Source organism: Colossoma macropomum, unplaced genomic scaffold (genome assembly GCF_904425465.1).
Source record: "Colossoma macropomum unplaced genomic scaffold, Colossoma_macropomum, whole genome shotgun sequence".
NCBI lineage: Eukaryota > Metazoa > Chordata > Actinopteri > Characiformes > Serrasalmidae > Colossoma > Colossoma macropomum.
The window spans coordinates 8,252,592-8,374,223 of NW_023494800.1; the positions used below are offsets into that span (position 1 = coordinate 8,252,592).

Below are 121,632 nucleotides of genomic sequence, written 5' to 3' on the forward strand. Positions count from 1 at the left end.
ACATTTTTATTTAACGCAGGGGGGCGATAGAGGCGATTTTTTAAAAAACCCTATTCATTCTGGCCATAGAGAAATGGAGCTCAGACCCGGAGTTCCTAATATGGGCATAAGGGCATGGAGAGGACTACAAAATGACGCACGACTACAGTGGTCTATCGTTCGCCTATATTGTAAGCCTAAGTGTTTCTGATAAAATGGCCAATGAGTTAGTTCTACCAAATAAGCTGGCAACTCAGTCAGTGTTATTTCTGTGTATAATTATTATACATTTTTTCCATGATTGCTGTCTTTAGCTCCCATCTCATGACAAACACAGCTCAAGCTCAACACACAAATCAATAAACATTACTGACCGCTGTTACTACCAAACATCAGATAAACAAACAGTACTATCGTTTAATACCAAACATTAGATAAACAAACAGTATTCACCGTTAATACCAAACATCAGATAAACAAACAGTACTATCGTTTAATACCAAACATTAGATAAACAAACAGCACTCACCGTTAATACCAAACATTAGATAAACAAACAGTACTCACCGTTAATACCAAACATTAGATAAACAAACAGTACTCACCGTTAATACCAAACATTAGATAAACAAACATTACTGACCGCTGTTACTACCAAACATCAGATAAACAAACAGTACTCACCACTGTTAACACCAAACATCAGATAAACAAACACCACTCACCGCTCTTATTACTAAACATCAGATAAACAAACATTACCCACCTCCGGTTGTTACCAAACATCAGATAAACAAACATTACCCACTGCTGTTATTCTAAACATGAGATAAACATTCATTTTTGCCCTCTAAGGTGTAATTTAACAAACATCCAATAACTTTACTTATCCTTGCACTCTAAATATGTTATAAACAGTCATTAAATAAAGAAACATTATTCACTGCTGTGCCTTCCGCCCAACGACAGCTGGGATAGGCTCCAGCACCCCACCGCGACCCAGAAGGATAAGCGGTTTAGATGTATGTAAGTATTCACTGCTGCCCTCTAAATTTGTTATTAACAAACATTACTCAATGCTGCCCTCTAAAGGTGTTATCAAACATTAAATAAATAAAATTATTCACTGCTGTTATTACCAAACATCAAATAAACAAACAATACTCACCATTGCCCTCTAAAGATGTTATTAAGGAATATCAAAGAATCATTACTCACTGCTGACCTCTAAAGCTGTTATTGCACCAGTCAGAAGTTTTATTGTCATCAAGACTTTTTTCTGCTTTCTTCTATTTACATGTACTTACCTCAGTCTACCAGAGGAAAACACACCCAATTCCCATTTGATTTGCTGCAAATAAATGATTGTAAAAATAAATAAATAAATAAATAAAAACTGTAGAAAACAATTCTAGCCAGATTCTAGACAATTCTAGCCAAAATGATGACTTTACAGGAGAAGAAAATTTAAAGTAATTTTCAGATAATTTCTTTTGGTCTACTCGACACTATATTTTAACAAAATGTTAAACCAGAATGTCAAAGTGTTACTGGACTTTACAAATTAGGCAAAAAAGTGAAACACAAAAAAAGGATTAACACTGATTAAATAAATAAAATAAATAAATAATAAAAGTGATGTTTTTGTCTTTACTAAAGAACACCTGATGAGCCCTTATTTTAAGGATGAGAGTCAGATTTCAGCTGCTAGTTGGATTAAATACTTACAGTGGTGAATGTTGTGGAACATTATATTTTAGATTTTGGACTCCGTAATCAGTTTCGAACAGCTGCTCCCAGTTCAGTTGAAACACAGCAGACCAGTCTGTGGATTTTAGTTTTTTCTACAGCATCGTTAAAATTCTCAGGCAAAACTGGCCTTTAAGAACAGTTCAAACGTGTACAAAGAGTGTTTGACACAGGAGTAAAGGGCGTTGTTTTCCTGTTTATGGCACCTTAAAGTAATTGCGTGGGCTAAACACAGAGCATCAGTGCTGGAGGGCATCAGAGCTGGGGATTCAGAGGTGTGTAATGAGAGGGAACAGAGGTGTCTCCCCAGACCACTTGGAGTGTTCTCACCTACTGAAGAATTACAAATAACCTCTTCAGGTTGCGTCAAGAAAAAGACAGGTTGATTAAAGCAGAGAGATTTAGAGAGTATATACATGACTTTTCAGTAGCCATTAGCTTGACTGCAGTGAAGCATTTAGTGAATTTCAACATTTTATAATGAAATTACCTTACTTCACCTTAAAATACCTTACATTTTCAAAAGCAAACCTTACAAGTTATTTCTTGAACATGTTTCCTTACATAAAGTGACCATGTTTAGAGATTTGTTTTCTTAAAACAATAACAAATTAACAGAGTTTAAAAGATGCTGGACAAGAATAGCAACTTGTTCCACTTACTGGCCCAATCCCATTTCACCCCTCGCCCCTACCACTTAGCCCTCCGTTTTGCGTGTTCACATCTGGGGTAGGGTGTCCTGATTTTTGTTGAGATGGAGGGGTAGGGCGAAGTGTCAGGGCTACATGGCCATCCAAACGGAGGTTTTTCAGAGACTCCAAATGGAGTGTAATGAGAAAAAACGAAAATCTGGCAAGATGGCCGCATGAGCGACCAAAGAAACACACAAATGTGAGCATTTTCTCCGTAAATTATGATAAACATTGTATTGTCTTAGTTCAATGTCATTTCAGTGTATTATGGTCATTTTCTTCATAGCAAAGATAAAAAGTCGCTAACAGTACGCTAATGTCTCAGTAAGTAGCTAACTTTCCCGTTCCACTTTAAATGGTCCAGCAGTTCTGATGCCTGAAGTGCCAGAATGTAACTGCTGTTCCATTTAAGGTGGAACAGTAAATTTCAAACAAGAAGCTGGTGAATAGCTGACTCCAGCTTCATATCACTAAAAACTTAGGGGTGGGCGATAATAAATAATTGTCCCATAACGGTAATATGATTCCCTAAATGTAACTAAAGCCCAGCAGTGAGGTTGCTGAATTTTTCCCTTCTCTGCTATCACTGCAGACTGGCAGGGTCGCCTACAGAGCAGCGCTGGTAGCTGTTAATGAAGTAATGTTCCTTTTATTTGAGGGTCCCATTTTACAGAGGAAGATTTCAACCACTACCCATTGTAACTCAGTTCCAAGGGGCAAGCTGACCCTTGAAAACAAGGAGTAGGGTTAACAATAAGAAATGGGATTGGGCCTTACTCAGTCACATGCACTTAAATCAAACTGTGATGGATTTGTACCGCAAATCACACCAAGAAGCTGCCGTTCTCAGTACAATTGACTGGTCATCCTAGATTCCAGACCTCAATATCACTGAAGGTGTTTGAGATTACTTGGATTGTGAGAACCAGAAAATGCAACCAACTTCTAGGACTGAACTTTGGAGGTGTGGAAAAATATCTCTGCACATTTCTTTGAAAAACTAAAAGCAAGACTCCCCCAAAAATGGAAGCTGTGACAAAAGCAAAGCGTGGGCATACTGAATACTAACAAAAACTGATCACCTTTAACGCTTAAGAAAAGTGAACTTGTACTTAATGGCAGTTTTTACTGGAATTTAAATAAGTGAAGGGTGGTCTCTTTTGCACAGTGCTGTATACGGTGAAAATGTTTCAAGTGTCTGTATGAACCTTTTTCAGACGTTTCGGTTTGTGCTGAAACAAAAAAAAAGACCAACAATTGAATTTGTAATGATAGAGGAGCTCTAAGTCTTTTAATATCATCATGAACGGGATTTTTTTTTTGTATAGTCAAGCACAATGCATACAAGTCTGATGTGCAAACCATTACAACATCCACTGCCCCTTCAGTCTCCACCACCCACGGTGGAACTGACCACAGACAAATATTCCCTTACGACAAGAAAAAGCCTCTTTTTTTACAAAAGAACAAAAAAGGAGAATAAATTAGCAATACTGTAAACCACGGCACACAGTAGTCATCAAGGCCTCTACAGAGAAGCAGAGGTTTTCCCTATGGCAGTCCAAACACAATCTACTTACAGTACTGGGGCATGAAGCCAATACCTCATAATCGCAATAAATGACCTGTAGCTGAGCAGTAGGTGTATCAAACTCACACATACACACACACACACACACACACACGTACCTCTCTCTGAAGAAAAAACACACATTTCACGCCATGTAATTCTACACACAGAAAATAAATAAATGAACCAACAAAAGTTCTATCCAATGCTAATATGTAGTACTGTAATGCAATAGCAGTTACACTGTTTGGCAAATAAAAATGCATCCGAGTGCATATGTGCATGGCATTTGCAGGTATACATTCATTCGAGATACAATGTATTGGGAAGCCTCAATTTGTTGACTAGTACTTAAACACACTCTCTCGATGCTCCCATCGAAAAAACTCACCAAGTCCGAATGACATGAAGCTGCAACAAACTTATGTTACAGCTGTAAAGGAGCCTTTGGCGTAAACTGGGATTAGGAAGCTGCCTGATGCTTTCGTAACTTCACCTGTTAGACTCATCCCAGTTTTTAGAAGTTCGCTTCCAGTTAGCTGAAGCTAACCTGACTCAGCAACCATTCCAGGCACAGATCTTTTAATGCTTTTAACGATTTAGTTCGGAGAGTTCTTTTTTGTTTTTTTACAGTCTTCTCAGACAAGACTTTAGATATTCTGTACCAAGCAGAGACATTAAATTAAAAATAATAAATAAAGTAGTGGATTGCTTCAGCACTCTTGTCCTGTACTGCAGGAGTGAGTGGTTTCTGTATTGCACCAGTAAGGAAGAGAGGAGCCAGAGGCGATTTGAAAAAAAAGAAAACAAAAACAGACCAGACCAAATGCATTTTGTGCTTTTCTTTTTTCCCCCCGTGTAATAGCATCCAAGCTGAGGGCTGGAGGGTTAGTACTCGGTGTCGGAGCCCTCGGCTGGGTCCGTGTTGCGGGACAGCATGTAGTTGTCCATGTCTATGGAGGGGCAGTTGTGGATGGAGTAGCGCAGGCGCTCGGCTAGCACAGCCTGGCTGGTGTAGGGAGGCAGACGCAGCTGGAAAAAACACGTCTGGGCGGTGGGGAGACCGTTCACAGGCTGGAGTGGAAATAAATAAATAGACAGCTGTTTAGGCAAATAAAATTACAGCCTCTGAATCTGAATAAAAGACATAACTTACTGGACCCCCCACCTAAAATAAGTAAACCTCTAAATCAGAGTTCTTCAGGTCTGGCCCTGGACAGCCGGTGTCCAGCTCAGCTGGTGAATTGTGCTAAAGGGGAATTCCACCCATTTATTGAAGAATTCTGCATAGTTCAATAGTTGAGATGTAAAAAAGTCATTTAGAGTGGTTTGACGTGAAATGGTGATAGGAACTAGGGGTCATGATGTCTACAACACAAATATAGCCATTTTATTAGGATTCAAAATGACCAGTGAACCTACATATGCCTTCTGAGATTTTATATGTACTGTTGATTGTAAAATGGAGGTAAACCTGAAAAAAACATTTAATCACAACATCCTGCATGTTCCTCTCCACCAGGAAACTGATTAAAAAAGTATGTGTTAGGATAAAGCTTCTCTCAAAACAATACCTACATCAGGCAGAATATTTCTAACCATTTCATTTAATAACTTTATGTAATGTAGCCTTTAGAGGCATTAAACTCTTCAGACATCTGGTTCCTATCATCACCACTGTGAACAATTCAAACTATAAGTATCTCTAAAATGGAACGTTTCATATTAATTCACTCTGAATTACTTGCTATTACTGCATAAAAAAAAGTGACGCAGCATCTCTGGCAAAGTGGAACTTTTTTGCAGCACTTAAGTTTTCAGGGTTGCACATAATGCAGAAATGAAGGAGGTGTTTTTAATCATGCTGAGGAGCCCACATGACTAGACCTTCATGGAAAAGGTAAATATGTGCATACCATTTAAGGGCTGTAAACGTGAATGATGCAAGGCCTGAACATTAGTAGTAAAGGGATTCCAGTAATGCAGTGTTCCTTGTGTGAAAAGGGCTTGAAAGTGTAATATGGTCCAGAACTGTGTTGAAAGGATAAAGCTTGGCAGAAATTCATATAAAAATATAGCTGATTAGCCAAAAACATGCTTTATGTTTTATGTTTGTCCATTTTTCAGATGTCAGAAACCACATAAGCAAGTCCATTTGAGATTAGTTAAGAATTTCATGCAAAAGTAAGATAATTTAGGCATGCAATTCACTCTTTTCAGCTATATCAACTTTGTAGCTCCAGTGCAAAACTAAAGAAGCAAACTTCAGTGACCAAACATGTCTTGGCTGATCAACTACATTTGTGGTCACTGCAAATTGTTCTGAATTGTTCTTTTAATGGGAGTTCTACAGTGATGGTGCTGAAAAATATCAGATAAATGCTGAAAAACTCTTACACGATCCACTTTGATGATCTGAAACTTCTGTGTGATGTCAGCGGGGTTGGACGGCAGCCTGGAGCGTCCTGAGACAAAGCGCAGGAACAGCACCCTCTCCTCATTGGTGAACTCCTCAAGGCTTTGCCAAAGCCAGACAATCAGTTGGTGGCTCTCGGTGATGTCACGGTAGCGCACTACTTTCTTCAGCATCTCCACGGAAACCTCAGGCAGGCCGCAGACCAGCTGCTCCAGCTGCCGAGCCGTTAGCAGAGAGAGTAACGGCACGGGGATGATGGAAGACATGCCTTCCCTCACTGCTGCAACCTACATTCACGCAGTCATGAGGTCAGTGCATTCACAAAAAAAATCTGATTAAATGATGCTAATTTCTACAGTGCTAATTGGCAGAACATAAGGTTCCATTACTAGCCTTGTCCAGAGCAAAACTAAAGAAGCAAACTTTAGACAGTTAACATGTCTTGATTAGGGTAAAGAGAAAATTTTGTAAATCTGCTTTTTCTCTTTTAACACAAACATCACAATAGGGAAGACCTGTACCTGTCTGTCCATCTCATGCAGTCTGTACTCCAGTGCCCGCTCCACATACTCATTTCTGTTACCAAAGGTCAGAGGGAGGTTGTGCCCACCCGGGACCACCGGCACCAACTTCCCATTAGCACTGTGAGCCACAAACGAGTCCAAAGGGATCATCTAGATGCAGAAGGGGAGAGAGAGAAAGATCTATATGTATTTAGGTATTTCAGTATTGTTAGCATTGGAAAAAGTAATTAACACTTTTGTCTAACACTGTTAAACTGCTAACTCTTTAAAGGGCCCATATCATGAGAAATCATGATAATCTTTTCAAATATGTACTATGCATATACCTGGTGTTCAGGTCTGTGAGACCCATTTTTAATGTTTACCAGAAGAAAAAATGATGTGATTTATTATTACTTCAACCTCAGATTCCTTGGCCTTTGCTCATTTTCTGTGGAGAACATATTAAATAACCCATTTTCAGTGTCTTCACTCTGTTCACCCCCCACACATTTATATTACACATGTGGTGTTGGGGGTAAACTTGCAGGGAGTAAAAGTGTGGAGGTGCTGTGTTCTTCACTCTGTTCTCCTCCTACATGCCATGCTGTTAGTGTGTGTGCGTCTCTGTGTGTATGTTGTATACGTATGTGTGTGTGTGTGTGTGCGTGTGTGTGAGGGTGGACAACATGGACAGGCTGCTGACTGGCTACAGCTGCTAAAGGAGAACCCTACGCTGGCCACCTATGATATTTTAAACATCTGGTATTTTTACATAAATTGTTATGGCTGTATTGATTTAAAAAACAATAATGTGGTGGGTCCACCAGACCACTGAGTAACAAAAACATCAGCACCACACAAGGGTTAAACATATTCTCTCAAAAAAAAGTCAAAGTCACAACCATGAAAGTATTTACATACGACCAGCCTTTCAGCCAACAGCGGTTTAGCTCCACAAATTCATGCTAAAGTTCTGAGCAGTGCTGTTACTGCAGACAGTCTGTCGCAGAGTTTTAGAAGTGGAAGATACAGGGAAAATTTTTAGAAGTTGCTCTGTTCATGGCTTTCGGGAAGCAAACGGATCATTACAGCCTTTTAAAGCATCCATACAACGGAAAGGAGTGGCTGAAGCAAATTTTTCCCCACATCTCTGAGGATTTTACTTGATAGATTTTTTTTTTATTTATTTTCTAACACTGTCTTAAAGACCCCATAACAAAGTGTATAGGCTTGAAAACATCCATATCAAATGAATTCATTTTTAGCGCATAAAATAACACAACCGCTGTTCACTGATTTCAGAGAAAGAAATAAAATACCATAAAATATACCACATAAATTAAGCTTTAAATATGTTTTAAATCAGTTGTCAATCTATTTTGCTCCTGGAATTCTACTACCCTATAAAGTTTAGATTAGGTAGCTCTCCAGAAGCAAGGAGCAGCATAGCTGACCACCGATCTAAGCGAGTGACTTTCACGTTAGCAACATACACCCTAGAAGTACTCCCAACACCAGCACAACGCTGATCAAAGCCTTCCAGTGTCTCACCACAGTGAAGTTGTCCTCATTGATGCTGCTGTCGTCCAGGTGCAGGATGCCCTGCAGTGAACGGTAGGTGAGGAGGTCCACTTCCTCCAGGTCTGCTCCCCCGAGGGGAATACAGCACAGCTGCTTCCAAACCCAAGGAGCTAGGTGCAGGTCCAATGGCTTCTTGGTGCGGATAGCCACAGCCATCAGGATGCCCAGGAAATGGAACTGCACCATGTGCTCATCTGAGATGGCTGCAGGATTCAACAAGAACCTGCCACAGCCAATCACATCACAGGGTCACAGAAAAACAGCGATCTCATCTCAGGGTCATGAGAAAACAGTTAAACTATAGATATTTGTTATGTAGCCAAATAAAAATTCTTGTTGAAAACAAAAATTGAAATTCAGGAAACACTGGACAAACCAAAACCAAAAAAAGACTTTTCATAAAATAAATTTAGTAAAAGGATTACAGTAAGAAGGCTAAAGTATGAGCTACAAAATCCTATATTTTTAGTTAATCTTTGCATTCTTGGCACTGTCGTTTGTGAATTCTTTTGTCATTTTAAAATTGGGGGCTTTTCTTTATGCTTTTGCTGTTTTGCTGTATCCTGCATATCAAGTAGGATGTTGGATTTTCAAATGTCTTTGAAATAGCTCCTCATGGGTGATTTACTGCTTCTCAAACTGTTTGAACACTTCTGCGCTGACCAACACAGGAAATCAAAGGGAACATGAAGTGTTTTTGATCACAATATGTCATTTTCATTACCAATAAAAATATCTGTAAGTCTTCAATTTTGACAGTTCATTGTAGTCCTTTGTTTTTTTTTTAGTCAAATACTTTCTCTTTCTCATTAGGGAAAGTTTGGCCAAAAATGGTAGAAAATGTGCCTTTGGTTCCAGTTTAAGACGTTACTACTTAAGATGATACAATCTAGGCCAACAAAAATCCAGAATACAGTACGTAGCACCTGAACTGAGACACAGAGAGTGCACATAGTGAGTATATGTGTGGGTGAATGCACATGTGAATAGTGAGTGTACCTGTCTGTGTTACTGCCCACATCTGCAGAACTGTTGGGTGTGTGAATGAGTAGATCTACCACCCCAGACTGCAACTCCTGAGAGAGAGAAAGGGAGAGAAGAGAGAGAGGAGAGAAAGATAGAGTCTGGTGGATTTACTTTAAGACACGACACTGAATATTTTTTGTCCAGGGTGTATAGTTAGGTTCTACAGTAATTACAGTGATTTGTGGAAGTGTTCAGAGTCAGACTGACCTGGCACATTTCAGTGATGGTGTCATCAAACACACCACCTGCATCATCCGCCCCCTCCCCAACCAGCTTCACCTTCCAGGCCCTGGAGGGCAGCCGCAGCTCAGTGGGGTTCAGATTCACCACCTGCTTAGCAATCTGCACAAAGATGGGCTTGCTCGAGCGTCCCCTGTGGATGGGAGGACCAAGTAAAAGAGATTTTATCAGAATAAGAATCAGAATAACATTTTATTTGCAATATATTTTGTAATGTATGATATGAAAAAACATAAAACAAACACAACATATAACAATAGTATGACGAACACAATAAGAACAATCCAAATAATCTGAACAATCCCAAGAACAAGACAGACAGTAAACAAAACAAACAAGTAAACACAGCACTCTCTGAAAATTCTGAGAAATATGACAATGTCTTATTTCCTGTTGATCAGTAATGCACCTGGTGGAGATTCTTTTAACAGTGATTTGTGGTCCGTAGGTCTTGCCCTGGGTCATGGTGCGGCCGATGGAGCGCATCAGGGGCAGCGTGTTAACTTTGGGGGACAAAAGTCCTCTGAGCTGACCCTGCACTATGGCGGCTGTGCCCGAACTGTACCGGGATGCAGGCACCTGGACATGGGCCAAAAAGCAGCAGGGTTACAGTCAGTCGCTGGACAATACAGATCAATTATTTAGCAGACAGCAAAGCACAGCACTTAACAAGACCAACACTCCACATGTTTGAAACACTAGAGCCAGTAAGGTGGACACAGAGTTGAAAGCACATGTGGAGAGAGAATAAGAGAATAAGTAGGAATACAATAAGAATACATTCTGTTATCCAATGTTCAGACAGACCTACATTTTGTATAGCAGATTTGCTCATCTACTCTATAAGATCCCCTGTTCTTTTTAAGTACACTACTGTTTAAATGTTTGCAATCACTTGTCATTTTAATATTTTTTGCTATTTTATTTTTGTTATTTTTATAATAGACAATACATAGATTTAAATATTATACATTGAAGGCATTTTAAGATTTTTGAAGGTATTAAAGTTTTTGAGTATTATTTTTATAAACCTCTTACTGTCCAGGGTATATTTTGGTTTTTCCATCTGAATTTACATGACCAAATTGTAAGGCAAATCTTTCAGTAACTGCATGAGATAAATGTACATTTTGATTTAATTTTATTATATATTTATTTATTTTGTAAAAGCTCCCCTCAAATTAACAGAAAATGTGTTTTATGATCATGCACATAATGCTATATGCTTACAATTTACTGCTGAAAGCCAAAAATCTTAGACGCTCTTTGTATTATTTTATAAAAATAATTTTTACAGAGTAGATCACTGAAGAGACGCCATCTGTTTATAGTTTATAGCCCAGATTTGTGGAAAAATGGGTCGACTTTCAGTAGACAAATAAATGTGATTTCAGCTTCTTTTATTATAAGAATTTTAAAATTACATTACCCAGTTACAGCTCTCACATGGCACTCACTTTCTGAATGTAGCTTATGAAATATAAAAGTTATGAAGAATATGACGAAGTGCATTTTGTAACCACCGGAGGTCTCAAGGAGTTGAAGAGGTTAAAAATAACAATATCAAGTTGTTACACAATATTTGATCACCATTTTTCAAACCGTTTTCTAAATGTCTAAAACTCTAAAAGGAATCATTCATATTACTACTAGCATCATATTAAAATCATTGGTAATATGTTACAGTATAGTCCATTATTATTGTTTAAAGACTTAATTTATGAACTGGATTATAAAGTGTTATTGCATTATTTTTACATTTATGTGCAACCAAATTGGTTTTACATTATTCGAAACGGCGATTCTAGAACAGTAGTGTATCTCTGAAGGCAACATTTCACCCCTGAACAAGTATCAGAACATTAAAGAGACAATGAAGACAGAGGGAGGTATATATATATATATATATATAACACATAAATACAAAGTTTAGAACTGCAGTTCGTGTTTGACACCTGATTGCGTGGGTCCAGGTTGAGCAACCTCCAGGACTTGTACATGAGGTCAGAGAAGTGGTAGAGCACTCGGAGACGTATGCCCAGTTCCTCAGGGCTGCACTCCTTCAGAGCGTTGTACTGAGGGGGGATGGTCTGGGGTAGACCCAGCTGCAGTCCTGCAGAACCTGCACACAGGACACAGAATAGGACTGCAGTGATTAGTCAACTAGTTGTTGAAACGACAGATTAGTTGTTGTTGATGTTAAAATGGAAAAGTAGTTGTAATACTGGTAAGAGGTGACAGTAATAATCATTAGATTAATCTTGTTGCAGCCCTAATATAAGGGTGGAAGTTACTGTGCTGCAATGTAGCAGCAGTACGTGGTCGTCAGACTGACTAGTTTAATTTTGCATTGTTGATTATAAATAGTACAAACTGAGCTTGTAAAGTGAAAAGATAAAAAAGTGCAAGAGCACAACTTTGTGCATTTGACTATGTGCGTATGCTAATGTGTGTCAGTACAGCATGCACGTTGGCCTGCACACATTCATCCTCAACCGCTTCTGTAGAACCATCAGGGAGAGCATTCTGACCTGCTGCATCACTGTCTCGTATGGAAATTGCTCTGTCTCAGACAGAAAAAGCACTGCAGCAGGCAGCGGACTGCCCAGTCCATCACTGGGTCAAGTTTCCCTGCCATTAAAAACATTTAGACCAAATGGTATAGAAGTAAAGCATGAAGCATCAGGAAGTATCCTTCTCATCCATCACACGGACTGTGTACACCACTCCCATCCAGAGGATGGCTTAGAAGCATCCTATTGTCTGTATTTATAGTATTTACTGTCTGTCCCCACTGTTATCTGCTGCTGTTCTATGATAAATGTAGCACTGTTTCCTGGAGAAACCACATTTCATTGTTCTTTCAATACATCTGTGATGAGAAGAATAAAGCTGACTTTGACTTAGAAATTTGTTGCTTACCACACCAAGCTCAAAAGGTCAGTGTGTATGGTCTTCTTTGAAGACACACATCTATTAGAAAAAATGTGCCTATCATTTGACTTCTACTGTCCTCATATGGCACCTAGTGCTTGGACCCCAGTGATTGCCACTTGTGGTTGCTAAGCTCTCAGAGCAGTTATATTTCACAGAAATCAGCATGGCCTACACTGATTGGTGCATTAAAAAACAATAAATAGTGACTGTGAACTGCTGCTGTGCTGTGTTTCTTTCAGAACTCTCTGTTGGCAACAGACTCTCTCCCTCCTCAAAACACAAAAACTCATCAAACCTGCATGATTCATGCAAAACAGTCAATTTCACCAAAAGGTGAATGCATGTATGCATGAGTATGTACTCAGTATAAAACATACACAATATGTAGAAATAACATATGGTCAATTATATAGTCTGTGTGCGCATGTGTGTACCTGAAGTCCTCGATGACGATGGGGTAGTCCACGCAGCACTGTGGCATCGGCCAGCAGAGATCTGTCTGATATTTTTTCCTTGTAAAGCTGTGACCAGTGTGGGCTCCTTCACTGGACTGGAGTGACCCAGGCCCAACTATAAACACAAAACAAATCTCACAACCCTACCAGAGACAGATTTCTCTGGCACATTTTTATCCCAGTACCAGACTTAATAACAGCAGTAATGGACAGCAACACTGTTTTTTCAGTGTAGAAACTAGGAATGTGCGTTCTAATCATCTTTACAGACATCCCAAAAAGAAAATATTTAATATTGATATTGGCTCCCCTGGTAATCAAAAGCAAAATGAGCTGTAAAAAATATTCTTAATTACTAATTCTTTTTGGTCTTTCATAGAATAATAGCCAAAATCTAACCTTTATTTAAGGTATAATGATTCAAAGAAAAAAATAAATCTGGTCATGAACAAATATTTTTCTTAAATCGATGTGTGCCACAATTATTGGCACCCCTAGAAATTCCTAAGACTGAAATATAGGCATATTCCCATTCATATTTTATGTTTTTAAGTTGACCTGAGGAATAAGGAACACTTAAATGGTCATTCATGACTTCCTGTTTCACTGGGAGATATATATATATATATATATATATATATATATATATGAGAAAGACCAAAGAATACAGCAATGATGTATGACAAAAAGTTGCTGAGCTGCACAAGTCAACAAATCAGCTACATGAAAATAGCCCCAACATTTTAAATGCCCATTTCCACTAACAGGGCAATAATGAAAAAGCTTGCTGGGAAGAAGACGTATGTCTATACTGACCCCACACATAGTGTGGGAAATTTCAGAAATTATTTATGTCTTGGGGTTCCCAAACCACAATCAGACACCACCTATATAACCACAAGTTGTTTGGGGAGTTTGCCAGAAGTAAGTTATCTCTGTTCAAGGACCAACAAACTCAAGTTCTTACAGTTTGCCAAACATTACGGAAACTTTCAGTGGTGCCATGTTCTGTCTATTTTAGTACCTGATTATAAATAACAAATACTAAGATGCGCCTGAATGTCCGTATGTTCAAATAACCAAGCACATTCAGTGTTGAAACCATGTTAAAAGACCTCGCCACAATCTATGCAGAAGTGTACGCAGAAGTGATCTGATATATGTATCTGTGAGTAGACTTGTATGTGATATTGTACCTGAGCCTCACAGTTGCAGCCCCATGCATACACGTCTCCAGTGTTGGACAGAGCAAGGATGTGTTCACAGCCCACAGCAATGTCCTCGATGAAAATGCCCTCCAGAGCAGGTACAATCTGTGGCCGGTTATGATTTTTCAGCATGGAGTCAGGAAGCCCTATCAGACGCTCTGAGGAAACACAACAGAACACAAGCACATTTTCACTAGAGCTGCTCAAGTTCCTAGTCTTCTTTGCAAAATTGATTTAGCCAAGGGCTGCAATTTGCAATAGAGCCATATAACCAAACACCTGGTTTTCACTGTGTGCTGTAATCATCCTGTTCAACAACAGTTCTAAAGGAGTGTTTCTGTGGGTGTTTTGCAATCCAAGAAAAGTATATTATAAAAGAAAGTAAATTATTTTGGTCAAAATAACACAGGCCAATTGTATTTGTCTATACCATTCAGAACACATGTATAAATACAGTGCAGTCTATCACCAATTGTGACTTATATGAAACCATGAGGACATAAAGACCTTAGCACATGCGCTGCTATGCTTTGTTATTATAATGCAGGACGTTGCATCCAGAATTTTCCTTTGACATACCTTGGCCGAATGTGTAGACATGCCCATCTTTGGCCAGCACCACTGAAAAGTGAGTTCCACAGCCCACCTTTTTTAGCCCCTTATTACAGAGAGTCTCCACTTTCTATCAATCAGACAGACAGACAGACAGACAGAAGAACTGTCCAATCAGAACAGGCTTTTATAAGGGTTAACCAATCAGGACATACATTCTAGGCGTTAAAGCAAAAAAAAAAATCAAATGTTCAGAATTTGCCCCTTGCTCCAAATGTAGTCAATCAGCAGAGACACGTTTAATGTCTGAGGTTTTCTTCTTTAGTTTTGCATTGGAGCTTTGAGGCTAATGTACCTAACAAGTAATGAAGTTAATATTCACCAATTAGCATGGAGTAAACTGCATGCGCAAGAGACTAAACATGACTTTTATTTTTAAAAATTCACTTGAAAAGGCACATTTAATTTATGTTGGTTACTGTGCATTGTTCCAGATTAATAAACAAATTATAGTTCACTTTAAAAAATGCCAAATTGAAAAGTAATCTAAATTATTCTGTTCATTTAATACAGTGTCAGAAACCACATTTCCACTACAGTTTAGATTTAGTTACAGTTTTAATCAGTGAGGTATAAGCTTCATTACTTGTTAGCAACTTTAGCCATAACTACATTGCAAAACTACACAAACTTCAGACACCAAACATGTCTTGGTGGATTGACTACATTTGGGATAAGGGCACAACTGTGTAAATGTGATTTTGACTGTAAGTATTGCTTTAATATCAGATAATAAGCAGTACCTGAGGATAGCATTTGACTGTACAAGGCCCTGTACCAAGTTTCCCATAGTCCCCATCACCGAATGCCCAGAGGGTCATCCCGTCTGACGACAGAGCCAGAGTGTGGTTAATACCACAGGACACCTGCACACAAACAGAGAGAATCTAAATAGCATCCAGTCTGAATAAAAGGTGACAGACAGCAGGGTAAACAATGGTTCCTCTACTTTGCATTTGCTGGCTTTTCTGCACTCAATGCTTCGGCATGTTTTCTGCAATGTGAAAACGTTTTTTACAGACAATACAACTGTAAAGTCTCCTATTTGAGGCAAAATCTCAAGTCAGATCATTTTTAAATAAATTACTATAAATAGATAATTACAGCTATTATTTATAATTTAATAGCTTCTTGCTTTCAAACCCTTGAAATATTGTATAAAATATCTAAAAATATAATTCAGACACAATTATTAACATTACAAATGCTTCCAAACCTTTAAGCAGCAGCATAATCAACAATCATTATTGGACACCAAGAGGTACAAAGCAGTTTGTGTTTCATAAATCCAGTGCTTTTCATTCAAGAGTGCTTCACCAGAAGTATACTGCATTTTACACCGAGATTTTTGTCCAGTAGACAGTGCTAGTTAGCCTCATTGATTTTCCAAAAGCTCTGCCAAAGGAATCCGAGAAGCCATTATCTGGTCAGCAAATGTGAAAATGTTATCTGGTTATGGCATTTAAACAATATTTTTTACAAAAATATTTTGCTTTTCTCAAAGCGGTGGACCAAAACATTGTTCTTCATCAACAAAGCTATAATATGCAAATAAGACTGACCAATTACAGTGTTCTGTACTGTGTTGTGATCAACCTACCAATCACAGTTCCAGAGTGTCTCTATGGGTGTTTTGAATCAAAATATTCATGTAATCCAACAAAAGTCAATTTTTTTAATCAAACTATTGCAGGTCAATCTTTAACCACATCACCTATTACTACTTATTACACTGTAAAGTGTATTGCATGTGAAATATACAGCAATACAATTACAGTACTTGTATATTTGTCCATACTGTTTAGCCCTAAAGAGGCTCTCTGTCTTGCCTGTCCAATGTGGTAGCCTTCCAGCGCTGTGACCCTCTCCGGCACCATCTTGTTGGAAGTTGACCTTTGACCTAGGCGCCCAGAATCGCCGCAGCCAAAGGTGAAGAGTTTCCCGTCAGCCGTGACCACAGCAGAGTGTTTGAAACCACACGCCAGCTTCAGGAGAGAAAAGTACGATTTATGAGTATATGCGATGATGAAGAACAAGCACTGAAAATATATGGGAAAGACAGTGTTTACATTGTTCAGCTTCAATAATAATGAATGTGTGTATCTTTTGGCAGGAGACTCTCAAAGGGTCTTTTTATTGAGTCATAACAGATTTATTAAAAATATATATATGTACATCCAATAATATCCCATTAATATGCACAACCAAACACTCAACAGAGGTACAAGACAGAAATAAGCACTTAAGAAAAATACAGAAAGTGACTGCACATTGTCCTTACTGACAATAACAACAGTTCACGGTTTTCCAGATAAGTGTAATGAGTTCCTGATAAGTGCAGTGGTAGTAACAAATCTCATTGTGTAAGCACCGCTTCGGAACTCTTGCTAGCGATTTGTTAGTGTCTAATCACACTAATCATGTCCAACACTCAGGCTCCAATCCTCAATCTCTTAATTTAAGCCTTCTTTCATGTAGACCTGAGACCAAGATATTTTATTTAATTTTATTTTTCTTATTTTATTATTTTTCTTAACACAGCTCAGGATAACAATGTATAAAACACAATTCAAAGCACTGTAAGCCTCTCTAATTGCAGAAAATCTTTTGGAAAAATGTGTATAAATTATGTTACTTCAACCTTTTGAATGTCTAATTTAATTAATTTCCTTTCAAATCATTTTTAACTTTTCATCTTAGTTTGTGTTTTTTTCATGATTTTTCATGTATTTTTTTAAAATAATATAAACTTTCATTTATAGTCCTTCTTCATCACTAGGCCTGTTTTTATGCTCAACGTTTCTGAGGTCCAAAGGTTCATTTTTAAGTTTTTCATTGAGTTCTATTCTATGTATGAAAGGTGCTATATATAAAATATGATATATAGTTGTGAAGGATTTCAGCACTGGAAAATGCCAAAAGGTAATGAGCTAAAGGACATTCAAAGAGGGATAACAGCAGGGTACCATTTAGGATGAATGTCAATAGCTCCGCTGGAGTCCAAATGAAACTTCAAAATAAATGGTGTGTAATGGCTTGAAAACAGAAGACTGTCAGGAAGAAAGGAGTAGATTCTTACTGACTGTGCATTATACATGCTGACACGACGATGCACAAACAAAAGAAGAGTGGATGGTTATCCCACCTTGAGGTTATCTGAAACAGGCAGAGTGGCTCCCACAGCATATTAATGTGGTCTGACATGGATCTACACATTCTCACCTGCACCACTTCCTCTCCCTGCAGAGCCTCGATCTGTTTGGGTCGTCTCTGTCTCTCGCTGTTGCCGTGGCCCAGTTTCCCGTAATCCCCGTCACCCCAGCTGAACACCTCGCCCGTCTCTGTCAGAGCCAGAGAGTGACCGTCCGAACCGTATGACGTCACCAGCTGAGTTACTACATAACCTGAAAGACAACAAAGTTAAGTTACTATATATACCGCAGTGTTACTACATATCCTCTGTTAAGTAGCTAAATATGCTGCAGTTATGTACCTACCTACACACGTACCAGAAGAACAGCGTTACATTATTATTAAGGCAGCAGAACAGTACAGAAAATTACTATGTAGTCTGCACACCTCTGCATTACTACATAACCTATAAAACAGTGTTAAGATTCTACATATCCTGTAGAACAGCATCAAGTTATTACATATTCTGTAGTAATATGTAGCCTGTACAACAGAGTTAACACATAAGGTGCAGTTATGTTGCTATATATAACGCAGAACAGTGTTAAGTATCTAAATATGCTGCAGTGCAAAGTAAAGAAGCAAACTTCAGACATCGATTACATGATCGATTACATATGGAGTGAGGGGCAAACTGTGTAGACTGGACAAAGTATTCCTTTAATTCAATTCCATTCAAGGTTTGTTATTATAGCAATACAGGGTTGTACAGTATAACGAAATACTGCTTGGCTACTTCTCTGTGCACTGAAAATGGATTAAAACATAGCTAAAAAAAGACAACAGTGCAAAGACAATAGAAAAGCACGAATACAATAGGTGCATAGAAAGTGTATACAGGTATGTAAATTAACAGTAACTGCAGGTCAGAAGGCAGAGGTAGAGTTTAAAGTGCAAACAATAGTTACTATAATAAATAAATATAATAATATAATAAACTCTTAGTCTTGAGCCATTTTATAGGTAGTGTATGCTGTTCACGAAGAACTTTAGGTGCACCTGGTTTGCATGTTTAAAAAGAAGAGCTGGAATTTTATTAGAAGCTATTAAACCTGTTCAATACAGTCAGCACTGTTAATTTGGTCAGTGTTTGGTTAGTGTTTGGAATATTAAGTATATGTATGTTTTGGGTAAGTCACCTTGCAGTGCAGAGATGACCGTGGGTGTGTAAAGGTCATCAGAGTTGCCCTGCCCCAGTCTGCCATAACTGCCCTCGCCCACGGCCAGCACTGTTCCATTAGCCTGCACCAGAAATGTGCAGTTCTGTCCACATACCACCTAAAGCACAAAACACAAATTAACAACTGTGAGCTTTTACAATTTTGTCTATTTTTTCCATAATGTTAAACTCAACAAATACATAGAAATTGTGTACTTAAATATGCAGAAAACACCACATTTAAGCATGTTCTCTGTAGAGGATGTGTTAACTTATTTTCATTTAGAAAATCAACGAAACCCGTAATTTAACTAGGGGCACCCAAAATTTGCATATGACTGTAAATTTTTCAAATTGTGATATGCGTCTTTACAGTGGCGACAGTAAATAACAGAGAACAGAAATTAAGGCTGCAAGAATTGGGCTAAATATTGCTACATATTGCTACATATTGCAACTGTATGCCTTGCAATACATTAAGAACTAATTTGGTGAATCAATAATGAGACATTGTTAAAGACTGGACTGCATTATTTTGACCAAAATTATTCACTTTTTTGGAATACCTTGATTCACCACCCACGGAAACACTCATCTGGAACTGTGACTGCTCAGAATGCTCACAGCACACAGTAAAAACACTGTGATTGTGAAACACTGGGATTGTGCATATTTGAGAGATACTGCCTCGTACCTGTTGTGTCTGAGATAGGGAGGGGGCGAGGGTGGGCACAGAAACATTGGTACCAGCGTCTGCAAGCTGCCCATGTCGTCCGTTACCCCACAGGAACACTTCACTCTTCCCACCCTGCTGCCAATCCTGCACACACACCCACAAATACACTTACCAATCCAGCCCTTGCAACGAAAAACAATTTATGTGACATTTTTGTAAAAATCATAAGCATGGTATGGCACTGTTTGATGCCTTGTTTTTAAAATAAAGGGGTCACTAAAATGTAAATAAAGCATGTTTGGCTTTTTAATATAAAAGGTGGTACAAAATAAAACAGAAAACAGAATAACTGATAATGCAAAAAATGAGTGGAATGGTTCACATGTTTTTCCCTGTTTTAAGCGAACAAGATTAAAACCTTTCACCAACAACTTATAAGCACAAATGGTCAAAAAATAGACCAAATCAAGTCACTGAATCATTAGCAGAGGATTTTTCTGATGCCACAAAGTGTACACATCCTAGGGCTGGGTGATACAGCCAAAAATCTTATCATCATATATTTTTCACTCAACAGCTATAATTACTGATAAATACTATGTGCATTTCCTAATGCTATAAATTTTAAACCTTTAAACCTTTAAACCTTAAAGAAAATAAAAGACTTATTATTTTTGCTCTGCACTGTAGAGGGCATGTGTTCAAGACATATTTTATTAACAGCTTGCGGGGAAACTCTGCTAACTGCCCCACTGTTTTGTGCTGTTGTGAGGGAATGTCTAGACTTTTCCTTCCCCTTTTAATAAAAGATACACAGAGCCTCCAAATGTACTGAAGCCATAATTGTTCAAAATTAAAGCATGTTCCAGAGTAAGGGACATAACAGTATAATCATTTTACTGAAAATACTTCAAATGTACATTATTGATATATGAAAAATATTCAACATTGATAATTATCATTAATGTTTTAATGCCCAGGCCTAATCCAACTACTCTAAAATCTCTGTGAAAGGAAAACAACAACATTTCAAATGTCCACCAAGTAGGTCAGTGTGTGGCCTGCCTGAGGCTGAGTGGTATGGAGAGAGAGCATTTATAACTCTGAACAGTGGGAGCATGTGAGTGGTTAGTGATGGAACGCTGCCAAAGCACTAGCCTTGTTTGAGGAGGGCTCTTACTGACAATGAAGAATGAGAGACCACTACACACCTCGGGTCTGCTGGTGGCCCACAACATGAGCTGCTCATCCATCATAAAGCTCCACTTGCTGTTGTCCTGCAAATCAAAATACAGAGTGGGTTGAATTTAACTTTTACAGCCACATAGCCTTTGGTGAAATAAAACAGAAAGAGACTGATTAGTTTGGAGGACTGACATCAGTCTTTCAACAAAGTGGATTGACAAATTTCACCCAGCAACCAATACAATCCACAGCAAAAGTTTAGAGACACCTTCATTTCTTTTGAAATTTGAATTTTCTTGCAATTACTCTTTAGTGGTGTGTAAAGGTTTTGCCTTTGGGTATATTTAGCTTCAGTACACAGCCTCATGTCCATCAAAGTGTCTTCCTTGGTATGAAAAGCAGGTTTTGCCTAAATACTGATTTGACAGTTTTCTTGTCCAAAGTGCTGTTTAAAGCCCATACTGAAACTAATTTGGTCCAAAGGTGGCTCAAACATCTGAAAGGTTTGAGTGCTGACATCACAACAAGTTGAATCCAATGTGCATTACTGCCAGGACAGCACTGTTCAAAATACTGATATAGAAATATTTGACAGGCAGAGCGCTTCACCCAGAAAGCTGATGTGGTTAATAACTGATGAAAGCTAATGAAGAATGGCCACCATGATCATTTTCCATGTCAACATTTCTGGGTTTGGTGTCTATTTAGCCATCACTTACCAAAGCCCTGGCACTGTCAGTGGCCCCGGGCTGTTGGAGCTCTGGCATAGTGAAGGCCTCGGGGAAGGTGGTGCCACGGGCAAAAGCCTCTGCGCTCTTCACTGTGATGGAAAAGGTGGACAGCCAGTTCCATTCAGACTGGGCAGAGGGAACACTGAGGGTATCTGACCCAGCGCTTGATCCAACGTGGTGAGGAGCTACAGGCTGGCGACTCAGCAGCTGGTCCAGGGACAGCCCAACGGCCAGAGAGGCCAGGCTCTGCAGGAAGCTGCTGTGGACCAGCTGATCTCCAGCCATCACATGACTCTGAAGAGGGATACACAGGTACGGAGTCAGTTATGTCAATAATATCAGATGCTATTTACTTTTTGATTTCTCTGTCACAAATTGCTTTATCTTGTGTGTTTCTAGACAAACTACTATGGGTTATACTACTACCATAGGCTAGAGTCAAGACAAACACTCAGAACTAACTTTCTCACACACTCCAGACAACACAGGCAGTGCATTTCCCACTGAAATGTGACCCACTGTCCCTTTGCTTTCACATGAAAATAGCTTTTGTTGCTGCTTTCATTTTGTTTTTGCTGCTATGAGAACTACAAATAATGCGGTTTCCTTTGGTGTGGAAAATCGAAACTTCATTTGTCACTTTTCAAAGACTGTTTTAATATGACTTTAAATTACATTTTTACTAAAACCAATATTACATATTTTCTGATAAGGATACTGGAATACTATTCAATTAAAGCTGCACTATGTAAATTTTTGGGGATTTGGGGACCTCTCTGGTGGAAATGTGTAATTGCAGCACACACACACACACACACACACACACACACACACACACACACACACACATCCTTCAGCAAGTTTTTTTTTCTCCAAACTCAGCAATGCTACCTCTTTCAATTTTACCAAGTAACAGAGTGCTTCTTTAAATACCTTTGAAAGAAAGTTTGCCACTGTGTGAAAACAATTTCCTTTGCTGTGAATTTGGTGACTGCATTTGTTGAAGTCAAACTTGTGCATTGTGCTTTTTGTAAATCCTCCAAAAATAAGTAGTTTTAACTGAGTTTGACTGATGGACAGCTTACGTCACACACTTAATCATGCATGCGCATTAAGTACAGATGCCACTCAGACATAAGTCAAGACTTTCAACACTGCAAATATCATTAAATCACCCAAACATAGCTTAAACATGTGTGATCAATCAAATCGGTGTGTGCTGTTTTGGCTGTAGTGCTAAGCACTGAACTTAAAAATACTGTAGCTAGGACATTCACGGTATTGAGTGTTGGCTACAGCAATCTCGGCAATCAACAGTCAACGATTTTTGAAAATAACCTTATGATTCCTGCAAGGGCCCACACAAGAGCATAAATATTTTTTACGTTTATAAGTATGTTTAGAAATATGGACTTGTATATGTGAGTTATGTTTCTATGCTTTTTGTCCACATGCTTCTGCTAGGAAGGTAAACCAAAGCAGGTTAAAAAATGGGAAAAATGAATGCAGCTAATTTTCATTTTCTAATGGCTTCAGAATGAAAAAATCTTGAAAAATAATTAATTCTGTGTAACCCATGTATATGTGGGTAAATTGTGATTAGCCCATTACTAGAGTCTTTGGGACAAAGGATCATTCAAATTAAAATAGCTGCTGGTTGAACCCAGATTGATCCAGTTCATTTCCATGAGCCGACCGGCATTTCTCAGTGCAGAAACAGCCAGATTCAATTTGTACACTAACACGTTGTTAATAGTTTAGCTATATGTAGAGCTGGCACTGGAGATGTTTTGGAGGAGAGCCCACTCCTCCAACTCTCACTTCCAATTCACCGGTGGGAACCTGTGCAAAGTCTGGGGCAGATCCAAGTCATTCCTGTATGAGGCAGAATACTGCAATGTACAGAAAGCAGATATATCATAGCCAAACTAACTACTAGCTACCAACACAAGCTTTTGGTGAGAGTGTACCATTCCATCATTTTATACAATTATATTTGCTATTCATATTTTGATATATGAACCTTCTCCAGATGAATAGTTTTTAAGTACTGAATCCTCAAGCAGGAATTTGCAAGGCAGCTTTTTAACCTGAGATGTCCTAAAAGTAACAAATGCTGCAAATCTATAGCCACTAAAATGCAGAAACAACTGTGGGAAAACAAACTTCCACAATTATCACATTTTTTTTTCCTTTTATAGTTTGCACTAGAGCTACAAGGCTACTGCAGCCAAGAAGTACCAGAAGCTTACAACCCCACCAACTGGTGAACTGTGCAAATTTCATTCCTAAATTATCACACACACGTCTTAAATTGTCAGATTATTACGTAATCTCAAATAGACTTGCTGGTTGCCAACACTGTATGAGATACTGTAATCTATAAAATCACTTAAGTGGGCCAAAAATACAAATTTCAGGCTTCTAAATTGCTGCTTCTGTTGTTTTTAGCTATGCAATTTACTTTCCTCAATTTTTATAGATAACAATAATAATAACTTCAAACACCAGAGATATCTTGGCTGTTATCTTGGCAAAACAGCCAAGGTGACAACAACAGTGTTTTGGCTGTTTAAGTTATCTATAAAGGCGTTTTTTGCTCACCCTTTCATAGTTGTACTGTTCCTGTAGTAGAACTGGGAGCCGCTCCAAGAAGACGGCCATGCAGGGGGCGCGGTTCAATCCCAGAATGCCCTGTGTGCGTAGCACAGTGCGGCAGGAGGCCAGGATGTGGTTCTGAGTGATCCAGTCTGGACTGCAGCGAATCAGCAACACATCCTGATAGGAAACAGTAAAATCATGGATCTGAGCAACAATTTTGAGGAGGCAATGTTTTTAGTAACAATACATCTGTATGATATTCACATTTTTAAAAACGTCACGGACACAGATTATATCTTATGTACGTGTTCATTCACATTCAAGCACACATTTGTAAACCCCAGTCTCATATTAAGCTCTACAAATATTATAGCTTCTCAGAATTGATTTGCAAAGTTCATTTTGCTGCTGTAAACTCCTAATTTCCTTTGGCATTAATACACTTTCAGTAACACTTTACTTGAACCCTGCTACATGACAATGACATAAACATGCCATAAACCTGTCATGGGAGATACCATATGTTGTTGTCACATGCTAATTTTTAACTGTCATGACATCAAACATCTGTCATGACAATCAATGGTAATGGTATTTTTTTTATATCAGTTAATTCATTCAGTCTTATAACTACTGCCTGAACTACTATGTTCTTACCTTGGACCTCCCAGAACAGGTAGCAACACCCACATGAGGTATCCAACTGGTACAGACAACAGAGCCTAGTCCTGTAACCACAGTTTGCAGGACTGAACCATCCTTAAAAAAAATTATAAACAGACAAAAGGAGGGGGGTCAGAGAGTCAGAAAAACCTCAATTTGCTATTCAGAGGAAGAAAGAGAAGAGAAACTCACTCTCAGAGACCAGATATTGAGCAGGCCTCCGATTCCTCCGGAGATGAGTGCTAGTCCACTGGGACAAAAGGACAGCGTCTTTATTGCTGTGATGTGTCCACTCAGTCTGAACACACACTTGGCATTGCCACGCTGTGGGAACAAATACACACACACACACCCCTTTTATTACCACTACTATCACTACTACCAATAATAATAATACTGATATTAACACTACTATTAATCATAATAATCATTTACAAAAGACTTTTCATTTTAATTTTTTACAAGTAAAAATTAAGCTAATTTTCAGAAAACTAAAACACTACAGTTTAAATGGAAAGTAAAACAAATGAATTAAACAAATTACAATTACAAACTGTAGAAAAACAAAAAAATGAGTTAATACACTCAAAGCCTAGTCCTCTGAGTAACCCACTAAAATAGTGCAAAAAAGAGAAAAGGCATTTGAAAGAGTGAGGTAGATGCTGGAGGCAAAGCTATACAAAAAGTAAAAAATCCTCTCTCTCTGGTCTCTCTGACCTTGACCACAGCACTCCTCTCCTGGCTGGTAGAAGCACCAAGGAAATTGGGCACTGAGACGCTAGTGCCCCCTTGTGGAACAGTCCACACATACAAGAGACCATTTTGGCACCCACTGACAGGAAACAAGACAAGAAAACAAACACCTTAAGTGAAATACAGTGACTTCACATGCTTCCCTTTGGTTTAGCACAAAATCAAAAACAAAACTAAAAAGAACAAAACTAATGTAGAACCAGTCAATCATTGGTGGTTTAGTACGCAATATTAGCTACATTCTCAATAATAATTTCACATAATATTCAATAATGGGTTAAATCAGGACTTTAATGTCTTACACTAAAATCATTAACTCTCTAATAGAACAATATGGGTGGGCAATATGATGATATTTTATTGTTATCATGATGAGCATTTCTGAGCATTCTGTGCCTTTACTGTGTGCTGTCAGATTCTTGACCAATCGCTGTTCCAAATGAGTGTTTCTGTGGGTTTGTTTAATCAACAAAGGCATTCATGTGACAACATAAATCTTTTTGACAAAAAATAATAGACCGATCTATAACCATGTTTCATCATTCACTAAACAATGTGTTTTACTGTATTATAATCACAAAACGGAGTTTTGTCTGTATCATGCAGCCCAAGTTTCTGTGTCGTGCCTGTATGTAGGACTCACACAGCCATCATGAGGCGAGGATCTGTCCCTCGGCCAGGCATAGGGCTCCATTCTGCGACATTAACCGTCCCAGTGTGGAACAGGGAGTGCAGAATCACCCATGTTCCTCCAACACGACCCCAAATCTTCACCACCTCAGAACGGCCCACTGACAGCAGCAGGTGACCCGTGGGGTCCCACCGTAAAGCACTCACACTTTCCTGCACAAAAAAACAAGATGTTAATCCCTTGCAGGCTTATTATTCAGTAACTATCATGAATAATTTGGTGACCACTCTGAATATTCAATAATTACTATAAATAATTCAGAATCAACTGAAAATTATTTAGTAACTAATATGGATTATTCAGTTACTACCATGAAATATTAGTAACTACTGTAAATTATTCATTAACAAATATGAATTATTCAGGTTCTACGATGAAATATTAGTAACTACTGTAAATTATTCAGTAACTAATATGCATTACTCAGTAACTAAAGTAAATTATTCAGTAACTGCTAAGAAGCATAGATATCTAGACAAAACACCTCTTCCTTTATCCATGAACTGTTATCTACAATGAATTCATAAGCTGTATACCATGTTGAACATATTCAGTAAATTTGTTTCCTGCTGATGTTTCTTCTGTGTATGGTAATATACAGCGTGATTAAAAATATTCATCCGATTTTAAAGCTCCATATTTTTACAACCATGAGGCCCCTAGGAACCAATCACATACCAACTGAAAGAGGGGGTCATAGAGTTTCTGACTGTCACCAAAAGATGGCTCCCTTCATTCTTCAATAAGAGTGAATTCGTCATAACTGTGCACCTCAGACACCTCAGAGCATTCGTCGTTGGTTCTGTAACACTGGATAATCTCCGAAATCACACTGAAAGAGCCGTGAGTGTAGTGACACAGACATGCTCAATCGAGCATGGGATGAATTTGACTGTGGCGTTGATGTTGTCTGTACAGCTGGAGTAGGTTCATATTGAGCACTTGTAAAATTACATAATAAACTTTATGCTCACTTGAAACCATTTACAATTTACTGCATTGTTCTGTAATGATTTACAAGTGAAATAAATAATTTTGAAATCAGATTAACTTTTTTGAATCACCCTGTATTTACATAGATGTGCGTGGGTTTTGGAGAATGAAGCACTCTACGCACGTGGAAAGCAGTGAGCAGTACTGGTTGCTCCATGTCGTAGCACTCAGCTGTTGCTAACAGGATTTTTCCATCAGGGTAACCCACGGCAAACGGCCTATCAGTACTGTACCAGGACAAACACTGAGGAGCTGAGAGAGAGAGAGAAAGAGAGAAATTATGAACGAAAGCTGGGATTACACTACACAATTTTCAGCCTGATTTTAACCATGTCCCTTCCAACAGCTCAGTCAGAAAGGATGATCTGGTAGTGTGAAAAATCAGAGGCCCTCGGGTATTTTCAAACTACTTTCAAAGTACTAGCTAAAATTTCACGACTTAACTGTTCAGTTGTCCTGTAGTGTGAGATGGTCAGCAAAGTAACTGAATGAGTGATTCAAGCAACAGCCAATGAGAGAACTTGGAGAGAGGAAAAAGGTGAAGATACATAAATAGACTCCGTCACGTGAGGCGCTGCTTTTTGAATTCATGCAAATAAACACTCTCCTTACAATTTCAAGTCAGAGCGTAGTAAAATATGTCTCAAGTTTTGACTGCAACATCTGTGTTTTAACCCCCTATTCATCCCCAGATTGCATTTTCTTCTTAGGTATGCATAAAAGCACAAGTCTGGTCTAGTTTTGTATGTCTAGTCTTGCTTTGTATCATGTGAAAATGGGGGAGATCTGGGATGTTGAGCACTTTTTGTAGCCAAAACTTGTTATGTGTGTTGTACCCTCTTTTTGTCTTATCATCTAGAGTCCTGGTCTTCATAAAATAACAGGAAACTCTGTTAACAACGTTAAGTGTGTGATGCTCTTTGCTTTTTAAATCTCTTAGAATTTTAAAAGAGGTGTGGTGTAGACCCAGCTTAATAGCCAAGAACAAGCTAAGAGTGACAAAGTCAGAATGGTTCACAGTGATGGTGACAGGAACCAGGCGTTTACAGTGTTTAATGCCTTAAAGCTACCTTACAGATATCTATTACATGAAATGGTTATGAATAAGGTTTTAGTCTAAAACTTATTTTTTGGCAGAGAGGTACATGCAGAGTGTTGCAAGGTAAGGCATATAGTACATAAAAAACATAATTATTTTGGATTTACTACTGTTTTACCATTGCAAGCATTACAAATAAAAACTCAATCAGTCGACTGGTCATTTCGGATAGTAAATAAAATGGCTATATTGGCACTGTAGACATCATGACCCTGGTTCCTGTTTCCTCCATTGTAAAGAATATCTGAGCTGATCAGTTTCTCTACAATGCCCCACTCTGTATGACTTTGTTTACATGTCATTATTTGATTCATGCAGAGATTTGGAAAAATGGGTGGAATTTCCCTTTGATAACTTATTTAAAATGTACACGATGAGCCATTGTCAATTTCCATAGATAATAGTGGGTCATACAGTTCCAGAAACCACTTAAGGAAGCCTATATGATATCACGTAACAACACAGCGTGGTTTGAAACAAGTACAGTGGCGCTTGAAAGTTTGTAAATCATTTAGAATTTTCTATATGTCTGCATAAATTTGATCCAAATCAGATTTTCAGATTAAACAAATGAGACAAATATTCCTCAATAAATAAATGACCATTTCTAATAATTGTGTCTTATTTGTTTATTTTAATTATCTTTATCTACTTTTAGGACCGTGAGAATCTGATGAAGTTTTAGGTCAAATTTATGCAGAAATATAAAAATTCAAAAGGGTTCATGAACTTTCAAGCACCACTGTATGTGATGATTTAAACATGATTTACACTTTGCTAATTGGTGGGGCATAAACTTTCATTGCTTGTTATATATATTAGCCTCATAGCTCCAGTGCAAAGCTAAAGAAACAAACTTCAGACACCCAGCAGGTTTCCACTGATAGACATCATTTGGGCAAGAATGAATATGAACTCTGTGTAATAACTCTCACCTTCTTTCCTTTGGCAGTGAGGTAGTTCTGTGCTCTCCACCTGCACTCCTCCTCCCCCTCCTTGTTCTGACACCTCCATCCAGCAAAGGGAACCATCGAGTCGTCCCAGCAGCAAGCTCTCAGCTGAGCTCTGTCCTGAAGCGCCCTGACTGGGGAAGGGGCTGGAGCTGTGGACCCATGACATGGCAGTCACCCAGGAAGGCTGTGCCTCCACATGAACCTGAGAGCCTGCAAGAAACAAGGCAGGGATAACAACCTTAACAAAGTCCCATTTTCCAGTGAAAAACTCAAACACAGCCTTCTTCACATAGAACCACTGACTGAAATGGAAACATAATAGCCACTTTACTGAAACAAACACATAAACATCAACAAACATATGGAGCAGAAGTAAACAAAACTTGTATTTCTTTGCATCAGCAGATATTCAAACTCATGAGCAGTGAAAAGACAACAAAGGTGACAAATACACCGTGAATAACCATTAAACCATAACAACCCCTACTGACTCATTTAGAAATCTGACAGCATCATACTTGGACTCCCCTATGGTGAAATTTCAGTACTTTAACCTCACACTGAAAATTCATCTCAACTAAGAATTATAAGTCAACTTATTACACAGCTTTTCTTGAGTTAACTAAACTTGAGGACACTAAAGTTCACTCAACTCAAACGTCTTAGTTTAGTGAAAAACTCCTCGTGACTCACAAAAGTTCTGCATCTCAGTTAGGTAAAAAAGAGAGAATAAATATATACTTCTAAACCCGCCCCCCCAAACCTAGGACTCACTCCAGTACACACTGCCACTAGGTATTTTCTCTTTTTGGGCCTTGTTGTGGCATCACTGGAGTTTAGAACTCAAAATTTTCAGATGCTGGGGTAAACACTTAGACAGTTGCACTGCTCAGGAGCCCTTAAAGTCGCTTCCATATAGCATGTTTTTGTTAACCAAATAAAGAATGTGATAATGTTGGGTTTACATATTAATTTTAGTTAGTTTAATACAATTTGCCTCAGCAGAAGAAACATATAAAATAGTCGGAAACACTTAAATATCCAAGATTTGCCATTTCATTTAAATTTAAATCATTAGTGCCTGACCTAAAACCTTGAACTCACTAAACAATAAATACTGAGTTAACAAAACAACAATCTGAAAAAACTTTAGGGGCTCCTGTCTAATGCAGCTGACTAAGCATTCACTCCACTGCCAGGAGATTGTGAGTTCAAACCCCTAGTGATGCTGAAGGCCTCTGTATCTGCCCAAGAGGAGTGAATGTCTGGTGTGAAGGACAGTGTCCCAGGTAGTAAGTAAAAACTGAAATATATATTAATTGTTTACCTAACTGAGATGCAGAACTGAAAAATGCGAGTTAGGAAGAGGTCTTCACCCCCAGTTGGGTGAACTCCAGCTGAGTTAACTCAAAAAGCTGTGTAACAAGTCACTTTACCTATAAGACTTTTCATTTTTTACATTGTAGTGTTACTGTTTTAAATCATTCTTTCATCGAGTCATTGTTTCATTTCTTAACTATTTAAGTGTCATTGACACTCAGCTTCCAGTCAAAGCTTCTCTTTCTTTGAAAAAAGCAGCCGAAATTTTGGACAATTTTTACAATATACAATATTATAATTACATTATACATTATACATACATTATTTTTGGCTGTGCTTGTGGCTTGATCTTTCATAAATTCCTAAGTTTGTCAGATTCATAATTAAAAAAATAAAGCTTTGCTCTAAAGCATTTGAGAGTTTTGAGGTTTTTGTGACATCGAAATATGGCAATCCCTTTGATATACTGTTTTAATCATTTTGTCTACGGCTTGCACAAATCAGGGGATGACGTCTGTCCAAGTAGCTTGGGAGGCCATTAGGCAGCTTTCAAAGAAGTTTCAGAACAGTACAATTCAGGATACGGCTTACGGTGCGGTGTGTGAGGAGGTTGGACAGTAGGCTTGTGTACGTTTGTGTGTGTGTATGTGTGTGTGTGTGTGTGTGTGTGTGTTTATATATATGTGTGTGCCAGGTTTATGTCATATCGTGGGGACCAAAACCTGTATATACACTAACATTGTGGGGACCTCTCCTCCTTGTGGGGACGTCCCCACAACATAAATCATTAAATTTTAAGGTGAAGACATGTTTTAAGGTTAGGCTTAGGGGAAGGTTAGGGTAAGGCCTAGGGTTAGGTTGGTATTAGTTATGGATAAGGTCTGGTTAAGTCTCCAGGAAATTAGTGGAAATCTACATATTGTCCCCACAGAAACAAACGTGTGTGTGTCAGCTCTCACCGCGGACGGTCCAGATGTTGATGAGTTTGTTCTGGAAGGCGGCCAGATACGTTCCTTGCGCACTCCACATAACTGGAGACAGCAGGTGAGTTCCCACAGAGCCATCAGAAGCAGAAGCAGCCTCACTGCACACACAGGGACACACACACACACACACACACACACACACACAAGCATAAAAAGTCACCAAAAGAAAACAGAAAATAATGCTTCTATGCAAGAGACAGAGACATTGATTGTTCTACAATAAATCAACAGTCCAAACCTCTCAAAACCAGACTACACAAACTACACAAATAATTAATTAAACACATAAATGAATTACACAAAACAATAAAATTAGGGATGTGCGATATGAAATTTCCCTGTAGACAACTGATGATTAATACATTACTGTATGTGTACCTGCTGCAGCTGTGAGTATGTAGCAGCTCTGCAGTGTTCTGAGAGATGTCCCACAGGCGAACCGTCCCGTCATGAGAACCGGTAGCCAACAAGCCCTGCTCTGCACTCCAACTGCAACTCGTCACCTACACATGGACACACGCATGGACACAAACTACAATCAATCATAAGGACCAGTGACCTGGGATTGACCAGTTATAGAGTGTGTAACCTTTTTTGAGCCAACATTATAGTAATTATAATTCCATATTACTACATATTGCGAGAGTCACTGCAATGTGATATGATCTAATAAGACTGCCCTTTATTCTGACCAAAATGGTTTATATTTATTGGACAACTTGAATGCCTTGATTCATCAAAACACCCAGAAACTCAGCTGAAACTATAACTGGTCAAGATGCTCAGAGGACATTTAAAAAAAAAATTAATTAATGCAGCCTTCTGCTAAATCAGTACTACAAAGGCCAATATCATGCTAATGATTATTAAATATATGGTTCAGTCCTACAGTACAAGTAAGCAACTCGTGGCTTGTCCTTGCTTAGGGTGAGGCTGTATGGGGCACAGATGGACTTAAATAAACAGGTCAGTATTGTTAAGATGGATATTTGCCCCAACCAAAGGCAAATGCTAGAATCATATTTGCATTTAACTGCAGCAAAATTGGTTTTAGCCTACCGAAAATATTGATTCTACACTTTTGAACAGTGTAAAGAAACTCAGTACCCTGTTGTGGTGAGCTTCCAGTTTTCTGAGTGGACACTTGCGCAGGTCTCCAGCCATGTCGCTGTAGGTTTGGGGTCGGATGGGGCTGTCCCTTTCCGCGGCTGCGAGTGCCTGTAGCAGCTGCTGAGCTGCCCACTGACGGTGTTTACTGGTCAGCCTAGCGGAGAGAGTGCAGGCTGCCAGAGCATTCGCCAGTTCCAGAGGTCCCACACGCAGCGCACTCTGAGAAAGAGGCGGGACTGGGGTCGGGGGGCTTCCAGCCTCTGTTAAAGAACATGAACATGATTCATTCTAATCAAGCTGATGATAAATGTGCTCTGTATACCCCTAAACTCTCAGGTCTGTATGTCGGTCCACATATTAGTTTCATAACAGTTACTGTACAATTTATAGTAGTTATTGAAAATTAAATAGTAGAATTATTAACTTAATTGTAAGCCTAGTGTACAAGGAGTTAAATAAAGAGTTCAGCAAAAAAGGACCCAATTTCCCCCTGTCCCTAAGTAATGGAATGAAAGTTTATACCCCAACAGTCATCAGTGTGCAAACTGCATGCCTAACCATGCTGATCTCAAACCCTGTTGAGTTGTTAAGGGAAACAGACCTATGTGGTTTCTGACGCTGTATATGTTGTCATTTATAAAAATTGACAAAAGCACAGACAAAATTCAGGCTTTAAGACTACTGCTTTTAAATTACTGTTTTAGCTATGCAACACACTTTTGTTACTACATTTGGAGTACTACATTGGAGACTGTAAATTTGAATTTTTACAAACTATGGTTTTAATGCTGAAGCAATTTATTCAGTGTAGTCTCCCACAGCTGTGCCGTTATATGGATCAAAGGATCAAAGGATTATTATTATTATTATTATTACTATTATTATTATTATAGACACATTAACACTTTCAAAAAATGGTCAAACGTGACAATTGGTTTTCAGTTGAGAGCGAAAAATGGTTTGGTAGAAAGAAAAGCCGAAGGATTACAACGAAGTATCAAAATCTAACACGTGACAAATTATGTCAAAGATTGAAGACAATGCTTTTGTTTTTCTGCTCTCCTGCGCCTTTCAGCAGAGATGCAGTCATTTTGGGCAGCAGCAAGAAAACAGTGGAAAAATCTGACTGTAGAGAGACATTTCACGGTTTCTATGAGGAAAATCAGACAAGCAATTTATGATCTCTGTTCATCCTGAGTTCCAGGAGAAAGCACGGCACTCAAACACTTCTTCACTACAAGTTTGACACCACCTGAAAACATAACATCCTGCTCGATATGTAGAATACAGCAAAACTACAGCAGCCAATAGGAAGATCTCCATTAGCACAACGGCATCATCTGTTGTCACAGCGTTTGAAATGACAAATAAAATTCACAAACAAATGGCACAAATGTGCAAAAGTGACCTTGAATGAATTGTTTTCTGTGGTGGAGGACATTGGATTTTGTGGTACATACTGTAGCTTACAAACTATAATAATTAATAAATTATAAAAAATATTAAAATGTAATAATAAATAATTAATATTATATAATATAATAATCAATACAAATAGTATGTTTATTTTATGTAAACTTTTTTTATTCCTTGTCTGTTCAGCTCGTTTTTTTTCTGTTGAAAAGTTTTATCAATAAGAAAAGTGTATTTGCTTTATTACCTTGTTTTTATGTTATGTTTAGCATTTTTATTAAAAATTATAAAAATAAAACAGCAAATAAAAAACATCCAGTTTTTGGTAATTACTATTATTTTACTAGTTATTATTAGTAGTAGTAGTAACAGTAGTAGTATTATTATGAAAACATGTTTTGTGCACATATCCAAACTTAAACATTTATCACCTTTTAAAACAGTATGTTCAGTAGAACGTCCAGAACATCCTGTTCATATTAGCTGGCGTTTTACCTTTAGACTCAGTGGACTCCATTCTCTCCGCACTATAACGGTAACGAACTCCTTTCTCCGTCAGGAGTGACACTAGGCTCTGAGTGACCAGAAATGTGGGGTGTGTGAACTCTTTGGGATCCCGTGGGGCCCCCTTTAGGCCAGCGCTCAGGCGTCCTCTCTGCTGTGGGTCAGCAATGGCTCCAAGATTCATTCCGGTAGCAGCAGCCATCAGATCCTGAGAGTGACAGAGAAGGGCTGTGATATTAATTAGAAGAACAAAATACATCCACATCCATAGTGTCTGTACAGAAGTCTCAGGGTGAAAGAGAGCAAAGCAGCCAGCAAGAGTTTATACCAAGAAAGAAATATGGAATTATCATGTGAGAGAGTGAGAGATATAGTTAGTAAACGATAAAGTAAATAACAGAAAAATGGACAGTGACAGCATCACAATGTAAACAATGTAGGAGACCACTTTACAAGCCTTTTTAGTGAACACACAGTATTCAAGTATGCACAGAGGAATTAATTAAATTTAAAGTTCTCCTTTATTTCAAATACTGAAGTACATAAGAATTAAAAAAATATATTTTAATTAAATTTTTTAACATCTGTCAGAGCTGATAAAGCACACTACTAATATGTGCAGGTGGGCTCATAATTCTTGTTCACCTTCTCTTCTCCACCACATCACTTTATCAATGTGGAGGCATCATCAGGACCTTATTTGACCACATAGGCACTTTTCTATCACGTTTCTCACTCTCTAACAGTAAGTTAATTTCACTACTAAAAAATGAAGTGGAGGAACATGTGTCTATGCTTCTAATGTCATCATTATGCTGTGGCAAGTGGTTGTGCAGAATCAAGCACAGATTTGTGCACCGAGAATAACAAAAACAATTGCATTTCATTAACAGCATTTGGCAGACGCTGTTATCCAGAGCGACTTACAATTTGATCATTTTACACAGGTAGGCAAAGGTAGGGTTAGGAGTCTTGCCCAAGGACTCTTATTGGTATAGTGTAGGGTGCTTACCCAGGCGGGGATTGAACCCCAGTCTACAGCGTAGAAGGCAGAGGTGTTATCAAAACAATATCAAAACAAGATGATGTTTGAGCACAACTTATCATTCAGATTCTGCTATGTGTAAACACACGTTCATACAGCAGTCCCTCGTTTACATAGCATGAGCTAATTATGTCCATAATGCCCTCCTATGCACTTAATATACATTAAACACGCCCTCATTTTATTAGGTAGGAGCTAACAAAAGGAAAACACTCAGCAAGCTCATGACCCATGAAAATACTTAGTCACACGCAAGCGAAGCAATGAGGTCAGTTAATTCTGCAATTATTACATTTCTGATCATCATTGTCTACTTATAACAGACGGTGTCTAATTATATGTTATTATATGTGTAATTATATGTCTCTGGATGTGTCTGTATGTACCTGAGTGCATATGTCCACTAGCTCTCTGTAGGCTGTAGCACTGTGGCACACCAAGCTGCCAATAGCAGAGCTGAGGAAGGACAGGAAGGCGGAGCCTGTGCTGTCACTCACAGAGCCCCGTCCTGAGCCCTGCTGGTCCACATCCATGTGGACACGCCCACCTGCTGCCAAACACATCAGCCTCACAAGGATTCGAATATCTGCCAGGCCCAGAGCCTCCAGCCCACTGGACTGATTACACACTGAACTACTGAGAGAGAGACAGAGAGACAGTGAGTGAGCGAAAAATAGCAAACAAATGTGTCATTTTTCCCAAACCTTCATTGTCTGTGAAAATGGGGACAATGAGTATTTCTACGTTTTGCATAAGCGACTTTCTGAGATGTTTTCTTTGGAAGTTTTTTGGTAGTTTTGGCAGGGTTTTCTTTTTTTTTTGTAGCAAGAAGTTGCAAAACTGAAGGCTCAACTGACCAGTGTCCTACCTTGGAAATAATGCCAAAGATCACCCATTTTGTCCCCTTATAATTAACCTTTCAGGTGTTTAAACCACTTTTGGGCCAGTAGAGTTTCAAAATGGCTTTTAATCGTAGTCTGGGAAATCATTCAATATTTAGGCAAAACCTGCTTTTCATACCAAATAAGTACTATGAGCAACATGATTTTTCTTGTTAAATTTCAAAAAAATTTAAATTTCAAAAGTAGTGTCCACCAACTTTTGACCAGAAGTGTATATTATGTATTAAAACTGTTTTAGATCATCACATTCATAGACAAAAGCTTTCCTTAGCTGAAGATTAACTGAACCAAGACCCAGTCTAATTTAGGGCTGCGTACAGCTTAAAATCTTTAGATATCCATATTAGCAGATGCTTTAACTTTGATACCAATTCCTGAATGATACTTTTTTCAATACCTTCTTTTTAATTAATTATTATATCTTACAAGAAAAAAGTGTGAGATGCAGAAAGTGGGTATAAACACCTGGTATAATTCTGTAAGTCTCAGTGAAAGACTGCAGACTAATCAATAAGCACTGGTGATAATACCATGCTGATAGAATATAATATAGACATCCATTCAGTAGTCTATATTATTGTTTAGAAACTAGCATACTTTTTGGCTTGTAGTATTAAGTCACATTTTTTTTTCCGATACTCCATAGTATTGATGTAATTTAGTCAGTACCATAAAGATGCTAAATTTCAATCCTTAGCCCTAGTCAATAGTGACAGTAAGTTCTAATATGCACACTCACATTACACCCAATAACCCAAAACACAACAATAATACATAAAAATATATTTATAATACAACCTCATTTCCAAAAAAGTTGGGACGCTGTGAAATATGTAAATAAAAACAAATGACAATGATGTGCAGATCATTTAAACCCTATTTTTCATTGAAAATAATACAAAGACAACATATCAAATGTTGAAACTGGGAAATTTTATTGTTTATTGAAAAATATTTGTTGGCAAATGTTGTTGGCATCAAATTCAAAATGGGCATATATTTCTCAAAAAACAATCAAATTTCTCAGTTTCAACATTTGATATGTTGTCTTTGTAGTATTTCCCTTTAAAAATATGGTTTACATGATTTGCATTTTTATTTACATTTTGCACAGCGTCCCAACTTTTTTGGAAATGGGGTTGTAAATAAATAATAATAAAAATAAAACTTAATTTATATGGTTCCTAAACATGTGCTTGTGTAACACACACACTCTCTCGTGCACACAGAGCTATAGAGGAGAGGTGTCTTACGTGGAGGAGATTTGGGACAGGGCCCTCAGCACCATGCTGTATGCCAGCAGGATCTGGGCAGTGCCTGTCACTCTCCTCAAAGCCACCAGTCTCTCCTGAGCTTCTCTCAGAGACGCAGCCTGCTCCCCCAGACTCAGCAAACCTGCCGAGCCCTTCAGCTCTGTGCTCACCACACCTAGACACACATACAATATTAAAACAAAGAAAAGAAAGAAAGAAAACAAAGCCACTAAATATCAGGGCAGGTGAAATGTGCCGGCAGTGCTCTCTCACTGTATAAACTGCCTTCAGACAACAGGCTCAGACTAGGTTTTTATTCAATGTTCACAATATTTTAAGAAAAATTTCATTCAGGATATTAATTACATTACAAAGTCATTCTGGATATTAATTCTGTTATTTTTCTCTGGATATTAATATTATTTTAATGTCACTCTGGATAGTAATATTTGAAACTTTTTTCTTGATATTAAGTTTATTATAACTTCACTCTTTGATGTTATACAACTTCCTCAGTCATTTTAGAATCATTTATAGCTTTGTTCATCATTGTGGACACATCTAACATTTCTTACAAATTATGCAAAAACTGTGAAATTGTGCAGGAACAGAATATTAAAACTTATCCGTTTAACTGCAAAAACAATGGTTTCAAATGACTGAAAACAATGATTGCAAACAGCATCAGCAATCATTGTTACCTCTGTACTGCAGGTTTTTGTCTCCAGTAACATTGGCTCCAAGTGGGTCGGGCTCAATGAAGGGTATGGGGTCCGGGATCAGCTTCTTCTCACTGAGCCCCAAAGGCCTCAAGAGCACTCCAAAATCCTCCAAACCAGTCAGTCTGTCTGAGTCAGAGTCCTCTTGGTGTCCAGGGTCCCATTCGTCTAATGTATACACACAAAGATATAAACAAAAAATAAGCCATCTATTTTTTTAGTCATGTCATATTCATCTAACACTGTATTCGGCAGAGCTTTAGCCAATGGTCAAAAGAAAAGCACACATACCATCAGAGGTACTGTCCAACCGGCCAATCAGATCAGACGCCAGACCCCTTGTTCTGAAAAAACACCATCAATGCATTACAACCTCTAAATCTAGAGCTGGGTGATACATACTGTCTGTACTGGTACACTGATACTGGCAACATACAACAACACTGACTTTTACATTTAGAAGTACTGACAGATAATAAGCACCATTCATAACGTTCTGTTCCATATAATAGGAATGTCCCTGTTATGATGTTACAAGAAATGTACTGTGTAAGGTTCCCTTTGGTGTGATTTTAAGAAAAGGAAACAGCAATATTATGCTATGGAAGGTCAGCTCTACTATCCTCGCTATCCTCCCTCTCATCATATAAGGCATCTTCATCTACCTCTCTAAACGTCCTTCACCTTTCGTGTTTGGAGCTGAGCTCTCCCATGTTAGCAGTCAGGTACTTCTCCCTGCAGGTTGAGCACAGCAGGTAATAGGGGCTACCTGAGCCACACTCTCCACCAAACCAGCCATCCACATAAGCTCCGTTGCTACGGTAACCACGGCGGCCAGCACTCTGACCGCAGCCCGGGTGATGACGCTTCATGTGGGTGTTAAACTGCAGAGTGAGAGTGCTACACAACTCACACTCCACCATCTCACGAGCCTCAGTGTGTTCTTCTCCTGCCTGTGAGAGAGAGAGACATAGACAGACAAACAGTCAGACACAGAATGAACAAGGAGAGAAGAGAGTTTAAAAAGAGAAACAGACAGATAGAAAGAGTGTAAAAAGAGAGAAAAAGAGAAGGGGCATGAAGAGAGAGTATGAAAAGAGAGCAGAAAGAGAGAAAGAACATGAAGAGAGAGAAAAAAGTGAAAAAGCAAAAGACAGAAACAAAGTGCAAAAATGGAAATAAAGAGAGTATGGAAAAAGAGGAAAAAAGATAAGAGGGAAAAAAGAAAGAAGAAAGAGATATTGGAGAAAAAAATGAAAATGTAAAGAGTGATAGTCATTACAGTGTACAGGATATGATTATTATCATCATCATCATCATCATCATCATCATCATAGAAGCCCATTCTGTAAGCAGATGTTGCTCAGCACCTCCACCATCCAGAGTGTGTCTCTCTCAGAGGCGATGAATTCAGGTGTAAGCAGTTCCTCATACGGCTCCTCCTGGTATGGGTCGTCCATGTAGCCCAGCTCCGACTCCTCCTCTGCTGCAAACGGGTGAGTCTCCGCCCGCTCTGGCCACTCAGACACGCCCACTTCTTGTCTGTAGAGGGCTGGGACTGGGCCAGGCGACGGAGAATCTAAACAGTAAGAACAAATGTTATTCACGTTATGTATTATCTACAATTATCTCTATCTACAATCTATTGTGCACTACCAGTCAAAAGTTTGTTTTTAATAATGCACAACCAATTAAGTTGCAGGTAAATGCATAAAATGATGATGAACACATTAGTCCTGCGCAACTTAACAGGCTTCCAGTAATTAATAAGAAGCTATAAAGCTGTTAAAAAATTTTTGATTCTTACAGAAAGACGAACAGAGCTCTGATTCGAAAATGACCACAACAAAGTTATAATAAAACTAATATATAGAATGCCTTATATTTAAAAAAAGTGGTGATCAAATCTTGAGGCAGATATCTTGAAAAAATGCCTGTAAATAGATATTTACAGTATGTAACTCATAATTTAATAGCTCCTTGTTCTTTCTAAAATATTTAAAATACTGAATGTAATGTGTAAAAATACATTTTGGTGTCTAGTTTATGTGCTTCTATCCTCACTGTGTAAGTAATTACTGCCTATAAGACAAAAACGTGTTAATATACCAAGTGATTCTAAACTCTGCTTATTGGTTTATTGCTCTAAAAATTCTGAGTCTGGTATGCTTATTTGTGCATGTGGACCTGCTCTCCTGAAGGATGTGCGCTGGCTCAGGCCTGAGCGCTGTCTCCGGGCTGGTGGAGGCCTATTCCGTGTTAGATGGACGTCCAAGAAGTTTTCTCTCTCCACCAGATCCAGCCCAGCTAACAGACTATCACACATACACATACATACAGAGAAATATGAGGAATTATAATGTGCATTCTCTCAGTACCAGAAGTGCACAAAATTTGCAGACAACATGTATTTGTATTTCCATTTGTATTTGTATTATCCTCTTTAGGCTCTTGGCTCTCTTGCTCTTTGTATGTGTATATTCCTACCTCTCGCTGGGTTCTCTAAGTGTAGCTGGAGACTCCGGGCACTGGACTGTCTCTGGCCCTTCTGATGAGGGTGTGTCAGTGGCACCCCCTGCTGATGAGCCCTCTCCTGCGTGCTGTTCCTCAGTCAGTGGGTGCTCCAGCATCCAGCTCGCCAAAACCTCAATCATAGCAGAGTCCACCTCACCTGTGACCCCTAAGTCACAAGACAAAGGTCAATCAGTAAAAGCACTCCAAGGATTTAACACAAACAGAAAGACTCTGTTGAAGCTGGATTAATTTTAGCAGGGGTTGTGTCATGTGTTGTGTGATTAGGATAAAGTATCTGGGCACTTTCCTCAAAACCCTGGATTAAAATATCATAGCTTGACTGTGCACATCAGCATGCACAGCACACACTCAATAACAATAACATACTGCATAATCAGATTTTGTAATTCATTAGCATTAGGTGAATTAAAATCTCATACATCAAATTACAGGAAATACTTACCTTCTGAATTACTAACATAAAACTATGGACACTACAGATTTGAACTGGATTAAACCACAGATCTAGCTAGTGATTCCAGTGATTACAGTAGCTCCTCTGGTAAAATAAATCCAGCACTCAGAGTTTTAGTTTGTCAATATGTCCAATATTCAGGGAGAATATGATTTATTATACTAACAAGCAACTAATTATTCAAGAGACAGCAAATTATGATGGTGATAAAGAAGACACAGGCTCAATTAAAGCGATAGTGTATTGTTTCAGCCAAGACAGACAAGAGGAAGACAGGCAAATAAAGAAGACAAATGATGTGAAGGAAGTAAGGAATGCAGAACAAACACATCTCTCTTGTTGCCCTTGTATCTAATGCAGTGTTTACATGTTGGTGGTAGGCCGTCAATGATAAAGCAGATATTCTGACCAGTGACGGAAAATTCTGTCACCGCCAGTGGCAAAGGCACTGTACCACAGTGGTCAGCAAAATGCTCCTTTTAAGAGTTCAGCTCTTATTGTCAGCCACGGTAGATGGAATAAACCAGATGTTGATTTTTTTGGGAGCCACTGATGCCACACATCTCATTGCTGAAGTCCAAGTGAGCCCAGTATCACACAACAAAACATTAAATAACAGAAAATGCCCCCTTTTTTCCCCCGACATTAAATAAAAAACCAATACTGCTAAGGATTTTCCTCTGATCATCCATTTTCACCAATGACGTGGACACCATGCCAACATTTGCTTGGCTTGAAGCCACCATCGCTTGCATACCACAATGACACGATGAGGTATGAAAGGATTTATTTTCAAGCGCCAACATGTAAACGCAACATAATTGTAAGCTAAAGCCGAGTGTCCAACATTCAAAGCAGTTGTATAACACTTAATATACACACACGTTATTGAACATCCGTGTAGTTTAGTATACAGTGTTTTGTCGTTGTCTTACAAAATGATTAAGCCAATCAAATATGTGCATTACAGTGATTTTACGCCACTTTAAATCATACCTAAATATATTTACCACTTAACTATGAAAAAATCACTGCAACGCACAGCTCAGCATACTGCTTGCCAGAACAGTAGCAGGTCTTTTAAGAGCAGTCATAGAAAAAATCTGAATAAGATAGTTTGAACATAGATCACAAACATCTTGGAGGTACCTGCAGCTTCCATGGCTCTGTAGATGTGTCTCACAGAGAAGCCCATTTCTAACAACCGAACAGGGACAAACATTTGGGGATGGTCTGAAGGAGGAAAAAAAAACATGAAGCCATCCAACAGTGAAATAAAACATGCAGAACACAACCTAAACAAGGGAGAAAAATAACTACAAACATCAGTGAGAGAAAACGGTGCATTAATCTATCACACTTCAGAAGACAAGTGAGTCATCATAACTGCACTCTTTAGATAAAATAACAGGTGAAATAATGTAACATCTTGTCATGAAACATACTGGCAGGATTTTTTGGATATTAGAATATGCAGTTTTAAAATCAATGATGAAACCCATGCAAGAGTGAGGAGGTTCAGAGGTTAACTCCATGCACTGAGTAAATTAGTAACATACCCCTGCAAACCACCCAACAAAAGAGCATTCACATTTCACAGGTTTTACATTAAAACAGCCAGACAGGCAAAATAAAAGCCAATCTCTCTTTACAGTTATTGTTCATAAAATAAGCCTGTTCTCTTCAAAGGCACTCAGTTTCTGTCCTACACCAGTGGTTCCCAACCTTGGTTCTGCAGTAGACCTATCCTACACGCTTGGAGGAGAACATTAATGGCCAATTCTGCTACGTAACAGATGGCTGCATTGGTTAGAATTGAGGCCAATTGTACTCTCTTGAACCCCCCAGCAACAGAGGGCTTTCATAAGGGTTTGTTAATGTTTAATAAGTGTTTCACAAAGGATGTTTCCTCAGTTAGCTACATAACTTGAAGGAGCTGTGAGCTGATTTCCTTAATGTGTTTTGTCGCTGTTAACCATAGGCACCCGCATTAATTTACTATTGAATGTGAAATAATATACTTGTACTTCCTTTGTACCACTCAGAATTACAGTCACAACCCTCTCCCACACAAACCAAAGTCTCTTTAGTTAAGTCTGAGTCACTACCAGTGAACAAGCTAGCTAGAATTTTGAGTTTATTATAGACTGCATTATTTCCAATTTTTATTTAATTACTCCTTTCCTTTCTTCTGGGCAAGTACTTTAATTAACTAGGTAAGTTATTTCTGCACATCTTGTCAACTAATTTACTTTAGCCGACACATACTACCGTTACTTAATTTGTCACGACATAGCCACCTAGTAACAGTTAATGCTCACAATGTTTGTATGATATGTTGGCTAAATTTCTACTTGCATCAGTCACTGGTCACTGTACATAACTTTACTTCTGAAATCCAGTATCTCACACAGAATCAAAGTCTCTCTTCTGCAAGAAAAAAAAAGTTATGTTGTCATAACTACGCAATCTGCAGCGCAGTACCTAAAGTTTTGATCAGACACTAGATTTTAACTCAATTTGAATTATGGTTAAGAAGATTTTTTTTCCCAATTATTCGATGAATAATATGCCTAGGACCAGTGAGATGTTTTTAATATTTGCAATTGAGAGTTAGGAGAAGTGGAGCAATGCAGGCACTTCTATTGTATACTCCTTACTTTGCCTTTATGTTATCCAGTTTACTGAAAAATCCTCATTTGTGAAATATCCTCCAGGTGTGTCAGAGCAGGGAAAACACTAAAACATGTAGGACAAGGATGCTCCAGAATGAGGATCTGGAACTCCTGCCCTACACGGCAGCCTTGATACTTCTCCACTATCGTTGGACTGAATTTTGGCCCATTTCCCTTTTCGTTCTTGCCCCTGGTCTTACCCACGGGGGTTCTGGTCTGGCCGCAGGGCTCCAGGAAGCTGGTCTGCTGCTCTGTGTATCCCTCACAGGGGGCGGAGCCAACCAGGCTGAGCCCAGGGGGTAGCACAGGGCTGTGGACCAAACCAGCCAGCGTGGGGAACCGGGCCAGCACCATCCGCCTGGAGGGGCCCAGACACATACACACACACACACACACAAACACAGAGGACAGCTGCTAACACCAGCCCTTCACACAGAATCCACATTTAGCCAGAAGTGGCTCTACTTGCTCACTTTGAGAACTAAAGATGCCTCGTTAGCATCAAATGGTTATAATTTCATTTTCAACCAGCACACATATTGCTGATAACCCCATTTCACCTCAATGAACATAGTAATACTGCTCTGAAACCATCATTTATTTTATGTAATTCCCCCTCATATTAATGTTTGTTATCTGGAGTTTGCTTCTTCAGTTTTGCACTGGAGCCATGACACTACTGTAGCTAACCAGCAATGAAAGCTTATAACCCACTAATTAGCATTAAAAAACCTAAAAGCCTAAATCATCACACACTTGCCTCCTGGTTTTTAAAGTAATTCTAAATAGATTTGCTTATGTTGTTTCCCCACACTACACTGGACCAAAGTAAAATGGACAAAAGTAGCTAAGCAGCTACTACAAGTAGCTAATAGACAGTAATAGTCATCTTGAAGCTAGAATTGTGTCCATACTGCTGGCCATTTTTATAGATGATAGGGTAACACTTTCTATGAATGTCACCTTTGTAAGCATCTATAAACACATTTATAACATGTTATAATGTATTCATAAGGCATTATAAACATGGTTATAAATATTTATAAAAATGAATTACACTGAATTACACTTTATAGCCATATTTATTATGCATTATGAATTGTTAATATAATACATTATAAATAGCGTTAATAACATGTTATAATGTCAGTGCCAAAGAAGTCAGTCCCATCTTGGAGAGCGTAAAGTCAAATACCAAGCTAACGGTGGTGCACATTACCTTTCCCACACTGGGTAAAACACTGATGGCAGCACTAGTTTAAACTCTGACATTTGAAGCCTGTAATGTGCTTTATTGTGTATGTTTTAGTGTTTCAGTAAATCCTTCAGTAAATACTTCAACTTGAAGCCTCACTCTTAACACTGGAGGAGGCTTTAGTACAGTACGCTTCACTTTACTTAGAGTGGACAAATAAAACTTATGAGCTCTTATAATTTGTTATGATCAGTACTTATAATGTATTATGTTAACAATTCATAATGCATAATAAACATGGCTATAACGTATAATGCATTTTTATAAATATTTATAGCTATGTTTATAATGTCTTATGCATGCATTATAACATGTTATGAATGCGTTTGTAGATGATTACAAAGGTGACATTCATAGAAAGTGTTACCGATGATAGTATATCATACAGTGTCAGAAACCACATAAGCAAGTCTGCTTGAGATCACTGAACTACTGGATGCATTTCTAAGCATTACACTGCAGGGTTTGTATGATGCTAAGTAGTAGGTTATAAGCTTCCAGTGTTAGCTACATTAGCCACTGAGTTCCTGTGCAAAACTAAAAAAGCAAAATTCAGATAAAATCTATTTGCTCACTAACTACATTTGGGGTGAGCGGAAAAACTGTGTACTTTATGCCACACTATCATGTTAAATAAGGACAAATCTCAAATCTGGAATTTGGTCCCATTTGCAGTGTAAATCCTTTACGCTGGTGTGAATAGAGGCCTTTTGGTCAGCTCCTCCTTGCAAAGCAGAATGAACTTATGGCAGCAGTTAGGTGAACATGCTGTTGAGGTTAAAGAGGTTAGTTTAGACATGGCCATGTCTTCTCTACCTGACACATACACACACACACACACACTCACCTGCTCTCTCACTCGCACCTGTAGTTGACCGAGTGTGATTTTGAGCCTCTGATGTGTCGCTGTCTGACAGTGATCTGGAGTGAAAACATCCAGCCACATCACAGAGCTCACTGAGTGTTTGTGTTTTTTGAGAGTGTTCATGTGGGTGTGTGTGCTTAAGGTATAATAAACTAAAATAAAACTAAGATAAAAAAAAACAAAAAAACATTTTTTTGTAAACTGGAAAAAAGGTAAACTGAAACAAAAACTGAAACAAGAAGAAAATAATGAATGTTGTTGAAACTAATACATTATAAAATGATGTGAAATATTTTTACTTTTCAAACTGAATAAACATTAAGCCTAAAACTGTTATTCTCCAGTTGTAATGATAAAATAATCTTCTGGCTGATAAAAAAATGCAGTTAGATAGTATATCATTTAAAACACTATCGACTGTAAGATGACTAAATTCAAAATTAATTTCTGAAAGACTGATGCCCTCATTTTATCTGTTAAATGGTTTTTACCTGAGTATGTTGTACATGTAGAAACTTTCTGACTTTTTTGGTCCATACTTCCAAAATTTTGACACCAAAACTTCAGTTAACTGTGGTTTCTCTGTGTATGCTGTGTTGGATGTGAGGTTAGGTTCGGGTAGATATACAATAACAGTGTGAAAAGAAATCAATCAATATATTAATAGTCAATAATTAGTCATTTGTCAAGGAATAACATTAACATCATAATTTCAAGTACACAGAAAAAGAAATATATGTAATACAGTAGCGTGCTGAGGACTTTTACTGACTTTCATCTTTGCCTGTTTCCCTCAGTCAGAATACAGCTGTAATATAATTATAATCCCAGCAGGGTGAATTGTATAAATATAAAGATGGCTATCACCTAGATCACTGTTATTTTTCAGTACTGTAGTCTCCCTGTAGCAGTACTCACTGTAGGAGGTTGATGGGCAGGAAAGGGTTGAAGTTTTCCAAGCCGTCAGCCTGCAGGGCGGAGAGGAGTGAGGTCGTCAGGTCATTGGTGGAGGAGGAAGCTGACTGGCCAAAGATGGCAGTCCCATCTGAACCATTGCTGTACAGCGAGACGGAGCTGGAAGACTTCGATACAGGCTGAGATGAGCCGTGGCCTGCAGAATCTAAAAAGGGGAGAAGATTACAGAGCTAACTCTACAGCACAGCATCTACAAAAACTGCCAAAGAAGCACTGGGATTAACCTTAAAATGATAGACATCTTAAAGGTGCCTACATTTTAGAATCACCCCAAAAGGTAATAATTCCAAAAGGTTTTTTGTTAGCACAAAACAGCTCTTTGCTTATATTTTGGGTATATTTAGCTTCAAAACTCAGTTTCAACAAGTGTTTTCCTTGTTATGAAGAGTAGGTTTTGTCTAAATAATGAGTGGGCAGTTTTCTTTTCCAAAGTATTTTGTGACAGCGTGAAGGCGGCGCTGCAGTCAAACATCTCCAATCACATGCGGAGTGCCCCTTCTGAATGCCTATAAGGGAATGTGCATGGATTTTAAAAGAGAGGATCTCTGAGCCATGTGCAGAGAGACCAGAGAGACTGGAGAATCCTAAGAGACAGAGAGAATTTTCACACTTAAGCTTTTCTTTTTTTTTTCCAGAACCCAGAGCCCTGAGAGTTCGGTATGTTTGGCTGAGTGTGAATCTTAAGCCCAGAGAGGTCCGGAACCCTGACTGTCCTGCAACAGTGGCCTCATGCAACCCGCGCTTCTCAATTTCCACTTTTGTAATAAAAGCCCTTAGCAAATCAGAAATGATAATGCTGATTTTAGCCCTTTTGTGTAAGAATTAGCTTTGTGTTAAAGTTCATTACTGTCATTTTTTTTATGATTGCTGTCTGATGTGTTTTTGGCCTTTGTGCCCCTTGTTCAGGTGTTTTTTAATTTGTTAAGTACTTGTATCATGAAAGAGGAACCTAGGAAACACACCTGTTCTTGTTTATAGCTTATATAGAGATATACAGAGATATTAAATATTTTGGTTATAAAAGTTCCTTGTTTTTTTTCCCCAACTCCTCACTACCTGATTCAAGATTTGTAAGAGTTGAAAAGGAGACGGAAAGTGGTGCGAGTACTTTTATTGAGAGTATCATATAAAAAGCACATCTGATGCCTTCCAACATGGCTAAAAATCTGTGAGAACGGCTCCTTGTTTGCAGGTGATGAAGACATCACACATCAGATAACGGCTGTTCCTCACTGTTTCAGTGTCTGTAGTATACTTAAACAAACATAACAATAATAAAGGTAAGAGCCTATTATCAATTCCCATTCATATATTGTCAAAAATAGCAGTACACCTGCCCCAATCTACCATTTTCCAAAATCATGTGGACAAGGGTGATGCATGAAATTCTGAATGAGTGAAAAACATACCTGCAAGAATAAAGCCCTCTGAATGCTCTGTTTAAAATTTTTAATTTTATGTTTAAAGCATGTGTAAATAAAAGCACCATCTTGCACTTGTGCTAGTGTCTTTATCAGTGTTCCTGGGTTTACATTTGATTTTCCAGCTAATGTGACTTAGCTCTGCTCCAGCTGGTGTCAGAACTGTTGAAATCAGTGCTCACTCCAAAACAGACTGGGTTGAAAAACATTGCTTTAAAACATGCTTATTTGGTTGAAGGTTTTAAAAAGTCATGCTTTTGACAGACAAATTACATGCTTTGTTGATCTTCTAAGTGAAAAAAGTATAAATCCTGTACAGAATACACATTTCTGCACATTTTAATGCCCAATTAGTGTTTATTTGCTGAATTTTACATAATAAACCCAAAATGTGGCCAGGGGAAAAGTTATGAAACATTTTATATTTTATTTTTAATTCTTTCCCAGTATGTTAAACACAGCAAATACATAGAAACTGTGCACTAAAACGTAAATGTACAGAAAAATGGTACGTTTATGTGTGTTCTCTGTAAAGGATACGTTAACTTATTTTCATTGGGGGCATTTAAACCTTTGCGCATGACCGAAAAGTTGAAAAAAGCTGCATTATGTGATCCACGTACCTTTGTTCTCTTTGCTAGCGCTGTCCTCCTGAAGTCTGCAGAGGGCACCTTTAAAGATCATGACCTGAGCTCTCTCCAGGTCTGCCAGAGCCACAGACTGTTTGATAGGGCTTGGTCTGACGGCCCATTTCACCATGCTGCGCACCAGGAACTGCAGAACGGACCGCAGCTCAGCACTCTCCTCCCCAGCAGCTGCTGCAGGGCATCTGGCTGGATCAGGGCTGCCCAGGCCAGCTGCTGCCTCTGCTTTAGGCACCAAGAGCAGATCTGTAAACTTCCCACAATTCAGAATCACAGCAAGGGACTTCAATGCCCCCAGCAGGAGGTAGGATATGCGGACGGCATGAAGCTCCAGAGCAAAAAGGTCTGTTCTTGGTTGCACTGACAGTGTCAGTGGACAGGGGGAACCCTCTTGCTCCTCTGCAGAGGGTTTAGGGGTTCTGGGGGATTCTGCTTCACCATGGTGCTCCTCTTTTCTCTCATCCCCCTTGTTTTTGTCCTCTTCGGTCAAGCTGGTCATTAGGCCTAAGAAAATAAAATGACCAGAACAAAATAAAATGGATTATAAGTCTTCAGTAAATGATTCAGTCTCATAATTAAATCTCTAAACTGACCACGAATCAATAAAATTACTTTATTGCTATTTATAATTTAATTAAAGATGAATACAATGAATAAAATGAATGGAGAAACAATTTTCAAAAAAGGACATTTATTTTACATTTTTATGTGGCCAAAAATTGACTGCATACTACATTTAATATTAAAATAACTAAAATTGATTCTAACATTCCAATATTAGTACAGCTGAATCAACACTTTCAGGTTGATGCTTCATGATGTATTGGCAATTCTCACAATGAAATGATGTAAAAAAAAGATTTTTTCCTATGTCGTACCAGTCATCCCTTCTTCCAACATCATTACACGTGCAATGTCCTCGTCCAGTCTCTGCTCAAGTTCGCTACGGCTTCCACCCTCAGAGTTACTCTGGGAGTTATTTCGGGGTTTCCCTGAGACCCTTCCACCCATTTTGGCTCCTGCTCCTGCTCCAGCTTCAAGCTCTGGCTCCTCCAGCACACCAGTCAGCAGGATGAGGTGAAAGAGAACAGCAGGAGTGAATCCACTGCAGCGGGAAACATCCAGCTGGGGCACATCACATGGCTCCAGAAACGACAGAGGGGTATCGCTGGGTGACCAAGAATTCAGGAAGCTTTAGATTAGTGTGAGCACGGCAGGGCACACAGCAACACGGAGATGAGGGGAGGGAGAGATAAGGAGAGAGAAAGAGAATAAGAGAGAGAAAGAGGGGGAAAAGCAGAAAAGGAGAAAAAAGAGAACAAAGAAAAGGATAATATGATTAAGCAGAAATGAAGAGAAAGAAAACAGATGATAGAAAAATGAAAGAAATGAAGATGGAGAGGGACACTGAACAGATTCATTCTGAGGAGAATGAGCATATAATTTAAACACCACACATCCATTAACCCTTAGAAGTCCCAGCTATTGTTGTTGATAAAAGCACAGTGCAATCTGATATTAATTACTTCTCACTCATTTTCTAATTTCTAAACCACACCACATTTGTCAGCAGAAGGGGAGCCATTTTATTAAAGTCCCTGTAGTGCTTATAACTTTTTATAAACTGTCTTTGTGGATAGAAAAAAACATGTTTTTTTTTCATTTCATTTTTGCCATGTTTTTGTAATTTCCTGACATTAAAAAGACAGAAAAAAAGATGAAAGTGCAGACTCAAACCTGTCAAAATGAAAATCAAGTAGCAGTAAAGTAAATGTAGTTCATTAAATAACTGTATATGTTATAATTGAAATTACATTTAAATAATACAGCAAAATTACAGTGATAACACAAGACTTCTAAGAGCTCAAGTAATCAAAGCTGTCAAGGTCACTGGTAATCAAGCGTTACTACACTGTTAGAAATAAAGGTTCTGCACAGGTACATTTTTTACTCATCAAGGTACAAACAACGTAAATGTTCCCTCAAAGGTACAGTGGTTTTAAGGTCCAATTGTGTACCTTAAACAAGTTTTTCCAGGTGAAAAAGTATATATTTGTTACTTTTTATAACCTCAAGTTTTGAAACAGAACAATAAAATAAAAAGCCTGGAGACGAGACGGGGTGTGTGGAGTCAATACAACTTAGAAAATATAATTTCAATGGATTATGACACAATTATGGTCCTGACTAAAGGTACTGAGATGTACCCTTGAGGGTACCACCCCAGTGACAAGAGGGGTCCTGCCTCAGTGACAGTTTCATACCTTTTATTCTGAGAGTGTATAAGTATGACATGCATTGCTGTGCAATAAATATATGAATATATACACATAGTGGGCAAAACAAATAGGCAGAATGGGGAGTGATAGATGATTTGATCTGTCCAGTGTATGTAACAGTCAGTCAATTAACATCTGATCCTATAAAAAATGCATTACAAGACACAACAGTCAAATATGGTATGAGGTCTATGCATCCCTAATGTTTTGTATCGTATTTTCCATGGTGTATATTTTGCATTTACAATAGTCTTCGTATAACGTCATCACAGTGACATACTGCAAAAATGTGAATAATTATCTTGTGGGCATGGGTATTTTGGTTTTTGAATATCTGCATTTTGAATAATTACTATGGGACTATCAAAAGAGGAAAATGTTTGATATTATCTCAGCAAAAAAATACCTAGTTAAAATAACAAAATTTTGCACAATACATTATGTTTCTTCTTCTTTTATTCCAGACTAATAAGCACATCTGAAGCTTTGCTTTCTAATGTCAATTAAAGAGAGTAATGTTAACCATAACACTGCTTACAGTTTGGTGTCTACACATCAAATGCAGAGACTAGATAGTAAACATTAGATGTGCATTTTATTTTTGCTACTTAATTTGTGGACCTTATGGACCTGGCCCTCAAATATAGGCCAGTATGTGACCAAGAATCACCCTACAGTATGCTCAGCAGTCACATGCAAAGTTTGTGCACCCCTGGTCAAAACACATTATGTTGATTGTCAATGTCTAAGTGAACATGTTCTCTACAAGGAGCACACCTTTGAACATTTTAATGCACAAATACTGTTTATTTGCTGAATTCAACATATTTGGAAAAGTAGCGAAACATGAAATGTGACTTATTTAAAAGTTAAGGCACATTTTACATTTCAACATTTTCCAGCCAAAAATATGAAATGTGCACTAAAATGTGCAAAACTGCTTATTTAAATGTGCTAAATTTTCTTGTAGGAAATCAACAAAACATAAGTTTGATCAAAACTTTCAAACTTTTGCACACTACTGTACATAGTACTGTGTGCATGTGTATGTGTGCTGGTTTATACATGCCTACCTCACAGTCAGATCGGTCTCCTCCCACTGTAGTTTAGCCAGGGGGCTTCCCTCCTTAAGGACCCCTAACAGAGTGGCCCGCCGGCCACTGGGTTTGTGTAGGCAGATGCCACCAGCCCGGAGCCCGCTGTCCACTCCTCCAATCAGGGCCAGAACTGGCCACACCTCTGTACACAGCACGCTGAGCTGGGGCTCGGACAGACCCGTGGGACCACAGAAAAGTTCAGGACTCTTCCAGGTCTCCCCTGGACTCCTCTCTCTCTCCATCACTCCACACTCTGCCTGATCCTTACTGCCATGACCTGCTCAGAAAAACACAGCACACGCCATACATCAGACGATTAAATCTGTATTTAATCCTAATTTGTAGACGTGTCCTAACATTTACGCACAAACAAGAAAGAGCCGAGATTTGATTATAACCTGAAGCTCTCAGTTACAATGAGTTGGTTAGCAGACATTATTGAAACGGTAGGCACAACATTAGAATACTATAACATTTTAAAGAATGAAACAACAAACAGAAATAATTATGCCTTTTAAATTAAAACAAAATTGTACAGTACTGTCATTTATTTGATTTCCAGTCAAATGGCCATTAGGTACAATTTATTCATTTTTCAATCACAAAAAAAGCAGAAAACATAAAATTATCAGAAAAACATACAGAGAAGCCTCAATAATGAAAAAATAATGATAAAATCAATATTTTATTCCAATTATTTACCAAACTTCTCATCACTCACTTAGAAAGCATCAGCAAAAATCTGAACAAATGGATTTTTTTTTAAGTGTATTCACCACCAATGTGTTAATAGTCTAGCATGCTAGCTTAGTTCGTTCATAAATCAACACTGCCAACCAACCACACTCTCCCCAGCTGTTCACACTGACCATGTCTGCAGTGGGCTCCCTCTCTCATTATAGGGCCGATGAGGTCTAGTCTGCGGCTCATGTGCTGGTTAATGTGAGGCGCCCAGTCGTCGCTGTGGTGAAGCCGCCGCAGAAGCTGAACTGTAGCCTCGACCAGTACGGTGGCCCGAGGACTGCACAGGGGGTCACCTGGCAGCAGGTCACTGGGCATGCCCCGCATCTGCAGGTCACACAGCGCCACCTTCAAGGAGAAGCGGAATGATGGTAAAAACACTGAAACTATCAAAGGTTGGAGAGATAAATTCCTGACTGAAAGATGAAATGCTGTGATTTTCATTTATACTGACACATTACAAATTATTTAATTATATTTATTATCAGATTCTATCCATTCATTGTATTTAGTGTATTTAAATTGTATTTTGATGCCTGGAACACACTCAAAAAAAGACTGAGGCATGTTTACCACTGTGTTACATCATCTTTCCTTTTAATGACACTTTTTAATCATTTAGGAACAGAGGATACTACTTGTTACAAGACTTCAGCTGCTTAATGGTCCATGGTCGTCATTGTCTCCTCTCCTCTTCATGGAGCACCATAAACTTTCAATTAGACAAAGACAGATCTGGATTGCAGGCAGGCCAGTCAAGCACATGCACTTCTACGAGGCCACACTGCTGTAGCATGTGCAGAATGAGGCCTGGCATTGTCTTGATGAAATAACCATGGACGTTCCAGAAAAAGACATCGTCTTGATGACAGTGTATGTTTCTCTAAAATCCCAACATACGCCTCCATGACAGTGGAACCTTCACACATATGCAAGTCACCCATGCCATGGGCACTGGTGCACCCCATACCAAGACAGATGCTGGCTTTTGCACCTTTCACTGATAAAAATCTGGATTATCCCTTTCTTTTGGCACTCAGTGTCCATTTTTCTCAAAAACAAGCTGAAACGTGGACTCATCTGACCACAGTACACATTTCCACTGTCTTTTGGACCATCTGAGATAAGCTTGGGCCCAGAGAACTCGACAGAATTTCTGCATAGAACTGATTTATGTATTTCTCCTTGCGTAATAGAGTGTCCGGTCTTTTTCTTTTTGCAGCAGTGGACTGTGTTAAGTGACAATAGTTTTCTGAACTACTCCGGGGCCCATGTACCTATATTTAACACAGTAGCATGACAGTTTCTCATGCAACCAACTGAGGTCTTGAAGGTCATGCACATCCAACAGTGGTTTCCACCCTTTCCACACTTTTTACAATAATATGTACAGTAGAAGGTGAAAGACCTAGATTCTTTGCAATCTTGCATTCAGAAATGCTCTTTCTGAACTACTGAACAATTCTTTTACAAAGTCTTTGTGACAAAGTCTGCTTGCAAAGACTGAGCCTCTGAGGAAACTCCTTTCCCAGTCATGATACTCTCACCTGTTACCAAGTCACCTGCTTATTGTGAAATGTTTCAAAACAGTGTAACTTTAATGTTCTGTAAAACTTTTACTCTTATTTTGCCCTGTCCCGATTTTCTCAAGTGTGTTGCAGGCATCCAATTCAAAATTTGTTTATATTTACAAAATACAATCAAGTTGCTCAGCCAAAACATTAATAGTCATTTCTTTGTACTTCTTTGTCAGTTAAACAAAGATTCAGGAGAATTAACAAATCACAGATTTGGGGGCACTGATGGGCTGGAGGGGGTACTCATGGGCTGGAGGTTAGGGAACCAGCCTTGTGACCGGATGGTCGCCAGTTTGATCCCCTGAGCCGAAAGTACATGACTGAAGTGCCCTTGAGCAAGGCACCTAACCCCCAACTGCTCCCCGGGCGCTGTGGATAGGGCTAGTGTGTATGTGGGTGTTTCACTGCATAGATGGGTTAAAATGCAGAGGTTAAATTTCCCTGTCGTGGGACTAATAAGGGTAACTTAAATTAAGATTCTTGTTTTCAGTACATTTTACAAAAATGTCCCAACTTTTCCAGAAATGGGGTTTGTAGGGCGAATGACAAAGAGCCAATCAGATGGCTCAAAAAATGGCTATTAAAGGTATATTTTGTGTAAACTGAAAGACACTGAACCTCTCAGCAATATACATGTCAATAAAAACAAGTGGAAAGAAATGTGACACAAAAACTAATCAATGAAATAAATAATAATAATTTTAAAATTTGTTTGGCATTTAAAAAAAAAGTCTCCCTGCAGAGGTTCTGGAACCCAAAAGCACCATATATCAGCCTACAGAGGCTTAAACAGTCCCCTGTGTGGGCCTTTTAAGCTATTAGAGGTGACAGACAGACCTTTTCTCCTGGGTTACTGCTGTAGAAGAGCACACATGGGTAAAGCTCTGTAGCATCCACTCCCTCAAATGCCAGCTTGGGCTCCTGCACATCAGAGATTCAGTATATTCAGCAACATCCACATACAAAGTGCACTTACCATCTAACCATTATGCAAAGATTCTACAGCAGTTAAATGTTTTTCCTACAACTGTACATCTAAACCAAGAACCATTTAGGAGTCTTTATTAATAAGGATGTAACAACAATTCTTCACAGCAACATTTATAAAATACTGAAACACTACAACATCACTGAATGTCTGCATTTATCACATCCAAAAAACCAAACTCCACTCACCCTGTTGTTTTTGGCAAAGGAGATGGTCCTGGCCTCCATGTCCAGGATGCAGGTGACGGTGTCTCCCTGGGTGAAGGAGGGCAGTGCCCGGCCCAGCTCACCTCCGTGGTATAGGCTGCCGCTGTAGGCCCGGTACAACCACATGTCTGTAGTGGTGCGGTGGTTGTAGTCACGAATGGGCCAGCGGGACACTCCAATACATGTACCTTCATTTCCTCTGTTCTCTTTAGTGATGTAGAACTGGAGGGGAAGAGACGGGACATATTCTCAATATCTTGATACATGCTGTAGCCTGTTTTATTGACACTGTTTCTACAGAGTTGTGATACAACAAATACAACAAACAACAAAGGCATGAAATTTTACTCTGATAGTTTAAGATAAACAGAGCATTACTGTCACATATGATTATCAGTTCTCGGTTGTCACACTAGTTAAACTCAAACATACAGCTAAAACTTACAGTGGGGGTGGAGCTACATAGATTTCTTTTTGCTAATACTGATAAAACTGCAAGTCATTAATGACAGCTGATATTATCTCCAAATGATATTACTTCAGGCTCAAAATATATATCCCTCCCTTTACCTCATCCATCTTTTCTATACAGTCATTTGCAGAAGTATGGGTGCAACTGGTCAAATTACATGTCTTATTGATTTTCTAAGTGAAAATAAGTTAACACATTCTCTACAGAGAACACATACTTGCACATTTCAATGCATAATTACTGTTTATCTACATATTTTGGAAAAAGTTTATCATTGTTGCCTGTTCAAAAGATACGGCAAATTTTATATTTTATTTTTTCCCATATGTTAAACGTAAATAAGAAGTAATTGTGAACTAAAATTTGGAAGTTTGTTCCCTGTAGAAAGTGTGGTATGTTTGAAATTCATTTATAAATAGGAGGTGTTCAAATTTTGCATATGTCTGTATGAGTGACAACACTATATCTTGAATACGCTTTATTATTTTGTTATTGAAACAAGATGAAGAAGAAGACAAAGGTGCTTCCACCAGCTACAGGTGAAGTGCTACTAAAACAATCAGTAAAAAGATGCAGGCCTTGCATGTGGGCCAAAATGTTACACTCTTAACCAAAGAAAGTTACCCTTTTGCTGAGAATAGAGCGAATGTTGCACTTTCTCCTATAATTATTTTGACATTTAAGTTTCAGTTTTACACTGTCATGGCTGTTTGTAGGTCTATTTACGTCAGGTATTGAGTCACTATAAGTTACTATTACTCGCATATACAAAAAACTCATGCATTTAAAGAATAACACAAGCTAGCGCATAAAGTACGTATCTAAACACCATCCCACCACTGCTTAACTAATAACTCATAATTTCTTCATTTTCTGGGCTTATACTAGACACTAATATAGCATTACTACAACAGAATATATGTACTATAATAAACATTTATTTGACCATTTAATTAAAATGAGGGATCTGCATTACACATGCCATACCTTCCAGATGAAGCAGCCAGAGGTGATAGCTGTGGTGGCCAGGCCATAACCTTTCCCTCCAGAGCCATGGGAGAGAACATTTCCACTCTCCAGAGAACAGCAGACCAGCTTATGAGGATCGAAGGAGAAATCACCTATAGGAATACATTCGTCCTCACTGCTGCACTCCTGAAATACACCCAAAAATAACACAAACGATTTAATTATTAAATAAAACATAACATGATACTTAAATCTACCAGGAGAGAAAAGGCTTTTAGAAAGAAAGAGCATTTATGTGTAAAAGATTATCACAAGTGAGTGTTCCTACATTTACTACCTACTTTTCTATCATTATCTGGTGAACGTGTCTGAAATACACTGTACCTTCTTTGAGCTCTCGGATGCCTTTTCTAGTTTCCTCCTCATGGCCAGAGGTTCCTCCCACATGTAGGTGGATAAAAGCCCAAACAGCTGCTCAACAATCTGCAACACAAAATAAAACATCAATAAAAATGTATCACTGAAAAACATACAAGAGTGAATTCATGGCTTGACCATCTTTTTCACCTGTTTCATCTGAAGAGGGTCTGAGCAGGCTGGAAGTAAAGCCTCCAGAATGTGGAAGGCTAACAGCTTTGTGCGGAGATTATAGAAATGAGGATTACCTGGAATAAGTATTCACAATTAGCTCACAAACTTTTCAGAACTGATTAACTTATAGAGGAACTGAGGGAGGTGTTCAAAATGCTACTCATTTGGCTGTTTTAATATGGTTTTAGCATGTCATACAGTGTCAGAAACCAAATATTCATTACTTGTTAATTACATCAGCCTTTGAACTTCCAATATCAATCATGCTGGTACCTGAGCTGCTGTGGTAGGAGATGATTGTCATCAGTGGGTCGATCCACCTGGAGAATGAGGACACTCTTTTGGTTACCCTTAGCGAAAGGATGCGCCTGAGGAAGACGAGGAAGTCTGCAAGCTGGGACTCCACAACTTTGCTACTGCGCGGCACCTCTGCACCTAATGTCACATCATGAACACACACAGCGAGTCACACTACTGTGTTAAATGAGCAAATACAAGGTTATTTGTAAATAGCTGAAAAATCTATTGCAAAAGACAGGTTAGGTGTAGTTTATAACTTCTACCGACTTACTCTCTTGTTTGGGAGTTTTAGTGTTGGGATCAAGCTCTCCGTCGTATTCTGCACTGTTCTCCAGCGCCTCCTGCTGGTGGAGACTGAGCAACAGACCTTGCAGCTGCTCACACATCACATCCATCAGAGCCTGAGACACATCCAGTGGTAAGGCACCTTCACAGGAGCTAGAGTAACACACACACACACACACACACACACACACACACACACACACACACACACACATATTATCTTCCCTGCTGAACTCTACTATTTTCCACTCTATTTTTAACTTAAAGCGTTTAACCAATGGGCCAGTTACCGGACAAGGATTCATAACTGACTCTGAATGGAGATTTCCACTGAAAGAATATATATATATATATATATATATATATATATATATATATAATATATATATATATATTTATTTATAGGTCCCCCAGTCCAACCAAGGTTTTCCCTACCAAGCAGAAACATGCCTCATATAACTACCCAGTTGTCTGAAGAATGAGACCAACTGATTAAACATGTCGAATCACGTAGACTTTGCTTGATTGGACTGAAAACCTGCAGCCACGCCTGCCCTTTGTGGATAAGATTGGCAAACTTAATGCAGGACACACACACTTCCTCCAATGTTTGTGCTCTTTAACATGTGCTATTAAACTTTACTGATGTCGAGACTCATCTAAGTATGAAGATGAGATAAATAAATAGCTTTTGTCTGAATGTGTAACACAAAACTGCAGAGAAGGTGGCCACAAAAGCAGCTGACAGTGCATCTCAGGCTAAGCAAAATAGTGATATTTTCCTGACAAATTTGTAAAGTATTGTAAGTTATCATTCTGTAGCTCAACTCATACATGTTTCTGATCACTGCTTATGCTAGATGCAGTCAATAGACAGACATCTTCATTTTTTGACTTATAATATTCTATAATATTTTCTTATTGGGATATTGGAATACTAGTGATTTTAAAATTAGGATAATAAAATAGTAAAAATAGTTAAAATTCCTATTCCTAGGTTTCTCACCTGGCTGCGATGACGAGGCTTTGGAGTAGCCTGGCGGAGGCCAGCCTCACGGCCCCACTTAACAGCATGTTGCCTGAGACGGAGGCAGCCAGCCAGCGCTGACTGACCAGAACACAGGAGTTATCAGTGAGGCTGGCCAGCAGCTCCAGCAGGCCACTCTTTATCACCACCACAAGATCGGCTGGCTGGTAGTGGAAGGTCAGTGCGAAAACTGCAGCCAGTAGCAAGTGCTGACAAGAGCCTGTAGAGAGCAATAATGTTTTAAAGCGATAGTTAACAGATATTGTATAAAATCAATTTTATACAATTTTACCCCAAATGTAGGCAACCATCCAAAATGACTTCTCCTTAGTTTACAAGGCTAATGCAACAGACATGTAATACAAGTCGAAACCCCACCCACCTATGTGGTTTCAACACTTTATAATATACTATCATATCTATCTATAAAAATTGTTGCTACTATTGTTTTAGCTATGTAACAAACTTTTGTTTATTTTGTAGATAACAGTATGTCATACAGGTGTCAGAAACCACAAAAGCAAGTCTATTTGAGATGACTTAACAACTTAACATGGTTTGTGGCAAATGTGTGCTGATAAACTACCTTCTGGGTAAGGGATAAAACTGTTTAAATTTGATTTTTATCACGTTAACATAACATGAAATAGATTAATTATCAGAGTACTGCCTGTAAAATAAAGACAATAAATGGTAGAGTCAATATAAATTTTTTGGAATTTTAAATATTCCCAAAAGATAACTGTAGCACTTCATGCACTCAAGGAGGATGCTGGAGGCAGGAAAAACACTTGCAACAGCCATTCTTTAATATTCACTCACCAAACAACATAAACTCAAACAAACCAAAGCAAAGCTATGCTGGCCACTTTTCAGTGGCTTCTTGCTAGACTTTTCAGTCCTTTATCACTCCAGCTTTTAAGCTCCTCACTCTGTCTGCTCGTCCCTCTCTCTATCTGTTCCGTCTCTGCTCTTTTTAAAAGACGCTCAAGCTGCCAGCCAGACCAGCATCAGCTGCCAGTCATTAAGGGCAGCATAAGCACCTGCGCCCAGAGGGAACCAGAGCTCGTTCTCCCTGTCACCGCCCCCGTGCCGCAGCTCTTCTGTCTGGATTGAACGTGAGGTAAGTTAAAATGGCCTCATTGTGCGAATGGAGGCGGGGCTCAGGACTCACATGCCGACCCCCCAATAGAGGCATATTGTACCGAAACGGTACAAACTACAGTTTACAAACAGATTCTGATCCTTTGTTAAGGCTATTTAACCCCTCCGTGCTCTACCTACGTCACTGTTGCACACATGACATAAACAGACATTTTCAACAACCTGCTGTAAAGGCATGTTTATAGAAGTTAACAATGTGGCTTAAATGTCTGACTATTTTACAGTAGAAACTGAAAATAGTCCAACATGAATGTGTAATATCCATACTGTGAATGCTTCAGCTGCAGTAATATGGTTTAAACAGCTGCATATAAAATGTGTGTGGCTATTATCAATGTAGTGGTAACATGACATATAAAACAGAGAGGATTTACATGCAACACAAAACAGTAAACAGTAGTCCTCGACCCTGCTTCATAACATGGACGTAACTATGCTATAAACATGTCATGGCAGATGTAATATGCTATCAAGACAGATTATGTTTAGTAATATAACAATGTAATTTTTCCCATTACCGTTAATTGTCATGGCAGATGTCAATGTGTCAATGTTTGACATCATGACATTACTTAGCAAACATTAGCATCTAACATAAGCTGTTATAACATGAAACATTATGGCATCTGTCATGACAATTACCAGCAATGGTACCATGACACTGTTATATTACTGAACAAAATCTGTCTGAATGTGACATCGTCCATTACATGTTTATGGCAGTGTTATGTCAATGTTATGTAGCATGGTTCATACAGTGCTACAACTGCCCCAAAATAACATATCAGCATACTGCAGCTTTTAAAGTAAATGGCAGCCTAGCATAGTCTTACCCAAATTGGACTGTTTTTTACTACCTTTAATGTACTAGAAGCACGAAAATACAAATAATGGAAAGGTTTATAGACTTACCCTTGTGCTCCTTCTCCAGTGCTACTTTTTGCCTGAGCACACGCACCACTTGCTGGTAGAGAGTGTGTGCTGCAGCCTGGAGCTCTCTCTGGGCGCTCATAGAAGCCGATTCAGTGCCAGCCTGCAAGTGCACACATGCACAAAGGTTTGTAAACAGGTCTGTTTCAGTACGTGAGGCATTACATTGCATTGATTTAAACATTTAAAGGCCAGTGTGTCATGGGTAGAATATTTACAATGAAGATATTTCCATGGTAATAATATTAAAAGTTGGGATGGTTCCACTGTAGATGACCACTTAAATGAGATGTTTTTATATTAAACACGGGAATTCATCACTGAAAACTGCTCCTAGTGGAGGACAGCAGTTCCTGCTCCCAGTCCTTGGAACCTCATGATCCACACAAACAAATCTGATTCAACTCAACTCACCAATTACTAAGGCTTCTATTAGTCAAAGTGCAAAGAGGCCTCTAGAGGCCCAAAATGCCCACATGCATGTATATGTGGATCACTAGGCTAGAGAAAACTCAGCTTAAAAAATTAAATCATGTTTGTCAGTTGTGCTTCAGTGTTTGGATAAACATCCAGAGCAGAATGAACTAGCTTACAAATTAAAAGGGAATTCCATACATTTTTCTGAATTGCTAGATAATTCAGTTGTTAATATGTAAACAAAGTCATTCATAGTGGTTTGATGTGAAATGCTCCATTCTAGAGAAACTTTAGTCAGAACTGTTCACAGCAGTGGCGATAGGAACGAGATACGTGTGTTTTATACACCTAAAAGTTACCTCTCAGAAAGACATTACAAGAAATGATTATGAATATGCTGCCTGATGCCTGAGACACTGTTTTACAATACCTCTGACATAAAATTAAAACATATATTTTCAATATTTACATAAAAAGAGGTACATGCAGGACATTGTAAGCCAAAATTGTACCAAAAGAATACTTTTTTTTATTTAAACTATTTTATCTCTATAATACAAAACATTACATTGCATTTAAACACTCAGAAGACATGTAAGTTAACGCTCAATTTGATTTTGACTATTTGTACAGCTTTTTTTGGTATTAATTAATGTCTAAGAGGGACATTTTAAACAGCAGAACTTCTCAGTTAAGCTGGATAACTTAAGCCCAAACTGAAATTTGTTCAAAAGACATGCCCCTCAGCCCTTCTCTTATTTGACTGACTTTTGTTTATCTAGCCAACTGAGAAATCCTGTGTGGTGAGGGCCAGGTTTTTGTAGTGTGGGTGACAGAGCTCCAACTACAGAACAATTTTTGTGTCTTACAGTGTAGTGGTTCAGCTTGTCGGTGAGTGTGGCCAAACTGCCTGTGACAGGAGCTCCCAGTCCGAAACAGCCAGAGAGGAAGTGCAGCTGCACTGACTGCAGCAGGCCCGGGAACCGTAGGGGCACCAGAGAGTTGCCGCTGTTCTTCTCCTCCATCTCAGATAGGAAGGAAGAAATCTGACACAAAGCTTCTAGACGCACCTGCATAGAGGAAGGGAGAAAAGAGCAAAGCTTAAATGGAGAGAGAAAATCTGAAGGCTGACGACTGTCTTGAGACCATTGTGGAAAAACCCATCCCTAAATTCAACAAATCTTCAAAATTTATCTTAGCCCTACTAACCTCAGCCCGTTGCTGTTGCTGGGCCATGGCCAGAGTGATGGCTCTGGGGTCAGCCTGAACGCCTGCTGCTCTTTCCACCAAAGCTGAGGTCTTGACCAGGCTTCCGCACAGGAAGTGGAAGACCTATAGTAGTTACAAATTGGTATGTATTATCATTATCTGTAATGTAAGTAGCCTTCTGCTTAATAAAAAAATAGTTTATTTAGAAAGAACTTCAAAAGGTCCAGCTTTTAGAGCTGGATTAGTTTTCCTAGAGGAGGCTGTGTAATGTAATTTGTCAGGATTTGACTGGTTGACTGGTTTGTGTAAAGGTATCTGTGTAGTTTTCCCACTTTTCCACAGATTGGCTTGGATTGGAAGCTCATGGTCCAGATTTTCATGTATGCCACAGGACACACTCAATAACAATAACAACTAGGCGCACAGCTCTGCCTGTTAGCAGGTTTTGTTATTCTGTTAGACGACTATCTGTGAATGATGTCCAGGTTCAGTTACAAAAGGCCATTCACTCCATGATTATTACCATCAGACTGTAAAAACTAGACACATTGCATTGGATTAAAATCACAGATTTTGGAGATAATCACTTAAAGTATCACAATCAAATGTAATCTATGTCCAACAGAGCTTAAAAACAATAAAATGCCAATCTAGAAAAGCACTAATGTATATGAAGAATTTTTTAAAGCTTGCGGTTAGTGACCTGGTCAAGCATGGGTGAGCCCACAGCCCCTGAGCCCAGCACCGTGCTGGGACTGATACACTGCCGAAGTCGCTCCCACACGTCCTTCATGATACCTAGAGAGCACAGCGGCAGTCCTGCACAAACACACACATAAAAACATTTTTATGGAGAGTTTCCTTTTACGTCTACATTGCCATATCTAAATGCTACTCTTTGCACATAAACCCAACCTTGGTGACCAAAAGGAAAGCTTCAAATTAGTGTAATATTTAGAAAACCTCACAAAACCATGTACATTTGTCCAGAATTTAACCTTGTTGTTCAATTGTACAGCTGCTTAATATGGACTAAAATGCGATGTCCAATAAAGCTACTGGATATCATGATGAAGATAAGAAAAACAATAAATTATGAATAAAATATTGTGTCCCTTCTCTTCCACCCAATGAGCACTGGGATAGGCTCCAGCATCCCCCGTGACAGAAATCTAAGTAAAATAGCTAAACAATACAAACTACAAGAGTACCATTCACTATTGTGCAAAATAAAAATAATGAAATACTAATGGCTACTCACAGCAGAACTGTAATTACATTTTTGTGCACTTTAGGGCTGAACAAGGAAACATTTGACTGCTCTTATGAAGCATCAAAAGCTATTTGACAGCTAATGGGGCCCCTTTGTAGAGAATTTGTAACCTGTAAAAAGGGAATTCTATGAGGTGCTTTGGTCTAAAAACAGTAGGCATTCCCTAAACAGCCTTTTCTATTTGTGTTTGCGGTCAGGCTACAAACATAAATAAATAAGTATATTTTTTATTTTAATATAGACATCAAAAATAAATAAACATATATTAAATTGATCAAAAAATTTCCTCATGATGATGCCTATTTTTTGTGACAGCAATCATTTGTGCTTCATATAGTTTACCATACTCAGAGTGAGAACAGTCACCAGGTCTGAAGCTTTTGTGTGTTTTTTTCAATTGGCTGTTCAGCTGAATGGTTAAGTTATTCGTTCTCAACTTGGGAGAGCAGGGTTCAAGCCCAGTGGAGGGAAGCACTTGTTGGGCTTCTAATGCTACAGCCCTGCCAATCTAATTATGTCACTTTGGTGCTGCATGTGTGAGTTTATTTGATCCATTCTGTCATGGCAGTTATTAACAGTGTGCTTATAACAGAAAGTCATATTGTGATAAGGATAAAAATACAGTATTATGCAGCCCTATTCAAAAGGTTAACATACTGCAAAAAGGTGCCTCACAAAAAATACAATTGTCAACATGACCCATTTTAACAGAACTTCATTTTTACTATTACATTTTGACTGTTTAAATTAGTTTGGAAATAATCCAGTTTTGTGTGCAAGATAGCAAGATAAGTTATACACATATTCACATAATTTAAGAATAACTTTTTCAAACAAATGACATCCAGTGTGTAAAGTTGTTTTAACATTGGGAATACAGTCACAGATATTATGCCTTTCTCATGTTTCTAAGAATATTTTTTTACATTTATATTTTAATCTGTCCTCCCTCTGTCTAATACTGTAGTCAAGAAGATATGAAAAGCAGCACTCTTACTCGTGTTTTGGTCATATGAAACCACATGCTTATTAAAAAGAAACAAAAAGTATTGTTAGACATGCACTACTTACCCATCTTGTTCTTAACTGATCCTGAGGAACTCCTAGACTGATCTGTCACCTTCAAAGAAGAGAAATGACACTGAAAATGATTATAGAAAATCACACTGATTGGGTTAAGGAGGCGACCTCACATTGCAGCAACCTTCAGGTTAGGTTATATAATGATTTTGTCCTCTGGACTGGATAAATAAATTTCACTGGCTATGTAGGAATTAAACTCAATGCAGAAGTGGAGACACAACCAAACCATCTTGGCAAATCTGCCCTTCGGGGTTATGTCTTGCTTAAAAGTGCAACAGCAGTGGCCAGTGGAACAATACAGAGTAAGAGTTCTTTGTTGACTCAACCTAGAGGTGCTCCTTCAGCATGGTGAGTGAATTTTTACCTTTCACTAACACACCCCTTTACTTTTATTTAACTGCATAAAATCACTCCTTTTAAAGATTATTTTTCATTTTCCACTGCAAACTAAGTTCTTTAAGTGTCATCATTTAAGTTTTGGCCAACTTAAAAAAAAACAAAATAAAACAAAAACAAACAAAAAAAATATTGTTCTGTAAAAGGCTTAAGTTCAAACCTTAACTAAGAAGACCTTATAAATGTAATAACTAAAACAAAATAATAAAACTTGTTAAAGTGTTTATTGCAAGTGTCCACTGGTGTGAAGCCTTTACCCAGAGTGACAGTGCAGTGTGCTTCTGTATGGCCTTTTGAACAAAAAATATGGTCATCTTAAAGGCCTGTTCATATATATCTCAGGTTTTTAGTGACCCAGCACTTATACAAATCCCAACTGCCATGATATTGTAAAATATTTTACTGACAATAACAAAAATAATAAAATACATTTGTTATGTTTTGATATTTTGTTTGTCAATCGACAATGGTCAAAGAAGGGTGAACTATTTGGGATGTACTTCATACCTCTCTCTCACTCTGTCTCCTACTGTCTGAAGAACCACAAAACTCTGCTTTAGTGCTTTGCCCTTCAAAAGAGGATGTCGACTTCCTGGGGAGAAACCAATATAAGCACATATATTAATCTTCATTTAATTTATAACAGTGTGGTCCTTAAGAGAGACTTAATATTAGGGCTGTAAAATATATTAAAGCACTGTGATTGTCTCAATATCCTTTTATTGTGTAAATATATTACATGTGTAAAAAATTCTCATCCATCATTTTTTCTGAAATCGATGTTAATTAATAGAGAGAATTTGACTGCATTCAGTCAAAAGAGCTTTAGTGAGGTCAGGTACCGATGTTGGCTGATTAGTTCTAGATCACTCCAACTCATCCCAAAGGTACTGGAAGGAGTTTCATCACATTCCAAAGCTGAGGAGCTTTATATCCTTCTAGCTGATGCTTGGCATTTGGTATGTTGACTTTAACGTGCCATGGTGCAACATAAAGTAGCTAAATTCACTAATTATAAGGGGTGTCTGGATACGTGTGGACATATAGTGTAGTTCCTCCAGTTACATTTGTGGATTCAATGTAATTTTAAATCTAACTTTGAATCATGCTAAAATAATAGAAGCAGATTTCTTGATTCAATAAATCAGTACCTAAAGTTTAAGCTTTGAAAGGTCAAAATGCTTGGTACAGTAGACAGTCCTAACTGGGTTGTTTTCAAAGACATAAAATAAACACAAAAACACTAACCTGGTCATGTTATTCTCAGTGTATGTATCAACGAGCTGGCTCTGCTCCTGCCAAGCTGCTCGGACCCCCAGCAGCAGAAACAGGCACCGGCTGACCACCAGGTGGCAGGCTGCGGGGAAGGTGAGTGTGTGTTCTGTGTTCTGAGGACAGTCCCAGGGTCGCGTGGGGGGTTCTCTCTCAGGTGTCCCAGGACTCTCTGTACTGCTTGGCAGAGTGCTGGTGCCTGAAGACTCGTAAACCGTCTCATTCTGCTGCAGCTGCATGGCCTCCCGCGTGGCCAAGAAACACTGCAGCACCTCTGCAGAGCAAACACACACAAAGAAACACAGCAGTCTTAAAGCAATATTTCTACCAAAAATCAAACTTACACAATTTTCCTTTTACAGCAAATGTATTTCATCAGCCAACAACCCATACTTGGTATGTGAAGTTACACTGGACCTGGATGTATGATATACTATTACTGTTACCTATCAAATTGAACAAAGTGCAAAACTAAAGAAGCAAACTTTGAACAGCACACGTCGTGAGTAATCGTGGTAAAAGAGAAAATGTGCACATTTGAGTTCTGACTAAACCATCACTTTAACTGATGCCCAAATCATGTGACACAAAAACACAAAAGCACAAAATACACAAAACACACACTCTTGCACATCATTGTGTTATGTACTCCCTATGTGTTCTCTGGGTAAAGAAACAAATGTACACCTACAAACAGCCTCAACAGCCTACAGGCTACATACAAGTTAAAAGACTATATATTCTGCAGCTCCAGCATGTATCATCAGCTCCATACATGTATATGTAGACTACGGTTCTATCATTAACCATTTTTAAAGGCTAAGTGAATTTTCTGAATCTTAAAATTTAGAACCATTAACTAAATTCATGCAAAGCTTTGGGAACATCTGCATAAGTCACATGTTTACATGATCCGTTAACTGTAAAAGTGAAAATAAAACACATCCTCTGCATGAAACACATTTATGTGAATTTTAATGTACGATTACTGTTTATTTGCTGTGTTTAACATATTAAGGAAAAAAAAATGTGGCCTGTAAAAAGTTAGGATGCATTTTATATTTTATGTTTTTTCAACATGTTAAACTCAGGAAATAAATGGAAACTGTGCCCTAAACTGTGCAAATGTCTTATTTAATTTTTTTTTTTACTGTAAAGGATGTGTTAACTTATTTTCATATAGAAAATCAACAAAACATGTATTTGACTGGAGGTGTTCAAACTTTTGCATCAGTATACATATACTATACATATAGGCTACAGCCAAAAAAATCCATTCATTATTAATCTTTAACACAATATAAAAAGGGTAAGGTATTTTCAATACATTTTCAATGTGCAAAAAATACATGGGGGATATACAGACGACCTCACATCTTGACACTGTATAAACCTGTGTGTGGGTGAGTGTGAAAACACAAAAAGCAATGTGTTTACCCGGCAGGTACATACTGATGCTGGGGGTTTCGTCCTCAGTGGGATCGTCTTGATTGTGTTCAGCAGGTTGTGTGTTCTGGCCAGTGGGCTCTGGCTCTCTCCCTGTTTGATCTGAAGAGCTGCTGGGCTCCAGCTTCTCCTCTCCAGGGCTCTGAGAACCTGCTGAACCCTGCAGGGTCACAGACACAGCATAGAGAGAAGAGTAGGGTCTGGAGAAGTATGGTCCTTATTCATTTTCAAACCAAAAACTTTTACAGAAACTAGTTTTTGAAGTATCTCCAGATCATTACACACCACATATACAAACTCTGAAGACCATAAACGCTGCCAAATACAAGCTATATCATTCGGCTCAGAAAATACTTTCCATATATGTAACACTACAGACTAGGGGTGGGAGGGAAAAAATTATATATTACTGCAATATTTTGTCAGAAAAAATATTACTGATACATGGAGGCCCAAGTACTGATGTTTTCTTATTTGATCATTAATGTTATCCCACTGATGGACTAACAGGATACCAAAATTTATGTACGGCTTTGTTAGTTTGTCTGCTTCATTACAACATAAAACTTGCACATCCATGCATGTAGATGATGAGGAAGGAGTACATACAGAATGACTATTACCAGTCAGTGTTGAAAATAACTAAATAATGCACATTTAACTGAATACTGTAAAAAAGAGTCAGAAACTAAATGTGCTGAAATGTTTACCTGTTTAGCAACTGCTGCAGGCTGGATATTGGCTGCATTTGCCATGTTCTCTTTTAGAGACAGAAGAGTGGTGCGGACTTTATATACCACCTCATAGATCTCTATCAGCATCTCACATGGTTCATACCTGCAATCACATACATATATACCAAAACAATATTTATACATTTGGTCAAAAATTAGGATTATACTTTACACCACAATACTATGTGACTCCTTCCCTCTCACACCCTGCTATTGCAGCTTTGGGGGCTCTTTCAGCGCTACATTCCTTGCTATCCTTAGCCCGTTTTTAAAAAATTACTGGTGAAATGAAGATCACATGGTGTAGGTTCGTGTCAGCTCCTTATCTTTCAATAATGTACACAGAAGCTACTTGCTTGCTAACAGCATTGCCTCATTAGAAAAAATCTGCATTTGTAAGTGAATAATAAAGACTTAAAACAGGGAGATGAGGGGATTTGGAGTAGGCCAATAAAATTTTGCCTATGCCACTAAACAGGTCACTGGCTTAAGTTATCCAGCTTTATTGAAATATCCTTTGTAAAACACTGGATTTGTGGCCAGTATAACAAGGAAGGCATAGCAAGTTCTCCTACCGCAGCCTGTTAATATCAATTCATAACTGCCAGTTTATATCCACAGACCTTTCACTCTTTCAAATGAGTCATTATGGCTAATGCATTTATCCTACAGACAGCCAGACAGCAGAAATATAGTACACAATCATGGAGGGAGAGAGCAGCAGAGGGTGGAATGTGTGTGTGTGTGTGTGTGTGTGTGTGTGTACACATCCAGAGGAAAAGACAGAAAAAGGACAGAGAAAGAAGGAATGATCATTTAATTATGGAGATGAAATACAGTAAATGTGTCAGACATATTTATGTTTGGTTCATTAATTTGCTCATTAAAAAGAGTAGCTCTTCTCACTCTTTTTAACTTCTCTGCACTTCATATTAAAGGTTTAAAAATATTTCTGATGTTTCTGAAACACAAACTCACCCAACCATTTATGCAGCATTACAATTATGGATTATACTGCTGCACAATTTATCAGTTCAAATACATTAAAAATTCAGTGATGAAACACAAAACACTCACGCAAAAACTCATCTAGAACTGTGACTGGTCAGGATGTTCACAGCACACAGTAAAGACAGTGTGATTGGTTAGAAGCTCAATTGCTTATTGCAGTCTTCTGTGATATTGGTATTGCAACAGCCAATATTGCGCTAACAATTAACAAACAATATATTGTGCAGCCCTTGCTCCAACTGAACATTCTACTCATTTGATGAACACAGTAAGTGTGAGGAGGGAAGGATAAAGAGGCTGCTGATGGTGAAAAGGCAGAGACTCACCTGTCCTGCCAGTATGCATCATCCTGCAGCCCTGTGTGCTTCAGCAGAGCAGCAAGACTACAGCGACACGCCGTCTCTAACAAACTGTCCCCTACAGCAGCTCCGCCATCCCAGTCTATAATACACACACAAACACAATGTTACACATATACAGTAACACAAACACAAAAACAGGGATGTTGAACACAATAAGTACTGATTAATTATCAATCTACTCAAATACAGCGCTTGCTCTGAGCCTTTAAGCAACCAGGAATGAGATCCTTCCTCCCCCCTTTTCTCCCTTTTGCCAGCTCCATTTTAAGCACTATTTTGAATAAAATAAAATAAAATAAAATAATATGTTTCCATTTATTACAAATGTAGTCCATCAGTCAAGAAATGTGAGTCTGAATTGATGTCTGAATTTTTTTTTTTAATTTTGCACTGGAGCAAAGGTAATGTACCTAATGGAAGCTTATACTCCACCATTTAGCACTGTGCCAACTACATGCCTACATTATCACTCAGTTCCCTGAAACCACAACAAGTTGTTAAATAATCTGAAATAAATGCCCTTTTGAGGTTTTTGACACTGTATGACATGCTGTTATCTATAAACAGACTACAGCACAGAAACAAATTGAGGCTTACTTTTCACTATTTTTAAACATGCGCTATACACAACACTGATTGGTGGGGAAAAAGTTTCCATTATTTGTTAGCTACATTAGCCTCATAGCTTAAGTGTAAAAAAAAGCTGTGAAAACAACCTGTTTTGTATTACCTGCTTTGGTGACATCATGAAAAATGAACATATGCACAAAATATTCACCTATTCAGCCAAGAGAAGTTTAGCTCTGCTCATTCATTCAAGTTGTAACTCATTGAAGTTATAAGAAGTGTTTCAGCCAGGACAGTTTTTGAATGAAACTCAATACAGAACAGCCAAACAGAACTATGGGCAATCTGTCTTAAAGGCTCAGTAACAAAAACCACTTGCTTAATTCTAAAGGATAATGAAAAATTGAGAAATGGTCAAGTAAAAATGAATTATAACTGCATACATAAAACACAGGAAAACTGAAAACATAAAACACAGGAAAAACACAGAATTTGAGCCCTTTAAATGATTTAAAAATATATTTGAATATTAAAAGACATGTTGAGGATTTTATTGGGAATATATGGTGCTTTTATTTATTTTTTTTATTTTGTATTGTTTTTATCTCTTTTCTTAGAGAAAATGATACAGTTAGTTACTATTTTAGCATCAATGTCCCTCAGCTCCACTGAACTGTTGCTTTAAATTCAAGATGACCCTTCTCTGCTTCACCTCTGCTGGCAGCATACTCCTTCATCTTCCTCCACAGACCAGCAGCTGGCTCTCGTGGGGAGCCAAGGGCCAACTCCACCAGCGTGGTGTTTTCCTCAGACAGCTGAAGGTCAGCCAGCCTAGCATCTCCACAGCCTAGAAATACCGCCTCTGTCAGCCAGCCCATGGCCAAATCTGCAGAAAAGAGAAATTCCATCAACCCGCAACATTAATTTACGGTTTAAGACTGGGTTGCATAATACATTGTTTATTAATTGTTATGAGGATCTATGGTGATATATTGCCTTTGCAATACTGGTATCACAGAAGGCTAGACTTTGCAAATGAACCCTTTAGCCAAGCACAAAATAGGTCTGCATATCCACATATATGAGTAATCATGTCCATCCCTATTACCTACACTAGGGATAGAGAACTTGGGGCCTGGAATGCTAGATTCATGCACAGTTCGGTGATTTTTCCACTTAAACACACCTGATTTTATTCATCAGTCAATTGCTAGGATTAGTTGCAGTGTTAGAGCAGGGAACACACCAAACTGTCCTTGATTCTGGCCCTTAGTTCCAGACCCCTGTTTCCTGACCAACCCTGATCATCTGACCAACACACTGCCACCCCCCAAAACAACAACATTTTGTTACCAAGCTGTTCAAAGTCCATCTCTAGTCCGTTCCTCAGGAGTGGGTTACAGAGCCAATATTCGGCTGCCTTCTCCTGAACAGAAAGGGGAGGGCCCTGCAGCATCCCTCCCAGGCACCGACCAATTGACAGAGCCACTGATCTCTCCAGGTCCAGAAGCCATGCCCAGTCATGTGACTCTCCTCCAAGAGCAGCATCTGACATCTCTGAAACCTCTGGGTATGGTGGAGTTAAGCAGACTGTGTCAGTCATCTTACAGCTGAGTGCATGTGGTTCCATTAGCTTCAAATGAGCTCACTCCTCCACACCAAAAGACATTAAAAGGGCCGATATCATGGAAAACTGAATTTTCCTTGCTTTTTTCAAATAGAAGAGTTTGATGTAGCACACTAACCCTGTTAAATTTTCTAAACATATCACTGACTCCACAGTCCATAGAATCCATATATGGAAACTAAGTTGCAAAAACAAAAAAACAACCGATCTAATTTTTTGAAAGCGCTGCATCCAGTGTGCTGTAGCCTTAGAGTACAGCTCTGCAAAACAATGGAATGTTCTGTAAAAATAAACCTCATAAACTAGATGTCAATTAACACATTGTACTTTTGGAAATGTACATTTGGCTCATAGTGAATCACTTCGCAAAAAACTTTATCTTATCAGATAGGTAAATTTAAAAATTAAAAAAATTAAAAAGCTATATACACACATACAAAGAGCACTGGCATGCATGTGTCTTGCATGTATATGTATGGGGGTGCATTTACCCTGAGGTGTTCCCTCCAGCTCAAGTGACTCTAGAAGGCTGGTGTTGGGCAGGTAGCAGTTCAGCTCGTTTAGGTGCTCCAGTAAAGACAGCAGGTGAGGCAGGAGAGGCTTGACCACGGCCAGAGGCAACAGCAGCAGAGAGTACATTACCTGACACAGAAGACTGCCGGCTACTGAGCCAAACAACACCACTACACACACACAAACACACATAACACAAGTTTCATCAATGTAAATGATAAAAAGACAGCATATGTTTTTAAGTTTGGGATCACTTGTCATAACGTGTCTAATTTGTTATTATCAACTTATGTAATGTTGATCAGAATATAAAAGTCTCAATACTAGGGATAGGTATTCTGATTAATTATGCATTATCTGTACGTTATAGCATATCTGCATAATATGCACTATATGGCCAAAAGTATATGGACACATAGTATATAAGCTTGTTGGACATCCCATTCCAAAAGCATGGGCCCCCTGTTCTTTTAGCAGAGCTAACACTAGCACTAGAGCTGACTGGTGCATCAGTAGATGGTGATAACTTATGGACTTCTATACAAGGTGTTTTCTCCTTATTGGATGATGTGACAACATGCTGTTATTTTGGATATTCTAACTTCATTCTGGATATTACACTATTCTGGAGGTTATATTGTGCTATTTTCTTACTGTGTAGCTTATTAATGACATGTTTATCCAGTGAGCTCTCCTCCAGCAGAATGGTGGACCTCCTGAAAGTTTCAGCAGCATAGGGCAGCAGCAGGCACAGGTGTTTATGAAGCAACGTCACACTACTGTCATCCTACATTGAGAGAAACAAACATAGATGGACACATCAGTCATAGTAAAGACCATTTTGTTCCAATGTATAGAAGTTTAATGAAGGACTGACAATAAAGACCACCTGACGAAGGTATCAGAACAATGGGGCAAATCTGCAGTTAAAGTCTGCATTTAAACACTTTCATCAATCAACTACCTACACTATCACATAAAATGATAGACATAAAAATATGATGGTACCTCAGTATTGGTGTAGATGTAGCAGTGCGCCAGCAAGTGTTTGTGCAGGGCAGACAGCAGATGGTGGAAGTGAGACGGAGCTTCAGTCTGTTTTTGAGCTGAACTGGACTGCTGCTTGTCACTGTTCTTCTCTAGCTCACCAAAGGCACGCTCCTACACATACAGCAGTAAAGGACAGTTACTCAGCACAGGAGCTCATTAGCACAAGAGCTTTCAGTCACACAATTACCCACAATAGAAGATGAAGTAGTTCATATATTCACCCTAGTCTCCTACCCTAACACCCTCAGGGTGGTGGAACTATTCCAAGACAGGCCATTTACTAAATTAGCCAGTATCTCTGCTGCCAAACAAACTTCCAGAGACTGCTAATTTGTGGACAAAAGTGCAGGCACAATTCAGGGTTGAAGATAAATGCTGCTACTCTATTTAGCTATATGATACACTTTTGTCCATGTTTGTAGACAAAGCACGTCAGAAGTCTATTTGAGATGACTTAACAACTTGACATGGTTTGATGCAAGTATGCAATGATTTAATTGGTAGGGTACAAGCTAGCCTTGTAGCTCCCGTCCAAACCTAAAGAGACTTGCTCTTGAATGTCCAACTATGTTTGAGGTGAAAAGAAATTTACATGCATTAATTTTTTTTGCCAAACGAGTCCTTCAATAAAATTACCGCTGGCCATTTAAGTACTCTCTTAATTTAAACACTACATCAAAAAACCCTACCTTGGCCAATGAGGCAACCATGAAAACCTGTGCCAGGGCTGGAGACTGACCGTATAGAATCCGATGCTCAGCAAGAGGGTCTTAAGCAAGACTTCAGCCAAGTGAAGGTGGTCTGGGGCCTCAGTGCTGGAGGTAGAGGAGCCCGCAGGCCGATCTGGTGTAGGGGGCAAAAGGCCAGCACCTAGATCCCCTGGAGAACTGTAGCCCAGGAGGGAAGCTACATGGCTCTGCTCCTGGAGACTGTTTAGGACCATGTCCAACTGTAGACGCTGGGGAAGAGTACAGACAGACAGGATCAGCAGGGCTGGAGTCTAGAGACACTGAGAGCAGGTAGATTTGTGCATGTGTTTTTTATATGAGCTTGTTACAGAAAATTACACAGAAGCCTCAACCACTAAACATAATAGAATTTTTTAAGTATTTAGTGTGACCAGCTTCCATTTTTTTCAGGAGACTTGCTTTAAGTTTTTCAAAGAAATCTGCAGGAATATTATTCCACAGCTTTAAAATTTAGTCTTAGCAGTTGGTTGCATTTTCTCATTACAATCCAATTATTCCCAAACATATTTAATGATCTTGAGGTGTGAATTCTGGGGTGATCAATTCATTGTCCTGAGAATAGTAGCACCTTCTTTGATTTGCATATTTTCTTTTTAAATTCATAGCACTGAGCTGTCTTCTCACAGTGGAAGGATGGATAGAAACTTCTGTACATTTTTCATATTTGAAGCAAGAATGGAGCTTGATTTTCTCTTCTCTCTCAAAGATGAAAGCTTTAAGTGCTGTTTATCTGATAGTGACAGTTTTGTGGTCTACCAGGATGTTATGAATCCCTATTTTCCCCTGATTTTCCTTTTACAATTAGATTTTCTGATAGTTGACTTGTACTTAATAGTCATTTTGATTGGAAATTAAATAAATGAAGGGTGGTCTCTGATTTTGGACATTACTATATATAACATATAAGGAACAAATGTATGATATGTGTGTACCTGTCCTTTAGAGAGACTCTCCCAGCTCTCTGGGCCCTGAGGTAGCAGTGAATGCAGCAGTTCTGTTCTCTCCCTGAGAGGAGGCAGCAAGAGAGACGCTCCTATTGACAATGTGTTCATCACCGCCTACACACACACAAACACACACACACACAATTTTAACACTAAAGTTGAGGAAATGGCTTATTTAAATCTGCTAGATCACAAAATTGTGATTGGTGTCTATGCATTCATTGTTATGCTAAAGTAGTCAATAGCAGCAAACAGTAACATTTAACATTTCCTTTAAGATTAACATACTAATGACATTTTACTAAGTGATCTAACAGATAATCTAAAAGCTTCATTAACCCCTTATACTCAATTCATCAATCTTCATGTTACATAGTACTTTCATAGTATTTAATGGGTAATTCATAGTACTTAGTGAGAAATAAGCCTTGATTTTAATAACTGAATAAGAAGCCAAGAAGGAATTGTGGACAAAAGTAAATACTATTTCATTACTTGTTAGCTACATTAGCCTTGTAGCTGCAGTACAAAACTAAAGAAGCAAACATGTCTGTGCTGATCGACTACATTTGATGTGGTCCAAACCACTGCTTTAAATGAGATTAACACTAGAAAAGTAGTTGTAGTTAAACCTGCTGCAATGATTCGGGCACGTTAGAGTCTATGAGTCTGAACAGGAGGTTCCGGAGGGGTCTCCCCTGAGCTCCGAGAACAGTAGCCCCCGTGCCTCCTGCATGGGCCAAGGACAGGTGGATAGACAAGAGCTTCATACACAGCAACACAAACTGGTGATGCTCCCTGAAAGAGAAAGAGAAAGAAAAAAAAGAAAGGCAATCAGTGTTAGGTGGGCAGTTTGGGCTGACCTTCATGCAGAATTGGGCCATATGTTCCATGGAGGAGTGTGTGTCTGTTCTTCCGTCCATATTTGTGTGTGTGTGTGCGTTTGTGTGTGTGTGTGTTTGTTTCTCAATTCTGTCTGCAGGTCTGTGGGGTTTCTCACTAGTGACATCATCACTCTGGGCACAGAGTCAAGGTGAAGGTGTCAGGGACCACTTACACACATCACAATTGGTGTACACAAGCATCCAACAATTCTTATCTACATTAACCTTGTAGCTTCTTTGCAAAACTACAACAGCAAATTTCAGACACCACAAATGCCTTGTCTGATCAACTACACTTAGGTAAGGAGAAAACTAGAGGAATTGAGAGGCATTATATGAGAATACGTCCAATTTTTCAAATTTTCTGCATAATCAATTTGTTAAGATGTAAACAAAGTAATTCCAAGTGGTTTTATGTGAAATGGTTTCCCTTCCAGAGATGCGCTTCCTTCTTTCCTTCCTTCTAAACATACCGAGTCAGAATTGCTCACAGTGGTGGAGACAGGAACCGAGGTCTGAAGCATATAATGCCTCTAAAGCTACCTTACAGAAAGCTATTACACTAGTTACGAATACACTGCCTGATGCCTGAGACAGTGCCTGACAATAGTTTTAAGATAAGCTATTGCCTAAAATTTGTTTTGTAATTTGTAATTGTTGGAGAGGTACATGCAGGATATTGTAAGGTAAGGTAGTCGCCAAAGAAAACTTTATTTATTTATTTTTTTTAGATTTGCCACTATTTTACAAATATCAACATTGCATTTAAAACGTAGAAGATATGTAGTTTCACTGGTTGTTTTGGATAGTAATTTGGTTCCTCTCACCATCACTGTGAAAAAATCAGAGTTGGTAAGTTTCTCTACAAAAAGCTATTTTACATCAAATCACTCAGAATGACTGAATGACACTCTGAATTTGAAGTTTTGAACAAATCCCCTTGTTAAATGTCTATCTCACCAAGATGTATATGTTTTAAATTGCAACGCACATTGTTTCTTTTCAATTGTTAGAAATGTATAAATAATAACATGAAACAATTTATGACCTGACCTCTATCCTACATTCAGACCAGGCACAGCACATGCACATTTAAAGTAGCCAACATTTCGGTTTTTCTGTTTCATCTTTCTCTTGTGTTCTTTCCTTTGTGTATTTGTTTTAGACACAGCAAAGAGGGCAAGCAGCACAACCACTGCAGTCCACTCATGCTGCAAATGCCAAAGCAGGCGGTCAGCTGGTCTGCATTCTGCACCAGAGTGACAACACAATCCACTCTGTATCAGGTAAAAGCACATACACACTGACAGCAACCCAGCACTGCAGTGGATTGAGCCAACAAGCTCTAAAGCCTGAGCTTCAGCTGTCATTCTACAACACCGCCACTCAGCAGAGGATGATGTAGTGCCACCTCTTGACTTATTTTAGGAGTCCATAGTTTAGGGGACAATGCTATTTATGTTTCAACAGAAACAAATCTTCTTCCAACAGAAATGGCACTAAGTAAACAGTTTGAGTGCTGAAAGGTGGTAATACATTAGAGGCGATGTTAAAAACAGAAATAAATACACTCAAGGTTGCCAGGTGGTGTGTGTGTGTGTGTATCTGTGTTGAGGACCTTTATGTGGGGTCTGTATGTATAGTACTCAAAAAGAGTCTTGGAACACGCTAACATCATTTGTTTTTTTAGAATAATTTTATTTATAAATGTATCCTGGAAATTCTGCTTTATCATATTCAAAAGAACATTTCAGATAGATTGCAGATACACTAAAAATTATGAAATAAAGTGTGAAAAAAGTACTGAAATGTAATGAAAAAAGTGGTGATCCTTGCCACACTCAGATAATCAAAAGAGAACATCCAACAAACACAGCTGAGCATTAACTGTGCAAATTCTGCACTCCATGCCGAGAAGACTTCAAGCTGCTATCCAAAGGGACATGTAACAAAATATTAACCTAAATCAAAAAACTAAATACTTAGCTACACAAAATAAAGAGACACTAACGTTTATAACACTCATGTTTAAGTACTTTTTCTACCGTATTGCAGGTAGTAATTATTTAACCCCTTAAAATCCCAGGCTTTTTACATATTAATGCTTATTAGTCAGTACCTACAGGGACTTTGATGCAAACCAGTTTAGCTATTCTTAGGTTATAGAAGTGTGTAATAAAACAACAACAACTAGGGCTGGCAGGCCCTGGCTATTTACAGGGTTCATTTCAAATGAGTTTCAGTTAGTAAAATCATTGTTGGTTGTTATAAATTAGTTGACAGACACAAATAAATAAACTATACATTTAGCTTGGATACTAATAAATAAACAAGACATAAACTGTATTCAGAATGTATCCCAAGAGCACTGTATGTACTGAGCAGAGCCTGGCCAATTTTAAAAATGTCACTGAAACTGATGGCAATTTTAAGAAGCTAAAAATTACTACTTTCCTGTAATTAGCACTATAGGTTATTCCTATAACCAATAACTTAATATGATCAAAAGTTAAATTGACTCCAGTAAACTGTCATATTTCTTAAACTCAACCCCAGAAAGTGATAAAAAATTTTGCAGCATCAGGTGAAGAGCTTCCTGAAATTCTTAGTGGTTTTGCTGGTTTCTTTTTTTTTTTCACAACATGTTATCATAGTGCTAAAGATTAAACTCAGCATGTACGTAGAAATCTTGCACCGAAATTTGCAGAAAAACACTATATTTCATTTTGTTATTCATAGAGGATATGTTAACTTATTTCCACTTAAAGAGACTGCACTGAAAATTAGATTTCCACAATATGGGCCCTTTAAAAGCATTTAAATCCTCAGAAAATAGCTATTCTCCTCATGCTAGAGCTGTATCTTAATTATGGTACAGAAGAAGTAGTTTTATCTGCAAGATTTTGGCAGGTATCAAAAAAATTACATGGGACATTAATGTTGGTAAATTTTAACCTATATATTGGTCAAGCCTCAGTGTGTGTGTCTGTGTGTTACCTCTTTGAGGAGAAAGGTGCTGGGGGTGTGTCTCCACTGATGCTGTCACAGTAGCGCTCTAGGAAGCTGCGCAAGTATGTAAATGTGCTCTCCTCCAGGTCCACACAGAATGGCCTGTGCCATGCCACCAGCTGCCTATTGAGACACACACACATGCACACACACACACACATACACACACACAAAAGCACACACAATATGAATAATTCAGACTGAGCTATGAGCTCAATGAGCTGCCATTCATAATCCTGGAAACTGTATCCATTACACTAATGCAGCAGCGGCAGGAACTTGGGCCAGATGCAACAGATTGGAACTGAGCCACAGGAGCTAATTTCATTTTGTTACATAGGTCAGATGGATTTGTTTTGGCCAAATTGTTATTATTATTATTTTATTATTATTAGTAGTAGTAGCAGTAGTAGTAGTAATATTAGTAACAGTTGTAGCAATAGAATAATACTACACTATTATAACAAAAGCATAATATTGTTTATTTTGTTTTGGTAATAAGGTACTACAGGACAAAACTGATTATCAAACTATGCTCCAGTTACCATTTTTTTCAGTTATTATTACCTGTCCGTGGGGACGGCAGTCCAAGCCAGGCTGTGGGAGGTTCCTGCAGTGATCTGCTGGATTGACACCCCCTCTAGACCAATCACCTTCTTAGGTTTGGTGATTGGTGTTGATGTGTGGCCCTGCCCACACTGGCCCATGGCGTTATTACCCCATGCATACACCTCATTTTCTGAGACAAAATGTGACAATCAGACATGCAAAAATTAAACTTTGCAAAAAAACACACACAACACAACACAATATAACTATACATAAAACATACCAATGTTGTCAAATTCAGGTAGTGAAGGGCTGCAGCACTGAGTTTCATTTTTACTGGTTTATGTTCCCGGCTCTAACACACCCAGTTCAACACATCTGATTCAAAGTTAAATCAGATGTGTTGAAGCAGATCAAATGCTAAATTCTACAATGTCTTGGCTTGCAAGAACTGGAAGCTTCAATTTCTTCTGTAGTCTTCAGAACTCCAGCTGGATTAGTTTGACCAAAGAAAGCAGTGTAATGTAATCTGTCAGGATTCAATTGGCTGAATGATTCAGAATAGTATATCTTTTCCTCAAATTCTTACACATAGTCCGGATTAAAAAGTCATAGCTCAATTGTTCATCAGAGTTTCACCACAAGACACGCTCAATAACTTACATTTGTGTGTTGGTGAGTTGGTTTGGAACAGGACTACTATTAATGTGGGCTACAAGTTAAACCAATTACCAAAGGCCATTCACTCCATTATTACTGCACAGCTAATTCCTGATGGACTGGCTGTCATAGTTGTGTAGTGAGTCAATAAGAAACAGTAATAGCTCTGTGTCGTTCTTGCAGTCCTCTCACCGTGAGACAGTGCGAGGCAGTGGCTGTCTCCACAGGAGATGTCTATGATTTTAGTGACGCTCAGCTCCTCTATGAAACGAGGCCTGAGAGACGTGGTTTCAGATGAACCGCAGCCCAGACACGAGCCACAGCCCCAGGCAAACACCTGAAAAAAGAGGACACACACACACAGAGAAAACCACAGACTAAAGGTGGGTGTATAATGGTGTATTGTCACTTTTAAGGTTAAATCTTTGTTAGACACGTGCAATTCTGTGCCTGTCTATGAGCACCTGTAGTACCAGAAAATGTCAACTTTGTGTCTCCAGAATAGTTCAAAGACTTCATAGGAAAAGGAGTAATAATAACACTTTACTAAAATTACATAATATTTGTGACATATTTCATAAAGTGTCATGTCTGAACAGCTATGTAGAGCGCACTGCAAAAATCAGCTTGTGGCATAAGCTGCCATGACACATTATGGCATCTGTCATCAAAATTACTGGCAATAGTAACACAACATACTTAATTTATTAAACAAAATCCATCACGATATCAAGTTTATGGCATGGGTATGTCAACAATATGTAGCAGGGTTCAAGAACAGTGATACTAGAATAACTTTAATGCACTTTAAAGGAACAAAACTGTACTTTAAGTAACTCTGGACTATTTATATTAGGTTTTTTTTTTTGTTGAAAAAAAAAATACCTGTCCAGCAGAAGTGAGAGCCAGTGAACACTGACTTCCAGCACACACTTTCCTGATGATGTAGCCATGTAGAGCCTCTATAACCTTGGGCCTGTACACACGGTTTGTGTCTCCGTGGCCCAGTTTACCTGTAAAACAAACACAGACACCGTTCAAAATTCAGGGGAATCCCATCTGGAGCCTCCTGCTCAGACTTACTGACTCCAACATACCAGCAACATTGCAGCAGGTTTAACTACAACTGCTCTTCGAATGTTAATCTCATTTATAGTGGTTTGGCCCCTTACCCGAAATGTAGTCGACCAGCAAAGGTGAGTTTGGTGCCTATTTAGACTAGAGCTACGAGGCCAATGTAGCTAACAAGTCATGGAAGCTAACAACCCATCAATTAGCACTGTGCAAACTGCATGTCTAAATTATTTTTTTGATAAGTTGCATCAAACTGTGTTGAGTTGTTGAGTAATCTCAAATTGGTGGTTTCTCAAATATGTGGTTTACGACACTGTATGACACACTGCCCTCTCTAAAACTGGACAAAAGTGTACAGCCTCGTGGCAAAATCTGTATTTGCTTTTGTAGGATCACACTGGAGCTAAGAGGCTAATATAGCTTTATCCCTAATAAAGACAATTCTATTACTAAAAATTATTAAAAAAGCAAGCTTCAGACAACATGCGTCCCTAGGCTGACAGACTACATTTAGGGTAGAAGGAAAAACTGTAAATTTGACTGAATTTTTTTCTTTTTTTCTTTTTTAAATCATTTTAATGATTTAGGCTTCAGCATTTAAATACAGATAAAAGCTACAAATGGTTTAATTACTGTTTTAAAGACTGAAATGTTCTAAAACATGTTTTTGGTTGGAAACATGCACAAAGAAGATGACTCAGTCTTGCTGAGAGATTTGTGTGAATTGGATCATATTCAGCAGTGTAAATGCTGACCGTTGTCTCCTCCTCCAAATGACCAGACGATACGTCCGTCCTGAGCCACGGCAATGGTGTGTGAGCTGCCACACGCCGCCTGGCCCACCCCGCTGATGTCCTTCACCAGTGTCGGAACGTTCCGGCTGTGACTGTCACTGTGGCCTAAAAAAACAGAGACAGTGAAAGAGAGTGAAAGAAAGAGAGAGTGAGAATTTAACCCGACTGTTACAGAGCTCTTACCATTTAAGTATGTTTTTTAAACACTGAAAAAATGTTTGTGTTTGGGGGATTAATGGACAGACAGATAGGATGTCTGTAATGTCTGAGCAATGTGTACAGCATAAGAAATCTGTTTTCATTTATCCATTCATTAACACTAACCACTATACACTAACCATCTGTGTTACTGTCCTAATTGAATGCACTGTGTCATTAGCATTACCAATAGCTTGGAAATTAACAGCCAACAGTCAACATCCCTGCATAAAACTATAATTGTAATTTTGTCATTTTACACGTTTTAACATTCAGGATGGAACACCTGATGTAGGACAGTACGAATCGGCTTGATTTTAGCCACAGAGAACATGAGTGCCTCCATGCTATCTCCTTTACATAACTCAGAATATAATTGCATTTTTACCGACAAGTCAATTTGCAAGGGATTAATATACCCTGGAATTATTTCTGTACTTTGTTTGCATAATCTTTACTGAAATAGGGGGCTCACAGTCTGTAAAAATGACTGATAATCTGCATTATGATGGGACTAAAATCATCAAACGCTGGTAAGATATACATTATCTCACCTCTCCATGTACACACAATCCCGCCTGTCTGAATCATGATAAAGATTAAGGGTTTCGTTGCACAACGCATTACAGATCACCTCTTTTTTAATGACATATGTTGTTGGCAGTGGGCTTTACACATACAAGAAATATCAGTAAGATATTATTATTATTAATAGCACCTTCATTAGAGAAATGGTAATGTGTTTTCCATTAACATTAGCTGTAATTCATTTTAAAAACTCTCTAAACCTAAAATTGTTACAAATGGATATACAGCATTCTGGATTATGGTGTTTGTGTTTGTTTATTTGCATACACTATGTACAATCACACACATATATATGTATGTATATACACACACACACACACACACACACACACACACACACACACATATAGAAAGAGAGAGAGAGAGAGTTACCGAGGCGGCCGAAATCTCCCTCTCCCCAGGTGTACAGTTCTCCATCGTTGGTTACTGCTGCACTGTGTCTGTAACCAGCAGACACACACACCACCACCTAGCACAAAGATGAAGAAAAACACACACACACACACAGTCAGATACATTCTCGTACTCACATTCACAAAAATACACTGATAATTACAAACACGCTCACTCATTCACTTAATTTGTTCAGCAGTTCACTAGAAACCTCTAAGCTGTACTACCATTCACTGCCCGCTTTATGAGATCCGAAGAATATAGATCAACAATATAGATGTACAACTGCAGCCCGTCTGATTCTGCACAATGTATGAGGTTCCCTCTACCCAATTCATCATTGGTAAGTTTCTGACCACAGGACTGCTGTTGACCAGATATTATTTGGGTGGTGGACCATTGTCAGCACAGCAGTGACACTGGCTTGCCAGTGTGTGGGGTGTTAGTACAGCTGTCACTGCTAGGTAGAAACCCAAAAACATCCGTCTTAGAGCAGCTCTGTGGACAAAAACGGACTGATTATTGATGAAAGGCTAGAGGATGGTGACACAAACTGTGCATCAGAGAGACTAAAGTGCCAGTATACCAGCTAGGTGGAGCTACAAAAGGGGAGTTTGTAATAAAGTGGACAGTGAGCATATTAAGTAAACAACCTAGACAGACAACATACAAACACATGTATATGCTACGCTGAGGAGTTTGCTGTGATAAAAACCCATTTAGTTGCAAATGAGCAGAAAAAAGCTCATCAGTCACTGCTGTCTAAACGGCTGGCAGCCTGTTCTGAACACCATTGATCACCTAGATAAAATACATCCCTAAAAAAGGCTAACGTTACAAATAATTCATGAAGACTAGCAGAGGGCCTATGAGAATCACACAAGGCAGTTCATGCTAACTGGTTCTCAGTAGATGTTATTTGTCGTGAGACATGTTGGCATTACTTACTGGGTAGTACTCCTGTAACTTAACAATGATCAGAGCATGCCAGCCTACAGCTTGGCTGTATTTCACACTCCCTCACATCCTTCTGCTCACATAGTGCCATTTGTGATATATGTAAATGAGGATTGGCTATAGAAGCCCACTCTGCACGCTCAGTCTTTAATGTATTGTAAAGTGAAACTCTCTGTGTGTAAGGACGAAATAGAAAAAATATACAACACCTCAAACTTGTGGGCACACTTGTGAGTTTTTCTGTGCAATGTTCACGTAATAATCACGGTTTCATATTCAATTAAGTTAGAAGAAAAGGTTTTGCTAGCATACAACAGCTATGTGCTATTTCTTTTGGTACATTTATGTTCACCAAAGTGTCCTCCTTGATATGAACAGCAGGTTTTGCCTAAATAATGATTTGACGGTCTTCTTTTCCAAACTGTTGTTAAAAGCACTTATTGAAACACGTTTAAGCCCAATGGCGGTATAAACACCTTAAAGGTAGAGCTGATGAGTGCTAACCTCACAGCAAGAGAAAACAATGAGTGGCTAGCATTATTTCTAAGGTGGCGTTGTTATGAATACTGTCACAAATATTTTTATTATTATTATTATTATATTATATTATTATTATATCATTATTATATTATTATTATTAAGTGTCGTCAAGTTGTTTCCCGACTCCTGGTGACCATATGGATAGGGTTTCTCCAGAATATCTGGTCTTCTGCTGGGGTTCACACAAATATTTACTTGTGTTCTATTGATATACCTGCAGAGTTTTAATATGCTAAGTTTCTGTAAAATAATATAGAAAACAAGAAAATTTGTATTAAAAACATCTAGGAAAGCTATGGGTCTCCAACTTTTGATGATCACCACCAAACAACATTTGGCATTTGTCAACTGCTTGCTCACTTCTGTGGTTTTTGCAAAGAAAAAGGAAATCTAAACTGTCTTCTATGTTAAGCTGCTGCAGTATCAACAAAGAACACATGCTCATTTATTAAAAACACACAGAAAAGCTAGGACTCCTCAAACTTCGGACAAGCAGCTTAGGTGTGAGCTACTAAAATGTTACACTGATCTTACAATACTGACTTACAATTGACTCGAAATCTAAACTATTTGACAGTTTTTAATGTTGGAGCTAGTATCATGAATCTGTATACACAGATTTAATATTAAAACAAAGAAGGTCATGAGTCCTAGGGTTGTTTTCCCTCACCTTGCCCAGCAGGGGTCCCTGTATTAGTTTGGGGTATTTCTGTGTGGCACTATTTCCATGTCCAAGTTTGCCGTAGTCTCCATCTCCCCAGCTGAACACCTCCCCTTCAGCAGTTACGGCCAATGTGTGGCCATCCGAGCCTTTGGAAGAGGAAACCTTTCTCATGGTGCGAGGTGGATCCAGCACCAGCTTCTTGGGAACAGACTGGTTGTTGGAGTCTCCCAGGCCCAGACGTCCATAGCTGCCTTTCCCACAAGCCCTCACTGAGCCGTCAGCTGATACAGAGAAGGTGCAGTACTGACCTGCCTCAATCTGTAAAGAGACAGATGAATATTAGGGAAGCATTGATCTAACCTTTTTCTGTCTATACTGATAAACTCACACACTGTTAAAGCACTTAATATACAATTCTTTGTAGTAACAAAGTCCATAAACATGAAAGTAGAGGCTAACATACCATAGAAAATACAGGTATTCAACAAAACTCTTTTTAGGATTGAGCAAATTTTTTATTTATGTTGTTCTAAAAGGTTTAGAAAAATCTGTAATGGTTATGAATAAGAAATAGCACTGAGTGTGGATACAGACATATGCAAAAGTACACATTCCCCATAGTTACTATGTATTGGCTGAAAATAAGATTGGGAAAAAAACAGAAAGTGAGGCCTGTACAAAGGTTATGGCACACTTAATATGTTATACTTTTTATTTCCAAATATGTTAAATTCAGCAAACAGACTGTAGGTCTCATTTGGTCAATATCTAAGCATTTTAATAATGTTATCAACAGTGTCAACACTGATCCAGTATATCAAAGTGGTGCAAAAAAAAAAAACAAAACTGCAGAGTTGCAGAGAACTGGAGAGAAAATGTACAGAATTTAGTGAAAAGATGGTAGCAAGACATTTTAACAACTTTGGGTTTACAAATGTGTGCTCAAATGTAACTGAACATTTGCATCTCCCTTAATAAGCTGACGTTCAATGAATTTTGAAAAAAGGTTATTGTACGTGTGCGTCAGTAAATTCAATCGAGGTTGATGAGTCTGTTGCGTTCAAACTGTACTAGAGCAAGGGTAATGACTGTTATAGGGACAGTGTTTGACGTTCCAGAGCTATGGCTCACGGATCTAATGAAAATGCTGCAAAGGGTTTAGCATCCACTGCTGACCATGCAGTTTAGATAGCACTGCAGATCTGGATGTGGAAGACAAAAACATCAGTGCAACAAAGTGTAGGACTAAATCTACAAAGTATGGTCTGAAGGGGTACATGGTCACAGGCAACATAATCTCATATCACACAGTTATACGGATGTACGCAAAAGTTTGCTCAACCCCTCATCAAATTACATGTTAAATATGAAATATAAAACAGGTAATAACTTTTGCACAGGCCACATTTCATGTTTTTTTCCCCAATATGGTAAATTCAGCAAATAAACAGTAGCTAAATTTAAAATGTACAGAAAATGTCTGAGAGGATGAGTTCACTTATTTTCCCAAAAAAAAGAAAAAAATCACCAAAATATGTCATTTGACAAGGGCACCTAAACTTTCGCACACAACTGTATAATCCTAGGACAGCAAGCATGGCAAGTTGAGTCCAGTACAGAAATATTTTGCTGTACATTAAATGTAGTCAATCAACCAAGACATGACATATTGTCCACAGAAATCTTTAAAATGGACAAAATGTATAAACACAGGAGTTCATGATAGGCAACAGTACATTATACAATGTCAGAAGCCACATAAGCAAGATTATTCAAAATGACTTAACAGCAAAATGCAGTTTGAGGCAAGTTTGTGATTACACACGCACAGAATTTGCACATTGACCATTGGTGGCTATTAGCTTCCATTACTTATTAGCCTCGAAGCTCCACTGCAAAACTAAGGAAGCAAAGTTCAGACACCAAATATGTCTTGGCTGATCTTACATTTAGGAAAGGTAGAAACTGTAAATTAGAGTTTTCACTGAACTATCGCTTTAACACATGAGCATGTGTATGCATGCTGAGGAGCAGACACCACACACACACACACACACACTCAGGCAGACACACCATTTGCGCATCGCTGAAGCCCTGTGCCAGTTTGGGCTGTAGGATCTTCTCCAAAGTTCCCTCAGCCAGCTGGTGACTGCTGTTACTGCCCCAAACATACACTTTCACTGCATCGCCCTCAGAGCCAGGGGAGGACGAGCCCATGCTGCACGAGCAGAGGCAGTTAGACGCCAGGGCACAAATCTAGAACACACATAAAAATGGAGAGAATATATTACAACAATTCAACAAAAACTATACATAAATGCAATTAACATGGCGACAGGACATTGGGCGTGTCTTTTTTAAAATGTTTAATACATGTATGTAATCCACCTGCTAAACTGCAAAGGGTAATCTGTCCTTAAAGAAGTATTCTGGCATAAAAAAATATTCTGTAGTGCAGCATTGCACATCTCAGCCTCATCGGTTTAAATTCACAACTTTGCAACCTTTTTTGTGTTTTTGTACATCAGTTCTCACTCACTACAATATGTACTACCCAAATACATAACACAGCGACTGACGGCCACTAATCTAGAGGCGAATAGATAAATCTGTGGTGACATTAATGATATAGCACAAACCTCAATTGGTCATTGATTTCTTTGTTACAGGAATAACTCAGTTAAAGAATTAGCCAGCTAATGAAAAAACATCAAACAACCTGCCCTTAAGTATTCCCTCCAACTTTACAGTCTTTCATAATTTACTTCCACCTTCAAGATTCATCATGAGAAGGGGGTTTCCAGTCTTTAAACCAGGATATCTCACTTTAGAGACTGCTGTGGCACCAATGCAAGTAGGCATGTTTAACAGATGTAGCAGTGTACTTCAATTTGTCACTTTCATAACTATGTAACTTCTACAATAGTTTCATAGTTGTTACTAAATAAATCATACTAGTTACTGAATAATAGGACTTAAAGCCCCACATTCAACAGTTTTCTCCCAAGATTCACAGATACCATTTGTGTATGTTTATATATTTATATTTCAGTTATATCAGTTATAATCAGTTATAATTCATTTTTACATGATCATTTTCCAACCTCCATACTTTAGCATTTAACAGGTTGTTTTTTGTTACTGTCATTAAGACTAATACATGTAAATGATGCCTCATTCAAAAGGCAGTCCAGTTTAAAACCTCAATGTGAGCGCGCAGGGCTAAACTGCTGTAGACTGAATGGTGGGTATAGGTGAACGCATTCATTTTTCATAACATCACAGAAACGATTCATTCTATACAGGCTGTTCTCGCAACTTAGTTTACATATACAGAGTGTATGAACTGGGGCATGAACAGTTTTGAAACTTTAACAATGTTTTACACAACATCTACAAGATTTAGTAATAGAAGGGGTGTTCCTAGTCTAGTGGAATAAAAGACAACTCTTTTAGGTTATTAACTGAATAATAAGCTTAGAGTTTATGTACAGCACACATCCTTTACACTGAAGACAAACAAAAAGACAGTATAAGTTTCTGCCTAGTTGCAAACTTTCACTTTAAATTCCCCCATCAAAGTATAAGAAATGCCTGACAGAGCACGCCAGGGATTTTGGCAATGTTTATTGTACGTGTCGGATCATCAAAGTCTTCTAAATGAAGCAACAACATAAGGAAACTGTGGGAGGCCTTAATCCAGGCCAAGCGCACAGCACACACACACACCTCTTCGAAGAGACAGAGCGCTACATGTGAAAGACTGCAGAGTCCATCTGCGTCCTTCTTAAGCACCTGAGTGTTTACGAAGTCACCACGGAAACCCTGTGAGCAAACAACAACAAAAAAGAAAGTTATAATGGTTTATTACTATGTTATAAGAATTGTTATTTCCATCACAAACATAAACCATCAAACAGGGTTCATCATTCAAATGACCAAAATAACAAACAATTATTTGACACTGTCTTCCTTTTCGGTTACTCTTTACTAAATTGCATAAACCCAATTCCAAAAAAGTTGGGACAGTACAGGAAATGCTAATGAAAACAGAAAGCATTGATTGTAAATTCTGTTCTACCTGCAATAAAATGAAAACAGTAAACAAACACATATTTGATGTTTTGTCTTACGAACTTTCATTGCTTTTTTGTACATATACACTCATTCCAATTGATGTCTGCAATGCATTCCAAAAAAGCTGAGACAGGAGCATGTTTCCCACAGTGCTACATCACTTTTCAACAAAACTTACTAATCATTTGTCACAAATCAAGACTGAAAACACTGATCCCGTTTTAAAAGCGCAATTTGTTTGCCATTCTTCCGCTAAGTCAGTTCAACCATATGGGATGTCTGTTGTCATATTTTGTGCTTTATAACATCACAAATTTCAGCACAAGTGCTGAGCACTCTTTGATTACACAACCACGCTACTGTAACACATGCAGAATGTGGTTTGCTGCAATCATGGTCATCCTTGGAAAAGATATGTTGTTCTAAAATGTGTATGTACCTTTCAGCATTAATGGTGCCTTCAATGCTGTGCTGAACAAAGTTACTCTTTAATACACCCCTATACAACGACAGACCCTGGATTTTGAACTTTATCCTGGTAACAATCTAAATGGTCCTTTTCTTCTTTGACCCAGAGTTTGAAGAGTTCACTAACTGTTTTCATCGACAACCTAAAAGGTTGACTCACCACAAAACAATACACATTTCCAATGTGTGAATGTAAGATTTGTAAATGCAAGATTTTAGAAGAGCTTGAGCCAAGAGAAGTCGGCTGTGTTTCAGGATGTTGTTAATATTTGGCTTCCACTGTGAAAAGTATGGTCTTAACTTGCATTTGTAGATACAGACATAGCTAAAATCCTTGCAATCGCTGATAGAGGAACGCTGTTCTTAAACTGATGGATTATTCGCTGCTGCATTTTTTGGCAATGTCGAGAGCCTTGACCCATCCTTGCTCATGAAGGACTAAACCTTTCCTGCATGCCCCTTTTATACCTATTCAATACTGCATCATTTGTTTATACAAATATATATTTAACACTTCACAGTGTTCTTGGTCTTAAACTGTCCCTGTTCCAACTTTTATGGAACTTGTTGCATCTATCTCTGAATGAGCGCACATTTACAAAAACCAACAAAGTTGATCAAGTAAAACATTAAATATCTTTTCTTTGTACTTTTTTGTTTAAATACAGGTCAAAGTGGATCTGTACAAATCACTACTTTGTGTTCATATACGCATTTCACATACTGTCTCAGCTTTTTCAGAAGTGAGTTTATGCCAGTTGCACAAGATGTCAGGTTAATGCTCCAGACACTCAGCTCTGCCTAAGCAGGTTTACAATTTTACCAAAAAGAAAAAAGGAACTGCATACTGAAGTATTTCTTGGTGATTAATGCTGACACCGTCTTTTCTTACAGCACTTATATCAGTATTTTATCCTGCAATATATAAATCCTGTTCTTACTCTGTTCTAATGTCCTTCTTCAACGGAGAATAACAGTGGCAGGCATCTGAACTCTGCACAAACAGCCTTGTGGCAGCCAGAGCGTTTGTTATTGATTAAGACATGAATAAATCTCTGGAAAAGACACACAGCAGGCCAAGACTAGCTCCGGCCAGTGGCTTTCAGAACCAGGCAGGCAGCCAAGAACGCTCAGTCAAATAAAAGGCAAAATCAGATTTAGAATAAGGAGAAAGGCTGGGCCTTGCCTGCACTCCTTGAGATTCACAGCAGTGGATGGGTGTGTTATACAGAAAACTAAAGGGACTAATGCACTAATGGGCCAATAACCATAAAGGACACCAAGGGCTGTCAAGGACTTAGCTTGAGAATAACAGTGTTTCCTGTAAATCTATACTGGGTATGACTGTGGGTGGGTTTGTGTGTGCATCCATTTTACATACAGCATCCATTATACATATCATTTAACATCCATTACACATCATTAGTCAATAGGCACACATCTGATCAGCATCAGTGTACATTACTAAACCACTGCTGCCATTACAGTGGCTCTGCACCAGGGCTGTCTATCTATTTACAGTAGGGGTGGGCAATATGACCAAAATATCATCTCACGATAATCAAAGCCATTTTCACGACACACAATATCACAATATTTTGACGCACAGATAAAATGCACTAGAAGTGCCACATTTTAAATCATCCACCCAAAACTCTAGGTACAATGATTTTTATTCAACATTTTACATACTGTACTGCATTAAATCCAGTTAAACAGAACTAATCAAGCTCTCTTCATGAAGAAGCATGAAGTTATTCAGGGTTTCTTAAGTATGTAATCACAATGTGCTCCGAAAAGCATGCTGTTTATCACTGTAACAAAACTGATAATTTATCAAAATTGAAAATGATTTAATTGATAAAATTGATTAAAATATCATCAGACTGCCCACCTCTAATTCACAATACATTTTCACAAATCAAATAATTATCGCTATTTATTACATGCATTACCTAATGGTCAATTTTATGTCTAACAGCATTTTCAACCCTGGAAAAAAATGATGTAAGAAAACCAAAACATTTCCACACTGCAGAGGGTGTGTGCTCTTTTTTGCCACAATATCCTCTTGCTGCATGACGCTTGCCTTAGTAATCTACATAATTTCAACACTGAAAACAGCCAGGTGCAGTGTTAGGGTTAGTGGATATCTGGAGTTTGAACTCCACAAGCCCCTCCCTGGTGCTGCCTGAATCTCTACTGTCCGTTAATTTAAAGTTACCACATGCTTCTAAAATTAGGAACATATGTGTGTTAATGGATAAACACTATTTTGGATAAGGTATTGAACACACCTGATAGTTTGCAGACTGTCTTTGGACATGTTTAAGAAAAAGCTGATTCAAAATGTCACTAAATAAAAAACACATGTAGTTTCGCATGTGCGTATAACTTCCCCTTTTCTCATGACTCCCTTATTGTATTTTATCTCTGCAAAATACCTATAACTTTCCCCTTTTCCTTATTTATTTCCTCTTTCTCCAGTAGGGCTCATATTTAAACTTTCCATCCCACCGTAAATGTTGCAGCAGTTTGCCCAAAGGCAACAGTCCATCAGAATATAACTGCCCAAATTTAGAGTAGAATGAAAAATTGGAATAAGTAGCTAGAAAACAGCAAATTTCAGCTTGGTACATTACCACAACAATGAACATGCATGCTGTAGTGGGCGGGGCTGAGACAAGGAGCAGTTCTAAAGGATTTTGCTGAATTAGAAGGATGTGCATTGTAGCTAATGAAACAAAGGGGAAAAAGGACTTGGTGCTTTGCTAGAAACATTCAGGGCTTAAGCCCAACTCTGGTGGCACCCATCTAACTCTGCTAACTGTCTCGCTGGTTTCTCTGTTGTGAATGAACGGCTAGATTTCTTCTCCCTCCCCAGTTCATGAGTAAAAGGCACATCGCCACCTACTGTCCTGAAGTTCATGACTTTGGGGCTAACAAAACAACAATCATCTTTATCAAAAATACACTAATACCAGAACATTTTGAATAATCTTTAGCATTTTATCCCCCAGGCCAATTCTGCACATTTCATCGTATTGAGTAACTCAAACTCAAACTTACCGAATACTGTCTCATCTGGTGCAGGATCTGACTGATCAGCTCATAGCCCACACCTGAAGGCTCAGAAGAGGAGGAGGAGGAGGATGATGAAGAAGATGAAGCTGATGCTGCCAGTGCCACCTCCACCCATTCTAGGAGGAAGCGTAGGGATCCTCTCTGCACGGCCAGTCCCAGCAGGAGCTCCAGAGCCAAGCGCCGTCCGGCCCGGTCTGCCCAGGAACCACTCACTGCCGTCTTCTTCAGGAAGTCGCTCACCTTCACATTTGTTTACTCATAAATCTATATGTTTGTAGAGCCCTGTTCATATGTTTGTCTCATCATTATCGTAAAAATGTTTTTGTCACATTTGTTTTGTTTCAGAGATACAAAATGTTCTAAAGACTTTGACTTCTATTTTATCTATTCTATTTTTTTCTAATCTATTTTATTTCATTTATTTTACCTGTTTATTTACTTTCATACCCACTTTGGAATGTATGATTCATGGTTCTTTAACATTTTATTTTCCCAGCACGGATCAGTGCAATGTTGTCTTATGTTATCCTGTCTTGTCTTATCTTATCATACCTGTGCCAGGCAGTCCAAGCCCACCGCTGGGATTTTGTTTTCATTAGCCAGCGAAAGCGGTGGCAGGGCTGCCAGAACGGAGGATGCTGTGCCCAGCACCTCGTTACACAGGGCAACATCAGGCGGGTCATCTTCCAGACTCTAGGGGTGGGACAAAAATTGATTTAGCAATATATCACAATTGTTCCTCAATGTTATCAATCTGTCACCACTTATCAGACTTGTCAATATTAATACTTCCTATCTCCTTTAGGGGGCGCTGAAGAAATTGAGAAGGGGGCAGCCATGTGACTTGTTATAAAGGGCAGAAAAAAATCACAGTTAATTAAAGGGGCACTGGCAACTTTAAGTTTGCCCACACTTTGTGTTTTACAACACTGAGGGTATGAATAAACTGTCTCATGAAAATAAAGGGTGCAATGTATATTCACAGACACCTCATTCATCATTATCCTGATCTTGTGGAGTATTAGCCTGATAATATCACCACTGCACGTACATACTTGTATATAATACCAATATTGTGCGTATACTGTGTAGCCCTTGTTATTGTGAGCTCCACAGAGTGATAGTATCTTATACCAAGGTACCCTATGATTCCCACCCTTACCAGTCGCCCACGCTGCCAGCTTTGCCTCAGGAGAGCAAAAAGGAGGCTCAGGCCTGTCCGCACACCCATTTCAATCAGAACATCCGTGCCGGACTTCACCCGGGATCCAGCCACCTGCCATGATTCTGAAATGGGCTCCAGGGCGCCCCCTTCTGTGCCAGAAGAGGAGGAGGAGGCTGGTTGTGGTGGAGGCGGAGTGCGGAAGCGGTCGTGGTACTTGCTATGGAGTGCATAGTACACCCTCTGGAGCACCGCCAGCCTGTGGTGGAGGGACAGGGCATAAGGCGTGCGGGCAAGAACACGGTGGGCTAGGCAGCGCTGGCTATGCAGCAGAGCTGAAAGGTACTCCTCCCTCTCCTCTTCGGCACTAGATTCATACTGAAAGTCGGGCAGCCGTGGCCCCATCAGGTCCTGCACGGGCTGAGCCAGGCCCAGCACCTCCTTGTTGTGGAGCAGTTTGGTGTAGAGCGACGCGGCACCGGAGCGTGTGGCCGTCTGTACGCTGTCTTCCGCCGCCCAGGAGCTGTTCAAGTGCTCCTGCCACTTCAGCATCACGTGGGTCTGACAAGGCACCATCGCTGCACATTATCCTCACATACACAGGGGGCACGCAGCTAGGGAGGGAGAGAAAATTGTTTTGTTTTTTAAAAAAGTTATTACTGATATTTTGGATAGAAGAATACAGATCCTAACTTCGCGCTGCACTCCAGCCGTTGTATAGACTTGTTAAATTCTATCAGCAGCACCTGATTTAATTTAATGAAGGATTGACTAGGTACTGGATGGTAACTCTAAACACTGGTCTTCCTGAAGGAGAGGCCTGGAAATGGATAAGCTAACAAACAAAAAGACAAAAAATCAATGTATTCTTCATTTGTAGGCTATTTACTCCAATGTGTGAGTGTTTTGTGTTTTTGAACTAAGACTTAATGCACAGTACAGTGTAAAAAACTATACACCAATTTATTTATTTTTTCTATTTTTTTTTTTTAAATAATGATTATAAATAATAAATGACACTGATATCACTTTTAAAAAACGGTAATAAATTACAACTAAGATTCCAAAGTATACACAATTAAATATGTCATTCCTCTATTGTCACTCCTCTCATGCAAAGTGTTTTGTGAAGAACAAAATATGGTACTTCTGGAACCACAGTGCTACAATTAACACAAAACAACAGCAGACAACAGGATAAGATGACCACAGTACAAAAGTTGACATAAGACATAAATACAATAAACAATACACTACAATAAATAATACAAGTAGGGTGTAGAAAAGTATGAATCTTATAAAAGCACAAGGATTTTGTAAAAGCTAACATGTGCAACAACTAAACCCTTGTTTGTTTTCAAGATTCATTAAACAGGTCCACAATGTAAGCATGAACAACAAACAAGGATAAAAAAAATTCTGAAGAACAAACTCACACGCCAGATTTCCCTACAGTAGGACATTTTGGAACCGACCAACAGACTGGATTTGTGTTCTCCAGCTAAGCACTGGGGCGTCCCAACTACAGCATACACAAACAGAGCCAGGGGCATTCTCCAAAAAATTCTCTTTTGGGAACAAAGACCTATGAACTGACTACATTTCCTCCATCAGGGAAGAGTTCAGCTCTACCAGTGAGCAATGGAGATGATGATGGTAATGATGATGAAGAATTAGGCCACCAGGCCTCATACAATTAGCGTTTTGATGCACTAGACACTAGATTTAACCTTAATCTGGCACAGCATCAGTCTCCAGCTTACTCAGCTCTCCAAAAGCTTACTCAACTCTCAAAAAGCCACCCATGAGCCAGCGTACTACTGATGCATTACTAAGGAGTTTGCACTTGTAAAGAGGATACTACTGTCATTTCTTTGAGCCACCTAAGAGCTGGGCTTATTATTGGGCAACGATGCAAATTTTGGCATTTCTTCTGAGCCATTAATCGTTAATCAGTGAGCCTAAAATCAAGGACCCTTCAAAATATCAATTATAATACCAAAACTTCCAGAAAAAAGCTGACTAGGTATCTACACATGCTTAAGAATGCAAACATCAACTGAATTCTGTATTAATGTACCAAGATGTTAAAAAGTGGACCGTATTGGACTGTATTACTGATGGGTAGAACCTGGCATAAGCATGTATATGAAGAAACGTCCCAAAACGGTACTAAACGTGCACTACATAAGAACCTATTTTTGCTGAAACCAAGGGTCTGACAACTATAATGTTCAGAATTATAAGACCAAATACTAAAACATTGTCTGGGTTATACAATGATGGGCTAAAGACAGTTTTATATTCTAAAGTTCTGGAATTATATTTACCACACGTTTCTAGACCTATTTAAAATGAACATAAATGCCATGATGTCTAGCTTTGGCTCAATGCAACTATACAAATACAAACCGTTGTTTGAGCATTTTTAACCGATTTTACATAGGTCAAACAATTGTTCGTTTATAGGTTAATAGTTAATCAGTTAATCATTTACATTCCTAATTGAGGACTGGTAAACTGTCACATTTTGACAGCAGTCATAGTGCATTATTCCCTCTACACGTTTCAAAGGCTAAAATGTTTTGCAAAAAATTCAGTGATGAAAGCACTCTTCAGCCATACCTCTGTGTTTTAGTGAGTGCTGTCTTTTGAAAGCACAGTTATATTTCAGAAGTCAGCAAGCCTGTACTACTCTCTGCTGATTTGGTCTTTGTTTGTTCAGATGTCACCACCATTGCAAAAATTGGCCTGTCAGCTTCAGTGACACAGGAATGGGGTTTAAACCCAATGGACATACACTGAAAACCTTTGACCCTCTGAGTCACTTTCTTTCCTCCTTTTGTTTCACTTCTCTCTATCTGTCTGTCTCTAACACACACATGAACACTCATTCAGACACTCCTGGAACAGCCACACATGAGTCTAATGTCACTACCCCTAATGTCAAGCATCAGCCAGAGGGGTATAAACCCCTGGGCACTGGGCTGTGGAGCACTGGAACTGTGATGGAGCTCCGTCCAACACATGGGATGAATTGGAGTGGCGTGTGATACAGAACTATAATCCAACATCAGGATCCGACCTCACTAATTTTCTGGTGTCTTTTCAAGCCTGCCTTGTTTTAACAGCTACACCAACACAGTCCAGCTCAGTTACACAGCATTTTAAACTAGAAACTCATCATTATGCAGGGAATATAAATAAAGAGTGCTTCATCTCATTAGGTTTTATAGGATTTTTGCTTTAGCTTGCCAGATAAACTGTGGCTGGAGCTTTCACCTACTGTCATAAACTGTAGGTGGAGCTTCCATCGATCCACAGACCAAGTGCTACTCCCCATGATTAGGGGAGGACACAATTTTAGATGGGCTCTCTCCAGTCACCAGACACTGTTTTATTTGTGCTTGTTGAGCCAGTTTTCAGAATCTATTTAGAGCTTAAGTATATACTTTCTGTTATTTACAGGTGCATTAGCGAAAGATTCAAGATACTCAACCTCTAGCAGTAAAGCAGGTAAACTATAACAACACTGTAATGATTTTTGTTCTCAATCCTGCTTCAAGAATATGAAGCAGACTTCAAATACGATTTAGTATAACCACATTTAAATTCCGGCACTCATTTACACAAAAATACAAAATGTTTGTGGGCATGATATTAACCTGTAAAAGTGGTTAAATTTGTTAAACCTATAAACACTTATAAACCCTCATCCACGTTGACTCGGATGTGCCTCACATCTATGTTACCAAGTGGCCATGAGTGGCAGAAGAGGACAAGGGGACAGTGAGGAGTGGATTTTTCAAACAGGACACATTCGCCCTCAACAGGTAAGCCTAAGTAAGCTATTTAGCCAGCTATGCAAACTTTTCAATGCAAAACTTTTTTAAGAGGTTTGAGCATAACGTGCATTTCTGCATGTCTGGCTATAAACCTGGTGTAGAACTGTGGTGAAATGCCTTTTGCTCTTGTTAGCTGTGTAGCTCTTAGCATGCTAACAAGCCAACTAACACAGGAAAGGGATGAATTTTTATCAGCAGTCATGTACAACAGATGGAGTAGACTGTAACTTAAAGCCCAGCAAAATGAATGTTATGATTTGAAACATTAAGAATTTTAAAGCAGTTTATTGCTATGGCTTATAAACAGCTTTGTCTGCTGTTATTTTCAGGTTTGAATAGGGAAATGCATCATGGTTGCAATGATTTCTGGGCAAGTTCTGCTGTTGAATCAGCACTTGTGTTCACTTGATCCCTCGACCCTCTGAGGGCTCATCTAACACCCCTCACTTAAGGTAATAAAGTAATAGAACAGCCCCTAAGAGGGGATTCCCCTGAGCAGAAATTACAAGGCCACAGGCTTCTTAAAACCGGTACTGAAACAGGGGGTTGACAACTGGCCTCCAAATGTGTTTTTACCTTGGACCTTTTATGTGGTGTCCAGATGAGGATGACACATAATCAACAACCAAGCAAGAATTTAAGCAAAAGAATTCTATTCATTTTCAAGTTGCCGTAGAATATCTCATATTCCTTGTCGGCCTTGCCAGTGTACTGGCTTTAAGTCAGAACTTGTAAAAGGCCATAAACAACAGAAACAGCAGAAAGCAATAGTGAAGTAACAGCCCAAAGCCCCTCTGAAAACACACTGAACTAAAATCAAAACCAACTTAAAACATGAAAATCATAGGACATTTATTAAGGCCCGCTGTGTCCCAGACCATTTTAAGTAATGTCAGAAAGTCGATCTGCTGTGGAAGTTAGTCTAATTTAAAGAACCATGCCTACTTCAAACCGTCCGGTAGAGAAGTTATATGTCAATAAATGATTGAGAAAGAGAAGACACTGTGAAGTTTAAGCTCAGTGAATACAAACATATTCAGTTTCAGTCGCAGGCTAACTATCCATTTGCAGCTGGCTATCTGGATTATTCATTTGCAGCCTTGAATCTCTGTTTCGTCTGTGTCTAGTCGGTGGACCTGATGGCCTTCTCAAGCTTTAGCAAGAGTTCCTCTTGTCCCCTGGTCAGTGGCCAAAGGGGAACATGACCCAGCAGTCTTTGCTCCAGACACTTCTGGAGATGTCACTCCTTCTCTCTTCGCCCACAGCTTATCACTGCACCAGGAATTTATTACACCACTGCTGCTATACGGTTTCCTAACGTATAAAAATATAACACCAAGCATCTCAAAGCTTTCACTCCGGGACGATCCCAGACTAGTTTAGATCTCCACTGGCTTCACACTCATTCACACAGATTAAGGCTGCAGCTTAACATATGGATAAAAGAAATTAAGCAGTGGAAAAACAACTTTTTCAAAACAAAAACTGCAACACGGTCCATGTAAATACAAACAGTCAAACAGAATTTTGGGGGTTTTTGCTTCTAAAGTACTGACAGTCATTCAATACAATAATAAAAGTGTTTCGATTTTTTTGGCATTTAATATTTTTCCAAAAGTCCACGTTTGACGCTTGTGTGGGTTTATGAATCAGAAACAGTCATTATTCATTTTTGCATGACCAATTCCTCTCTTTATCCCTAAGAATTAAACATACTGTTTTTGTTACTGTGCCTATAAGAATGAAATATGTAAAAAACCTATATCTTCAGCACAAAAGGGCGAGTCTTAACTGCTGCAGGCTGAATACGTGGATATACTTAAATGTTGGGTTTTCACAACATCACAAAAACAATATATTCAAAACAGACTGTTTTTCTATACGCTCCCACATAAGAGTGCATAGGCTGGGGAGTTTACACACTACATCAAACACTTTTATTAAAAATAAAATTAAGGAAATTTTGGTTTTCCATGATATGGGCCCTTCAAAGGAAATGTCTATTTTTTTATTCAATCACAAAAAACTCTATATAAAAACTTTTAGACCTTTTAAAAACTCTAATGAGGGGCTCACAGGACTAACTTCATTATAGGCCTAATGACCATATAGCCTTACAGTCTGCGTTACCACAAGAACATGTTACTATAAATATCTATTATTAAGCAAACAGCTAATTTTAGATCATATTTGAAAAATAAGAGAAGAGACCAAGCTTTAAAAATATTTCACAAGAAAAACAGGAATAAAATATTAAATAAAGAAGAGCAAAAAATGATAAAAATGATGGCTCACAGGAGTGTGCTGACGTGTGCTTATATCTAATCTTTTATCATGACACTGGATTAAAAAAAACACTACACATATAAAACAATACACGTACACACGTAGTGTTTTAATGTCATTTTTTAACAGCAATAATCGATTGGTACTTATACATTTTGAGGATTTCTATCTTTGAAAAATACTAGGGATGCATCGTTATGGGAATGGGATGCCGATATCTGATATTTTTCATGCACAAATCTGCTGAAGCCAATACATAAACATTTATGAAATGAAGAAAATTGGGGTTAGATCTACCTGGATTAGCATTAGGGGGAAACATAACATTTATTTCTATAGCATTACAAAGGCAGAAAAACGAATAAAATGCAGATGTTTCAGCACAGCAGTCCAGCGACAGCTAAACATTCTGCCCTCCCAAAGTAAATAAATATGTCAGCAAATATAAATTTGACTGGTTAAATCCAATCATTTGATTGATGCCAATATTTTTTTAAGCAATTATTTGCTGATTTCGATATGATTCCAATATCATCAGTCATCCCTTAAAAAGCTTTGTATAATGGCATAATCTTCATTTATTTCTGAATTCCTGTTTTCTCACCAGTCTTAATAAGTATATGGATGAAGGAAATTAAAGAGGAGAAAAAACAGAAAAATTTAAAACCACAAACTGTAACATAGTTTAAATATAATACCATTGTCAATTAGTACACCCAGACAGAATCCTTTGACCTAGGATTGACTTGAAGTACAGGTAGCCATTCAATGCAATAATAAAAGCATTTTGAGACACTCCAAATATGTTATCAACCAGGAGGACCACAGTATTAAAGGACCTGTTTCCTACATGTTTCTTGTATTTTTTTCCTTGACATCCATGTTTGATGTTTGTGTATACACAAGTTCAAATAAGGTCAAATAAAACAAAATTACAATGTGAAAGTTCAGTGGGACCTTGTGAAACCAGTGAATCCATTGCATATCTAAAAAATATCTTAGAACTTGTTTGACTGAAATTCAGTGACATTATTACAAAGTGCTAGAAATAACAGTACTGCACATTAAATATCATTGTGTCCCCATTGTCTCAGCACATGCCATTCCATCCCAGTGAGGAAGGTCTCAATATTCAACAAACCTCGATGTTATTAAAAAAGAACTGGAAATAGATTATTTCCAACAAACAGAGCAGTTAACCCATGTTCTGGCCTCAGAGAGCTAAACTAAACCTAATCTGAGTCTGATCTGGGTGAAGATGGTATCTACAAGAGCATTCAGCCGTTCAAAAGTCAGTCATTCGCCCACAGAGCTGAAGCATGATGAGCCTACTGCACACTATTAACAGCAAGCCAATACAAGCTAAGAGAGCCAGACAGAATGAAGACCAGAACGCTTTAGCACCTGACAAAGCTGCTGCAACTGTGACAGCTAGGTCTTCGGCCTTGTGGGAAGCTGGTCATATTTCACAAGATACTGTCACTAGGACATCATAAAATCGACTATGTGCCAGACCAGCACACAACAAAGACAGGTGCACCTACAGTAAAGCACTAACAATGACTTTTATCCTAAAATATAAGGATTAACACCAGTAACGTTGTCCGGAAATCAAATATGGTGTTGTATATGCAACTCTATTAGTAGGCTGCTACTACAGAACACATTGGAAGGTGACCATAACAACTCACGCTAAATTCTTCAAGTACCATTATTCTGGTGAGTACTAGGCAGTGCACATATCTGAACATTGCTGATAGGAATTGATTGCATTCAGCCCCATGAGCATTAGTGAAATGGAACTAATGTTGATTACAAGAGACACTCCAACTCATCACAGAGTTACTGGATGGAGCTCCATCACTCCAGAGAATGTTATATTCTCTTGGCAAGGCTTTTCTATGGAGATTAAACAAGGTGGATATCTTCAGTACTTAAACACTGACCAACTGTGTGTTACATGTTACAAAGAGAGAGTAATTAGCCCTGTTTAAGTGGTTTTACTGTAGCCCAGTATGTGAAGCTTTGAATACAAATCACTGTTTTCTTAGTGTTTGATTGTATTTTTTTACTGTGGCACTACTGGGACTTTTCCCCATTCCAACTTATCGAACCTCAGAAAAAGAGAATATTGCGATCTGTACTGTATAACAGGAAAATGTTTTCAAGTATCGTGACATTATAGTTTTGCCATATCGCCCACCCTAACATGGTGGAGGTAGCTCACTTATGAGTAATGTAAATGGAAAGAAAAGCAGCAAAGTGGATAAGATTAGTCTTAACACATCATATCTCCAGATACATAACAAGGTGTTTTATATAGCAGAACTGACATAAAGCTCATTATCAAAGCAATTTATCAGTACAGCAGAGTAAAGAAACCAACTTGTGGTCCAACCACACATCTGGAAGACTGCCTAGTTAATGCAAGACAAGACTGGTATCGCAATATCTGGCTAATTGTTTCAGCTATGGTGAATTTACACCAGCATAGTAGCACTATTATCACGCATAGCTACACTAAAGGCTATTTTATTCCAATGGAGACCATCCTACATACTATGCATGATGGAAAAGACTGTAATTCTTGGCTCATTTGGCTCAATATCTTTCATGCCAACTATGCTAACCGCAAGGTCAGGCTATGCAACCATTTTGATTTCATTCTCTTTATGCTTATTTGGGTGCAGAGACGATTTTCCATGTAAAACAAGCACACCAGCTGCAATCCTGCCCCTCTCACCCACTCGCAGCTGTGCAGAGAGGAGCACAAACACCTAAAAACAGCGACCACGCGCCAACATCACTGTCACATTTCAGCTATAGTCCGATCCAGACCCCAGACTGGGGGGCACAGAGAAATCTAATCACAATCTGAACGTGTCAGAGAAATACTGGACGAGAAGCTGCAATGCATGAAGCAATAGCACGACAGCTGTACTACGAGAAACAAGACAGCTGGCTAAGTTATAGGTGACATGGACGAAAAACACAGCAAATGACAAGTGACAGTTCAAAATTCACAATTCAGTGAACCTACTTAAAGCGGTTAATACAACTAGCTAGCTATCCACATCAATATTTCTCTCAAAATTAGGCAGCATTAGGAAAAACCCAACGCCTGTCTTACCTCTCTTCCCTGTGTCATTCACACCCAGTCAGACTTCGGTAGTTAGCTAGCTTAGCTAGCCGACTGACAGACCTGAAACGGCTTTTACAAATGGGTCATTTCGGGCGGCAAGCCAACTATACGTGGTTTAGGTGAGCGTAAATATTAGCTCCAAGTGCTAATTAATGATGTCAGGGTGTAGTTGTGGGTTTTTGCTGTTGAAATGAGGCTTAACTGATCGCTGGCTAACCGGTAGCTTTAGTGAGAACAGCCGTGACTGTTGCCATGAAGAGCGGCTCCATGGCAGCGATGAACGACTCTGAGCGAATCGGTTCTTTTGAACCGACTCTTCTCAACACATCGATTCACAAGTCCAACTGAAAGAACTTTCATGTTACATAACCATGTCTCTGGGTTTATCAGGTGCTGCTTATTTGTAAGGAGCCCAGAGACAGCAACTAGTGCTCGAGATTGCTGTTCACGGCCAAAAATACATGTTATAGTTTCTAGTTTAAGTATTATCCAGTAATACTTTTAATTAAAGTAAAGATAGTTACTTTAGCCTGCCTCTGAAAAGCCTTCTGAGTTTTAATTACATCACCGTGTACCAGTGGGAAAATGAATGTTAACCAATAATATCATGTCTCAAAATGACCTATTACACAATGTAGACAAGTAAGTCATCTGATTTTCCTCACTGTTTATTAAATAAAAAGGTTTGATATGGTATGTAAACATTGTAAATGTAAATGGAATGATTTCCATTTATCCCCCCACACTCCTCATATGCAAACTAAGGCACAAACACAGTTCATTTTGAATTCACTGTAATGTCATGAAAGTCAGTGCATTTGCGTATGTTCACCGAAGCTGGCTACAGCGGTTTAGCCCCATCCCATTCATGCTGAAGTTATAGGGAGTGTTTTAGCCTGGACTGCTTTTTGAATGATGCAGTCAGTCCAAGCAGAAGCCATTTACCCATATCAATCTTAAAGGCACAGTAACAAAAAACACCTTTTGTCTAAGGGATAAAAAGAGTTTGGAAATTGTGATAAAAAAATGAATCAAGACTGTTTTGGTACATAAAACCACATACATACCACAAGAAGACCTCAAGGAAAACTATTAAAGTTATTGAAAAATGTAAGACACCTGTCCTTCAAGAACAATATCTATTAATTAATTTATTTCTTTGTGTCTATCAGAGCTGGTTTTGTTTGTGCTGTGTGCATCATATCCCTGTGATTCATTTTCAATCACAAATGTCTTCACACGAGAAGAATATAGCCTAACAAACTTCAGCTCCTCTGGTGATAGATACTAAGAGTCCACTGCAGTTCTATAATGAATTATACTGTTTACTCAACTTGTTATTTGGTAGCTGCCTTTAAAGCTGCTTGAATCATTATTCCACTGAAGTAACAATGTTTATACTAGAGCATTGTTCAGATTGCTCTGCAGTACTCTGTCAATCATGCAAGTATTATTAAGCTACGCTCTGCTGAGCCACAGAGTGAGCTATTCAGCCTCTGAATTTCACTACCCTCCCTCCGTCCTCCTCTCACCCCTCCACCCCCCCACCCTGTCTCTTACTGTGCTTTGAGAGACGAGTTTGATTTCGTGGTACATGGAAGAGATGAGAATGAAGCTGACTTGAATCAATGAATCTTTGAATCAGACAATCGATTCATTTAAATGGACAGGGTAAAAGAATCGGTTCGGTAAACTGAATCGAACGTTCCATCAGTTCTCCATGGGAGGAAAAGCGCGCACAGCGCATGCGCCGCTCTGGCACGCACGGAGTTTGCGTAACGAAGTCGTTCCAAACATAGTGATGGACACAAAAAAAAATAAAATAATAATAATATATCTATCTATCTATCTATCTATATATATATATATATATCTATATATATATATATATATATATATATATATATATATATATATAATAAATAAAATAATAATAATAATTATTATTGTTGTTGTTATTATTATTATTACCTGTGGTTGATGATCTCAGGGTCAGAGTACATGTAGACTACATTTACACATTCGTATAAAAACAGTTAATCATCAAAATAGCAATCATTCCAATTCAGCCTAAAGGTGCAACAGTATTACAGGAGGTTATAATAATATTAGTGAAATCTTTACATTTGATGTTTTTTAATTCAATAATTTAATTCAAAGTTATTTGGATATTTAAACTATTGTGGGCATTAAAAACGTGCAATTTAAGAGAAAAATACACGATAAATGGGGAATATATACATAAATATATACATATTATTTTCCCCCTTTTGCTTTATGTACATGTTACACAAGGAACAGGTGACGAACTCGTGGCGGTGGTTGTGTTTGGAGGGTGGGCTGTGTGTGTGTTGGGGGTGTATGGGTGGATGTTAGGGGGGGTTTAAGGGGTTAACATGGTTCAAACAAACAACGCTAAACTTAACCAACTCCATCATTTTTGCACGAATTTCAATTCCTGGAGACAGTCGAGCTTCCAACCGCACTTCCACGCCGGATTTCTGCTGATGGGGGGGGCTGGTGGGCTGGGTGGGGGTCAGTGTGCTGGTGTGTGTTGGTGGCAGTGGGGCAGAGTGTTGATGGTGGGGTTGCTAGTGGGTGGGCAGCGGGGTGTGGTGGGGGAGGATGTTGGTTTTGGGGTGGGTGGCTGGCAAACACCGGATTGAGGAAACTGACGCGGCCACGTGTAAAAAAACCCGCGCGCTTAAAACCGCTCCACCGCCCTCACTCACCGCCTTTACTCGTCCATCCACCCGTTCATCCCTCTATTCCTCCATCATGATGCACGTGCTCCTCTCCGCCGTGTTGGTCGCGCTCGTGCCGCGGGGTCTCGCGTGGAGCGCGAGCGCCAAGTACGCCACGAGCTGTCCGGAGCGCTGCCGCGCGGATCTTTGCGGGACCGCGGGGGCGCGCTGCGCGTTCACGGTGCTGGATGACTGCGGTTGCTGCAGGGTGTGCGCGGCGCGACGCGGGGAGGCGTGTTACCGCACCGTGTCCGGCATGCACGGCGTGAAGTGCGGACCTGGACTCTACTGCCACTTCTACAAGGACGAAGACGAGTATGGGGAGGAGTACGGAGTGTGCAGAGGTAACGGAGAGAGTGAGAGAGAGAGAGAGAGAGAGAGAGAGAGAGAGAGGAAACTCGGCGTTATGTGAAGATTTAGCACCGAATGCAAATAAATTAAATAAATAAATGCAAGTAAATTAATTAATATATACATACAGTAAAAGTTCTGCTACAAATCCTATAAAATTCGAGTAAAAAATACATTAAAAACCGTTGTCATTTTAGGAATTCTGTAAAAAATCTATTAAATATTCTGTATAAATTCTGTAAAACAGGCCAAAACCTATGTAGAATTGCTGTGAAACTACAGTAAAAATCCATTAAAAATAAGATAAAATCTTGTAAGATTTGCCAGGTTCTGTAAAAATACAGTAGAAATACAGTAAAAATACAGTAGGGTGATAATCCTGCTTAAAGTTCTGATTGAAACCTGCAAAATGGGGGAAAAATGTACATTTACAGGTATTTGTGTTCTTTCAAGCACATTTTTCAGTTTTAACAGTCTTGTCTAAACTTTACTTAGTGTGGATTTATAAAGCTTATAAAGGATACTTTAAGAAAGTCTTATTTGTATCAATTTCAGCTTCTCCTTACTAGTGGATGCCCAAAAAATAAAAAAGAGAAAAATATGAACAAGCTAATTGCATTACAGCAGCTATCCTTAATAGAAAACTGAAAAAAGAATTACTGCGTAATTTCAGAAGTTGTGTCCTTACACCTATGTTACTATCAAATAACAACACACTTACTTGTGTTACCTGTTTTAACACTTTTTTGTCATATTGTTATCTGATTTAACACATTCTGTGCTAAAGAAAAGTGTTAAAAGTAACAACTGACCACATTAATGTGTCTAGTTAGATACAGGATGTGTTGTTTTTAACACAGTTTTAAAAGTGTATTTCCATTTAACATACTGTCCTGCATTGCTTTATTCCAGCCTAATGTTACCTCAGTGGAATAATGACTCAAGCAGAAGGAAAAGCAGCCTAGCAAATACCAGCATGAGTAAGCATCACGTCCAGAGGCTCTTTCAGTACTGAGTTCACCACAGAACCGCAGTGGAACGTCTAAAGCTGAACAACGATAAATAAAGTAGAGGGTAGTCGATAAATTGCATAGCAGAACATGGGCTACAGCATCTATTAACATAGGTATTTGAATAAGGCACTTTTCTTCTTTGACTACAACGTAAATGGAACGATTTATTACCCACCTCTGACTGCGGAACAGCATGTTGGGCCATATCAGGCCCAGAATTATAAAGCCATTCTTTTATTCAACATCATATCAGACGTTACTTTTGTATATTCACTGTATTTCATTTGGTTCATGTTAAAGATTACACTGGTAAGCAGCACTGAAATTTGAATAAACATGAGTTCTTAAAGTGTCTCAGAATGCCTGAATCCATTGTAAACACTGGCAAAAGAGGGTAGAGCGGCCTAAATCCACACTCCCTTTAAAGTGCCGTGTAATGGAACTGCGTTGTATGATGCCATCATGTAAAACATTATGTTACTTCTACACCACAGCTTAGCCACAAATTTGGGAGCTATGAGCTATTTCATAACAAGGAAGTGAGCAACTCAAAGATGTGACAGAGACAATCTCCAGAAAACTATTAACACATTGAAAATAGGTGTAGGTGTGTGTAGCCCCACAATGAGCATGGTTCAGGGAGATGAAATGAAAAACTGTTTAAGAGTGTGTGGAAGAAACACAACAAGACAAGAGGAAACAAGACCCAAAAGGGAAACCCATCCTCCTCTGGTCTGCCCCAGGTTATAGTGCAGTTATTAAACAGAGGCACTGGATCATATAGAGTAAAGTAAAACAAGAAAATGTGCACATTGAGACTGAACATAGGCATGTAGCATCATGCAACAAATCGTAATGACTATTGAAGTAAATTAGATCCTCTAGGGAAAAATGTCTACATATATATAGCTGTCGTCGGAACAAAACCTCATATCTCCGAAATGACAACTTACATAAAAAGCAAAACACCTGCTCTACTTTTATTGTAAGTCAATGGAACCAGAATTTTTTCCAAGTAATTTTGGGTCATTTCTGTTGGTCCATTCATCATGAAATTTATATACAATGTAAAGGACAATGGCTACTTTCAAATTATGTCAAAAACTGAAATATATATATATATATATACTTTGATATATATGTGTACACATACATGGACACACACAGACACAACCATATTGCTGTTGTTGGAACAAAACCTCATATCTCCAAAATGATAAATTTACAGAAGAAGGAAAAAACCTACTTTACTTTTAATGTAAGTCAATGGACTTACTGACTTATCTGACTTATTTCCAAGTAATTTTCTGGTCCATTCTTCATGATATTTACACACAATGTAAAGAACAACAGCCCTTTTCAAATTATGTCAAAAACTGAAAAATGACAAAAAATGGAGATACGAGCTTCTCTTATGACAGCAGCGGTATGTACATTTTGCAATACTAACTACTGTCTAAATCATATTAACTGATGTCTAACGCATGTGTACCTACTCCTAACTGCAAATCAGATAATGTATGTTGTACATATACTATATACGTCTACATAAATCATGAATTAAGCCACTGCAAATCTTCACATCTTCACTCCTGTGAGAGACGCAGTGACTAAATCTGTCTTCTGTTATAAGTGGTGCCATTTAAACAGTATTATAGAGCCCAATCAGATGATTTTCAGAGAAAGCATGTGATGAATCAAAACATTGTCTAAATGAAGAATAATGAAGAACAATTAATGTCACTTCTCTTTTCTACCCCAGACTGCACGTACGGCACGTATGGCATCGAGTGTCGGAAAACCTGCAACTGTAAAGGCGGAGGGCTGTGTGACAGAGAGACTGGAGCATGCCTCAGCTTTAAATTCTTCACAAAACTGACTAACAAGCTCAAGGCACATGAAGGTTAGCCTTCTTTAATCATATATTCTAAATAGATGTGTTTTTATGTATGTGTACATGTACATTATAAGGATTAACTGACCAAATGGATTTTGTTGTGTTCAGTCGTAGTATCCACATCCATATAAAATCAAAGGTACACTTACTGTCCAGGGTTATTAGCAATCTCACTATTGTAGCTTACCATGCTGATGTACAGTTAGAGACTGTAGCCCTTCATCAGTGGTCAGTTTCTGACCACAGAGCCACTCTTGGCTAGATATTTGTTTGTCTTAACCTAGCACTGCAGTAACTCCAGTAACACCACTGTGTGTCGTAACACCACAAACACTACCATGTCAGTGTCACTGCTGTGCTGAGAATGATTCACCACACAAAGAATATCTGGCCAGCAGCAGTCCTGTGGTCAGAAACTTACCCACAGTGAATAAAGTAGGGGGTTGTTTATAAATTGTGAAGCAACACATGGGCTACAGTTTGTATTATACTCTACAGTCACATGCAAATATGTGTCATTTGAACACTGGTCAAATGACACGTATTGTTAAAGTTAACACATCTTCTACAGAAAATAAACTTAAATATGGCATTTTTCCAGAAATTATAGGGCACAGTTTCAGTTTTTTACCTTACGTGTTATCTTTTTTTAAATTTAGTTTTCCCAATATATTAAATTTAGCAAATAATTTAGTTAACAATTATTGTATATTAAAATGTAAAGAAGTATGTTTTCTATAGAGGATGTGTTAAAATATTCACACTTAGAAAATCAACAAAGCATGTCATTTGACCAGGCCTATACTTTTGCATCCGACTATATACAGTGGACCTTTAAGGTAGACAGAGTGCATAAAGTCAGTGAAAGTGAGTTTATACAGTGACACAAAGAATATATGGAGCACTGTGTACTTATTGTTACATAGCATATTGTAGCTGTCATAAAAAACAAGAGAACAAAAAGAGAAACAAGAGAAAAAAAATTTTGCAAATTTTATGTAACAATATTTTATTCCAAGAAATTCTTTGACCATTGCTATTGGTGCATTCATAATGAAATGTTTACACAATGCAAAGTGTCAAATAAAAAAGAGATAATAAATAACAGAGACAGATACTGTATATAGGTTGTGTGAATTATGCATGTTAAAGGTTCTGCTGGTTTTACTCTGCAGGTAATGAGGTGGCGTCAGGAGATGGAGACAGCAGCAACAGCAGCAGCACTGATGCTGGACACACAGAACGGCCACCTGCTCCAAAACTCGCACCCCGCTGACCATAACCCCATTTACTCTTGGCCTAATCGGTCTACATGTAGCATAGTAAATTAAAGACAAAAAAGGAATATATTTTAATATGTTTGAAAAGGTATAAATATTATATCAGAGTTTTGTATAATATTTGATGAGTTGTTAATGCCATGTCATATTATACCAAAGCGTTTTGTGCATCTATACTCAAACATACAGAGGGGTTCCAAAGTCTGAGCCTGCATTGTTTCTCTGTTCACTACTCCAATTTAAAGGGGAATTCCATCAACTTCAGAAAGTTTGCATAATTCAGTCACTGAGTTTTAAACAAAATCATTTACAGTGGTTTGATGCAAAATGTTTGGTTATAGGGAAACTTTGCAGTGGTGCTGATGGGAACCAGGGGTAACTGTGTCTACAGTACAAATGTAGCCTTTTTATTTACCATCTAAAACAACCAGTGAACCTACACATCTTGTTGAAAAATACTGGTTACTCATTTTGCTTACAATGCCCTCCACTATGAAGGAATTTTATTATTTAATTTTATTAAAATTTAATTTTATTAAAAATAAGGTTTAACTTTATCTCAAAACTATCATAAAGCAATGTTTCAGGCATCAGGTGGTGTATCTGTAACTATTCTGTATGTGGGGATGCATAAACTCAGACATCTGGTTCCTATCACCACCACTGTGAATGATTCAGACTCAGTAAGTCTCTCTAGAATGGAGTATTTCACACCAAACCACTCTGAATGACTCTGTTTACATCTGAATAATCAAATTATACATACGTACAGATTTATTGAAAAAAACAATGGAAATCCCCTTTAAGCAATTTTGTGATCCTTACCATGTTAAGGCCCTTATCCACTGAAGCTTGTGTTCGGTTGTCACTCAGGTAGATTTGATCTGCTGTCATTAAAGCAAAAGAGGACCAAGTACTATGAAATTTAAAAAAAATTAATGTTAAAATGTCGAAGAAAAGAATGCAAAATAGAAGCATTTTCACCAGACTTTGGGACCCTGCTGTACGTGTACACATAAACTGTGTTAAAGGTTTGGTGACAACTTTGGAAAAGGGTTTGGTTTATCAATGTGGTCCATTGTAGATGTCACCAGGTTTCACCAGGTGTCACTATTCTTTTTTTGACAGGCACATGCAAACACATGCATACAATGAATGTAAATGTATTACATTATTTATATAATCAAATATTCATAATTATGTAAAGCCACACACTAACTATTTGAATCATAGTCTGCCGATGTACCTTTTTTGTACCGAATCATCACACCAGCCAGTCCGCATTGGTTTGGTTACTGCAGGTGACGTGATTTGTCCTGAAGGCCTTTTCAGGTTGAAGAGATGGCGATAAGAACTAAGGGCCTGTGTGTCTGTGTGTGTTTTCTCTTCCTCCATGCCAAGTTCTGTATCCTCTCTAATCTGTGTGGAATTACACTTCTGGATTCTCAGTTAAATCTTTTAAATGTTTTGTAACATCTGTGAATAAGACACTGTATGTTTCCATCCTGGTCTGATGCAGTGCGGATGGGCTTCAGTATTCAATTAAACTGAACATAAGAAAAGAAAATCTTACTTTGTTTTCTTGCTGAGCATAGATGTAAATTCTCACATTATGAATATGTAATTAAAAATGCAGTTTGAAGTCATGAAAAAGACTCAGTGTGTCACACATCTACATAAATGCTCAATAACACTTAATATTAATGGTCCTTGAGATGCTTTGTAGCTCCACCTTGTCTTTAATTAACACTTAGCTAAATTACTGTCATATCAAAACATTCATAATTGGAATGTGTCTGCTGTCCTTAACATTATGTAAAAAACAAATGACAAATAGACCAATAGAAATGGTCCAAAATGACTTGGAATAAAATCTTACTACAGTAATTTACATTAAACATTAAGAACTTTTCTGCTTCTCCTGTGAATTTATCATTAGGGATATAAGGTTTTGCTTCTACAGTGGCAACCTACCAAATTCAACATTTTTTTTCCTAAAAACACACTCTGACTCTGATCTCAACCCAGCCTAAACCTAAATCCTAAACCCTAAATTTAACACTTAACTTAAGCCTAAATCAATTTTTTTATCTCTTCAACTTGAAAAGAACCTAAATCTAACACTCACTCGAACCCTTACTTCAATCAAAAACCTGAATGTAAAAATAAAACCTAAACTTAAGACTCATTCTAACTCTAATCTCAACCAAAAAGCTAAACCTAACACTCACTCTAACACTAATCTGAACCTAAAACCTGATCGTAAACCCAAGCTCTAAACCTAACACTCATTTGAACCCTCCCCTTAACCTGAAACCTAAACTTAAGCCTAAACTTAATGCTCACTCTAACCCTAATCTCAACCCAAATCTGAACCTAAACCTAAGCTTTAAACCTAACACTCATTTGAAACCTACCCTCAACCTAAAACTTAAACATAACTCTAAATCTAGCATTTACTGTAACTCTTACTTTATTCTCAATCCTAAAATATTTAACACCCTCTCTATCCCTAACCTTAATCTCAAACCTAATTCTAAAACTAGCCCTAAACCCAGCTTTAATCCCAACCTTAACATAAAGAACAAATCTTCTGAACTTTGACTGAAATTGAAGACTGGTTCAAAAACTGTCTCGGCATTACAGGGTTTTACCCCATCATTCCCAGTTCACTTCCTCTTTCTCACCAGTTAAACATGATGCACCTTGATCAGAAAGCTCCAAAAATACCCTCCCAAGGTTATAAATACCCAGCGGAGCCCAAACCTCACCGAGCCCCTCGAACGAGGCTGTTTTCCAGCAGCCCACTTGTTTATTTCCTGCGCTTCCTGACACCTGTGAAAATGGCCTTACTTCCTGTTGTTGTTGTGTCTGCATCGCAGGAGAAAAAACTCCTGGAATTTGTCAAGTGACACACGTCACAGGACAGGCAAGGCCGAAAGAAACGCACACCTTCCGGAGCCGCAGATCACTGGGCTTTCCTTCCCAGAGCGTAAATCTAAACACCTAAGCATAAACAAGCTTCTCTGACATGGGAAAAACACACAGCGCTTCACACAGCGGATTTATTTACCAGCTCACAGTAATTAGTCAGGAAGATGTTGCATGCTGCAGGTCACTGAGGGCTTTATTTCAGGCCAGACACAGCTTTTCTGGACTAATTCATGTTTTTAAATGGCCAGTTTGCAAACACTGACTTCCACTGGAAAAGCTGAAATAGTGTATTTTCATTCAACATAATGCTGGTTACACATGGTCACTTCTGGCTGTTATTTTATGCTTTTTATTTTCCATTTGCTGCAAATATGTTTGTATTTGGCCTCAACATGCACAAAACTGAAAATGTACCAAAAACATAAATTAATAAATAAATACATTTCATAGCACTCAGGTTTGCATTGAATAATCGGGGCTTTTATTAATTTATTAAATAAATATTACATTTCCAATAAAAACGTCACTTTCCTGACATTGCTTATTTTAGAGAAAGTCTATTCACAGCTTCTCTGCTAAGATTTTCCTCCCTTTCATGCCGAATTTCCTCAACAGACCTTACTTTTTTGTTTTTTTTTACATTAAAGAAAACAAAGAATCTTGAATTTCGAATAAGCTCTTGAAAATGTATTTATATGTCCTTGGGTGAGCAATACATCAAACATGTTCAATTGTTTTAGAGCTTCAGAATCGGGGTTTGAGCCGGTCAGTCTGGAAGGAGCTGTGCTTGGATGTAATAAGCATTGATTTGGTGTTTGTATAAGATTTGGCTTGCAGACTGCAGCGTTCAGCAGTAGAGACTCTGACACTTACTGCTTATATATATGTCCCTTAATGAGCAAACATTTCAAATGCAAAAATCAATATTTCATCAAAAACCTTTATTTCTTACTCATGATATTGGGCTTTTCTCTACAGAGTGCGTAGAGGGCATTACGGACGTTGATTTTATGACAGAGGCAGCTTTTATTGTTTCGTTTTATGAAAGCTAACATCTGAGACATCTGCTGTTTTTCAGTGGATCAGAAAGTCTAAATCTTATCCTTCAAGATCAGTTCTACATGAAAGTGTCCCTTGGCAACATTAGAGTGTCTGAAGAATCCTTCATGGCAAGTCCTGGGTGGTTGTGATCAGTAATGGAAGGGTACAGACAGGACAATATATGCTCTATTGTTTGCACATTTTGACTCCATAACATAATTGACAACTGTTTTAGTGACATAAATCAATTCTGATACATAGGACTAGGTATCGTTCAACATTTTACCATAATCTCTTTCAAAATAAAATTTCTCAACTCAGTGGAATTAATTGCAATCAAACAAGCCAAAATTTCAGGAGTGCTGGTATTAATAGCACAGCATGTTTATGACTAACAATGTCCATGTATAACTGTAATTTAGACAGTCAATCACCTGTCTAGATTTTGGAACAAGTATTTTTAGTGCCTGTTGATACTGATAAGTCTTCCCACACTCTATACACTCTATGGTTCTATTTAGTACAAAAACGAAACTATGATGTTTTATACAACTTGTAACAACAGTACAACCCTTTTTGGTGCTATATAGAACCATTTAGAAAAAAAGGTTTCTTTAAAGAACAATATACAACAGTTTTTTTTGTTATTGTGGTAAAAAAAGACAAGTATGCGTGCGAGTGATCATGGCTCTATGTAAATGCTGCCTTCACCAAAGAACGCTTGAAGAACCATTTTTATAAGAGAGTCCTTTGGCACTGAAATATAGTATTGACTGACAACTGAATTTTTTGAACATGTTGAAGCAATTTGGTTGTTTATAATCAAATGCAAAAGTCTGAACACCGCTGGTCACATTTTGTTGATTTTTCTAAGTAGAAACAAACTAACACATCCTCTACAGAGAACACATCTCAATATGGCATATGCATACAGGTTTTACTGCACAGTTTGTATTAATTTTCTCAGTTTAAGAAAGTGGAAAACAATAAAACATAAAATACAAAATGCCATAACTTTTGCATTTGCATATGTTTTATGTTATAGTTTGTTTACTCAATATGTTGAATTCAGCAAATAAACAGTAACTGTGTATTATCATGTGCAGAAGTGTGTTTTTACTTATTTATTTAAATTTACACTTAGAAAACCAACAAAACATAAAATTTGACGAGGGGCGCCCAAACTAATACTTACATATGACGGCACAAAATCAATCAATTTTAGGTGCATCCAGAATGATGAACAGAGCTGTAGATGGTTTCATAATAACTGAGAAGGCTCTACAGCATTGGGAATAAAGTCATAACAAAATTGACCCCTTACATGGCCAGGACCCACCGGTGGGCCCAAAGTTTTATTACACACTTCTATAACCTAAGAATAGCTCAGACAGTTTGCACTGAAGTCCCTGTGGTTACTGAATAATAAGCCTTAGTATGTAATAAACCTGGGATTTCAAGGGGTCCTTTAAACGTCCACGATGTCTTGTATTTCAGTAGTGATCAAATCTGAAGGTAGATAAAAAGACAAGAAATTACTGCAAATAGATCAATACAGTATTATATATCATCTAATGACTTCATGCTGTTCCTAAATGGATGAATTGTTGAATATAGCATCATAAAGTACCTTCTGTAATTGACATTGTATGTCATTGAATACGATACCAAAGATTATAAGATGACAAGTACATCTACTTTTGAACAGTAGTTTAAGCCTGAGGCAGGAGAGAGAGAGAGAGAACGACAGAGAGATAGAGAAAGAGACAGAGAGGCAGTGGGTGGAGGTGAGGCAGTGATAATGCTGATCCTCTGTGCTGCTGCTGAAATCTCTCAGGCACGCTTGCTCCCGTTTGTTCCCCAGAGAACCGAAGAGCGGCCAAACAAAGAGGCAGCGCTCAATAACAGGAAGGCCATGGTGAGAAATACCCGTTATCGCACTCCCCAAACACGTCAACATCGCCCTTCAGAAACAAAGGTGTGCGCAGCACCCAGTAAATAAGAGTGATTTACGGCAAAGCCTCCAGCCCTGCCTCCAACACCAGCCACTTGTTTATTAGTCCCAGTCCCGCGCATAACGAGGAGCTGCACAAGCAGCAGGCCATGACCTTCTAGGAAATGAAGCGACGTCTGGGTCCCTTGCTTGAAAAACAATGAATCGGATATCTAAATTTGGGAATAATTGAGCGGTGAAAATAACTGATTAGAGGAGTGGAATTCCACCGCGCTCCCTTCCAGCGAGTTCTCGAGGTTGGCTTTGAAGGTGGCTATATGGCCGCATTTTTGCACGCAGACCTGGATGCTGTGGCACCCTAAGAATGCCTAACACAATGGAATTCTCTTTAACAGAGGAATGTCAGTGATCCGCGAAGCAGGTCGAGCTTAAACTTACTGTAACAAGTTCAAGGTTGGGTCAAAGGTTATGCTCAGGTCAAGGCCACAGTCCCAGCAGACTGCGCTGAAGATTTGGGTGACCATTTCGCTCTGCTTTAGTTTTATAGGTGAGTTTTTCCTTCAATGAAACAGTGAAGAGAATAAAACTATATCTCATCTTCTTCTCAACAGGTCAACCAAATACCCTGACATCCAAATGTCTATGTTTTAAACAATTTTCTGTAATATCTTGTAAACAGGCTAAAACAGGGGACAGAACTTTAGAATGCAAAATCAGTGTTAGTACAGAAAAATGCATATACAAATTCTAATATGATGCCAATACTGTGCAACTTTCTGTGTTTTAAATAACTTATAAGAAGCAGTAAAAAATTTGATTTAAACACATTTTAAATGTGTTCAGAATAAAAACAGAGCTGTAGAGGATTTCTATGGATCCCTGCTGGTGACAACCTGTATATATAAAAATAATGCATGGCCATGACTTAGTAAGGCGTAGGAATGAGATAATTAAGTCATGGCCACGGGAATAAGACCATGCATTATTGCTATGCGTTAGGATCTTGTTCCCTCATTTTACTGAGTAATGACCATGCATTAAGATCTCATTTCCACACCTTACTAAGTCGAGTCAAGTCAAGTCAAAGTTTATTTATGTAGTGCTTTTTACAACAGGTGTCGTCACAAAGCAGCTTTACAGAAAAATCCGGGTCTGAGCCCCCAAGAGCGTCGCCACTGATGACAGTGGCAAGGAAAAACTCCCTAAGGGCAAGAGGAAGAAACCTTGAGAGGAACCAAGACTCAAAAAGGGGAACCCATCCTCCTCTGATTGACACCGGATAGCGAACAGCATTAGTATAAAATATTAGAATACAAAACTAAGTCGTGGCCACAATTTAATTATTTTGTTCCCGTGCCTTACTAAGTCATGGCCACACATTATTTTTATTTATACAGGATGTCACCAGTGGGGCTCCATAGATTTCATAACCAAAATATACATTTAGAGTTTGAACACCGAAATGTCATGTGACTAGTTTTTTTGTGTTTTCTTCTGCAAATTTTCTCCATAACTCAATTGTTAAGATGTAAACAAAGTCATTCAGAGTAACTTGGTGTGAAATGCTCCATTCTAGAGAAACGTCCTGAGTCAGAATTGTTACAGTGGTGGTGATAGGAACCAGATGTCTGAAGAGAGTTTAATCACTTTAAAAGCTTCATCACATAAAGTTATTGTAAGAAGTGGTTATTCATACACCACTTGATGTCTGAGACAGTGTTTTATGATAGTTTTGAGAAGGTTTTTGTGTACAACATATTTTTAAAACATATACAAGACAGAAGGGAACATGCAGGGTGCCAAAATAATCCTCAATTCATCATCACAATTTTACTATTATCAACATTGCATATATAAATTCAGAAGACACATGTAGGCTCACTGGTGGTTTTGGATAGTGAATTAAAAATGATATTTGTGATGTAGACATGGTGATCCCTGGCTCCTATTACCAGCTCTGTAAAGAAATCTGAATCTGTCAGTTTCTCTACAATGAACCATTTCACGTCAAACCTCTCTGAATGACATTGTTTACATTTCAGTGATGGAATTATGTGGATAAAATTGTGGACTTCACCTTCAGAATCTGTGTGTGACCTGAATGCCACATGTTCTCTTCTTTTGATGTTATAGTCAAGCTTTCCTTGATTTCCAAGTAAAGTACCTTAACAGTTAAATCATCAAAACCTTGCTGATTTTAAATGAAGTGCATTATCTAGCTATGTACCTTAGTTACCGTGAACTGACTGGCACTGCAATGGAGAAGAGCAGGTTTTGTTCCACATGAGAAAAAAAACATTTGTACAGGTGTAAGTAAAGTTTGTTTCATAGCACAGCACAGCCTATTTTACAAAGACAGCGTGTTTAACAAAGACAGTTTAAAAAATTAATGTCAATACCTCAGAGTAAAGTTGGCATGCTGCATGTCTCCACCTGTATTGGGGAAGTGGTTGTGATTATGTTTGTATGCATTGAAAAAAACAGGTCTGGCAGGATTAAAGTGTTATTAAATATATATTAAAGTGACCAGCAACCTTGTGACCAACCTCCATGGTGTCAGTAACATGTCTCATGTAACGTGTGTGAGCACACTGTCGTTCACTGCCAGCTTGTGTTGTTCTTTAGCGTGGCAGCATACATTTGGCTTACAGCACACGATATCAGCTGGAATAAGATGTTAATGATGTCGAGTGTGAGTAAAAGAGCAGTGTTGGATCGACACCCAATACCAGAATCATTATCAATGCATCCCTAAAATCAACAAACCAAGAAACAGAAAACAAGGTCAGCCAGCATGATTCCTAGGACAAAAACAAAAACAGGACAAATAAACAGAAACTACTCTCAAAAATGTACTCAATTAATTAAAGTAAATTACAGTCAATTGTAGTGTCAATTCTAATTAAGCGGACTGATATTTTTTATTTCATGTTATGTTTTTGTCTTGTTTAACTCATTATAGTGGAAAAGGCAACACAATAGGATCAAGTTATATCTTCATTATTTGTCAAAGTTGTTACTG

At 38.5% G+C, this 121,632-nt stretch overlaps 2 protein-coding genes across 6 annotated transcripts; one reads left to right on the top strand and one right to left on the bottom strand.

The window, feature by feature from the left end:
- Positions 1 to 3,700: 3,700 nt before the first annotated feature.
- On the bottom strand, positions 3,701 to 105,678 carry LOC118819677 (probable E3 ubiquitin-protein ligase HERC1). 5 transcript variants are annotated; one of them, XM_036587517.1, is made up of 83 exons: positions 105,385 to 105,678; positions 96,124 to 96,737; positions 95,514 to 95,654; positions 94,947 to 95,201; positions 91,062 to 91,157; positions 89,406 to 89,588; positions 87,339 to 87,650; positions 85,151 to 85,247; positions 83,954 to 84,097; positions 83,010 to 83,137; positions 82,317 to 82,461; positions 81,483 to 81,654; positions 80,904 to 81,038; positions 77,655 to 77,820; positions 77,011 to 77,136; positions 76,069 to 76,287; positions 75,288 to 75,440; positions 74,934 to 75,066; positions 74,258 to 74,449; positions 73,493 to 73,705; positions 72,852 to 73,025; positions 71,537 to 71,651; positions 70,176 to 70,302; positions 69,472 to 69,625; positions 67,996 to 68,293; positions 67,255 to 67,339; positions 66,340 to 66,388; positions 64,699 to 64,814; positions 63,996 to 64,118; positions 63,656 to 63,856; positions 62,352 to 62,472; positions 60,255 to 60,495; positions 59,235 to 59,401; positions 58,937 to 59,098; positions 58,640 to 58,737; positions 58,457 to 58,555; positions 58,091 to 58,258; positions 56,614 to 56,853; positions 56,275 to 56,358; positions 53,989 to 54,208; positions 53,096 to 53,396; positions 50,622 to 50,935; positions 49,723 to 50,247; positions 47,622 to 47,823; positions 44,784 to 44,941; positions 43,058 to 43,141; positions 41,407 to 41,599; positions 41,107 to 41,234; positions 40,290 to 40,498; positions 39,604 to 39,872; positions 39,211 to 39,263; positions 38,902 to 39,087; positions 38,201 to 38,375; positions 36,432 to 36,681; positions 34,992 to 35,208; positions 33,081 to 33,343; positions 32,352 to 32,476; positions 31,947 to 32,071; positions 29,650 to 29,877; positions 27,740 to 27,867; positions 26,575 to 26,774; positions 25,896 to 26,010; positions 25,371 to 25,502; positions 25,173 to 25,274; positions 24,519 to 24,692; positions 21,903 to 22,208; positions 21,210 to 21,275; positions 20,017 to 20,142; positions 19,303 to 19,441; positions 18,194 to 18,375; positions 16,801 to 16,956; positions 15,715 to 15,837; positions 14,939 to 15,041; positions 14,348 to 14,517; positions 13,131 to 13,266; positions 11,715 to 11,881; positions 10,169 to 10,338; positions 9,727 to 9,892; positions 9,493 to 9,569; positions 8,464 to 8,716; positions 6,928 to 7,080; positions 6,388 to 6,693; positions 3,701 to 5,064 (listed from the first exon to the last, which is right to left on the bottom strand). In XM_036587517.1, the coding sequence occupies exons 2-83, from the start codon at positions 96,697 to 96,699 to the stop codon at positions 4,879 to 4,881; spliced, it is 14,469 nt and encodes a 4,822-aa protein (XP_036443410.1). In that variant the 5' UTR covers positions 96,700 to 96,737; positions 105,385 to 105,678; the 3' UTR covers positions 3,701 to 4,878. The 5 variants fall into 5 exon arrangements, with proteins under 5 accessions (XP_036443410.1, XP_036443411.1, XP_036443408.1 ...); XM_036587518.1 differs by having other exon boundaries at positions 50,622 to 50,911; positions 69,457 to 69,625; XM_036587515.1 differs by having other exon boundaries at positions 69,457 to 69,625.
- Positions 105,679 to 107,965: 2,287 nt separating this feature from the next.
- Positions 107,966 to 114,248, top strand: esm1 (endothelial cell-specific molecule 1). The gene is made up of 3 exons (XM_036588452.1): positions 107,966 to 108,484; positions 111,267 to 111,407; positions 112,577 to 114,248. The coding sequence occupies exons 1-3, from the start codon at positions 108,022 to 108,024 to the stop codon at positions 112,675 to 112,677; spliced, it is 705 nt and encodes a 234-aa protein (XP_036444345.1). The 5' UTR covers positions 107,966 to 108,021; the 3' UTR covers positions 112,678 to 114,248.
- Positions 114,249 to 121,632: the final 7,384 nt, after the last annotated feature.

Bases quoted from the DNA above. Each gene is read 5' to 3' on its own strand.
- LOC118819677 (XM_036587515.1), bottom strand. From the start codon at position 96,699: ATGGTGCCTTGTCAGACCCACGTGATGCTGAAGTGGCAGGAGCACTTG. The intron at 67,340-67,995 runs GTTAGTGTTTTT...GTTTCTCCCCAG, and splicing joins ACTGAGAATAACATGACCAG to GAAGTCGACATCCTCTTTTG. The intron at 33,344-34,991 runs GTAAAACGCCAG...GTTCTTTAACAG, and splicing joins GGAGTCCACTGAGTCTAAAG to AGGCTGGAAGCCCCCCGACC.
- esm1 (XM_036588452.1), top strand. From the start codon at position 108,022: ATGTTGGTTTTGGGGTGGGTGGCTGGCAAACACCGGATTGAGGAAACT. The intron at 108,485-111,266 runs GTAACGGAGAGA...TTTCTACCCCAG, and splicing joins GGAGTACGGAGTGTGCAGAG to ACTGCACGTACGGCACGTAT. The intron at 111,408-112,576 runs GTTAGCCTTCTT...TTTACTCTGCAG, and splicing joins CAAGCTCAAGGCACATGAAG to GTAATGAGGTGGCGTCAGGA.